The 118,898-nt window shown below is 32.6% G+C and overlaps 11 protein-coding genes, 1 long non-coding RNA gene and 1 pseudogene across 23 annotated transcripts; 8 read left to right on the top strand and 5 right to left on the bottom strand.

The window, feature by feature from the left end:
- Window positions 1–3,260: 3,260 nt before the first annotated feature.
- ISA3 (isoamylase 3) lies at window positions 3,261–14,703 on the bottom strand. 8 transcript variants are annotated; one of them, XR_016345107.1, is made up of 25 exons: window positions 14,363–14,703; window positions 13,909–13,966; window positions 13,727–13,795; window positions 13,270–13,427; window positions 13,011–13,104; window positions 12,608–12,844; window positions 12,215–12,319; window positions 11,480–11,584; window positions 10,705–10,839; window positions 10,492–10,578; window positions 10,314–10,371; window positions 9,320–9,383; window positions 8,612–8,711; window positions 7,997–8,097; window positions 7,411–7,462; window positions 6,373–6,435; window positions 5,746–5,835; window positions 5,589–5,661; window positions 4,915–4,994; window positions 4,462–4,566; window positions 4,281–4,379; window positions 4,136–4,197; window positions 3,858–3,966; window positions 3,635–3,747; window positions 3,261–3,552 (listed from the first exon to the last, which is right to left on the bottom strand). XR_016345107.1 is itself a non-coding variant. In XM_089765709.1 (24 exons), exons 1-24 carry the CDS (start codon window positions 14,464–14,466, stop codon window positions 3,727–3,729), a joined length of 2,229 nt encoding a protein of 742 aa, XP_089621835.1. In that variant the 5' UTR covers window positions 14,467–14,703; the 3' UTR covers window positions 3,261–3,726. The 8 variants fall into 8 exon arrangements, 6 of the variants coding, with proteins under 6 accessions (XP_089621835.1, XP_022768375.1, XP_089621844.1 ...); XR_016345114.1 differs by lacking the exon at window positions 3,635–3,747 and having other exon boundaries at window positions 4,281–4,339; XM_089765709.1 differs by having other exon boundaries at window positions 3,261–3,747.
- A 1,281-nt stretch (window positions 14,704–15,984) lies between these two features.
- LOC111312423 (uncharacterized) lies at window positions 15,985–41,248 on the bottom strand (annotated as a pseudogene). Its single transcript, XR_016345102.1, has 10 exons — window positions 40,664–41,248; window positions 25,563–25,680; window positions 25,031–25,148; window positions 23,640–23,739; window positions 22,831–22,960; window positions 22,540–22,693; window positions 20,492–20,545; window positions 20,012–20,401; window positions 17,238–18,852; window positions 15,985–17,132 (listed from the first exon to the last, which is right to left on the bottom strand). The product of XR_016345102.1 is annotated as an uncharacterized LOC111312423 (transcript).
- Window positions 41,249–43,822: 2,574 nt separating this feature from the next.
- LOC111312422 (uncharacterized) lies at window positions 43,823–50,652 on the top strand. Of its 3 annotated transcripts, none has more exons than XM_022912635.2 (16): window positions 43,823–43,978; window positions 44,157–44,218; window positions 44,693–44,786; window positions 45,426–45,604; window positions 45,962–46,012; window positions 46,200–46,256; window positions 46,818–46,938; window positions 47,395–47,461; window positions 47,581–47,622; window positions 48,199–48,304; window positions 48,417–48,527; window positions 48,925–48,996; window positions 49,090–49,191; window positions 49,281–49,327; window positions 49,428–49,455; window positions 50,259–50,652. In XM_022912635.2, the coding sequence occupies exons 2-16, from the start codon at window positions 44,201–44,203 to the stop codon at window positions 50,358–50,360; spliced, it is 1,197 nt and encodes a 398-aa protein (XP_022768370.2). In that variant the 5' UTR covers window positions 43,823–43,978; window positions 44,157–44,200; the 3' UTR covers window positions 50,361–50,652. The 3 variants fall into 3 exon arrangements, with proteins under 3 accessions (XP_022768370.2, XP_089621822.1, XP_022768371.2); XM_022912636.2 differs by having other exon boundaries at window positions 43,832–43,978; window positions 44,151–44,218; XM_089765696.1 differs by lacking the exon at window positions 47,395–47,461 and having other exon boundaries at window positions 48,222–48,304.
- A 103-nt stretch (window positions 50,653–50,755) lies between these two features.
- On the top strand, window positions 50,756–53,701 carry LOC149520556 (uncharacterized). Its single transcript, XR_016345100.1, has 3 exons — window positions 50,756–51,217; window positions 51,314–53,268; window positions 53,375–53,701. It is a non-coding gene; the product is annotated as an uncharacterized LOC149520556 (long non-coding RNA).
- Window positions 53,702–54,968: 1,267 nt separating this feature from the next.
- On the top strand, window positions 54,969–56,610 carry LOC111311291 (uncharacterized). Its single transcript, XM_022910666.2, has 3 exons — window positions 54,969–55,303; window positions 55,527–55,900; window positions 55,985–56,610. The coding sequence occupies exons 1-3, from the start codon at window positions 55,243–55,245 to the stop codon at window positions 56,384–56,386; spliced, it is 837 nt and encodes a 278-aa protein (XP_022766401.2). The 5' UTR covers window positions 54,969–55,242; the 3' UTR covers window positions 56,387–56,610.
- A 3,565-nt stretch (window positions 56,611–60,175) lies between these two features.
- Window positions 60,176–62,702, top strand: LOC111311290 (uncharacterized). The gene is made up of 4 exons (XM_022910665.2): window positions 60,176–60,304; window positions 60,391–60,566; window positions 61,429–61,493; window positions 62,325–62,702. Exons 2-4 carry the CDS (start codon window positions 60,422–60,424, stop codon window positions 62,391–62,393), a joined length of 279 nt encoding a protein of 92 aa, XP_022766400.1. The 5' UTR covers window positions 60,176–60,304; window positions 60,391–60,421; the 3' UTR covers window positions 62,394–62,702.
- An 8,771-nt stretch (window positions 62,703–71,473) lies between these two features.
- Window positions 71,474–72,553, top strand: LOC111311287 (uncharacterized). Its single transcript, XM_022910663.2, has one exon. The coding sequence runs from the start codon at window positions 71,595–71,597 to the stop codon at window positions 72,123–72,125; it is 531 nt and encodes a 176-aa protein (XP_022766398.1). The 5' UTR covers window positions 71,474–71,594; the 3' UTR covers window positions 72,126–72,553.
- Window positions 72,554–84,968: 12,415 nt separating this feature from the next.
- On the top strand, window positions 84,969–90,075 carry LOC111312417 (O-fucosyltransferase 7-like). The gene is made up of 12 exons (XM_022912628.2): window positions 84,969–85,454; window positions 85,727–85,852; window positions 86,213–86,312; window positions 86,402–86,469; window positions 87,052–87,140; window positions 87,246–87,426; window positions 87,531–87,659; window positions 87,741–87,874; window positions 88,083–88,296; window positions 88,953–89,137; window positions 89,237–89,332; window positions 89,496–90,075. The coding sequence occupies exons 1-12, from the start codon at window positions 85,290–85,292 to the stop codon at window positions 89,647–89,649; spliced, it is 1,641 nt and encodes a 546-aa protein (XP_022768363.1). The 5' UTR covers window positions 84,969–85,289; the 3' UTR covers window positions 89,650–90,075.
- Window positions 90,076–90,470: 395 nt separating this feature from the next.
- On the top strand, window positions 90,471–94,554 carry LOC111312419 (thylakoid lumenal 29 kDa protein, chloroplastic-like). The gene is made up of 11 exons (XM_089765672.1): window positions 90,471–90,695; window positions 90,832–90,933; window positions 91,550–91,634; window positions 91,718–91,752; window positions 91,937–92,002; window positions 92,134–92,174; window positions 92,671–92,801; window positions 92,937–93,043; window positions 93,274–93,411; window positions 93,933–94,067; window positions 94,262–94,554. Exons 1-11 carry the CDS (start codon window positions 90,591–90,593, stop codon window positions 94,370–94,372), a joined length of 1,056 nt encoding a protein of 351 aa, XP_089621798.1. The 5' UTR covers window positions 90,471–90,590; the 3' UTR covers window positions 94,373–94,554.
- A 185-nt stretch (window positions 94,555–94,739) lies between these two features.
- SRS (Seryl-tRNA synthetase) lies at window positions 94,740–98,339 on the bottom strand. Its single transcript, XM_022912629.2, has 10 exons — window positions 98,093–98,339; window positions 97,873–98,021; window positions 97,659–97,752; window positions 97,410–97,558; window positions 97,209–97,301; window positions 96,587–96,766; window positions 96,059–96,225; window positions 95,600–95,734; window positions 95,430–95,523; window positions 94,740–95,207 (listed from the first exon to the last, which is right to left on the bottom strand). The coding sequence occupies exons 1-10, from the start codon at window positions 98,325–98,327 to the stop codon at window positions 94,932–94,934; spliced, it is 1,572 nt and encodes a 523-aa protein (XP_022768364.1). The 5' UTR covers window positions 98,328–98,339; the 3' UTR covers window positions 94,740–94,931.
- A 460-nt stretch (window positions 98,340–98,799) lies between these two features.
- Window positions 98,800–100,016, top strand: LOC111312421 (histone H3.3). 2 transcript variants are annotated; one of them, XM_022912634.2, is made up of 5 exons: window positions 98,800–98,943; window positions 99,096–99,167; window positions 99,269–99,345; window positions 99,436–99,526; window positions 99,629–100,016. In XM_022912634.2, exons 2-5 carry the CDS (start codon window positions 99,096–99,098, stop codon window positions 99,797–99,799), a joined length of 411 nt encoding a protein of 136 aa, XP_022768369.1. In that variant the 5' UTR covers window positions 98,800–98,943; the 3' UTR covers window positions 99,800–100,016. The 2 variants fall into 2 exon arrangements, with proteins under 2 accessions (XP_022768369.1, XP_089621809.1); XM_089765683.1 differs by lacking the exon at window positions 98,800–98,943 and having other exon boundaries at window positions 98,982–99,167.
- Window positions 100,017–100,482: 466 nt separating this feature from the next.
- LOC111312420 (uncharacterized) lies at window positions 100,483–103,938 on the bottom strand. Its single transcript, XM_022912631.2, has 5 exons — window positions 103,673–103,938; window positions 102,341–102,622; window positions 102,130–102,212; window positions 101,961–102,042; window positions 100,483–100,754 (listed from the first exon to the last, which is right to left on the bottom strand). The coding sequence occupies exons 1-5, from the start codon at window positions 103,712–103,714 to the stop codon at window positions 100,701–100,703; spliced, it is 543 nt and encodes a 180-aa protein (XP_022768366.1). The 5' UTR covers window positions 103,715–103,938; the 3' UTR covers window positions 100,483–100,700.
- A 4,698-nt stretch (window positions 103,939–108,636) lies between these two features.
- Window positions 108,637–111,139, bottom strand: LOC111311286 (VQ motif-containing protein 9-like). The gene is made up of 2 exons (XM_022910662.2): window positions 109,643–111,139; window positions 108,637–109,014 (listed from the first exon to the last, which is right to left on the bottom strand). Exon 1 carries the CDS (start codon window positions 110,679–110,681, stop codon window positions 109,659–109,661), a length of 1,023 nt encoding a protein of 340 aa, XP_022766397.1. The 5' UTR covers window positions 110,682–111,139; the 3' UTR covers window positions 108,637–109,014; window positions 109,643–109,658.
- Between the last annotated feature and the right edge of the window lie 7,759 nt (window positions 111,140–118,898).

Raw genomic sequence — 118,898 nt, 5'->3', positions numbered from 1 at the left:
AAAATTCTGCTTACCGTTATGATTGGCACGTTGTTGGTGCAATTTTTTATTCACGGGGACTAAGACAATCATTTTCAAATGTGGAAAAAAACAAATCATAGCTTAAAAAAAATGATTTCTTGCTAAATTATTATTTTATTAATGCTGTCTCTTCCTAAGTTTGTAAATTGAAATGCGCCAATTCTTAAAAAAAAAAAAAACTTTGGATTCTTCTTTTGTTCTAATAAAATAAAAATTTTATTCTTTATTTTTCTAACTCGGAGATCACAAAACTCAAATACGATTGGACCAATTATAGAAGAAAGCCCAAATTGATTAAAAAACCACATAGGATTAAATTTCATTAAGGAAATGGGTTGGTGAAGTTTGAGGGTTAGTTTGAACCATAATTTTGGGGTTGATATCAAAGTAATATGTACCATATAGGTGGACGTATTATTTTTTATTTTCGTATTTGTATGTGTATTTTGGTGTATTGTTTTGGGTTTATTGATTCTATTTAATATTTTGTATATAAAATATATACACATACAAATAGATATCAATTACACGTGTCTATATGTTTATATGTAAATATAAAATTTAAAATTTATAAAAATTTAATATCCAAAATTTTTAAATCTCAAAAAAATAATATAAATATAAAATATTTAAAAAAAATAGCAAGTTGCTATTTAGTAACCTAATTTAATGAACATATATTATTTTTGAATGAAATTATGAAAAATATAAAAACGATCATAAAAATATATATATTAGAAATTAATTAAAAAATAAATAAGTGAAAGAATTAAAGAAAAATATAAAAAAATTATTAGTGCGAATAAAAATTGATCAATATGAATCTATACAAATCAATACAAGTTAAAAAAAAATGAAAATGGCACATATACTTATACGTACGATACTAATAACATTGGTTTATATAAAAATGAAACTATATTTATTTTTTCATTTATTTTTATGCATAAAATATAACAAAATTTAACTTGACAATTACTCTTTTAATAATTTATTTAAAATATATGAATTCGAAATCTAAGAAATCATTGAAATGCTAAATCATTTGTAAATGAATTTTATATGATTATAAATATTACATAAGATGTGATTTAGTCATCGTTAAGGGTTAAATATTTGAAACCTATTGACTGATTAAGTCAATGCAAACGTAATAAAGAGGACAAAGAAAAACATAAAGAACGTTTAGAAATTAAAAACATTGAGCTTGCTTTTTGAAGACAACTCACCCAGTGGTCGACCCAATGTACACTTTGTCGTGCCGGGCATTAAGCAATTATAATTATATATATCTCTTTTTTTATATATTAATTATTATTACATCCAACTAGATACTTTTTACTTCAGTAATTTTTAAATAATTTGAAATTTAAAAATAAATACTCACATAGATTAATTTAATTGATAAAGTGAGTAATTTTTTTCCCCATAAAAAGTGTGAAATTAGTCAAAAAAAAAAAAAACTAATGGTGAAAATGCGTTGTTAGCAACACCGATAACTCGAATATTAAGAGCAAAGTTGCAGACAGAAAATGAAGATAAAATGTAGTTAAGAAGGTTACACCAACATTAATTCTTCTTTTATTTGGTTTCATTTGCTCACTTTGTTATATTTCAATCCTAACTTAAATTAATGCCATTTCCGTTTGGGTCTAAATTAAATTGCCAAATCTTTCTTCCTAATTAAACTAATGAAATGGGACAAAGTAAGAGCAAGTAAATGTAAAGTTCAATTGATAAATTCATTGGTTTCAATATTGAATTATCCTCAATTTAAAATTATTTTATAAAATTATAAATCATTAAATTAAACAAATAAATCAACTTATAACTAAACAAATTCAACATAAATTTAAATTAAACTCATATATAATTAAAATAAAATTTAATTGATTTAATTGGTATAATTTTATCAAAGATTTTAATTTTAATATAGTACGTTTTATATTGATTGAATTATTTATTTATTCAAAAATTTTAAATTTCAACATGTATAATTTTTTTTTATTTTTAAATTTTTATAAAAAAGCTGATAATTGATAAAAATTTAATTCGGGGGGTGAGATGATAATCGATACGATACGATCAACATAAATGTACGTGAAATAAGTCCAAAAGGGTGAAATCGGTGAGAAGGAGGCATAATCATAATCAGCAACTGAATAGTGGTTTCAGACAAACGTGGGTCTCCATCTATCTGTCATTGCTCAAAAGATCCCCGCCAACACATGACAGACAATCACTCTGGAACCTCTCCTTCCTTAACCCCACCACCAGCCCATTTTTGGTCTCTTCTACACGTTTTAATTAAAATCCCAGCTCTTTATAATTTGAAATGTTGGTTTTTATATATTATCAATAAATTTTTTAATTTCACAAATAAATTAAAATATTATCATGTATTTTATTTTTAATTATTTTTAATACTCCTTAAATGATATATATATTATCTTATTGACTTTATTTTTTAATCAAACTTTATTACATTTTGCTGTCAAGAAATTCAAATACAAATATTTTTTTTATTCAATCAAGCAATACTTTGCAATTGATTATGGTACTTTAAACTACAACAACAACAACAACAACATTCTTAAAGATGGAGATTTATAGCTTTATTACTTTAGCACATGACGAGGATTCTTTCCAATAATTGAGTTCTATTAATGGGATGCTAAAAAATGTTGGTATTTTTGGGTAAATCAATGATAGTTTGTCAATTTAAAAGCAAAGAAAAAAACGCACTTCTGTTGTTAGTTGCCGAAGAGAGGGAGTTTGGCTTTGGCAGCGGTCCAGCCAAGTGAAGATTAACTGATAAATAAGACTAGTAATTAGCATCAATCATGGCGATGCAGAATCCGCAGATTTCTCAGCCACTTCTTCGAGTTCAAATCTTTAAAAGGTAATAAAGATTAAGACGAGAAAATTTCATCCATAATTTCAAGGTTCTACGTTGTGTTTCCATGAAATCCTATACCTTCAACTTTCCACAGCTTTTGGTTTGCCTTTAGTCATAAAACCACTATGAGTATTTTTCTGTTTACTTCAAACATATTGCATGTCGCTGAAAATAATTACTTGATCCAACTGAATTAAATTTTAAATTTAAAAAAAAAATTACGAATGCTAAAATTTGAACTCTAAGACCATCTTCAACTTAAAGATGGGGACATAACCAATTGACCCTTTGCACTTTGAGTATTTAGCTCACATCACATGCTACGTGCGTGTATTCCATGTTTAGGTAATTATAAAGTTAAGTTTATTTCTTTAGCATTGCTTAATTATTTTTTTTTAAAGTTGTTTCACATTTCCTGAAAACTGTAAGAAGATAAACAAACTTTGGATACAACAAATCTGATCGTCCTTTTTCTTGGCATCATGCTCTGATTCAACTAAGATCCATCTGGGTTCAGCTTATTGTTTAGCGTCAAGAAGAATGGAAGAGTATGGAGCCACATTGTAGGTCCTCCCAATTCCAGGGACTCCTTCACAGACAAAATCATCAGGAGATGGAAGATTGGTGTCCACCTGCAATCTCAGATTCAGATTTAAGTTATCGACTATGAATAACAAAAGACAGATGTAAAATCAACAATTACGACAATCAAACCGTCAATCCAAGCAGCTCTGTAGCTTTATAGTATAAAATTGCAGTTAATCCTCATCAACCCACTGCTGGGATGATAAATTCTAATAGAATCTTTATTTCCAATGAAAGTGAATCTGTGAATCCATAGATATATCTAAAGAGTGCCGAGGTGAATAGAAAAAGCAGAAACATCAGCAGTTGTACGGCAAACAGGGGTCGAAAAAACACTAAACATAAAACTGACCACACGGAACCAACGCCTCTTCGGAGGTGGTGGAGGTACAGAAACTTTAACAAAGAAGTCATGAGCGTTGAATGCCAGATAGATATCTCCACCACTATTATCATGAAGCCTGCAAAACAAACTAATTTAGAACTACCGCATGGGAAATGCAATGCTATGATGTTTAAAAGCTAAAATGAATGAATCATGCACACACACATAAAAACAAAACAGGCACAATGGAGCAAGCAAAATGCAAGGAATACCAACAACCTATGAAGAGGCATGTAGTTTCTTACGTAAATGCAAGGAATTTGCTGTCAGGATTTTCCCAGTTATCCTCATGCCATGTCACATCACCCTGCACAGATAAACCACCTATTGAGCTCCAGACAATGTGAAAGGACAATGTAGTTTCACCAGGACAGGTGTAAAGACATGTACTTTGCTGAGAAAATTTTCATGACGAAATACTTGATGCATTCGCCGATAGTTTATCACCTCTGAAAAAAACCTAAAGTGATCACTCTTCCTTGCATCCAACTGTTTTAACATAAAGAATATCATCCAGCAAGTAATATATTGACTAAAGTTGTCAGAAAAAAGAAAACTGATATAATATTACCTGTTGCCACTGGAAATTATTAATAGCAGTATCATGTCCATAACTATTGTTATTCCCATATCGTGTGTGCCCGTATTCATCTCCCATTAGCATCATTGGAGTTCCCTAATTATGATGCACTCAAACATTATAACACTTTTCAAAAGTTCAATGGCAGTATAAAGCAAATGATTGAAATCTAACAGCAAAAACCAACAGAGCCTATAGCCCTAAATAAAATAGAAAGTGACTACACGGAGAGTCGGGGAGTTGAAGGGGACAGGTCAGGGACCCCTCCAGGCCTCTTATTGACTGTCAGCCTTATGGAAATCTGTAATACGAGTAGTTTAGAAGAGTTTAACCCTCCTCCACAGAAAACTGAAAAAATGTGAAGCTCATTGGGCTCTTAACAAGTCTTCAAAAAGGGATTCTATCAGGCATATAATGCATAAAATGGCTTTTTAATGTCTTTACCTGTGATATCATCAATGCCAAATGAAAGTTTTTCATTTGCTGGAAGCGCAAGGCTTTAATATCTGCATCGTCAGTTTCACCTGTCCAATAGATACAGAAAAAGAGGAGTTTAGAAATGGAACAAATTTTAATAAAATGATACATCATTGAACATATTTGCTTAACTGGAGACTCAAGCAACAAGAAAATTGAAAATGAAGGAAGATGAAGAAAATCTTGTTCACACAGATTGTTAACAAATTAAGACATTCTCCAGGGAAATAATGGGATCAGATGATTACATATCTAATTTGTCTAAATCTTAAAAGTTCATAAAACCAGGCTGTTACTTCTAGGAATTAATTCCATGAATGATGAAAAATTAAAAATGAAACCAAAGATGAGGACACAATTTAATATTAATAAAATCATGAAGACATCTAAGAAGAAGATGTTCAAATCTCATAAAGCAGTGGATAGATGAATTAAATACTAAAACCATATGACAAGAAGCAAACTCTTAAAAGTACTTTAGTCCAAAAATATCAATAAAGATGAGAACGAGCAAGGCGCTCACAATTAAGGGCATAACACTAGTGACACTCAAGATAAGCTTGACGCCTCTAAGATAATCCATAGCTATCATTTATGCATGCATAAACGAAAAAAAAAAAAAAAAGGCTTTTTCTACATACCTTCAAACCCACAATTCCAGCTAAAATTGTCATTGCTTCCATCATTTCCACCTTCTCCATTGGCTTCATTGTGCTGTCAAAACAAACAATAACTGGAAATACTGCATGCCCCTTGGAGCCACTTAAACTTAAAATGGATACTCGAAGATTGACATACCTTAAAATTGTAAGAAACAAGATCATGGAGAGCGAAGCCATCATGTGCAATGACAAAATTAACACTATGGTATGGCTTACGTTTGTTTATCTATAGAATAAGCCAAAAGTTCGATTTACAACCATGAAAAGTGGAAAAAAGTGAAAGTAAACTGATGAAGTTAAATGAGTCTATCAAGTAACATTTACATCTAGAGTACCAAAAAATACAACATCTTAAAAATCAATGTAAATACAACATACCAAATATGACTATAAAATCCCTAATAATAGTATCAAGTACGATAGAGCTCATAAATTATAACAAAAAGGAATTTTAATAACATCTTGAATAATTAAATTCTTTAAGCAACTTCTGTTTGTCCCACATTAATTCATTGTAAAGATACTGGCCAAGGCCAAAGTGTACAACATCAGCTTCAATCAACAACTGAAAATTTAGGCTGAAAAAAATTGTGGCTATGGTTACTGCTTAGCATTTCTAAAGTTTCATCTATTGATCCAGCTTTGTAATTATTAATTTCTACACAAGAATCAGAGAATCAAAAACACATGTTAGACAATCGGATATTTAACACTTATCCTGCTAATTTTCAATCATCAATTTCATCACACAATTGACACTTACTTTGTAGAGGTCAGCAGATCCAGCAATGCGAGTTGCAAATGCTCCTTTCATACCAGGATCTCCCTATATTAAGGAAAGTTCATAATTAGATTCCAAATTGAGATCATGATATTCAAAATAGAAAAGGATAATTCAGATCCAACAAGGTGATGTTGAGAAGATAATTCAAGCACCATGCAAGAGGGGATTAAAGAACATGGTGGTGTAAACTACAAAAAATTTGAATTTAACACACATCCTACCATAGCTTAATAAAGTATTAAGCTTAAAAACTGCATACAAACTCAAGCAGTTGATAAATTTGATATTAAATAAAACTACATAGAAGCATCAAGCAATATCTCGTTCAGTGTAGTCAAGGAGCAAGCCTAAGTGGTAAGCTGCAAGACAATCTAGCAAGTGCTTCACACCTCTCCAGGTGAGATACACATGTTCATGTACACTTTAAAGGCAAATGAAGCAAAAAGGCATAACTCAAGTTCTGGTTTATATTTTTACATTTAACTGACAAAAAAGGAGAAAACAAGTCTTCCTTTCAAGGAAAAAAAAAGGTTAAAAATGGTCTATATAGCTTCTTGTTGGAGATGGAAGGAATAGAAATGAACCTACAGCTAGAGTTATAACAACATTTAGTGATGTTTTATATTTACTGCAAACTAGGCAATGAAACAGAGTTAATGTTTTAGAGTTTATTAGAATGATATGTATTTTTATTAGTTAGTGCGTTGTTTCACAGTTCACACATTCAAGGAATTGATTTGCACCTTGCATCTCAAGATTAGGCTCATCCTATTTAGTGTGCCTTGGATCACATGGTCTTGCCATATCATCAAATACACTTAATATGTCTAAAATACTTTTATGCAAAGCCAACCAGTCAAATTTTAGGTGACAGTGGAAGAGACCTTTCAATCGCAATCTATGAGTCTATATTCTCTTAGTTTTCATTGATTCCATGTTCAACCTGAAGCTACCTCTAAAGCAATGTGAACTACTTGTAGATTCATGTGATTAAATATTTGTTCCATATGGTGTTACCTTTATAAATCTTCTCAGATCATCGCGGTACTTTCCATTCCACTCAGCCCACCTGCACAATGGAAATTTTGAAAGTGATAGAGGAAAGCTGCCCTGGGTTCTTAGAAGGGAAAGTTTCCAGAAAGAATTTGTTTGAAGTAGAAAGCCAAAGGTAAAGACATCTGATTAATCGCGCAACCATCCACCTAGGAGATATTTAGTGTTGTTCCAGACATGTAAAACCAAGAACTGTAGGCCAATCACATTAATCTTTTGACAATATAGGTAATCAAGAAAATTTTGTAAATTAGAAAAGATAACAAGTGGGGAAAATGCCACAAAGCAAATTGCATTTATCTTTCTTAAGGTTCCAAAACTAAAAGAAACGTCACTTGAGGTTTCCATAACTAGATTTACTGCTCAGTAGGGATGTAAGTGTCACATGTTTTTTAGGTAACAGTGACAGCAAGAACAGCAAGGTAAATGTATAATTTGGAAATGAAATTGTGAAGAAGTGTTCTCAACTAACGGTTGGCCTTTAAATGCTCTAATATTCCAGTTCTTTACATAAGCAGATTTAAATACAAATATATTGTAAAAAAATTACCTGTCCCAATTAGGAAAACTACCAACAATATAAAGTCCTCCACAATCCCAAGGTTCAGCAATAATTTTGCACCTTGATAAGATAGCATCTTTGGCAATAGCCTGGTTTAATGAAAGAATGAGGCAATAAGTCACAACAACAAAGTGCAACTTCGGAGTTTTCAATGTACTCCCCACAAAAAAGGTTGATGTCAAAATTCTTAAGAACCAAACAAATTGAGAGCTAAAGTGAAGCAACATTGCTTTTGAACATATGCCAACCATACAACCAACGAAACATTTATTTTTGAGTCTCAGTTTACAAAATAATTCAAATTAACATCTCAAAAGAAATGAAGCCAAGCATTGCACTTCACAAAAATTTGAATGCTTTTTCCTCTCTTTTGGAAGAAACTTCAGCACATTAGCACCAGTAATGCTTTCGTTATAATCATTAAGAATTGGAGAATATACCTAATGAACCCTCAGTAGTTCTGGCTGTTAAACTGTAATGGTATGTATTGTCAATTTATTCTAACATGTTATGTCAAAAGGGACATTAAATCTCCGTACTTAAAACAAGGAGGATATGCTACATTTAGACAAGCTGTAGTCCAAAAACATTCAAATCACATACCCTAATAAGTGGAGGAGCATTAAGTGGAGAACCATCTGTGCCTCGACAAAGTACACCAGCAAGGTCAAATCGAAATCCATCTATGTGATATTCAACAACCCTATATTTGGTAACAGCAAAGAATAAGAAACATGTCAATCAATAAAAAATTAATGGTTTCACCAAAAATTTCCAATATTTGGAAAATAGCCATTTTCAGTAAGGATTAAGGGACTCATTGAAAATAGCATATCAGTAAGAAGAATATCAACTTCAACTTTATTGTTATAAGATAATAAACACACATAAAGTAACATAAATGATATGTGGAACATTATTCTCCATGTGTAATTAAGAATGTTGGCTGACTTAAATCCAGATTATCCAAGTAATCAACAATGTTTCATAATTCAACTGAGTTTATTATGTTTTGCCTTCTTGAGTTGAACTTTATCCAACTGGGGAAGACATTTCAGTAACAAAGTTTGTATGTGAAGCCTGTTTAAACTTTCTTGAGCTACTAACCCCATTAAAAGCAAAAACAGAGCAGCACTACATCTCAAATTATTTGTGCATTGAACAATCACAAAACAGGATTTACAATTTACCAAACAATTACAGAAAAGGATATTAAAACAAAATTTGTTTCAAATTCCTATCAGAGATAAAAGAAAAATCCATACTGTTAGCAGCAAAAGCCATGAGTTTCTATGGGATTTATATCCATACCAGTGTCTTAAGCTGTCAAGTATGAGCTCCATGACAACAGGATGGTTGCAGTTCAATGTATTCCCTGAAGAACAACAAATATTGCATATGAAAGAACTTTATGTATGACAGTTGAAATTATGAATATTTGTCACAGATAAGATAGATTCAAAACCCAACCTGTTTCACACTCTCAAAAATACTTATATTAGACGAATTTATAAACTTCACACCTTGACTCAAGAATTTAAAAAACCAGAAAAAGAAGATAGATTCATAACTCAAGCCTAAGTCAAACCCCGATACTTACGCAATATGAATGTCTTAACCGGAAAGAGAATATGAATGTCTTTTGAGTTCACAGGTATGAACTCAAGTGTTTAGAAACAATAGATGCTGAAAAACTTTAATTCAAAAGACATACCCTCAGTCACATTCAGCACAATATTTATGCAAGAAACAAGATCTTGACTTCAACAGCATCAAGACAATAGATCAGAAACAGAAACATATGATGTTGAAAGTTGAAAAAACTGATGCTATATTCTTAACCAGACCAAATTATAATAGTAACTCAATCTCTATATCAGAAGTAAGGGCTCGTATTGCCAAACCACTGTCTTAACTCTGCTACTTCCCACTCAGTAACCTCCCAGCTGTTTCACATATCTATAAAGATTCAATTTTTAGTTTCTCTCTTAATTCCAGTGATGAAAGAAGGGATGATATCTTTATAATCATCAAGACAGGTGGAAATCACGTGAGTAGATACGTAAGACCTTAAAGGAGATGATATAAGGTTCTGGGAAGCAAGATATCAAACAAAATAATCACAAAAGCAGTCCTAATATGGCTAACAAGAGACTAGCAATGAATTATTTTTACACATCTGCAAGGGAATAGATTTGTTAGGGAAGAAATTTGGGAGAGTTAACTGCTGTACATCTAGCAAGGAATAATTGAATAAATCCTCAGAAAGATGGAAAAAAAAAGCCAAGTAGAGAACTTGAATTACCACAGCCAGTGAAGTTTAGCAGCTGGCCTTCGTTGTTTAAGTCCACCATGTAATAAACCTGCAAATGAATTAGTAGAATACAACAAGAACATCTATGAGGAAAATAAATCGCATCAATGAGGAACATCATTTCTAAACCCAAAACAACTATTATCATCATTGGGGAAAAAAATTTCACCTTGTTATCTATGCCACGAAATGAAGTGGTATAAGGATGCTTATCATCAGCTTCATTGGTGTGATTATAGACAACATCCAAAATCACCTGTACAAAAATAAAAGCTTACCAAACACTACAATATGCATATTTCATACTTCCAATGAAGCAACAAGAAGAAATTACAACTATAAATTATGTATTCTACCAACCATTCGTACAAGAGACACTTACCTCAATTCCAGAGCCATGCAAGGCTTTAACCATTTCTTTGAACTCCCATGAAGCACTAACAGCTCCTCCACCACCACTAGCATAACGACTCATTGGAGCAAAGAAATTTATCGTTGAGTAACCCCATGTATTGATCTCAGAAAAATAACAAACAGGTGTTTTAATATTCTTAAATTTTTCACTACAAATTAAAGCACAAAGCACTATAGCCGAACAGCAGAATCACCCACTGCTCAACTAACATATTATATGTATAACTAAAACTTTTAAGTTATTTCTTAATAGGGCTATTGTAACAGAATAGATGTGATACAAGAGCACTCTAAGAGAAATTGGTCCAAGAAAATTAATCTAGATATTTGGTTTAGTCACAAACCAAGTACTTCCCAATAACATCATTTCTGCGATATCCAAGTCGTATCATTATTCTGGAAGTTCTATGAACAAACTGTTATAATATGTTAGTAAAGGGCAAGGCATTTCATTGAGCAGTTGGGATCCTATGAACACAATCTACTAAGCGGTTTCAACCACTTCAAACTATGAATAGTACTTAAATTTTCCATGTTCAGTGCAAAATATATACTGATTTATAAATGACTAACCAAAATGAGCAACGGTAAAAAGAGCAGTGAAGATAGTAACATTCATATGTTCCGAGACAAACAAAAAAATGTCAATATTATTCCTTTAAAAGAAAAAAATAACTGTGTTTGTTTATGTGATACATTAAACATTTAAACGATAAAGCAGATAGGGTGAAGATTCTAGTTACCATGTGATCTCTGGGATTAGGGCGCCTTTGAAATTCAAACTCATCAAACTCAAAGACAGGAAGCAACTCCACTGCATTGATTCCAAGTTCTTGAAGGTGTGGGATCTTAAAAAAAAAATTGTTTTAACAAAGAGATGGTCAGACAAATGTAATACGTGAAAAGAGTCCAATAGTCACTTTCTCTACAGACCCAAATACATTATTAATGCTTCCAATAGACACTGGACTAAGTCTTCTACAAAGAACAAAAGAAGTGACTTAACAAAATTTCTTTAGTATATTGATGGTCATGTGGACGAATGTATAGCATATGCCAGTTCTAAAAAGATAACAACATAATACCATGCTTCATTCTCATCAACTATTCCCATGCCTCTTTATGCATAGTTATCTTTGCTAAGATGGCTGGGAAAACTCAATTTCTTTGCATGAAAAAACTGCACTTTTGAGGAAAAGCATCAGATGTCACAGGCATTGAAAATTCATCCTTTCAGGATGCACTAACCCTATTGTTCATGTCTTATACCAAAACCTATGATTGTGTTAATGTTAAGTATCTATGTCAATAGTACTCAAATGTTGGTTATAACTCACAATAGGTTAAGATCAAGTTGCATTCATATACATGCCCTAGATATGACAAAATTCAAACTAAAAGCACTCTTAAGTGTAGTAAATACATTATTCAAGAGGCAATTTCTTAGAGTGATTGAGTATAATGCAACATATCATTACCTTCTCAATCAGACCAGCATAGCTGCCACGAAGATTTGAATCCAAGCAACTAGATTCATCAGCTGTAAATGCACGAACATTCATTTCATATATAACAAGATCTCTCTGCAAACACAATGGCAAGTGTCAAAGACGTTGAGCTGCAGAAATTTTCACTGAAGAGATGAAACACAAACTCAATGACTTAGATTGTAAACAAAGCCGTAGGATTTGAGGATTACTTGATCTCCACAAATGCATGGGGATGCATGTATCCAAATAAAGAGATAAATTTAATTCAGATATGCAGCAAACAAAAGTTGCAAAATGTTAGAAAGAAAGAATAAAGGAGTGATTGATCAACCCAATAGGGCAATTGGCATTTGGCATAAAACCAAACTATTTTGCCCATACCTCAGGTAGGTTTGGGAGAGTGTAGTTGTCTCCCCAGTCAAAAGGCAAGCTATCAAAATCATAAGTTCCAAGAAATTTTGATAATTTATGATTTGAATCTCCAAAATTTCTGCGACCTTCTACTAGCTTTGCATAAGGATCTATAAGCACATTGTTGCTGTCAAATCGATGACCTTTATCCCAATCTTTAGGACCATCCATGCGATAACCATAGAGGACATTGCTCCGGGGAAAATCCTACATTTACAGAGTCATTTTAATCGTGCAAACAGAAAACCATACTACAAAATGGCAAGAAAAATATAGCAGTTGCTTCCGCTGCTGGGTGTACAATATAGAAGACAATGAAATAAGAGAACTTGACACTATTTCAGGAACCAAGAAATTGTTTCAAGCATCCTACCTCAATGCATATGTGCCAAATGTCTCCCGTTTTGTTGACATGAGGGTCCAAGGAAAATTCAATCATTTCACCAGCCAGCTGGTCAAGCTCTCCCCTAATATATATTATGCCAAAAATGAATTACTCCTCACCAACAATATTAACAATAATCTAAAACTTTCTGTCTCTAGTTTGACAAATGCTACAAATATAAAGGAACACAGAATTAAGTACACAAAGAATATGTGAAAAATTATGTACACAAAGAATGCATTGTCACCTTTGGGGAAGTGATAAGCAAAGCGTAACTGCAGTTGCATGCTGTGAAAAAATAGCAAAATTTATACCATTATCAACTTCCGATACACCTAATGGAAACGCCTGACCCGGGAAAATTTTAAATGAAGGGGTGGTTTCTTCCATTTCAGGGGCTTCTTCCTGAAATTACAAAGAATGAACATAATAGTGTGCATCAATCAAATATTATTAGGACATACATACAACATCTTAGTCATAACTAGTATCATATGTGCAAAAGAAGTGAGCATAACAAAAGATAGATTATTAAGAAAGACAGTTGCATAGAGCAAGAAAAGATTTTGCAATTTAATATCAAGATGAAATTTGGACACAGACCGTGCACCATGCATAAAAGTTTACTTCTTATTCATGATCAGGAGATACAAAATGAGTAAGGAAAAGTCATGCACACAAACAACTTTAGGTGATTAAAATACCTCAAGTAAACGTTCTCGTGCCTGACGCCCGTAGACATTAGCTATCCTATGCTTGACACGGCTCCTTGCCTTGCAATATGCCCAAAAAGTCAGTCATATCTTTTGTCTTTTTAAATCAAAAGTGACTGGAAAGTCGATAATTAAATAAATCATCACATCGTTATAAGCATCTATAGACATGCCTTACTTGAAAGTCGTTGCCCGCAGCTAATACTCGATGCTTTTCCACTCCACTTCAATCTGAAGTGTAACTATCGGAGGTCAATAAATTTCCAAAACTCAAAGCTACAAAAGGCATGAATAAGACTACCTATTTCAACAACACCATTTTTACCGGGTAGTACCCTTACTCAATAATTACCACAACATAATATGAATTTCCCCCGATTGAGACCTGACCGATCAACGCTTTTCATCTATGATCTTACAAGAATTTAACTGTCTACAAAACTCAATCCATCTTTTCAAAAAAGGCGGATTTTCCGTTTGGCTCCATATTTTGAGAAATAATAACCATGCATACTAATTAAGATATATATATATATATGTATACATATATATATATATATATATATATATATATCAGAAGACACCAACGCATATATTAAAAAAAAAGATAAAAAAAAAAGGGCATACCCAATTTGAAGAAGAGAAGAAATGGAAGAAGGGTTTGCATTTGCGGAAGCGAACAAAGGAAACTTGGTACAAATTGATTTGGATAAAACTGATGAGTGTAGCATCTTTACCTATATTCTATTCTTTTGTTTTCCTTTTGGTAACAAAAAGATCAAGCATCGAATAAAATAAAGGAGAAAGTTCACCCAAAAGGAAGAAAAGAAAATCGAACACCCACAAATCAAAAACAGAGAAAGAGCAGAGCAAAGCAAAGCAAAACCAATAGAAAGAAAAAGGAAAGAAAAGGAAATAGTTTGTACTTTGAAGAGAGTGAGTGAGACTTTCTTTATTTCTCTGTTAGCAAAAATAATATCTTTGCGAGAGATTAGTAATTAGTGATTTTAGCGGCATGGAAGCGGGAATGCCACCCTTCTTGTTTGCCACGTGAACGATCTCGTTTGCCACGTGAACGAAGCGCCAGGCTTTGGAGAGAACTTTAATGTGACCGTTAACACGTATTTTCATTTTCTTTTTTTGCAAGCTTTCTTAAAATATCGTTCATTGAATGTATCGATTGGATCTATCTTTGATTTAAAAAAAGAGAAAAAATCTGTTTAATCATTGTCGGCTACGGCATCAGTATGGGATGGGCCTATGGATTGGGATACCCAAGGCCGATGGGCCCACCTTTTAGTTTTATTTCCCGATATCTAATAAGAAAGAAAAACAGATTTAGATAGTAGTTTCGTTGATGGTTGTGAAGGAAATGAAGCGCAATAAAATAAATTTAAATTTGTTCCTTTATTAGATTGAAAGCTTCATATTTATCATTTGATTCATTTATAGAATTTATTATTTATTATATTTTTATGTAATTTGTTAATTGAAATAAAATATTTCATCTAAATTAAAGAATATTTTATAAAAGTTTTAAATATTTTTTAATTTTTATTATATATGAAAAATAAAATATTTTATTTCCATTTTAAGTAAGAAAAATAAAAATAAAAATAATTATTTTTTTCTAAAAATATCTGCAATTCCATTTATTTTTATTTAAAAATAATCTTATTTCCGTCAATTTTTTAGTAAAAAATATTTTCACAAATAAAAAAAAATAAAATTGTCACTAATTTAATAATAAATAAAGATAATAAGAATAATTAAATAAAAATAAAATAATTCAATTTTTTTTTTTAAATATCAACAATGTCAATTGTTATATAAATGGCATTTTTAAGTAATTCTTTATTAAAATTTTTGGGGGGCAAATAAGATTATTTTTTAAATGAAAAAATAAATGGCAGCACTGGTATTTTTAGAAAAAAATTAAATATTTTTATTTTTATTATCTTTATTTGGAATTTGAAATAAAATATTTTTTCATATAACAAAAATTAAAAATATAATTAAAATTCTTGATGAAATATTCTTTAGTTTAAATGAAATATTTTATTTTCATAATAGGTGATTAAAATTGCATAAAAATTGTAGGACAGTAAAATTGTCTAAAAAAATAAAATGATAAATATGAAGCCGCTAATGAAGTAACATGATAGAAATGTTCATAATTTCATATCAATGACATAACCAAAGAGAGAGAGAGAGCAATTAGGATAAAAAAGCATATCCATTTTCTCCAAATACATTGGATGAAATTTATCCCTTCATACGTTGCAGCAGGGTTTCTCTTCTACATACAAGAATTAGAATAAGATTTTCCAATAACAATTCTATGCAATTTATGCAGAAAGCTATAACTGTTTACATTTTGCCAAATCAAAAATGTCTCCTTTTCCTACATATGTATCATGTGCAAAATTGACTTCCAACCTTTTTCTTGCAACCAATAATCAACATTTCTACTAATCCCAAACAAGTATTCCCCTTTTCTTTCCCAAGACATACTAACCATCTGCATTATGCCAGTAATGATAATCAGCACTATATCTCACTTATTGATGTAGGTCAGCAAAAGGCTAGGATTTATACATGTCTTATAATCTTAAATCCTTAGGGGAAAACAAGAAAATTTTTACCAATAAAAGATCCCTAAGCTTCACACATAGGGTTCCTTTACCCTAGGATTGCATCATACAGTTCACAATAGCAACAGTGCTAAAATATCTCTCATAATATTCTCTATCTCAATAGAAAGAGTACATTGATGCTTATAGACTCCAAGTAACCCTCATCGTAAAAGAATTCAACTCAAAATAACTTAAATTATACATGTAAGATCTTAAACCGTCGATTCGCTTCTGTGCATTTTGCACCAATACTGGTCCTAAGGCAGCTAAGTGGTTACGGTAACTGATGATGCAAAAAGATACCTTGATTTATGAAACCAATGAAACAAATAAGAATCATATTGTCAGAAAAATTCTTGATATTTACCTTTGATGTAACTGCTACTAGCTCACATCCATAGAATGACTTCAAAGATGAAGCAGATGAACCAGATAACCAATTGAAGGCACAACAACTTCCATTTTTCAGCATCCGGACAAATATTCTATCCACACTTCTCATATTCTATACGACCTATTTAATTGCAAATGATGTAAAGGCTAATGCTGCCTCTGCAATGAAAGAAATTGGCTGGCGAGCCTGCAGGCAAGCAGCTATATCAAACGCATGCAACTCAGCACCATCAAAAAGAAGGTTAACACCAGGAAGGATTATTTATTTGCTGTCAGTTTCATCAGGATCAACTTTTGTAGTTGTTGCTGGGGCAGAATCTTCAACAGGTCTCGTGGCAGCTTCATATACAGGAGTTAGGGCATATGATCTGCAAATAACTATCAACACTATAAATAAATAACACACAACGAACACTGTAATGAGAAGAAAACCATAAGTGAAAGAAAAAAGTGAATAAAATGATTTGACAGACCTAAGAATGCTACCATCGAAGCTCAAAACTTCAGTCCGACAACACTGTCGACTGGCAAGTTTTAATCTTTCATGCTCACTAGATGCTCCAGAAATGGGAGAAGAAGGGTCTAGCAGTGGATTCCACTTTCCACTAGCACAGTTTATTAGTTGTTTTGATTGCTTTGACTCCTTTGAATGCTCCTTTTGGTAAAGAAGTTTTGCTGCAGGACCTGTTGCTTGATACTCTGCACAAACATCACACAATCTTTTACGCATGCTTTGCATTGAATCATGATGCTCAGTAAGTGAATCTGCTTGAAGTAACTGTAATGTAACAACCCTTTCACATATCTTATTGCATAATTTGGGTCTGAAAAGTGGCATCCCAAATTCAACACTCAGTGGAACCCATTCATACTTCTCATCGGGGACAAAATAATCTGATTCTCTTTCTTTAAAAAGTTTTAATAAGTGAATGTAACCAACCATCCATAGGTCAATCTTGTGAGACAAATCAGTTAATAGATCATTCAATTTCGATCATTCCTCTGCACATAGTCCTAGCTCTTCCCCTACATGAGCAACTGAGCCATCAGAGTTCTTAAGGGGCAAGGGTATGTCCAGTGTAACAACTTTTCCAGAACCATCAATATCATATCTGCTTAAGGGCTGCGCTATAACAGCAGAGTATATGAGAAGCCAATTTAAACAGTGTAAAAGTACACTTCCCTTGACTAAATTTCCTTCAAACTTTCCACCTATGCCTCTAACTGTTAAACCATCCCAAGACCATATAAGGGCTTTCTCACAACCAGCTAGTGGTGCAGGCAACATGCAAAGACACTGTCCTTTCATCAGAACAACAGATAAAGGCCCACTAGCCACTGTTGAATATAGTACCAATTTCATCCATGGTGTCACTGATGAGTGAGAGGGAGGACCAAAATGAACAGGACCCGTTGGTCCAGGAAGAACAGATGACTGTGGAAGAGGAACCATAGACACAATAATATCATAGTCACAAAGAAATAACTGGTCTAAGGTTGCCTTTGGCAGAGCAGCCAAGCTTTCAAACCGGAGGATATCCACTCGATATTTCTTTTTCCTCCTTGAAGTTTCTTTACCTGCATCAGGCCCTTTCATCTGTATCAGTTTCTTGTCATTCTCGACATTCAGATCTGACTTGGAAACCTCACTCAAGAGCTTAACATCTTTTGATAAGGTAGTAGATCTATCATCACTAGCGGTTAAGGGTACAGAGTCATCCACACCAGAATCTTCCTGTGACGTTTCTAAATTATTGGTATCGTTAATGTTTTCTTCAGTTCCATTAGTAACAGATTGTTCTGATACATCAGTCAGTGAGGTGTCAGCTATCCGAGTAGACTCATCATAGCCTGAAGCTGATACTCCCATTCTATCAGCAATTTCCACAGCTCTAGTATCAGTGGCAACTCCACCTGATAGTAGACATTCCAAAACACAGTGGAGACTAAATGCATGATTAGCAAATTCCTGCAACTCTCCCTCAAATTTTGTTCCCTCCAATGTGCTCAAGTCTTTGCAAAGATCTGCAATGCTAGCATGGCCTAATTTCCCTGCTTCATATAATGTCACAGCATGAGATTTCAATCCTGCAAAAACCCAGCAACAGGACATACAAATTATGTTAGAGAAAAGGAAACGGTAAGTACATGTGCCACGAACCTAAGAAGGAGTCTTGAATCCCACATCGGATATAAAAAAGAGAGTCACTGGGGTATATAAGGGTTCACACCGTCTTCCCTTGTGAGACGCTTTTATAGGAAAAAATCGTGAAACTAAGAGAGCCAAAGCGGACAATACTTCACAAGAGTGTGAACCGTAATAGTTAAGCTAATCTAGGATACCGGATGAGTGGATGCCCGGACCTGAAACCTCGCAGGTTGAAGCTTAAGTCTCGGTCCGTGACAAGTGGTATCAGAACCAATCTTAAACCGTTTGATCTGTGCCAAGCACCTAGAGGTAGGTAGGCATTTGTTGAAAGAATTTCTTTTGTAATTCCTTATACAAGGATTCAGAAAATACCGGATCCCTACCTACACAAAAAAATTGTTGAAAAAACTCCAAAATGGCATTTTCTTTTGACCCAATTTTTTTTTTCCTTACCGGTCAGGAAAGACAAGAAAATTTCAGGGTAGCAAACATTCTCTAGAATTTCTCTCAGATTCGAACCCATAGCTGATGATAGAACTAGAATAGATATTTTCTGTTTCCTACTTACACGAGCCCATATCCTTGCTTTTCTATCAATCTCTAATTTGAACCTCCCCCAATCTGATATTATGGTACTAGCATAGACCGAAATTCCGTTAGGATCCAATTCTGATTGATAATAGATACCGGGGCTTTGCAATATTTGATTGATCACAATTCTGTATATCCCGCGTCACGTATATCCCGCGTCACGAGATTGGGTAGAGAAAAATGTCATGGACTTAAGAAGTAGTCTTGAATCCTACATCGAACATAAAAAGAAGGTCACTGAAATATATAAAAGTTCACACCGCTCAGATAATATCTCACAAAAATGTAAACTGTAATGATTATACTGATTTGAAACGTAGAATGAGTAAATGCCCCTCTGCCATAATACCATAACCATGGAATAACAAGTTAGTTCCTTTTGGCCTAGCTTGGAGCAACTTGTCTACTTTAGAAAACTGAAGTTGGGCCGTTATGATGTCCAACAGTAAAACAATCTGGAACATATGAGATAGACATTCAAAAGGATAAAGAGCAAAGGTAACTAACCCGGCGAAACAGAGCCCATCATGAGATAAGATGTTATATTAGCATCAACAACAAAAGCAACCCGAGCATCACTAGAACAAGGCCCATAGTTTTCTGTTCCCCAAAAATCTCCTTGTTGAGCAGCCTCACCATCAGTGGAAATATTTGCTGAGGTTGAACTAGGGTGAGAGGCATCTTCTTCATCTGTAAGGCTGACACCATGAGGAGGTACGCTTGTGTTTTCTAGAAGCACAGATGCCAGGTCAATTACTTTTACTGCCCATCCCAAGCGACAAGCAAAAGATGCAGCAGCCTGCAGTTGACCAAAATCCGCTTGTAAGGTTGATGCCACCTCAGCAACAGTTGCTTTCTCACTTGAAACAACAAAAACTGCATACAGCAACCTGCATAGTGATGTTACTTGCATTAAAAATCCAAATTACACTGCTACCGAATGACATTGAAATGACCAAAAGATCAACGAATAACATACTCCTCAATAGGGATCTTCATAAGACTAATCCTTGTTTGAAACGAACCCTTCAAGCCTAGAAACTGAAAATAGTATTAATAACTTGATTCAGAAACCCAAAAAGGACTCAAGCAGAGCTGCTCAGGTACCTCGCCATTCCATCACCAAATTCAAAACAAATTTAAGCAGCAGAAAGCAGAATTAAAATGCCAATATAATTCACTCAAGAAATCCATAAAATTAAACACTAGAGAATTTGCAATCAAGTAAACATTTATATAGAAAGTATCCTAAAGAAAAAGGAGATTTAAAAACATCATGGGTAATTAGTATTTTTCAACGTTGTATTTTTGAGGGAAAATACACAGAACCTCCTAAGAAAAATGCTTGGTTGATAAATAGTTCACTTTTAGGTCTTTAAACCTTTCAGTCACTAAAAACACCCCTGGTCAATGCAATGGGATGTATTTATTTTATCTATCTCTTGACTCGAAATGGGAGCATATTTGGAAAAGGATTTTCAAGTGTTTAGGGTTGACCAAGGTCTCTTAACATCATGTTCTTTCTTCTTTTTATTCCAATAGGAGTTATCTCTTATCTCACAAATACTTGCCATGGTAAGGATTAAGGAAATGGGGGAACAAGCACACTTGGAGTGCTCAGTCCAACGAAGAGTTATATGCTGCTTTCAGGAGAGATTAATCACTCCCGGATAGGAATCTGTTGATTCTCTATTTCTCCCCCAATTGGTTGGCCTGTTGGTGTAATTATTTAATTCACGGGCAAGGGCTCTGGTCAAAAAATAAACAGAAAGAAGGACAAACTGCAGAATTTCTTAATATGAAGGTTACAAGGAATTTACTTTTCCATAAGGTTAATCAATCCAAAAAGTCAGAGCACTGAGTATATATATATATACACACACACATACACACACACACTTCAGTTTTCAAATTACCACCAGCTAACACTCACAAGGATACCACTACGAAAACCAAGCATGATGGATTTCAATGTCAAAGACTCAAAGGTAAATTTGTGGAACAAAATTGGAAAATGGAGTAGTCAAAGCATTAATCTTAAACTATAAAGACACGAAGTAGCAGCATTAAGTCCATCATCCTAAACCAAGTGCAGCTTCAAATAAGAGAAGATGTTTTTTTTGGGACAGATCAGTGTTGTCAAGGGCACAAAGTTCACTTGAAGCACAAGGCAAATAATAAAAAAAAAAAAAAGCGCTCACCTGAGTGAAGTAAGGCGCATTATGCATGTGTGTGTGTGTGTGTCGTGCATGTAATAATCTTAAGATATAATATTCTGTTAATAATCTCTAAGAAGTGGTCCACTTTTATCCTACAAAACAAGCAAAATTTCCTTTTTATTATTATTTTTTTTTGGCCAATATGCAACATTTCCTTATGGTCCCAAGTTTGACGTTGAATGCTCAAACGTGGAGAAGTAGAGATTTGATATTGTCCCTTCTTTTACCATTAAAGGTAAAGTTAATGAAAAAAAACAAAAATAAAAGAAATGCAAGAAAGCTTCAATCAGGAGAGCTTTTTTCACACCTACCACCTTACAGAAAAATGCACCTGATCAAATACGCCTTGTCTGATAGGCTTTGAGGTGCTTTTGTTGTCCAGTGCTTAGGTGCACCCATTGATAACACTGGGACAGAGGAAGAAAATCCTCCGAATTGCAAAAATAAGTGTTGAGGGATGTCAATCCTTTTCATATAACTTGTTTGTGACTGTAATACAACAATCTACTTTAATGTGTAAGTCAACAAACCTGCACTCTCATTCAGTTCCAAGCAGTCAAGGAAGGTCATCTTTTAGCAAAACCAAAAGATCCAAGCACTCCACGCTTCAGAGTATATTAATTCACAAAAAAATACTCATATATATACCTAATGCACATGAATAAAAGATAAAATTTGAGTAACTAGCAAAAGAGTAAGTCTATTTTTATCCCTTGGGACCTAAAGCACTATAATATTAACTATTTCAATGAAGAGGTAAAGATGGATATATATAGAGATCCTATTTGGCGGAAATTCTGAAAGCAAACAGCTAACCTTTAAACCAGTCATCTGGATAGACAGGGACATCAAAATAGACCAATCCCTGTTGATAAAGACCTTTTATAACTTCAGGATCAAACAAGATAAATGCATTAGCTTCTTCCTCGCAGATTTTAGCTATTGTTGCCATTTCTTCTTCTGAAAGTTTCTACAAAAGAAACAAAGAAATGTGAAGATGCAGATTAGGCCAACAAAGATAAGTACATGTACCTGAACAGGGCATAATATCAAGCTAATCTGATGACAGTCGTTAGATAATAAGACAATGGACCATCAGAAACTCACCTTAAACTCTTCTAGGGTAAAATTAACTAGACAAACTCCCCACCAAGGTTCAATTGGAAAGTCCACTGGCTGGCTGGGTAACAACTCTTTTGCAATCGACTTGTTCAGCTTCCACATAATTTCTGGTTAGCTCCAGATAAGTACGTAATAGGTAAGATGATAATAAAGGTACTATATTGGATTTATACATATAATCTAGTTTGCATAGTGCAGGACTAATGATGCCATCAAAAGTTTACAGGGTAAACACAAGCAACTTAATTTATTGTTTATTAGAATGGTTTCCCAGGACATGACCAAAATAATGAAAAGTTCAATAAACATATCTACACCTAATGATTCTAGGGGCAACTATTAAAGCGTAGCCAATTTGTAAAACAACTTAATCTTTACTACATCAGGCAGAACGTCAATGCCTAAAATAATAGTAATATATTATTGCCTCTGTGGTTCTCAAGTAAAGCGCAATGAATATAATTGTCAAAGAAAGAAGTTCAAATTCTGTCCTCCAGTCTAGTATGGCTTTAACCATAAAGGTAACAAGACAATGCAGCCCAAAAAAAATTGATTTTGCAAATCTCCCTATTAGGCAACAAACAGAAGAATAAAAGAATGATTCATGTTACAACTGCCACATTACCAAGCACAATGATGAGCGTTAATCAGTGTACGAGTGCATGCATTTGACTTGGATCACTTGTGCAGGCATATGATAAAGGAGCAAGGACAAGCAGAAGCAACCACCATGGTGCTCACCAGCACACAGGTACATCAATTTGTAAACAAAAATCTGATCCAATACCTTGGACCTGCACTTATTCATGATATCAATAAATTCATTTCTCCCAATTCCCATAGGTCTCAAGGCATCAGCGGCACTGAAATTTGGGATGCTGTCATAAGGTTGCTCTGTCAAGAACAAGAAATGCCTGGGAATGGTCAGTTCCTATCTACATATGAAGCCAACACTGATTCATAAGCAGTAAACCATTGTTGTAGGGTCAATGTTGCATCAAAACTGCACAAGTGCACAAAAATTTGTGTACAAAACAAAATGTAAATATTGAATACTATAGGATTGATCAATGAATCCAAAAAAACCTCGATAAGAAATCAATTTTGAGATGTTATAGATGAATTTTATAATGTCTAACATGATTTAAAAAAAAAAAAAACAAAAACCATAGAAAGATTGCGTAAATCTTTTTTAAAATGTCATATATTAAGATGTTGACAAGGCAACGAGCGTGTAGTACTAGAAGCACCAGAAGAAACATCTTAAGTCAGAGAGGGTTACAGGTTGAAGAAGGCATATAAGAATCAGGAGGTATGTTTACTGAATCTGTAAAATTCTTGGTCCAACCAAACAACAATGTTGAAGATGCCTTCTCTAAGATTAACCTGAATCTTTCAAGAACCCTGAAAACCATGCTCTCAAATGTATAGCCACCATTCTTAATTTATGCTACTTTCTACAAGGACAAGAATTGGAGGCAAAAAGGGCAGGAAAGAGAATATCACATTTGTAAGACAACCTGATCATCTCTAGCGGCCCAATTCTTCAAGCAATCATTTCATCATATGTCCAGTTCTAACAATGGACTCATTCCTTGATTTCAGTCACTACTCTTTCTATCAGCATACAGGTTTAAGTTTCAACCACCCCAAATCTGTACCAGACAGTTCATGCAATCTATTAATTTAATTTACTTAGTAAATAATGGTCAATCACACCACCATATGGAATAGTTTTACTGTTGCATCTTCTTGTGTCTTACCTTCTTAGACCCTGGTGATCAGTCTTTGTGCACATAATTCACACTTCTATGCTGATAAAATTTGATGCATTCAAGCCCTTTTATTCACCTAGAAACACTTAATTACATACCAACCCCTGCCAATCAATAGTAATTATTAAATTACTTTTTGGATAAGTAGAAATTTATTCAACTTTAAACTAGAAGAATCTAGAGTAATTTAAGAATTAGCAATTACATAACAGGATTCAATAATTCAACAATATACTTAAGATGAATACAAATTCTTTGAAATACATAAGGATAAAAAAATCACAGCTCTAACAAGATGCAATATATGAGATTTCTCAGCAGATCAATCAGCTAGATTTATTGAAATAGCCAAAACTTTTTCCCAGTCATCAGTCATATCAATACATAAAAAGGAAGTTGAAGGGTAAAACTAAATAGGAGCGAGCAATTATCATTTTTCATAACCTCGAATACGATATCACAGTAATATCGGAAAGAAGACACCCTCATCATACGGCAAACATACTCTGCAAGGTGGTAAAGGAATAACTGCAATTATGAAAGTCAAAATATGAACTGCAAAGAACCCCTAGAAATGTATTGGGGGGAAAGAGGAAGGGAGAGTCATTCAACATCTTGTACAAACTGCAACTGATGGGAATAGTTTTATAATGATTCAAGCAGTCAAGCTGTGAAAGCCATTCTAAATGACCAGAAATGTAGCTAATATTGCACTAATGCATTAAATGCAGTTTCTTACTATGATAGTTCTGCTTCTACTTCAAAAGGAAGAAAACAACATATTTTATTCAAGTTCTAACTAGGAGTCGAAAAAATATTCCTTTATCATTGTGAAACAAGAACATTGATCATATGAGAACAAAAGTTTTTCTAAAAACATATAGAACAAATCATAGTAAGGGGAATAAAAAGGAAATTCCAAAAACTTTCTTTAACACGCACCGCTAGACTCTTTCGCAAATAATGCATCATGTCTTCATAATATTCACTTTCTTTGCATACTTTGTGAGCGAAACAAGCATTCCATTGGAGCCTTTTCTTGATACAATGGTCAATAATCCTAAATGGAGTTATCAAAAGAAAAAGGAAAAAAAAAGAAAGGGGTAAGATCAATCAACAGAAAACTAATCCCAAAAGCACACAGAGATAAGCATTCAATTCTAAGAACTAATCAGGATAAATAAGAATGCACTTCAGTTTCAACCCGGGACCAAAACTAAGAATGATTTTAGAAACAATCTAAAGCCATTATATGCAAGCTTAACAGAGAAAATGAAATGCAATTTGCAATAGCCAGTGAAAACTGAAAACAACATTGTATTCAATAGTCTGTAAACCTACCATCATGAAATAGCTTTCAAAGATGTCAATATCACAAACCAATTTACTTTTATTCTACAAAATGTTAGTGGTTTAGAATGTGGTGCATCTCACATTGGATAGAAAGATTTAATTATTGATGAATAAAATTAATTTTTGTATTAATTTTATTCATATTTTAAATAACTATGTTTAAATAAAAATAATTATCATATAACAAATGATCATAACTATTTAAATATAAATTAATTATTATTCATAAAGGTCATGATTATACAGAAGGTCATAATCATTTGAATAGAAGTTTATCTCTGTTCATTCCTTATAAATAAATCTTTCAATATAATTATTTTCATTACTTCTGATTGGAGAGTTTGGGGTTTTGTTATATTCTAAAGGTATAATTGACTTTAAAAAGTGTTCTTCATACATCAAAGCCAAAATTCTTTTTTATTATTTCTCTGCTCTTATTTATTTTTTCTAACAATTTAAAAGCAATTATAATAATTTTATATTTTGCACGAGGAAGATACAAAGAAAAGAAATTGGCATGATTTGGAGAACAATATTAGAGGAGGCTCAAGGTGTCAAAGGATTAATATTTTCATGGACCAAAATATTAATTTTCATAAAGATCTTTATTAGAGGTATGTATTTTATTTTTTGCATAATTGTTGTTAAGAAGATTGATTGAATGAGATAAATACGTTAATAATTAATTTTATTAGTGTGTAAAGTCAAAATACAATATGCAAAATATTGATTACATTACATAAGTTTATGCATATACTGAAATTGGCTCCATAATTGGGTTTAATGAATTGTATTATATCTATGTAAAAATTTGATGCTTATAAAGACTAAGATGGGAAATAGCCTAAAAACATAAAAGAAAAAGACATGAATTGACCTACAACCATAAGAATTATCACTTGTTATCAAGTAAGGAATTAAATTAGGTTATAATAGAATGGCCAATTGTTTAATTGTTATGTCTTGGTTATATATAGAACAGGCAAATTGTCCCATGGTTTCTATGAAAAATAATTGGAAAGGAGTAAAGGGATTTACCATGAAAAATTAGATGTAAGTGGAGAATATATACAGAAAATAAGATTTGGCTACAAGATTAGTTTTATTTTTAAATTATGGCACCAAAATTGAGAATAAGGGGGCGATCTTGTAGTTCTTGGTCTGTAAAGATACGTTGTTCGGTGCTCCATTTTATTTTCCCATTGAGGCCGAAACTAAACTTGTGCTCGAGAGATAGCTGTCCATACACTAATAAGGGATGTATGAATTATCGATAAGAGAGGAGCCGTGGTGGTCCCCCTTGACCACCCAGATCCCACGAGTGAATAAAAAGTTGGATCTACATTGGATCTCACTTGAATCGCCCCATCTATCCTCTTGAGGAGAAGTTTGGTTTCAAACCTCGGTTTGAACAGGAGAAGTACGCCATGCTAATGTGCCTTGGATGATCCACATCTCAGGGTTAGGCACTGATGAGCACATTGAACTATCCATGTGGCTTAGAGCCCTCACAACCTGGTGCGCTCTACCACTAAGCTAATAGCCTGTTGTGTGGGCTTTCTGCTGAGGGCCCGCTATGCCAAAAGCGAGAGAAACCCCATCCTTCTCTTTCCCTTTTATGTCCCTATGTCGCCACATGGGAATGACCTAGGGGCATAAAAAGGGATCCTATCAACTTGTTCCAACCTAGGATAATAAGCTCATGGGCTTGGTCTTACTTCATCGTCGAGAAACGAAAGAAAGCTTCCATCTCCAAGTTTAATTTAGACATAGCTTAGTGTGAAGCAGTGTCAAACCAAAATACCCAACAAGCATTAGCTCTCTCTAAAAAGGAGGTGATCCAGCCACACCTTCCAGTACGGCTACCTCGTTACGACTTCACTCTAGTCATTAGACCTGTCTTCAGCATCCCCCTCCTTGCGGTTAAGGTAAGGACTTGGGGCATGGCCAACTCCCATAGTGTGACAAGCGGTGTGTACAAGGCCCGAGAACGAATTCACCCCCGTATGGCTGACCAACGATTACTAGCGATTTTGGCTTCATGCTTAAGTCAAGCTATTTGTATAGTTCTATCTTTACTAGTCGTTTATAAATCAAAGGTTGATATATATATTTTTAAATTTATTATTGGTTCAAATTTTGGCTAGTTTTCAATTTTCATCAATTAAAATTAAATTGATGTATATGAATAATTATTATTAAGATATGGAGTTCCATGGATTTATTGGTGGATAATAAACCAAATAATTGTTATTATCAAAAGCATTGGCAATGTAGCATGTAATTTGCCTGCTGAGTGTATTACACTAGAAGTAATTTTACAAAATAATATTTTATTATGAACAATCACAAAGAAAAAGTTTAACGTATAATTCAATTTGTGTTTGATGGCCAAAACAAGTAAGACAAATAAACTCAAGAATTTGGAATATAAATGTTCCTATTTGTGAAAAAACTAAGAAATAAAATTATGTGAAAAACTAAGAGTAAAATTGAATGTATATTAAAAAACTGCTCATTAAGAATTATACAAACACCTTAGGTTTATAAACAACTAATTAGTAGGTAAACTAGGAAACTAAATCTTCCTAAAAACTGATCTTATAATTGAGGGATTGTCTATCCTAATCTTTTGTCATTAATTCTAGGGATACAAATATAAATATATAGATTACAATATTACAATCAGCTATAAATAAATGTTTTCCCACACTCCCCCTCAAGCTAGTGAATATGTGTTTTTCAATGCTAGCTTGGAAATAATTTCTTGAAATGTTGCACTACTGAGACCTTTAGTCAATACATCTGCAAGTTGACCTTTGGTTGACACATACGGTGCACAAATCAACCCACTATCTAGTCTCTCCTTTATGAAATGCCAATCTACTTCAATGTGTTTTGTTCTATCATGTTGCATAGGATTGTGTGCAATGCTTATTGTAGACTAGCTATCACAATAGAGTCTCATTGGTCCATCCCACTTGATCTTCAACTCTTCTAAGATAATCTTTAACGATAGTAGTTCACAAATTTCTTGAGCCATTACTCTAAACTTTACTTCAGCACTTGATCTTGCCATCACATTCTGTTTTTTACTTCTCCAAGTCATAAGATTACCACCTAGAAAAGTGTAGTAGCCTGAGGTGGATCTTCTATTAGTTACTGAACCTGCATAATCAGCATCTGTATATATCTCTAAAACCAACCTTGAATTTCTTTTGAATAAGATATATCTCCCAGGATTGGCCTTCAAATAGTGTAATACACGGTAAATAACCTGTAGGTGTACTTTTTTAAGACTATGCATAAATTGACTTATCATACTCATAACATATGTTATATCAGGCTTAGTATGTGAGAAATAAATGAGTCTTCCAATTAATCTTTGGTACATCTCTCTATCTACAGTAGTATCTTCATTAGCTTTTCCAATTTTATGATTAAGATCTATAGGGGTATTTGTATGTTTACATACGAGCTTCCCAATTTTCTTCAGAAGATCCATCACATATTTTTGTTGTGAGATGAAAATACCATGCCATGAGTGAGCTACTTCAATTCCTAGAAAACACTTCAATCTCCCTAGCTCTTTTATCGTAAATTCTCTAGCCAAACATATTTTAGAGATACTTTCTCTTTTCCATCATCTTCAGTTATAATTATATCATCAACATACACTAATAGAACTGTGACTCTCCCTGAATTAGAGTGCTTGATAAACAATGTGTGATCTCTTTGACTCTGCTTATATCCTATTGCTAGCATCATTTTGGCAAATCTCTCGAACCAAGCCCTAAGAAACTGTTTAAGGCCATATAAAGCCTTTTTCAGCTTGCATACTTTGTTTGCTTCTAGGTGACCTCCAAATCCCCGTGGAACCTTAATATATATTTCTTCTTCGAAATCACCATGTAGAAAAGCATTCTTTACATCAAATTGTTGAAGCTGCCAATTGCAATATGCAGCCAATGATAACAAAATCCTAACTGTATTCATCTTGGCAACTGGAGCAAAAGTTTTCTGATAATCCACTCCATAAGTTTGAGTGTAGCCCTTAGCCACTTACCTAGCTTTGTACCTTTCAACAATACCATCCGTCTTGTATTTTACAGTAAAAACCCATTTACAACCAACTTAATTTATTCCTTTAGGCAACTCTACTAGTTCTCATGTCTTATTTTTCTCTAAAACCTCCATTTTTATTGTCATGGCTTGCCTCCATTTCTCACTACATAATGCCTTGGATAATGTAGTTGAAACATAAATAGTGTTTAGGCTCACAAGAAAATTTTTGTGGGATGGTGGGAATTTTTTAAATGACACAAAATTAGAGAGTGGGTATAGTGGATGCTTAGTACATTCTCTTGTTCCTTTCATAATGACAATAGACGGATCATAATCACTAGTTATAGTTTTAGGAGGTCTATGCTTATTTTGAGAAACAGAGTCAAAAATTGAAGTTATCTCATTTCCAAAGTTAGGATCAGGTTCTTAGACTGGCATTGGTTTAGGATTTAGAACTTTTCTTCTTGAGTACACCTATAGTTTCTTCATAGAATCAAGAACAATATTATCTTTTGTCACATCTTCTATGTTTGGAATGGGTTCAAACTCAAATTCAGCGTTTGACTTATACTCAAAAGAAACAGGTTTCAACCTAAAAAAAATTAATGGGTAAAAATGTTGAAGAAGATGACAAATTAAGCAAAAAGAAGTCTGTATCCTTATCTTTCATGAATGAAGTCTCCCTCTGAAGATAAGGTTAAGTAAAAAATAGTTTACTCTCTTCAAAAGTAACATCTGTAAACACATAGAATTTTGTGATAAGAGGATGATAACACTTATACTCTTTCTGGGTTGATGAATATCCCACAGAAATGCACTTGATTGCTCTAAGATCCAACTTTCCCCTATTGTGATTGTGAACATAAACAAATGATATACAATCAAATATCCTAGGTATGAGGTTGTTTGTAGTATTAAAGTTGGGATAAAATTGTGAGAATAATTCTATAAGAGTTTTAAATCCCAAAACTCTTAAAGGTAACCTATTTATAAAATGTATGGCAGTGAGAACAGTTCCCTCCTAGTAGAATTTGGGTACATTTGCTTAAAAAAGTAAAGCTCAAGTTGTGGCTAGTAAATGACTGTTTTTCCTCTCAGTCACTCCATTCTGCTATGGACTATTAACACAAGATGACTCATGAATAATCCTCTCATTCTGAAAATAGGTAGATAAATTCTGGTTGAAATAGTCTCTTGCATTATCAGACCTAATTCTCTTGATTTTCACTCTAAATTGATTCTAGATCATGTTTTGGAAGCTTAAAAACATACTATTCACATCTGATTTGGATTTAAGTAAAAATATCTAAGAGACCCTAGGACAATCATTTATGAAAGAAAAGAAACAAACCACTTTGCACCCAAAATATTAAGAATTGTAGAGGAACCCATATGTCATTATTAATCAAGTAAAAAGGAAAAGAACTTCTTTTATTGCTAATTGGAAAAAACACACGTCTATGCTTTGCAAGTTCACAAACATCATAATGAAAATTTTTAGCATTTAATCCTTTGAACAAAGAAGGAAACACGTTTTTTAAAGTTTCAAAAAAAGGATGTCCAAGATGAAAATGATAAAGCCAGATTTTGACTTTATTAGGAGATTTTTCAGAAAGAAATAACAAAGGTAAACTATTATTGATATTACTTGTGTTGTTTGATGTCTTAAAATAGTATAGTCCATCATTCTCCTTAGCAAGTCCAATCCTCTTCTTCGAACTCTGATATTGAAATTCATAATAAGAGGGATAAAAAGTTACTTTGTAGCTCATATCTCTGGTAAGTGTTTGTATAGATATTAGATTAGTAGACAATCCAGGAACATGAAAAATATTTTTAAGAACAAACGAGTGATTAATTTGAACATCTTTTAAACCTATCACTGTAGTAAGTGAATCATCTATAACAACAATTCTTTTATTACTATGACACAAGGTATATATACTAAATTTCTGTAAGGAATATGTCATATGATTTGTGACTTTTGAGTTAATGACCAAAGAACTCGTAATAAACTTAACCGAGACATTTAATCTATGAGAACTAGAAGCTTTACTTGAACTAGAGACTTTACCCAAAAAACATACCCCAGTAGGCTTTTCAAGGGTTTTCAATAGGCTTCTCAGCTTCTCAATCTCTTCTCTGTTCAACTCTCCTTGTTTTTGAGACATTTGTAGTACACCGGTAATTTTTCCAGTTGACACTTCCTCAAATTGGATGGTAGTGATATCTTTTTTTGAACTGAAACAAATCTTAAGATATAACCAGAAATGACTCTTAGCAATGAAGGCTAAAGAAGAGAAAAATAAAATGGCTATGAAGGTCTTAACAAGGTTCGACAATGAAAGCCTAAAATAGTAGTTAGCAATAATGGCTAAAAATTTTGCTTTCCAAGAAGAGCCTAAAGCTCTAATACCATGTAGAAAAACTAAGAAATAAACTATGTGAAAAACTAAGAGTAAAACTGAATGTATATTGAAAAACTATTTATTAAGAATTATACAGGCACTTTAGGTTTATAAACAACTAACTTGTAGGTAAACTAGGAAACTAAATCTTCCTAAAAACTAATCATATAATTGAGAGATTGTCTATCCTAATTTTTTATCCTTAATTCTAAGGATACAAATACTTAATTCTAAGGATATAACTATAAATATATAGATTACAAAATTACAATCAGCTGTAAATAAGTGTTTTCCCACACTATTGTATAACTATGATTGATGAAACTGGCTTACAAAAGGTAGGAGATTAAAGAGATGCTTGTTTAAAAAAAAAATATAAAACTATTATAACTACGAAGTTTATAAAGGTCTGGTTTTGAAATATTATTCCCATTAATGATAGCATTAATAAATTGTTTGAATTTATAATATAATAAGTTAATGCAAGTTTATAATGAATATATAATTTCATGAAAAATTGGGGCTGGTGGTAATGTAAAATATATTACGTATGTATATCTATGCCATCCCTATATTTTGTAAATTTTATATTGGTATCACTAACTAAAATTTGGCCAACAATTTGGGCTAATTAGATGATTGATTAAAAGAAAAGTTATGTCATTAAAAATATTGAATCATTTGTCGGTTACCAGCATTTTGAAGGATGCTCATCAATGTCTAAATTAGTCATGTTTATAAATTAGAAAAGAACATGCAAATTCAATGCTCCAAAGGCACCGATACATGCATGTGTTCAATTCCATTTTGTGATAGTATGAAGAACATTGGTACAATTTGCCATATATTATAAAAATGAAATGAATAGGATAGAATTTTCTTCCTTATATATTAAGAAAAATATGGACTATAGAGATAGAATGTCATCATCAAATTAATATATTATTGGTTAAAGACAATAAAGACATTTTTGCTTCTTGTACCCGAAAAAATGACTTTTTGCAGGTTGTTAAAATGAAAAGTGAACAAGTTTCCAACGTTTTCAATAGTTTCATAACAATGGCAAGGATGTGGCTAGTTATACACCAAATTAACATAAGGGCTTAAATAATAATAGTGGATTGTGAAAGCCGTAAGCCTTAAAGTTAGCTAATCAATAATTTATCAATGCAAATTCATCATGAGTTTTTGCATGAAATATAAGTAGAACTCATATTATATTTATTGTTTATACTATTTTATGAAAATGATTCTTTGGATTCATGTTCATGACTTGCGTTGATATGGAGATCTAGATATAAACATATTGATTACAAAATGATTGTGAAACTATTTGAAATTAAAGTTAAATATACAATGGACTATCATTGTACATAGGCATATTGGTCCTATGAGTAAAGTTTGAATTTATTATATCTCCAAAAATGTTATGATCAATTAAAAATGGTAAATAACAGAGATATATCGGCTGCACAATAGTGGAGAAATAAAGTTTTCATAAAAATTTGAAATCAAGTTTAGAGATTTCAATAGTCATGAACTTGGAATTGGGCATTGGGCAATTAATATATGCATTGAAAACTCATGATAACTGTTATAACAGTTTTATGTCTACTTGACGAGTTTGGAAATGAAAAGAAAAAAACAAAAAACAGAGTCATCACCAATCGTTTTTGACTAGGTGCGATTGATCATCTATTAAAACATATCTTTTTAATAAAATATTAAAAATTAATTAAATTTATTTAAAAGATAATTTTAGGGCCTGTGAAACAATCTGGGTCCAGGAATCAGTTACGCATGAGGAAGAATTAATAACCTAAAGCACTCATTTAAAATGGTACCAATTAATTACGTGTTATCCATTGATTTTGATAAAAACAATCTTATTTTTGACGTTTGAAAAATAATTTCCTTAATTTTTTTATTGAAATTTTGGTTTTTTTTTTTAAATATCTTTTATTATTTCTTGTTCCATTTTTATTCAAAAAAAATAAATTACAACATTTTTATTGAAATAATTCTTAAAATATTTCAGTACATTGTTAACATTAAAAAAACTCTTTCTCACATAGAGATTTCTCAGGCATCACTTATCAAAATACCTTCGAATCTAATCTTCGGAGGCTTAGATTTATTTTTCTTAAGAAAAAACTATGTTAAGCATGTAATGCAAAATGCTAATATGCTGATGCACATATATTATTTTCTTCTTTAGAAAATTTATTGACTTTATTTATTGAATTATTATTTTTATTGTTTTATCGAAGAAAAGAAAAATTTTATCATATTAAATATTTTTATAAATATTCGAATACACTGATAATATTTAAAAAAACTCCTTACTTAGGGATTTCATAAAACATCGTTACTCGAAATACTTTTAGAATCTTATTTTCGAATAATAATTTTTCCCCATTCTTTATTATTTTATTTTTAACAAATTAATTAATTTGTATTTACTACTTTAGCAAAAAAATTTTTATTATATTGAAAACTCTTTATAAATAATCCAATAAGTTGGTAGTATTTAAAAAAAATATTATCACCTAGAGATTTCGTAGGTATCACTACTTGGAGTACCTTTGAATCTTATCGTCGGATAAAAATTTTCTTTTCTTACGTTTTTTATTATTTTTATTATTATTTTATAAGGTTTATTTTAAAATTAATAAAATTATCAAAAATTTTAACTATATATTTTATCATTTATTTTTATTTATTGATTAATTATTTATTACTACAAAAATTTATTCTAACAAATTTAAATATTTTAACATGCATAAATATTGATAATAATATTTAAAATAATAAAAATAATATTATTAAAAAAATTTAAAAAATTGAAAATTTTTTTTTTACCTAAACCGTACCAGATCAATGTGGGTTCGATCGGTTCAACGGTTTAGTCCGATCAAAAGCTAAGGGATGCTGGGTTGGATGCACAGACCCCAAGTCGGGTCTCGGGTTGATGCACGGATCCTCCGGATCCTAAACAACGTCGTTTCGATCTTGACAGCAACTATAAAAGCCTAAAGTTTTTTTATTCATTTTCTCCCTTCCCTCTCTTTACCCTTCTCTCTCTTCTAGACTTTCTTTTTCTAACTCTAGCCAACAGCTGCTGCTCTCAGAATCAGGCTCTGGTGCGTCGTGTCGTTTCTCAATCACCGTCGCCATCCGTCGGTTACTGAAAAACTTATAAACTTAAAAAAAAACTTCCTTTCAACCCTAAACACAGATCCGAGTCTAATTTTACGAGAAATGACCTCAAATTGTGTAGATCGGACCAAAAGTTATGGCTAAAAATATTTTTTTTCTGTTTTTCATTTCTTGGCACTGTTAGTCCATGTTACTAGGGGTTGTGATTTCTTTTGATTTGTGTTTGTTTGGCTCGTTTTGTGTTTTGATTTTTTTGACAGAGATTTTTTCTTTTGGGATCTACTAGAATTTTTTCTGGTATTTTTATTTTTTACGGGGTTTCTCTTTCGATAGCCTCTTCTTCTCTTGTGGATTTTTTATGGCTTTATTTATAGAGCTAGATCGGAATCAAAATCCTAGATTTTTTGAGATTTTGCTAAACTTTGGCTGCTTAGGGTTAGAGTGGCTACCAGTAGCTGTCAAGGTGGCGACTAGCAACTATCAGAGCTACTGGTAGTACGGCTGCCAGTGACTGATAGAAAGGTGCCAAAAAAATAATAATAATAAATAAAATGATGTTTACAGCTACCCCTCTTATCGGCTTATAACCTAAGCCAAATTTATCTTTCTTTTCATATATTGTCGGTGACTTTGTGATTCCTTGTAAATTCTTTGTAAGTCTTGCTTCAAGTTGACATCCCATCCCAGTAAATTGCTTGACAACCATTTTAGTAGTCTTAGATGAGTGTGGTGAATATAATTTAGATCATTCAGTCATATATGTTGCGTTGACAATATCAAAAGATCTATAAGAGCATTCTAGTGTTTCATCTACTGATTCCACATAAGGAGTATTTATTGATTGGGTTGCCAATAAATTTTTTTCTTCTGCCACGCATGTCAGCTTTCCATCAATAATGAATTTGACTTTCTATTGCAATGAAGATGAAACGGCATCTGCCATATGAATCTACGGCCTACCTAACAAGCAACTATATGTGGGAGAGATATCCATAACTTGGAATTTCACATTGAAAATGCAAGAACCAATCTGTAATGGCATTTTTATATCTCCTAGCACCTCTCGTCAGGTCCCATCGAAGGCTTGAACTACCATATGACTAGGCTTTATGTAAGATTCATCAAAAGGTAGTTTCACCAAAACAGTCATAAGCATAACATTGATAGATGAGCCATTATCGATCAAAACCTTACCCATTATATGACTTTTGCATTTTACAATAATGTGGAGACCCTTAATACTTTCTCGACCTTTAAAAGGAATTTCTTCATCACTAAAAGAGATGTAGTTTGAGATTATTAGATTGCCAACAAGCTATTTCACGTATTCAGCAGAGACATCGTGCGACACATAAACTTGATTAAGCACCTTTAGTAAAGCATTACAATACTACTTTAAGCTAAGCAATAATGATAATAGCGAAATTCTAGCTAGCATCTTGTTCAACTATTCTACCACGCTATACTCACTGTGTTTTATTAGCTTTAAAAATTCATAAGCTTCACTCTCAGAGATCGATTTCTGACATTCTTTATCTAGGACTACAACAGGATTACTCTGACTTCCCTCTTCTTCTCCCACCTTTGCTTTCTTTTTTCTAGCTTTCGCTAATGTTTTCAGAGTATAAAATCTCTCACTTCGAGTTATACCTCCTACACCTGTTATGTTTGTAGTATCTAAATTAACTACAACATCACAATCGTACTTCCATGATACTTGCTCATAATGATCCTTGGCTTCATCTAGAAAGTTTACTAGGTACTGCTTTATCATTCTGGTATTGGGAAGCAGTACCATAGAAGTACGATTGTGATATTATAATTAATTCAGATACTACAAACATAACAGACGTAAGAGGTATAACTCGAAGTGGGAGATGTTATACTCTGAAAACTTTAGAGAAAGCTAGAAAAGATAAAGCAAAGATGAAAGAAGAAGAGAAAAGTCAAAGTAATCCTATTGCAGTCCCAAACAAAGAATGTCAGAGCCAATATCTGAGAGTGAAGCTTGTGAATTTTTAAAGCTAATAAAAATAGCGAATATAGCATGGTAGAACAGTTAAACAAGATGCCAGCTATAACTTCACTCTTATAATTATTGCTTAGCTCAGAGTCACGCCATAATACTTTATTGTGCTTAATCAAGCATATATGTCCCACAATGTCTCTGTTGAATACGTGGAATAGCTGGTTGGCAATCTGATAATCTCAAACTACATCTCTTTCAATGGTGAAGAAATTTCCCTTGAAGATCGAGGAAGTACTAAGGCTCTTCACAGTAAAATGCAAAAGTCATATAATGGCTAAGGGTTTTATCGATAATGGCTTTTCCATCAATGTTATGCCTATGACTACTTTGATGAAACTACCTGTTGATGGATCTTACATGAAACCTAGTCATATGGTAGTTCGAGCCTTAGATGAGACCCGACGAGACGTGCTATGAGATATAGAAATGCCATTACAGATTGGTTCTTGCATTTTTAATGTGAAATTTCAAGTTATGGATATCTTTCCCTCATATAGTTACTTATTGGGTAGCCGTAGATTTATATTGCAGGTCTCATTCCATCCTCATTGCATTAGAAAGTCAAATTCATTATTGATGAAAAGCTAACCTGTGTGGTAGAAGAAGAAGTTTTACTGATAACCTAACCGATAAATACTCTTTATATGGAATCGACAGATGAAGCACTAGAGTGCTCTTATAGATCTTTTGAGATTGCCAACACAACGTATGTGGCTGAAGGATCTAAATTATATTCACCGCGTCTATCTACGACTACTAAAATGATCGTCAAGCAGCTTACTGGGATAGGATGGTAACCTGAAGCCAGACTTGGAAAGAATCTATAAAGAATCACAAAGCCACCGGCAATATATGAAAAGAAAGATAGATTCAGTTGAGTTGTAAACCGACAAAAGGGACAGTTGTAAACACCATTTTATTTATTTTTTATTATTTTTCTTATTTTCTTATTTTTTCTTTTTCTATTACCTTTTTTGCTAGCCGTCAGCAGCCGCACTGCCAGCAACTCTGACAGTCGTTGGTCACCACCCTAACAGCCACTGGCAGCCACTCTAACCATAGGCAACCAAAGTTCAGCAAAATCTCAAAAAATCTAAGATTTTGATTTTGATTTTGATTTGGCTTTATAAATAGAGCCACAAAGGATCCATAGGAGAAGAAGAGACCATCGAAAGAGAAACCTTGTAAAAAATGAAAATACCAGAAAAAACTTTATGCCAGATCCTAAAAAAAAAGAATCTCTGTTAAAAAAAATTAAAACACAAAGCGAAACACAAATCAAAAGAAATCACAACCCTGGTAACAGGGACCAACAGTGTTAAAAAACGAAAAACGCAAAAAAAAAACATTTTTGGCCGTAACTTTAGGCCTCAGTCTATATAGTTTAAGGTCGTTTCTCGTAAAACTAAGCTCGGATATGTATTTAGAAGGTTAAGGCGAAGGTCTTTTTGAAGTTTTTGGGTTTTCTAGCAACCGACGATCGGCGGATGGCTACGACAATCAACGAATGGCATGGTGCACTAACACCGAAGTCTGGGAGCAGTGGCAGCCAATTGAAGTTAGACAAAGAGAATCTAAAAGATAAAAGGGTAGAGAGAGAAAAGAAAGAGAGAAAATGAATAAAAAAATTTTAGGCTTTTATAGTTGCTACCAAAACCAAAATAACATCGTTTAGGACCCCAAAAGATTTGCGCGTCGACTTTAGCCTGACCAAGGGTCCGTGCACCCGACCCAACAACCCAGCATCCTTCAACTTCTGACTGATCCAGTTGAATCAGATTGAACCGTCAAACCAACCAAACTCGCATTGATCGAATCGTTTTTTTATTATTTTTATTAAACTTTTTTTATTATTTTAATTATTACTATTTTTTAAGGTTTATTTTAAAATTAACAAATTATCAAAAAATTTAATTAAATATTTTATCATTTATTTTTATTTATTGATTAATTATTTATTATTACAAAAATTTATTCTAACAAATTTAAACATTTTAACACGCATAAATATTAATTGTAAGATATATATGCTAATTGAAGGTTTAAATCGAGAGATACCTTATTGTATTTATAATATTTATTTGCATGAAAGGTTAAAAATTAAGCACCAACATTCCAAAGTGAAGGATTATTGGTAGTTTAGAATGTGGTGCATCTCACATTAATAGAAAGATTTAATTATTGATGAATAAAATTATTTTTTGTATTAATTTTATTAATATTTTAAATAATTATGGTTAAACAGAAACAATTATCATATGACAAATGATCATAACTATTTAAATATAAATAGATTATTATCCATAAAGGTTATGATTATACAAAAGGTCATAACCATCTTAATAGAAATTTATGTCTGTGCATTCATTATACATAAATTTTTCAGTATAACCATTCTCACTATTTCTGATTGGAGAGTTTAAGGTTTTGTTACATCCTAAAGGTATAATTGCCTTTAAGAAAGTGTTCTTCATACCTCAAACCCAAAATTCTTTTTTATTATTTCTCTTCTCTTATTTATTTTTTCTAACATGAAATACCAAAAAAAGCTACATTTTCCAAACCTAAGAAGCATATATTGCTTCAAGATAGAGGGCTAAACAACAGAATGCTGGATGATCCATCAAATCATTTAACCAAATCATCTATGCACAAATTCTTATTTGGGGAAGACAAACCTCGACACACAGAAGAAACATGGTCCAATCTGCCTAAGTCCCAAAGATCTTTCTTGCAATGGCTATAAAAGAGCAATGCCAGTTCAAATTTCCAATTAATTTCATTGACTATTTCACAGAACTCCCTTGCCATAACATAACTAATCCATCAATCATATATTAAGCATGAAGTAAGTACTTCCTCTTAGAAGAAGAAAACTAACAATTATAATCTGCTCTGTTTGGCAAATTGATCCTAAATTTACTCTCTAAAACAAAATATTCAGTTTTTTCAAAGCTACAAACTAAATGATCCTTATAGCTGCCGTTAAAAAAAGTAAAAGAAAAGAAAGCAGCAGAATTCAAACTAACCTTCTGTGCCATTCTTCTTTGGAATTAAGAGTGGCTTGAAGCCGTTTAGGCAAATTCTCCCACGGGCATTCTTCCCTCATCGCTTTCAAAAATAACTGTTCCTCGATCGTCGCCGGAATGTGCGGCATTTTTATAGATCATTCAATCTCCTCCCCCTCTATACACAAGTCAATCAATCAGTTAGCGAAGCAAATCATTAGCAAAAAGAAATTTCGAGCATTTAGTGGATCGAACGAGAGAGAGAGAATAAGAGGAAGCTTTGATCGCAGTGGCAATGGGATCGAGTTAGGGTTTAGTAAATCGAGGGAAACGGAGATCTAATCTAAAGAAAGGAAAGTTCAATGAGAAATGTTGGAAATTGTTACAAGTACATGCATGCCCGTAAGTGTCCAGATTGCGTGAGTTCAAATAGAAATAGTATCAGGATAAAGAAAATGTAGTAAGAAGAGACTGCTCAAATTTGGGAGTAGATCAATCTTCTTTCCATGTGTTTGTGTTTGGTGGAATAAATAAGCGGAAACAAGCATGTTGTTGGAACAAATTAGACATGTTTACAAGAAATTTAGCTCCCATTGGAGTCATATTGTAAAAATAGATATTTAAGCTCATTCTATTTTGAGTGAATTTAATTATTTGTTAATAACTTAGACATCTAAAAGTGGTTTGTCAAGTTTAATCGTGTCCTTCATGTTTAACTACTTGCTTATTGACTTTCCTCAATAAAATAAAATAAAAATTTAGAAATAATATGAATATTAATGTACATTTTCATCAGTTTAAAATTTTTTTTATTTGTTCTTCCCGAATTATTGGAATATTATTGATTTTCATGAAATTTAAAAAATATTTTGACTTTAATGTGTTTAGTATTAAATTTTAAAATTTTTTATCAAATTAAAGTTTTTTATTTTTAATATTAAAAAAATATTTTAAAATATAAAAAATAAAAGTTTTATATATTTAAAAAATATGACATAATTTTTTACATTAAAAAAAAAGAGACAAAAAAGTATATATTAATATATGATGACGTACAATGTATATTACTAATATATTCTTATATAGTACACATAAATTAAAACATGTTAATGAAAAATACTAAATCTGTACGTGAATTATATTTTTAGTATATTCTTATTATAATAATGTACTAAAAGAAGTTCATCGTCTTTAAAAATAAAATAAAAGTTTAAACATTCTTTGAGTAATTTCATTACCTTTATTATTTAAGTTGTTAAAAAATACGTTGATTTAATATTCACATATTATAAATAAAAAAATAAAATTGAACTAGTTATTCTTTGTAACAACTTGATTTTTATTTTCTAATTTAGAAGAAGATGATATAGAGTGAGACCAAAAAGTGCAATTGAAATTGACTATAAAAATCAACATAAAAAATAATTATATTTAAATTGTATAATTGTAACAGGATTACAACTTTATTGAAAAAATCGATTTGTATAATAATGAAAGAATTGAATTAAAACTAGATTACTTAAAATCAATAAACTAACTAATAAAAAATAATTTTCAAAAAATGACATTTATTTTTTTCAATTCAAAAAATTATCATTCGACACTTGTATAATATATATAGATTATAGACTGATTATTATATTCTATACAGATTACTGGTAAGTTGTAGATAAATCCAATCTCCATTTCCAAGCTACCAACCAAGTCCGCAACATCGTGCTTTGACTGGCCCGTTTTCAACTATAGGCCTCTGGGCAGTGTAAGGGCTGTCATAATAAATATTGGGCTCAGTTGACTTCATGACCGACCTGACCTGCCACGTATTCAGTACAAAAAAACCGTTGGAACTTGGACAGCTGTTCTGCACCCTTATCAAATACATCCATCAAGGCGTGCCGGGAAACCGAAATCCAAGAAAACAACAAAGAAACGAAAAAAACAAAGCAAAAAAGAAAGAAAAAAACCTGCGCCCGGCACTCACAATCAAGGGCGGATCCAGAGTGGGGTACCCCATTGAGATGCTAATGCCCTTATAAATTATTATAAAAGTTTTTAAAAATTTTAATTTTTTTATAATTTACCTCTACTAAAAATAAAAAAATAAAATATATATGATATTTTTATAAATATAGTTTAAAAAATAGAATTATAATTGTAATATAAATTATTTATTTTACAAAAATAATAAGATCACATGCATAAATATGAGTAAAATAAACTTTTATAAATAATTTTTATTTAAGAATTAACATTTCATTTAAAAAACAATTAAAGTAAAATAAAAAGTGATTTTTTTATTCTACTTATAATTTTTCCCTTGGTTCAAACCCATAAAAATTGCAATAGATAAAGAATAGAAGTTAAAAAATAACAAAAGAACAAAAAAAAAAAGCCAATAAACTAAAGAAATAAATTAAGGAGTGAACATTTTTCCTTCCATCAATATATTTAAGTAAGTAATTTTTTTTTATTTTTTTATATTTATTATCGTTTGTTTTTGTGATAAAATATTTGTTTATTATATAATTTTTTTTATAGTGATAAAATAATTTGATTTGGTACTTAATTTATAATTTATTTATATTTATATTATAAGTGGATTAAGATAAAAAAAATATTCTCTTAAGTTGATCAATAAAATAATTTAATTTTTATGAAATTATTTTTATATATAAAAGTATATTATTTAATTAAATTCAAAATACATAATAAAATATACATGTTGATTTTATTTGAATAATTATATTTCAATATCTAATGTAAACGGTAACATTATCTTCTTATTTATTAGAAATTATATAAATTAAATTCTCTAATTTATTTAGATTTGAAGAAATATTTTATTAAAAAAAATCAATTTTAAAGTAATCATTCGAAATTAATAATAGTGATATACAACATTTTATAAAATAAATTCATATTTAATTATATCTAAATGATTTTCATTTAATTTAAAGTTATAAAAAAAGATTTTAAACTATTCCCAATGAAAAAGATAATGTTTAAAAAAATTATTTTCTCAATAAGAAATTTATAAAAAATAATTATAATATGTTATCTAAAAAATAATTATAATATATTATCTTTGTGTATAAACAAAATAATATTTTATATATTTGAGTTAATTTATATTTATATATTTAATATTATTTATATTAGTTGAACATAAATTTTGAATCCGTCTATGCTCACAGTTAAAAACAAAGCCGCTGCGGGGAGATAGCAGATAGGACATCTCTTTCTCTTCCGCATAGAAGTGCATTTTATCCGCCGCCAATATCCTTTTTCTCGCCTTCTTTGACGGAATATCCTCCTCCTCCTCCTCCATCTCTTTGCGTAAGTTTCCATCCTCTACTCCTCGCTTTGTTTCTTCCTGGTTTGTTTTTAGCGTTCTTATGCGGGATAGCATGGTAAACTTAACTGCTAACAGCTGCGGTGCTTTTGTTGTCTTTTCTTTTATATTTGGAACTAACTTTGTTAATGTTTTTTTTTTCTCCTAATATGCAAGTTACAGCCTTATCCATATACAGCTAAAGGAACGGGAGAGAAAATTGTTTGATGGCGCTTCGTTTCGAGGTCGGACTTTAAGTTTTGAATGCTGCACTTTTTATATTTAATTTTTTAGCCAAAATCATCTTAAATTAACAAATAGAGTATACGCTGCCTCCTCTTAGTGTTAGATTTTTATATTATTATTATTTTGTCTTCCGTCTGTGAAATAATGGAAAAAAATTAAAGGAAAATAGCAGCGGTTGAAAATGATGATTTGTAGCAACTGTTTTAACTTTTTAATGGAAGGATCTCTCTTAATGGAAGTTGCTTTCCCTTTATTTTTTTAAACATTTTCTGTTTCTTTTGGGTAATGGTTTCTTCATACTAGTTATTACTTGTGTTCCTGGATTATGGGGATATTTTAAATTTTAATTAATGGACGTGATAATGTTTTATTCTGCTCAGTCTTGATGGTTCTAATTTTAATCATGTTTTCTGATTTCGCCCAGGGAGCTTTGGTTGTTAGCTAATATAGAAATTTGTTTCTGGTTTTGATAGGTTCTAGGGAGGTTTAATCGTGCTCGGGCGGCTCAACTAACGCTCCCCCACTTTGTATGCCAGACACCTCTGTTTATGCCTGTGGGAACTCAAGGTTGGAGTGTTTAATATCATACGCATTCTTAGCATATTTAGGATATTCAGAACAATTTATCGGGATCTTAAATCTTTTAGGGTTGCAAATATATTAAATTTTAGATGGTTTTTTAAAAGTCTTTTCAGATGTTTCACGTCAATGTCCTTATTAATTCTTTGTTGTTGTTCTCAGCTTGTATATTCTCATAATCTTTTAAAACCAAGAAGACTCGTATGTCTTCCTCTTCAACAAGAAAAAGGCGATGAATATGTTAATATTTGATTATACTGATGACTAGTTGTGAATATAAGTATCCAGTATTGCTTTCCGTAGAAAGGACATTGAGCATGGATTGTTCAAGATGGATCTAACATACAAGGCAGTGAGTTTTGACTTCTTAGCATACGAGAGAAAAGAATTCCTTGAATACACATGCCCTGCACTCTATACTTTACCTCTCTATCTATTTACTGCTTTCTTAAGAGTCTAAAACAACTTTGACTTGCATTCACGTGTTTGCTACAAATAATTTGGCATTAAATGCTTGCAAGTGTCAGTATGTTCAAACACTTTAGCTTGCATCAACTCACTGCATTGTGTGCCTTTGATGTCTTAGATTGTTTGACTAAAAGACATGGTTGGTCCTCCTCTTTGTAGGTACAATAAAAGGTTTAACAACTAACCAGCTTGAGGAGATTGGTTGTCAAATAATTCTTGGGAATACATATCACCTGGCACTTCGTCCTACGTCTGAGCTTATTGATGAATTGGGTGGTCTTCACAAATTTATGAACTGGCCTAGAGCACTGCTGACTGATTCAGGAGGCTTTCAGATGGTTGTCTTATGATTTGACACAGCGCTGTATTTCTCTAATTTTTTTGGTTCACTATATTGTTTATCCTTTTCTTAAAATTTTTCGCTTGTCATTATGTGCATGCCTATGTACAGTTTCTGTGGCTTCTGCGCATGAGCATCTTAAGATAAAAAAGAATAAGAATTTAGAAACTATGATGTTTGCTCATTTTCCTTTCTCTAAATTTTGATAACATTGTTACTGCACTCCTTAAGTCATATCTCAAGTGTGTGTAATTTTGGATGATCACATTCATTGAAGATCTTCATCCACAATGGTCTTCAGTTTTAGTGATATATGTGTTAAAGTGTACAATCTCTTTTGCTGATTACTTTATAGGTATCACTGCTGCATTTAGCTGACATCACTGAAAAGGGTGTAACATTTCAGGTAATTGTTTTCTTTATTCTTATTTTTCGTTGGTATTCATGAAATTTTGGAATTCTATGTAATGAAAATGAGTTGTAGCATAATAATCTGCTTAAGTATTAGCTGCAAGTGTACTTCTTCCTTGTTAATCCTTTCTTTCTTTTGTGTTGTTTTACTTGTAACCAAGTCTTCATGTTCCTTAACTCAGTCCCCAGTAGATGGAAAGCAAATGCTTCTAACACCAGAGGAATCTATTCAAATCCAAGTAGGTGCTTTTCGTTAGCTTACTTTTGTTATTCTTGTTAGGTTATATATTGTGATAAAAACTTAGTTCGCTCTTCCCCCTAAATTTTGTAACACTGGTTCATATTAATGGGATGAGAGGAGGCTTTTTTGTTATTCTCGATTGTCGTTCAACAAAGTAATTGGTCTGTTTTAAGCAATGAATTGAAATTTTGTTGACTTAAAAGGTTGATTCTTTATAAACAAGGGGTGCTTGTTTTCAAATGCTTGATAGTGTAATTTACACAGATTTTTTACTGTCAGTACATGATGTTGGTGGTAGTTTTACTTAGGTGTTTATTAGTTTGTGACGGTCAGCAGTTTAAAGATCTACCAAAAACCAAGGACCAGTTGCTATCAAAACCTTATGCTTTTGTCTATTTATTAACAGAACTTATTTTATGTGCCTTAACCTTTTTATCCCTGATCCTTTACTCTTTTAGCCCTTAACAGTAAATTCCTAAAACTTTCTCGGGCTTATTGTCTTTGTATGTTTTAAATATTCATTCCATTTTAACTTTGTCATCTCCCAATAATTATACAGAATAGAATTGGAGCAGATATCATAATGGCTCTTGATGATGTGGTGAAAACTACTATTACTGGTCCACGAATTGAAGAGGCCATGTATCGTACCCTCCGTTGGATGGACAGATGTATAGCTGGTAATAACGCTTAAGACTGAACGTCACTCATGATTCTTGCATTGATGGATTAACCATTTGGCTGAAAAACATATAATTTACCAATGGTTTAACTTTTAAATAAACATTTTGCCTTCTGTACCTGTCCTTGAGCTTGTTAGGGTGAATTATCTTCTATCAGGCTTGGGTACTTGGACTTTAAAGCTTTTTTAAAGGTGCTTAGCCAGTGTGTTATAATTATACAATATCAACACAGTGTTATTGTTTAATGTCATTTATTTCATTAAATATCAGCCTTTACCTTTTGCACTTGGATCCCTCAATTTTCCATCACTCATGTAACCTTAGCTCTTTCTGGTGTCCCTTTTTTTAATTAGGTACTGGTCTTTAGTAGTGGTTATTTAATATTGTCATTCTCGTAATGGTGGCATTTCTGATTGAGTTAGGTCTTTTTTTGCTGCCTTGATCTTCTGGCAGCTCATAAAAGACCACATGAGCAGAACTTGTTTGGTATTGTACAAGGTGGTTTAGATCCAGTACTAAGGTGAATCTCTGATCTTCCTCTTGCAACCTTGCTATTTGATGTGTGTTTTACCCCCCCTTTCAATTGCTAACGGTACTTCTAGTAATTTTTTACCCTTTTCTGATACCTGTTTTTATCAGGGATATATGTGCTAGAGGGTTGGTGGATCGAAATTTACCAGGGTATGTGCATTCTATATCAAGGAATACTGTCCTACTGATGCTATGTTTCCTATGAAGATCTTTTTATAGCAGATGATAAGATCTTGATGTTTCATACTTTAGCAAGTTGCCATAGAATATTCCACATTGCATTTCAATATCTAAGTCAGTTTTCCAGGACTAGAAAATAAAAGGTTGATTTTACTATTTGATTATTTAAGAAAATATAACTCAATATCTAAATCTCTCTGATTCCTAGCATTATTATTATTCTTGAGAGATGTTAAGGCTAGGATAACCTAGATGCCTGGTATTGTTATAGCCCGTGTGGTAAATTTGCAAAGCAAGTAATGAAAGGATGTTGTTAGCTATTTTGATTGCCTTTCTTTATTGTTTGTTGTATGATCTACTTTTGCTAATTACTTGCTTTTATTCACCTATAATTACTCAACTTACCCAGCAGTTTCTGTTTCAGCTCTCTTTCTGTTGTTGTTAACATTCATAAATATTAGATTCTCTTTACTACTAGCTTTTTGCTAACAGCATAAAGATTCAGTAAACAACAAGCTGAATTAACTAAGTTCACTTGTGTGACAGCTATGCTATTGGTGGTCTTGCAGGCGGTGAAGATAAAGATTCATTTTGGCGTGTTGTTGCTCAGTGTACTGCAGCACTGCCTGAAGATAAACCGCGATATGTCATGGTACAAATGAGTTTTATCATTGTAATCTATATCTTTAGATTCTGAAGAACTACCTTTTTTTCCTCCATTTAGATTTCTCTGTATCATTATATTTGTGCTTTCTACATTGCAGGGTGTTGGGTATCCTCTGGATATTGTAGTTTGTAGTGCATTAGGTGCTGACATGTATGACTGTGTTTATCCTACTCGAACTGCTCGTTTTGGCACTGCCCTTGTTCCTGAGGTGATATGTTTACAAAGTTTTTGGGAGTTAATGTTTTGAATCTTGTTCACCAAGTGCTATCATATACTTTGGTTTACATATGAATGGAGTTTATTGCTCTAAGCTACAGCTTGCCATCCTTTCTGTTTGCCTTCTAGTATGACTAGTCTGTTCTCATTGAATGTGTTACTATGACTTGTGCCTAGTGTGTTTTGTTAACCCTTGTATCTATAGTTATGCTAAAAGTTTGGTCTCATAAGTTTACCTGCCTAGGAATTGATATTTCTATTATGAATTTTAGTAAGTTACTGGCACATGCTCTATAGGGATGTGATGCTAAAGGGTATTAAATACACCCCATTTTTTTCATTTAAAATGTAATTTTAGTATTCTGATGTTATTCAATTACTTATTGCAGGGAGTGCTTAAACTCAAGCAGAGGGCAATGGCTGAGGATACTCGCCCTATTGATCCTACATGTGCTTGTATGGTATGCATTTCATGACATAGTTGCTTAAAATTGTTGGTATATGAATTTATTTTTTTGGTATATCATGGCATTACTCTATTTACGCAAATATAGGTATGCAAGAATTACACGAGGGCCTACATCCATTCTCTTGTTGCAAAGGAGGCCATGGGATCTCAGCTTCTTTCATATCATAATTTATATTATATGATGCAGGTACAACCTTAAAGTTTCTATGTTTTAAGCTTTGCTGCTTTCATGTTTACTTTTTTTAATGACTGTGAGTAAATCTTTGACAATTGCAGCTTAGCAGAAATCTACACTCATCCATGGTCCAGGGGAGGTTTCCTGAGTATGTTTGCCTCTTGCTTTTGTCCAGCTTTCATTTATTTTTATTTCTCATTTTGCTTCATGCGGTAAAAGCTAATTTACTTTCTAAATCATTTTTGCAGGTTTGTATGCAGTTTTTTGCAGAAAATGGTATTTCTTTCTCTCTCTTTCCTCCTGCCATTGATTTTTTCTAAAATGTTAATGGCTTTCCAGTTGTGCTTCACATCCTTCATCTTTTAATTTTGTCTAGTTGTGTAATCTACTTAAGTCTTTGATAATGGTTGGGTCAAATTTAAAATTATTTTGAGGTTTTTGTTCCTCCTAAGTTTTAAGTGATAAAATATCATCGGTTTTCGGTGCTGATCTGAGTATATGATGGCATCTATAAGACTATAACCCAGTTTAAAATACTTACATTGCCATGCCACCAACTGCTTTTAACCTGACATTATTTACCATCTTACTAGCCCGCTAAACTCCTACTTATTACCTAGCAGCAGGGAAAAAAGAATTTGTTTATTATTAATCTTTTTAGAGCAGTATAATATTCAAATGTCAAATGATTAGTATCATATTTAGAAACCTTTTCCCCTTTAACATGGTATGCTTGCTAGTTTAGAAATTGTAGTTTCAAGCATTAGGACTTCAGTTTCCAAGGCAAATAGCTGGTATCTAGGCATTTCCTTGTTTTCATGTTTTGACACTTAATGTTGATTGTGCAATTTTTATCATTCATTTGTTGTTCCAATTTCGCCCTCCATCATGAACTGCTACCACCCTAGCTGCACGAACTTTACAACATAAATTTGCAGACAAAAGTAGGAAGACTAGATTAATTTGATATTCCATTAATTGGTCATTTATTAGATTAATTTGATCAACTGGTCATTTATACAAATATTTACGAATTTCTATTTGGCTCTTGGACCTTATGATGCTTTGTCGTCTTGTAGTTTCCTAAAGGAGATGTCCCTGAATGGGTCTGCAATGCCATGGAGGTTGCTGGTATTGATATCTCTTTGTGTTGTGCTCCTTTTCCTTCAACGCAAGATTAGAGTTACAATTAAATATACAAGATTGAATTTTAGTGAGGTGACCTTTTTTTTGCTTCGGCTTCTTAGATTGAGATTAAAGAAATCTGATTTACAGGCAACCAAATAGAGCAGCATAAATTTTGTAGCTGATATGCTGCTTCACTCCACCGAGGAGATTTTCCTTTTTGTTTTTTTTATGGACCTTTTTTTTTTTTTTTGCCTTTTTTTTGGTCAAAATTAACAAGTAAATTTTGTTAACTGGCTGCTGAATATAATCTATACAATTTATTAAAGAAAATATTCTATTGCTTTATGTAATAAGGGCCCTTTGGATGCACGTGTGAGAGATTTTCATCGCATTCCAAATAAAGCATAAAACAGCAGAACTACAGCTATGTGAATTTTTTTTTCACTTTTTGTTTCATGCATCCTTTTTAATTTTGCGTCAAAGTTAATTCACGTGGGCGGTGGCACGTCGTTTACCATCCCAATTTGAAGTTAAAAAACGAAAGAGTGGTGGAAACTGGAAACCAAGTGATTTTTTGTTTTGTTTGATTGGATTGAAAAGGAGAGAAGAGGGAGGAAATTGAGGTAATATGCTCCCTAGATATGTTTCCAAGTGAATTGTCAAGCATGACATGAATTGATGTGCAGCGCAGGCTTATTGGAGGATAAACAAAGGCGGTGAAAAAGTTGATTGGTGGTTGTAGCTTTTACTCTCATCTTTCCTTTTTCTGGGACCAAAACTACTGCTTCTTTTCAGGGTTCATTACTCCCTATGGTTGCTTGCTTCGTTGCCTTCTACTTTAGCCATACGTACTCTACGAGGCAGTGGAGTGAGTGAGTGGAGTTTCTCAACCAGCATTCCTTCAATAGCGGTACTAATTAGTGTTGAAAATTGTGTATTTTTTTGGCTAATTATCTTGTTTGGCATTTGAAGTTGATGTTTAACTATTAATAACCCAATAATGCAGCTCGGTTTTCTTGATGTGGAAGGCAATCATAATCAATAGGTTTATCTGAAGCTAGATGAGCTTACCATGACGTCTCAATTAAACCCGTGAAATGATGATCTCAATATACTTTTTACACTTTTCTCACCCTCACTTGTCCAATGGATGGTTTGCTTGCCAAAATATAGCAGTTGTTTCCACCAAGAAAAGGGTGTAGGAATTCTGTAACTCCATATTGTTTTGTTTTGGTTATATATACGCTGAAAATGTAGGATTGTCAAATGCTTGATAGGGAAAAATATTACAAAAGACGGTAACCCCACCGGGATAGATTGAGCAAAATCTGCTGGGTGGGCTGAGCTGAATTATCCGTTTATCCTTTCTTGAAATGCACATCGCTGATAAGCCGACAGGGTGAAAAAAGAATCTGGGGAATGTGGCATTTTTCAGACCAAAAAAAAAAAAAAAACCATGAGGAAACTTTTCCAGTTGTAAAGCAGAGTCATTGAGAAAAATGTTCATTTTTGTTTTTCATTCAGACCTTTGAAAACTATGCATTTGAAAAAAAAAGTGTGAACTCTGCCATATTCACAATACTTTTCCTCACAATTGCGCACATCCTTCTGACATATACTTGAGTAAATTTTTGTCTCAGTTCTCAAAAACACCTTCCTATAATATGTCATATGATTAGATTGGAGAGCACTAAGTCAATCAAGATTCTTTTTCACTTCCTTCCCCACCCTATCCTTTTGGATATCTCGAAGAAATAAGAAATAAAGCATAAAGTAAAAGCAGCTCTCCCTCTCCCTATAGGATTCTGAAGTCGTCGTCCTAGACCTCTCTCTCTTTTTCCTTACTTGCCTATGTAAAATGGCACTACCCAAGTAAGGCAGTAACCCTACCTACCAGAAACCCTTTTTTTTCAACCCCTTATCCTTATTTACCCTTTTAATTACCACTTAAATCTTATGTTTATCCTTTTTTGCCCATTTTTATCTGCATTAAACTCAAAAATGCCTCTTTCTGTAGGGTTTTGTGATCTACACGAAACTAAAGCATGCATCATTTTCCTTCTAGAATTAGAAATCATAGATGTTACATGATAAGGATGTTTGTTAGCCATCACTTTTGAGACATCCAACCATAGCTCAACAAGCTCCTTTCAAAACATACTGATAAACAAGTTCCTAGAAATGCCATGTGAACATACTTCTTAAATTTGTGTGGAGTGATCTTCAATTGAGATTTAGACTCCAATTGCTAAGAACTTGGCATTGCCATGATCCCCCTGAAGCTAAAATAAAGTGATATGTACCCACAAAAAGTTCTTTATCGGGTGTTTCTTTTTGGCTTATAATTGGATACCCCAGAATCAATCAGATGCTGAGAAATTATCTCCTCCACTTCCTGTCTTGTTCAGTTTTAAGCTTTATAGACTGATTAGAACAGTGGTGGTGACTGGTGAGAGGTATTGTGGGCTCGATTACCAACCCTGTTTAAGAGTTGACAGATGTCAAATTTTCACTTAGCTGTTATTTACTACAACAGAGAGGTCGGTGGCTAAAAGTGCAATGCATCGCCATTACCGTTTTCTTTTGTTCATCTTTGAATAGTTTCAACGGCAGCTTATTAGCATATTATCTTCTTTTGTTATCTTCTTTCCCCAACCTAAGTGCTTTATGCTTTTTTGAACTGAAATTGATCAAGTCACGTCAACCGATAAAGTGATCATCGCATATTTTTCCTTTTTACAGAGCTGGGCTAGGTGCTGTTGGATAAAATCAGTGTCGCAGAGATAAAGACTAAAAGAGCCTGCATTGGTGCTATGGGATTGTTCTGCTTTATGAAACCATAGATTGAATGACACAAATTGTTACGAATGAGGAGTTGTGGTAGAACACGCCTGTTCCCCAATGGAAAGTTCTTACTTACAAGTTAATGAAAAAAGAAAAAATCAGGGTCTCCCATTTGAAGTAAGTCTCTTTTAAATGAAGAATATTTTCTCCTCAAATCAAGAAAGACAACAATCGTGGAATGATATAGCCAAGGCATCCTGAAATCTTATTAAAAACATGACAGTGTAGGAAGTTGCAGCTATGCATATCAAGCAAAAGCAATGGTAATCGATGCTGCACTGTTGAAAGAGCCACCAATGACTCAGAAATCCTTTTCAAGGAAAAGAAGAGAAAGAAAACCATGCAACTTAATGCAGCATTTCTTACAAAAGAACAGTGGAAACTCCAGAAAATACATCCAATGGGACATTAACACACCTTTGAGTGGGAACTCCAATTGCTTTAGAAGCTAATTTATTACTTCTTTCATGGCTCTGTAAGGAAACTCGGATTAAAAAGTCATCAGCCAAATTATTAGTAATGAATAAAGTATGTTTTTCTTTGTCTCTTCTTTCTTCTTTAATTAGATGTGTTTCTGTTGATCCTATCACCGTTGCTCCATCCCTTCTAGTTTGATGTTTGATTGTTTATAAAATTATATTACATGCCTTGAAAAAAATTATGCAAAATCCTTGGGATGGACCAACTTTCATAGCAGAATGTTTATGATAAAAATCTGAATCTTTGATTTAACAACTTGAATTAAACCTTCCACCATTTCTCTTAAACTTGGCTAACTTGAGCTGAAGAATTCCCATATCCTTTTATTATTTTTAATTTTTGGTACATCATCTAAGAAATATTAAAGGGTTAGGCCAATAATTGTGGTTTGTTAGTAAAATACTGAATCCTTAATTTTAGTAACCAAAATTCAAATCCTAACTGCTCCAAGTATAAAAAAAATAACAGGCTAGGCCAAATTTTGGTTGCTAAAATGTCCTCAATGCTAATGCCTGACCATGAATCATGAGACAAAGTGCATATCTTGCAAGCAATATTGAGATTATAATCCAAAATAGAAATGATAGAAGAAGCTGTTGCCTTCAAATTTGGGGCATTGGCAGTTTTATACCAAACTATTTTGTTCCAACCAAATTGCCACAAATTAATTCAGTGCATTTTACAGCCAATTTTTCTGGTCTAGTTTTATTTACTTAATTTTTTTCCCCTAGAAAGATCATAAAATAACCAACCACCATTTGATTTAATTCATTTTCTATGTTGGATGTGACAAAATGACAACATTATATATATATATGTATATATTATACACACACACATATATCTCAAGGTTTTTTGTTTGATTGGCTGATATTCATTCCCTGAGACACCATTTTGGTTCAAAATTCAATTGGATGAATTTGTATTATAATGATTCGGCTTGGGTTTCAAAACAAAACTCTCTTTTTTTTTTTTAATTTAAAGCAAATAAATCAGACCAAATTACTGAATTTAGATTTTTCTTTTGTTGAGATCAAATATTAAACACCCCTATTAAGACCACAAGTTTAATCTAATTTGTGTGCTTCAGTTTATTTTTGCCAAGAAAGAGTTGAAAAAAAAATGCAACTAGGTGTCAAATTTCAAATCACTTCATCAGTTTACTACAGTTAAAGGCTTAAAGCCTTTCATATAACTGCTCCCAGTGAAGCAGGTTCCTTTCAAAGGTCTCTCTCTGTCTCTCAATACTGTATTAACTTTGATTAAGAAAGAGTCTTTTTTTTCTTTTTATTTTGCAACTTGTTTCTCATAATTCTCTAAATTCTTGGCAGACCAATGATTTTGCTTCATTTTGTTCTTCCAAGAACTTGAAGCTGGGGACTGAGGGGCATTAAAAGAAAAGAAACCTTTCTCACTCTCTCTCTTTTGTACTAACATTTTTTGCCATTCTTGTCAGCTTTCAGTGGCACAATATAAACTACTAGTAGTATTCATTGTAATCATGGCTTCTCCAAACTAAGAGAGAAAACCTACTTGAAAGTTTGAACCTCCTTCAGCAACAGAAAGCAGTACCTTAAAAAATCAGCTTAGGTTCTTGCTTTTGGTTAAATCATGAAGCGGCCCAGTTCCTCGGGTTCCCTGGATGCTTTGATTTCCATCTGTCCACCTAAAGGTACAGGACATTTAACTATTACTCTACACCATAATTCAGAATCAGAAACATCTGTCTTCTTTTACTTTAGACCTCATTTTTGTTGGGTTAGGCTTTAAAAATTCTATATTTTATTTCCCATGTTTAGCAGCCAAATAGTTTTTTTTTGTTTTAAGAAAATTCTGCAATACATTTTTATGTTTCTGTAGCCCATGATAATGAATTAAATTTGTTAAATGTGTAGAGGAGAAGAATTCAAAAAACAAGCAAGTTTACAGCAGGGAATTCCAGGCAATGTTAGATGGTTTGGAGGAGGAAGACAGCTTAGGAGAAGCAGGTCAAGCTACTGAGAAGAAAAGGCGATTGTCTATCGATCAAGTTAAGGCATTGGAGAAAAATTTCGAGGTGGAAAACAAGCTAGAGCCAGAGAGAAAGGTGAAATTAGCAGAAGAATTAGGCCTGCAGCCAAGGCAAGTAGCTATTTGGTTCCAAAATCGCCGTGCTCGTTGGAAGACTAAGCAGTTGGAGAAAGACTATACTATCCTTAAAGCCAATTATGATGCTCTTAAGCTTGACTATAACAATCTTGAACAAGAAAAAGAAGCTTTAACTGCAAAGGTATAGTAAAATCCCATTTTGATTGCAGTTATTAGAAGTTAAAATTCTTGGAAGTTTAACATGATTTTGGATGCTGAATTGCAGTTGAGAGAGCTGAAAGCAAAGCTCAAAGAAGAGAATTCAGAAAGCAGTCAGTCTGTTAAAGAAGATTCTCCAAAATTTTCACAGCAGACCAAGGACCACGATTTTTGTGACAATGATGATGATTCCATTGGAATTGTTAAAGAAGACTGCAATGTCAATGCTCAGTTATTGATATCGCCAGCTTCTTCTTCTCCTTTTCGGTTTAAGGGATCTTCTTCATGTTCAGATTCATCAAATCATCAATGGTTTCAATCATTTGACTCCAGAATGATTCTGGGTAATATGTATCACCCCCAGTTAGTGAAAGTGGAAGAGCAATGTACGTTTACTGCAGAGGAATCTTGCAATTTCTTCTCAGTTGATCAAGCTCCAACTCTTCAATGGTACTTCACGGGGCAGTAAAAAGAATGAAGTCCCTATAACCGTCAACACCATAAAGCTTTTATAATTCTTGCATAAGGAATAAAATAGCCTTGAAAGTTTTGTCATTTAGGAGCTAAGTTCTGTTCTTCTATTGATTTCAAAAAAAAAAATGTTTAGTATGTGCTTCAACAACGGACGAGCAAAATATCTGCTGTAAAATTAATGTAATATAAACAAAAGGAAATAGGTAAATGATCTCAAAATGTGGTGTTTATATTTAGAATAAGCTGCTAATTTCTTGTCATATAGAAGAAATTATTGTTCGAACTTCCAAGTAGACAATTGACTAGAGTGTAAGTGGAGTTCACATCAAGGAGATGTCATTTCTCAATAGCATGTGCTTTTTGCGTTGCCAGTTTAATCCAGGGAATTGGCTGAGGAGTGAGGATCCTGTTTGAAAATTCAAATAGCAGCAGCAGCACGATGCTGGCTGTCCAATGGCCATATTGGATACTTGATGCAACCATTCTAGCCCTACCACAGAGTTCCTTTCTTTTTCTTTTTGGGACACCCACCACTGGTTTGACTGCAAAACTGGAAGCGCTAGCCTGAATTAATGTAAAAACAAAAGATTAAGATTGATATCTCTGCTTCAACTTGAAAGTTGTGAATTTTAACAGGTTTTAAGCTGAAATTGCTGAAATGCAAAATATGACTGGCCAAAGCTGTTTTCCATTTAAGAAAGCCAACCAAAATCCCCCCATAGGTATAGACAAAGGAGAACCTCTTTGGTCCAATCTTTTTCCTGTTTCCTTTCACTTTCCCTGTTCTCGTTTCTGATGGGCGCCCATCAGCCCATGTGGTTGGTAAAAAGTAGATCCTGACCAATAGCTAACAAAATTAAATAGCAAGAGAATAACAAGAGAGCTCTTTTTCTCTTCTTTGGGTACCACTCCTTAAAACAAAAGGGACTTGTCTATGGTTTAAACCAGACACACTCACCACCCAATTTCTCTTCAATGAAGGGAGGAAATTCTCTCAAGTTTCAACCATAAAATACCAAAATATGAAAGCCCCATCTCATCCCTGATCGCCTAAAAATCACAAATGCACTCCTTAGTCTGGTCTAAATGTTTGATTGCATTGCAATTGATGATTATTACTAAATTATTATTAAAATGCCTAAAACAGTTTCCCGAGCTTCACTTCAATGCACATCTCGAGCTGTGATTGTTACAACGTGTGGAGGAGGAGATAACGCTGGTCCCTTTCCACTTTTCTAGTTTGGGTGGGAAAGGGACAGACCACAAAGCTGCTGCGACTCTTGGCTCCTACAAGTCTCTCTCACGTCAGAAATGGGTCCCATATGTCATCTATGTTTCACTGTTGATGCCCCTAAAGCATCTAGCTATAGCTTTTCCTTGTTTGTGGCAATCCCTAGTACCAACCAAATCTTTCACCCCACAAATTTTCTTTGCATCATCAACCAATGTTACTAAGTTAGGATTGGCACTCAATTCCTGAGAAGCCTATGTATGGGTCGTGTATAGTTTAATTGTTACTCCATTTTCGACATTTATGTTTGTTCAATGGCATGAAATCAACAACTTTACAAACTATAACATACAGTACATACATTTTTTCTCTCCTTTTCTGATTATTTCAAGCACGTGTAGACATTTACACAAGGATTGAATTTGATGTCACTAAATTGACCATTAGTCATCGACATTATCTTTGTTAAATTGAAACAATGAAGCAAAAAGTATAGGAAGTTAAACAATTGGAAAGCGACTAAACGACTATTTGTCTATTTGCAAGAGAATCGTAGAAGAAGATATTGGCAAACAAATGCTTGTAAATCGCAAAGGAGGATCCATATATCCGTATGCAATGCCATCCCCCACCACTGAAAATATTCTGCCTATTGAGATATTTATACCTTTTTTTTTTTTTTTTTCTCTCTATCGGTGGAAAATGATAATGAAAAGTTCCAAAAGAACTTTGTTTTCTGTTCTTTGATTTTTAATCTGAACAACTGCCATTACTACATGGTTGATAAGATTGTCTTTTGTTGTCCTGTTGCTGCTTGCTAAAGGGATCGGACATTAGAAGAACACAAAGATTGGTACAGAGTAAAAATACAAACTTTACATTGTTAAAATTGAAACTCGAAATTTAAGATGACAAGAATGAATTTTTAAATAAGAAAAAAAATTTTATAGTTCTTAATTTTTTTTATTCGAACATTAAATACACAAATAAAAATACGTTATATAATTGGTCCATCCTTTTGCTGCGAAATGTATGATTTTGCTTTTAAAATTAATCAATGTTCAATGATTGACGACAAGTGTGTCCCAGCACTTTTAAATTTGTAATAGTAAGATTTCATATACCTCTGTTTTGTACGTCTAACCTTGCGAATTATTAATAACATGATTCTGTTTATTAACAATTAAAATGATGTGACTTTTAGCTTCTTGATTGCCAAATCATTTTATTAAAAGGATATTTTATTAAAGCCTTCATAGACTAGGCTCTAGCATAGTTGACAATATCTACCTAAGCCTGCCGCTACTATTTTCTTATTTCATAAATGTTTTTTATATAAAAAAGTGAAATTTAAAAATATAAAAAAATTATAAGTATTAAATTTTAAATTTTAAAATGTTATTAAAGATTGTTAATCTTTGACACGGGTGAAATAGTATATAATTTTATTTTTTTGAATAAATTAAATTATTAAATATTTAAAAATAACTGATTTATAATTTTAAAACAGAAAAAAAAGGCACATGTGTGAAATTAAAAATAATTCATTTTCATTTATATTTTTAACAAAAAAAATTAGCATACCCTTTTTCTTTTTTTTTTGTTAATTCACCAATTGATAAGTTGGTATCACTTAACTTGTGCGCCAAATTCTGTTAAAGGTTTTAATATTAGTATAAATAATAATATCTAGACTTGTTAAAAATTAGACTATCACCAAAAACTTGAAAATCAGTTCAAAATTTTAAAATATTTGGATATAAATTTTAGATCTATTAAAAAACTTTAGATTTAAATTTTAGGTCTGTTTAAAAAATGGTCAAGCCTTGAATATAAAATTTAAAGTTTGGTGTGAATAATTATTATATATTTATATTTATATTTATATTACATAAAAATAAATAAATAAATAATATATGTATTCATTAATATCTTTTGCTTATATATACTAATCACATTCAAACTCTTAATTAAAATAATAAAGCTTTTTTTATATTTTATTTCGTTGATTTTTATTTTATCATAATTAACATTTATTATAAAAATTATTTTGATTTTATTATCTGAAAATTTTTAAAATATGGATGGGTTTGTAGGATAATCTTTTAAAGATGGAGAGTTGAACAACAAAATAATACCTATATTTGTGGTCAGATCATATTAGGTTTAAATTAATTTGAAATTTATTTATACATTATCTAAACCTAACTTGAATCTGGTCCGACTCAATCCATAAACAAGTCTAATGATACATGTTTGTATTATATTTTTAGTTCATATTTGCGTTGAAAAAAAAATGAAAATTTTATTAATATATTAAATTTTTAATTTTTTCCATTTAAATTCTTAACATTAAAAAATTAAATACAAATTACAATATAATGAATAAAATAAATGTTCAAAATGTAAAGAATTAGTTTTGGGACGTAAAAAATGGAACAAGAAAATAGGATGAAAATAGAATCCTACTTTTTTTTTTTTTTTTTAGTTTTAAAAGTTAACCAATTATTAATGAATCAAGAGAAGTTGGGCTTTTTAGGTTGAAAGCCTAAACTTTTTTTTAGCCCAAAATTTCCTGGGCAGACTGGATCATCGTCGAAAAAAAGATTAAAAATTCAAGAAAACCCCTGAACCCTCCCACTGCTTATTTCTGCTTCTTTGATCTGCTGAACCCTCAAACCAGTAAGCTTCCTTCTACTTGTGCCAATAATAGTTGATGAATTATTAATCTAGTTATCTGATAATTATGGCTTAATTCTGGTTTTCAGGGTTTAATAATTCGGTTAAAACGAGGAAAAAATGCCGTTGGGACTGATATTAGGGATAGGAAGGGCGTTTCGAAGGAAGCGTACCTCATCGCTCCACATTCTCTCGTCGAAACGAGCCCCACGAGATTACTACAAGGGAAAGAATTGCAAGTCTACTGGTTTCCACACTCGCAAAGGTTCCATTCACTTCTATATAGACATATATATTGCTTCTTATAATTATTCTTGTGGGTTTTGAAGGATTTAGTGATTATTTTTAGGTTTGAGAAGCATAAGAAATTTTTTTTGGTGTGTGGAAATGATTTAATCGAAAATATTTTATGGATTTTTTATTATTATTATTATTATTATTATTATTTTATCTCTGGTTGATTTAATTTAGGGTTGGTTGATTAGGGAATGATTAGTTAATCTATTCATCAGTTCGGGGTTTAGTATGTTAAAAGTAAGATTAGTAGATTTTGAAAATTCTTCATTTTTATTTCTTGATCATTTGGATTCAGTCGTGGTGGTTAGCTATGCTTTTGGTGAATCAACCGGTAGAATCTTCCTTGTAAACTAACGAATTGTTTCGAACAGAATGCTGCGTATTATTTTCCAATATCTTGACGACTCCGCTTGTAATTTTGAGTTCTTAAGCTATTATTCATAGTCTTATGGGCATGAGTATAACCATGTTACGTTAAAAGAGAAGAAACATAATCTGAGGTGTGGCTTGTGTGAATGTGGCCTAAAATCCTCCCAATACTCAAATGAGGAAGCTATTGCTAATTTTATTATGTGAAGCAGCTTGAGTTATTAGGTTTAAAGATTATGATTGCAAGCTTAAAAAATCTGGTAGCCTGTATGCCTGCGAGGTATTCTTAATATTAGCGCCATCTGATGAAAAATTACAGATACAAGTTCCATATTATGTTCCCAGAGTTTGAATTATAACCCAATGATTTAGACTGTTGCATGAAACTTTGTAATTTTAATTGCTTGAATGGTGTATTTATCTGCTTTCTGTTTGGAGTATAACTGAAAAATATGCTGCAGGTGGGTATGTTCTGATGCAGGAAAAGTTGCCAAACTATGTGGTTCCTGATTTGACTGACTTCAAGGTAATTTCATTCCTTGCTTGTATTTTTTAATTTCCATTATCCATTTGTGTACAAAGCATTCTATATGAAATACAAGTCACAACTTGTCCAAGAAACTTATTAGTCTCCCATTTCCAAACTTAACAAGGATATGTTTTCTGATGCTTTAGTAAATACTATGGTGAAGTCATAACCCTAGAAGTTTGATTTTTTTAAGGCTTGGGCTTTTGTATGTAGGGAGGCTCGTAGGTACCATAGAAGCATTGTGGTTGACTGTATTAGACCTGGGTTTGTTGTCTGTGTGGAACTGAAATTAGGGCATTCTGCATGACCATGTTAAATGAACCTTAATGCTCTTTGCCCCAGCCCAGTGCCATTTCTCTTTTTCGTTTCTACTAGAATTGTTTTAAACTGTTGATTCTTGAATTGTTAGTTAAGATTCACTTTTAAAAAATATAAATATAGTTCTGTATTGCCAAACCAAACCCTACATATATTAAAGAATTGCACTCTTGGGGGTTGTTGGCGTGATTATTTCAGGTTTCTGATCTTGGAAATATTGAAGCCTGTTTCTCACATTAATTGTGCCTGAAAGAGGGATGTATTTTGTCCAATACTGTGGCCTTATTTTGAGTAATCATGTTTGTGGTATCAAATGACCATTATTTTTATTTTAGCTGAGAGTTGGCATTTTTGTGATCTCTATACTTAAGTCATTCACTGTAAGGAGAGTTGGTTTGATATGTATTTTGTTTCCCAAACAGTTTGAGCTCTCTACTTTGTGATTTACAGCTTCACCAATAAAGTGTCTGCATCTATTGCTGATCTTGGTTGTCTTTGTTGTTCTTGCAGCTCAAACCTTATGTATCCCAATGCCCAAGAGATATCAAAACCACAGAGGCTGCTGGATTAAGTAAATAATCAGATGGAGTGAGAAGAGTTGCTTGATCTTGTGTCTCATCATCTTACTGCAGTCATGTTAAACAATTTACAACACGTAGTGTCCGATGATGAGCTCGGGGTCTTGGCAGTTCTCTATTTTTGTGCTAGTTTCTAAACCATTTAACCATTGGGTGTAGTAGTGAGATATGGTTGATTAAGATTAATATACGACATTTCAACATAATCTATTGGACAGCATTTCTATGATTATATAACATGCTATTGCTGACACCCAATAGGGAAATCTGGACACATAAGCAATAAGATGATGCTGTCTTGAACATTTAATGTTAATTCTCAAAAATGTCTAAAATTTTCAATTTTCTTTTTCGAGATGGCAGGTTGTAAATTTGAAATTCTTTTCCAGGACCTTCAACTATGTTTCTTCTAAATTTGTTTCACAATATTCTTGCATCAAATTCTCAAGTTTACGGTGGCTATCCAGTGGTTTTGTGGTTTAGCAATCAGCATGCACCGTCAAGCTTAAAAAAGTAACCATAATCGGAGTTCATATTTCGTTCTTTGTTCAGCTTTTATACATTTGGTTTTAAGTATGTTCTTCCTGAATGTACACATTGCCGACATACGAATTCTTTAGTACACAGGTTCGACAACTCGACATGCATAGAGTTTTCTAGTTCTAGAGTCCAATAATAATGTCATTAAAATCAAACACAACGGGCCAGGGAAATGGGAGAGCATGTCCTTCGGCCCCAACTGCAGGAAACTTTGGAAGAGAGGGAAATTTAAGCAAAGTCACAATATTACAGGTGTAGTGTCACGGGCTAAGCTTTTCTTAAGGAAGCAATAGATCGTGCAGCATTTGGATAGATGTTTCCACACAAGTCAGCCAAGGATAGCTCAATATCTGAATAACTAACAATAAACCCCAAGTTAAGCTCAAGCATACACAATTATAGACATTCACATTGAGGCACTAAGAAAGCACATTGAGGCAACACTTGAGATTTTTGAATAAAAAAAATATTTTATTAATATCGTGAATAGAACTTTCCCACCATCGTCGAGGCCAAAGGGGCAACCTTAGACGGGTGGCTTAGCACATACCTTAACCAATTAGGCAACCCAACAATACGCCGACTGCTCAACCCCTCTAAAGAGCAAATGAGATTTTATAGCTATGATACCACTAACCGTTACAATGTTTGAAATGGGGACATTTTTTACTAGCACAAGAGATCTACCCTTCTCCCTGGCACCTCTACTCGGTCATGGCCCTATACAAAGGTTGGCTCATGACATCTTCCCCCACCTATTCTATTGACGTCCTTATTGATTTCTTAGCTTGAAATTCTTCAATCTTTCGCTGGAATGCTCGAAAGTCATGGTCTTTTTTTCAACCAGTTTCTTCTGGTCCTAAACCCTCTCATTTCACTAAGTATTCACGAACTATTCTCTTAGATACCTTGGATACCCTGTCCGCTAGAATCTCTTCAATGTGGCGTTATGATGATGGCCCTGGTTGACTTTCTGTGACTTGCATCTGCAGTATCTGCATGGAAGGGTTTTAGGTTGCTCACATGGAACACTGGATGCACTTTCATCCATTTTGGTGGATCAATTTTATAAGAGGCATTCCTCACTCTGGAAAGGATCTTCACTGGACCTTCATATTTTTGCACCAATCTACGATCTTTCTTTTTCAGGAACCTGGTTTGTTTGGGCACTAATATGACAAGAACAAGATCTCCGACCTTGAATTGTTGTTTTCTACAACCCTTATCGACCCACTTCTTCATGTGCTTAGATGCTTCTTCTAGGTATGCTCGTGCAATCTCTGTATTTTATCTCCATTCTTTATTGAAGTTAAAGGCTCATGGATTCTTCTCATCATATTGCTTAATGAAAGTATGGGGTAGTCTAGGTAGTTGTCCAGTGACCACCTCAAACGGATTCTTGGTTGTTGAAAAACTCTTATTGGAGTTAAAACAAAGTTGAGCGACGTCCAATAATGAAGGTCAATTTTTCTGATTAGCTTGTACAAAATGCCTTAAGTACTCATCGAGCAACCCATTGAATCATTCCATTTGACCATCAATTTAGAGGTGGTAGCTTGAAAAAATGTTGAGTTGAGACCCCAGTATCTTGAAAAGCTCTCTCCAAAATGATCCCGTGAATCTTGGATCCCTGTCACCGACAATGTTTTGAGGGAGGTCTTAGTATTTGATTACATGTTTAAACATTAGTCGTGCTGTATCTTCTACAGTATAATACTATTGGGCAGGAATGAATGTAGCATACTTCGAAAAATGATCAATCACTACCAAAATAGATCTAAGATCGTCAACTTTGGGAAGGCTTGATATGAAGTCAAAAGAGATACTTTCTCAAGGTCTAGTAGGTACCGATAGTGGTTCAAGCATGCCTGCTAGTTTTTTCTTTTCAACTTTATCCTGTTGGCAAATGAAGCAAGTTTTGGTGTAATCCATCACATCCTGTCGCATGTGAAGCCAATAATAGCTTTGTTTTAATAGAGCTAAAGTACGTTGCCATCCGAGGTGACTCATCTATGGTGTGTCTGGTATTTCCTCATCAGCATCTGTTTTAGACCTCCTATCTTCGGCACAAACAATCGATGGCCCTTTATTAATAAGACTCCATTTTCTTGCCAAAAGTACTTAGACTCTTTTTTTTTACTAACTTCAAGATGGCTTCGACCTGGAAGTCTTTTTTAAAATTATCTTCAATTAGCTTATGAATGTCTGTTATGACTTTACTAGCTGTCATTGGGGCAATTCTCCTAAGGGCTGCCAGTTCAGCTCGTTTACTCGATGCATTGACCACTTGATTACTTTTTTCAGCTGTATGCTCAAAATAAAAATCAAATTCAGCTAAAAATTCATAGCATCTGGCTTGCTTCGTTGTGAGCCTCGGTTGGGTGAGAAAATGACTAACTGCTCTGTTGTCCGTCTTCACAACAAAGTGTGAACCCAATAAATAATGTTGCCAAGTCCTCAGATAGTGAATCACTGTCAAAAGTTTTTTCTCTTGAGCTATATATCTCCTCTCGACTTTACTTAGCTTCCTACTTTTAAATGCTATTGGGTGCCATTCTTGTAATAGCACTCCCCCAATAGCAAAGTCAGATGCATCTGTTTGAACTTCGAAAGGCTTCTCAACATCAGAAAGAGCCAAGATAGGATCATTTATGATAGCTTCCTTCAATCCCTCAAAACCTTCTTGACATTTACTTGTCCAACACCATTTATGCTCTTTTTTCAATAGTTCTGTGAGGGCAGTAGTTATATGAGAGTACCCTTCCACAAATCTCTTGTAATAGTTGACCAATCCCAAAAATGAGCGAAGTTCATTGACAATCTTTGGTGTTGTCCACTCCTTGACGGCCCTAACTTTTCCCATATCCATTTGGATGTGGCCCTATTAGACAATGTGGCCTAAGAAATGAATCTATGTTTGAGCAAATGCATATTTCTCCATTTTTACAAATAATTGATGGTCTTGTAATCTTTGAAACACCAGGTGTAGGTGTTCTTGGCGCTCTTTCAAAGTGAAGGTATATACCACTATGTCATCTAAAAAATAACCATGAACTTGTCAAGATAATCATGGAACACTTGATTCATCAAGGTACAAAATGTGACAGGAGCATTGGTTAGTCCAAAAGGCATAACAAGAAATTCAAATGCCCCATACCATGTTACACAGATAGTTTTTAGCTCATCTCCCTTCGTAATCTTGACTTGATGATAGTCGGACCTTAAGTCCAATTTGGAAAAATATTTGGCCCGACTCAATTGATCAAACAAATTAATAATAAGAGGAATTGGATATTTGTTTCTCATGATAACCTTGTTCAGGGCCTTATAGTCTACATATAATTGTAGGCTTCCATCATGCTTCCTCTGAAATAGCATAGGCGCTCCAAATGATGCTTTTAACGGCCTAATGAACCTAGCCTATAAAAGTTCATCCAATTGTTTCCTTAGTTTAGCCAATTCTGGTAGAGCCATGCGGTATGAGGCCCTAACATGGGGTTTGACTCCTGGAAGAAGTTCAATTTCATGGTCAACCAATATTCAAAGAGGTAAGATCTTAAGTAATTGCTCTAGCATCACATTCTCAAATTCTCTCAACACCTTTTTCACCCTATCGGGTATCGATTCCAATTCCATCCCATCCTTGTAAATCGATATAGCCACATAAAAAGACTCCTCTCTCTTTACCCCTTTCTTGAATTGTAATGCTGAAATCATTTTCTTTCCACTCTTCGATAAGATTGTGATCGGCACCACACATGGGTGCTCCTCTAAGAATAATAAACAACTAGCGATGGGGATTGGTATCACCTGAGCCAACATCATGAAGTTCAGTCTGGGGACAACATCAAAGTCATTCATAAGGGAAACTGTGAAGTCTATCTTTCCTTTCTATGGCCCCAACTTGGTCATCACATTCTTGAAACTTCCACTAATCTCAAAGGCTAGTGAGTTAATCGCTTTCATTTGCCCATAGTCCTTGCTCACCTTGAGACCACACGTTTTTACTTTTTCTGGTGTGATGAAGGTATCAGTTGCACCTGTATCTACCATGACCCTCGTGATCTTCTCATTGAATACCAGGTCCACATATATCAAACCTCTACTCGATTTTTTTTATCATGTTTAGCTGGGTATTGAGGGCATTAAGGAATCGCATGGAGCCTATCTTAGTCGGCTTTTTTTACATTTTTTCGACTGTCTCGGGCACTTTCATAGACTCTTGAGACAAGGCTCTCAAAGCATTAAGAGCCCCTCTATGTAGGCATTCGATCACTCGATGCAGCCCCTTATATAAGAAACAAGCTAATGGTTGCCTGGGCTTAAAATTTACTGCGTTGTTTGCCTTGGGTTGGGTATTGTCTTGACTAAAGGGCCTTCTATTTGATCTCCCACTAAAGGGTCAGTCCACTCTGATCATCTTTCTCCCATTCTCAAAGTTGAAGTTACTGCCACATGATATAAGATTTTTCTGTTTTGAGGAGCCATCATTGTAATCATGAAGACATTCAGCTGTAGCCATGGCTGTGGCCACATCTTGCACCTTTTGTCTTTGTAATTTCGTCTTGGCCCAAGGTTTGAGGCCCTCAAGGAAGTAGAACATCTTATCCTTTTTGGACATGTCTATAATATCCAACATCAAAGTAAAAAAGCTCCTTACAAACTTTCATATTGTTGCTATTTGCACCAATTCTCAAAGCTTCTTTCGGGCCATATAAAGAATTGATTTTTCAATTCATGTTTCAAATCCACCTAAGTTTTGATAAGGCATTCATCATTTATAAATTTTGAATGCCACCATAGCTTGGCATCCCCTACTAGGTACATTGACGCCATTGCAACCTTATCTTCCTCTGATTTAGTATGCATAGCTTGAAAGTATTACTCCATGTCAAACAAAAAGCTCTCAAACTCTTTGGTATCTCTTGCCCCCTCATAGCATCAGGCTTTGGCACCTTGGCCCTTTTTTCTCTTTTCGTCGAGCTAAAACTCGATCTGGCCACAACCAGCTGTAGAACACTCACTTGGGCTCTAAACTCCTCAAATTCTTTTTGAAGAACATTCAAGGCATCTCTAGCCTCTTCACTCAAGCTATGTAGAGTATTGGACAACTCTCGTCGGGTTGTCTCGATCTCTCTTAACCGATCATTTATCACCATATGAGCTTTTAAAGCGACCACCGCGACCTCCAGCTCTTCAATTTTTTGTTGATAATTGAATCCACCACTCGTGACCATTTTTTCAATTCTCTAACACTTTTTAATCGTATTCTGATACCACATGTCACAGGTTAAACTTTTTTCAAGGAAGTAATAGACAGTGTGACACTTGGATGGACGCTTCGACACAAGTCAGCCAAAAATAGCCCGATATCTGAACAGTTAACAATAAGTCACAAGTTAATCTCAAGCATACACAATTATAGACATTCACATCGAGACGCTAAGAAAGCACATCATAACAACATTTGGGGTTTTCGAATAAAAAAATATTTTATTAATATTGTGAATAGTATATCAGAAACTTCCCTACCATCGTCGAGGCCAGAATGGTAGTTATAGACAGGTGACCTAGCACATACCTTAACTAGTGAGACAGTTCAACAATACATCGACTGCTCACACTTTCTAAAAAAATATATATATTATAATTATGTTACCACTAACCGTTACAATATTTAAAATGAAGATATTTTTTCTTAGCACAAAATATCTACCTTTCCCTTGACACCTCTACTACATCATAACCTTATTCAAAAGTTGACTCTTGACAATCTAAACCTGATCATGACCCTATACAAAGGTTGGATCATGATATGTAGCATGGGCTTTTAATTGCTGCTGAAAACAATCCCACTCCCCCTATGAAGTACCATTTCCGCGTCCTAACAAAATCCATGTCCCAGATCACTAGACCACCAATGCTTGTTTCCTCCCAACTTCGAGGATTCAGCTGTTGACATCTCATTACTGTCCTTATTAGTTCTCTATATATTAATTTCAACCTACTCTTTTTACCCTATTGGTTAATTTGTTTTCATTACACTGAGGAAAGCTGTTAATAAATTTTTTTATCAACAATATGTAAATTTAATATAATTTTTTATAAAATTTGTGGCATATCTTAATTGGAAATAGAATAATCTGCCCTCACTTAATTTTTTTTAATAAAAAAAAACGTATAAAGCTAGGGGGAAAAAAACTCAATTCTCTTAAACCAATTATGAACTTGTTCCGAATCTGCAAGAAAAAAGGTAGAAAGGATAATGTCATTCAATCAGGGTAAAGACTGTTGCAAACTTTAACACTATGTTCATATACATATTAATAAAAGAAAGGAAATAAAATAAAATGAAAGGAAATGAAAATTTTTTAAAGGAAATGAAAATGTAAATATATCTTTTGTTTAGATAGTTAAAATTAATAAAGGAAAGGAAAAAAATTCTAATAACCATTAATTAGATAAATAGTAAAAAAAAAAGAAATAATTCATTATAATATTTTTTATAAAGTAACATATAATATATAAATATATCTTTATACTATTTAACTTGTATAAATAAATCTTTTTGAACAAAATTAAACATGTTTAATACGATAAAATATATTAATTAATTATTAATTTACTCTTAATTTTATGTTTAATTCAATTTTTTAATTTATTTTAATAATAATTTATCTTGTTTTGTTGTTATAATTTAAAAAATCATAAAATATTTATAAACCGTGATGTTATATAAAATATTCATAAAAAAAATTATCTTTGTAGAATGTATCAATTTTATAATTAAATTTAATATTATAATAAAAATATAAATATAATAGTATTTTAACAAAAATAAAAAAATTTTAAATTTTATTTCTTTAGCTTTTCCTCTAAATTGAAGTATTAAAAAGGTGAAGATTACAAAAAAAAAAACCAAAAATTATTAATTTTCATCCCTCTCCTTTCCTTTAAATTAAAAATTTATCCAAATAATTTTTTTTATTTTCATTATTTTTTTTATTTTCCTTCCATTCCCTTTACTTCCCTCAATCCAAACACAGTATAAGTTAAATGTGAAATTGATGAAGGGAACTGAAAAGACCTGATGGAAAATGGGGTGTGGATTCCAAGTCCAACTCTTTAACTGTTACCAACCAATTAAGCATTAGTCACAACATGTGCTGAGACCATTGTCGTCAATTTATTTCTAACCTACTTACTACTAAGCATGCTTATAATATGTCATTAGACCATGATAATATACTTGGGACTAGTTTAGTATTGTGGCTAAAAATAGTGTTTATGTTCAAAAACCGTTTTTACTCAATCTTAATATTAAATAATAAAAATTATAATTTTTTAATTTAAAGTTTTAATTTTACAATTCAAACCAAAAAACTATTCAATAGCTTCTTTTGCAATGAAAATGATTTAGGAATAAAAAAATACTATATTATCTTATAGTTTATTATTTTATACTAAACTAATCCCTAATATTATGTAAGGACCCTCCGTGGAGCAAGTTACCTGATGGACCTCCTTCTCAAAAATTCAGTCAACCCATGTTTTTTAGAATAAAGAGACTTAAATTTTCATTTGTTGTGTTCACTAGTTGACTTTGATTCTTCTTTCTCGGGACTAAACAAGTTTCCACAAAATATATGGAAATTATACTACATCGAAGATAGTACTAAAAAATAGTTATTATTTTTTTAAGTAATTTTAATAATTAATTATTAATAAGTGATTGTTTCAATAAGTTAAAGTCATTTTTTTCGATGAAAAAATTTTAAATTCGAGTTTTGTCGATGATCATTTGTTAAGATCATTTTAAATATACGATCTACAGTCACATATCTTAAGTTATTAAATATGATATATTTACTTTGATCTAAGAGATTGAATAATTTATCTATTTTTAAAATTTTTTCTTTATCAAAAAAAATTTTAATAACTAATTCGTCATAAATTGTTAAATTCTTTTTATACTTCATTAATTAAATGATTGATAAAAAAATTATCACCTAATCACATCATTTTGCGATTTGACTTTCTGTCATCCAAAAATAATAATTCATCCAATTAAAAATAAATGGCTAATAGCATTTTTTTTATAAAAATAAGTACTAAATAGATGGATAAATTAATGCGGTGGGATGTTGGGGAGTGGCTAGGTGCCTAAATGGCCTAGTTAACTAAATCTTTTTCCAATGCCTCATATTTGAAATGGTAATAAAAATATTTCTTTGGGGACACAAAGGCAGGCATGCACTCAAAATATGTATATATATTTTTTCTTGCTTAGGTAAATGAAATTGCAGCAAAATAATATAGAGAGACAAAAAGACCGCCCAATAATTCACTGTCTCTTTTAGCAAAATCATTAAAAGTATTACCCAGTAATGTTAACGTGGACAAACTTTATTGGACTACTTTGCTTAGTATTAATTTTACAATTTTTAACATTCTCTAACCTAAGTACGGCGCAGATATCCCACTGTTTTGATCACGTCCACTTTATCCGATGGCCAACGTTAGTCAAAAGCGAAATTTGAACGGAAACATCCTAGAAACTCTCTTGGAAACGCATCCCCCCACCCCTCCACTTTGCTTTTATACATAGTGCTTTTGCCTTTTAGAGCCCAAAGGCGCAGCCAAGACCAAGACTCTTCCAGAGATGAGAAGCAAAAATCTAATGTTAAACTTGAGAAGATCATCAAAGGATGGTGGAGGTGGGCGATCCAAGCCAAATGAAGGATGTAAAAGACACCCAAAGCACAGGCAATCACCCGGGGTTTGTTCACTTTGTTTAAGAGAGAAACTTTCTCAGTTATCAGCTCATTCTAGATCACGACGTCGTACTACTACTACTATTGTTGCCTCTTCTTGTTATTCTTCTTCTTCTTTGTCATCTTATCATTCTTCATCGTCAGTTTCTTCTTCTTCCTCTCCCATGCATCGTTATCGTTATACTAAAGACGGAAAGGGTACTTCTTTTTCTTTGTTATTGTTTAGTGGCAAGAATATACTCTCCAAGAGCAGATCAGTTGCTTTTGCTTCGAGAATGAGAAGCAAAGAAGGTGATGATCATCATAAAAAGGAGAAGAAGAAAGGTGGGTTCTTGTCAAAGTTGCTCCACCCAAGAAATACTAAGAGAAAAGAGGAACATACTGGTTTAGGGCGTTCTAGGCTAAGAGAGAGATTTTGACCAGCAAGGTTCATTTATGGCATGGTGTTTGTTGGATTTTTACTTGTTTCATTCTCTTTCATGCATAAGTTTCCTTGATAGATTAGAGTCCAACAAACTTTTTAATTAATCTAAGCAAATCTAGTCCGAGGAGCCTATCATTGTTGATCCAAGCATGAGCACTTCTAAATTTATACAAAAACAGAAGAAGAAAAAAAGAACATTAAGCAGAATTACATGTTAAATGTATTGTTTATATACATCTTTGTATGTTGATTGATGTAAGCAGATCGGCTCTTTGTTTCTGTCTCTACCTGCTAAGTGCTGATAAAAATAAGGTATTGTAGTTTCAGAAACTTTTATGGTACGAAATTGTTTAATTCTTTTGTTGTTCCTTCTTAGTGGAATGGCAAGGAAAAAGATTAGAGAATCAATTGGTTTTGTTTTCATTTGCTTGCCGTTTGTGAAGGAAACGTTGTTCCACATATTACAGCAAAAACATTCTGGCAAAACCCTAGTCTGATTAATCAGCGGCACAAGCTGTGGGCTGACCATATATATAAATGGCCCTGTCGTACATGCATGATCCCTCCATCCAAGAAATTTCTTGGCCTTGCCAAAAAATTCAAAGATTCAAGCTTCTTCAACTATACATAACTATACTTTTGATTTGTATTTTAGGACCTACTACTTATCAACTCAAAAGTAGAAAAGCCTTTGTTGACAGCTAGTAGAAAACAATATGTCTTAAGTTCTTAGCAACTTCGTATATGTGGTACAAGAAATTAGTAATATATATATATATATATATATATATGGACATGTCTGGCACAAAAAAAAAAAAAAAGAAGAGATCAAATTCTTGGCAATTTCCGGAAGTTCAAAGTCAAAATCTTTTATGATGAGATTTAAGTCAACAAATTTGATCAGGGAACCTGTTAAGTTTAAACACTTTGAATCAGTCTTCTTCAGCAGCAAGAATTAAGGATATACTTTGCTTCCTCATTTTTAGGCCAACACAGACGCTATTTACTAGTATATCTTTACCTTTTTTATCAAGAGAGAGAAGGGTGGGTCTACATTTCAATGAAGCTTGAAATTTCCATTTTAAAGATCAAAGAAGATTACAGAAGTCAATGTTTCCTTATACTGATTAATCAATTTTTTTTTGTATTAGTAGGTTTTTTTTTTATTTCACGATAATAATTCTTTTAGAAATAAACTCTAATTCAACCATCTTACAAAAATATGAACATTACTTGCATTCAAACTCCTTGAATAAAATTTTAAATGATTAAATAGTTTGTTATTGGTAAATTGCCTTTAAATAAGAGGAAGGATAGTGATCATTGGTGAACCCAATTAATCCCAAAACAGAATTATATTTTCTTACATTTTTTATAGCAAATATCACATTAAATTAGTTGAATATCGAATATTTGATTCAATAATTAATATATATGTGATGTTTCTTGCTCTTTTGAGGATTTTTTATTTTCTTTTTTTGTCAAATAATTTTTTTATGCTTAAAGCTATGAAGGATTGAACCATAACCATTAGAACTAAAAGTCCAACATATAATATCTTGTATATATTAGTAACATTAGTATATATTATCTTGTATCATGTGCTGAAATTAGTTTCTAACATACATACATACCAAGAAGATGTCAAGATTTCAATATTCTAAATTGCCAAAGTTAAGCAAGTTCTAATAGATTTAAAGCTATTACCGTCATAACTAACCAATAAATTTGAAGCTAATAGGTTTGGAATCAAATTTATATCCTATCAACCTACCACATTGGGAATATCACGTAAGATGAAGTTAAGCTATTATTCATAATCGTCTGTGACAGATTCATTTCACGTGATCATCAGAGGTGACACCGCATCAGATTTGGCTCAATAGTTTGATCCATTGCAATCACTGTCTTCCTTGGTTCTGTCTGGTTTTTTTGTTTAGTTGTTTTTCTGTTTGTTTCTGCCTGAAAGTCTTTTAACTACTATAATATTATACTCCGTACCAGACATGGATTTGGTGGGAATGAAAATGAATTTCATATAGGAAGAAAATGGTTTAGTTTTGATTCTAGTTGATGACGAATTAAGCTTTTCAGAACCCCATTTTTTAAGCACGAATTAAGATCTTTCAGTAAAGTCGTTGGAGGAAGAATTGTATGCCTGCCGGGCACTAATTCAAGTCCTGACGTTTAGAATAGGCCGCCTAAACCAAGAAGTCAAAATAAATATGGGTTGAAAATTGTGAGCCTGCTAGCCCCTGGACCTCTAGCCTGGCAAAGTCGGAATCCATGTTGGGCAGCATCTCAGCTAAGTGGACCGTCACTACCGAACTCTGCTGTCCTAGCTGATGACTCGGTAAGGAGGCAAATCGATTCACACAACCCTTCGTTACTAAGTAGCTACAGAATTATCTCAAGCCCAACAAAACAGGCTCGAAAAACCACATTCTATTGTCAAAGAAAGCATTATGTCAAAGTCATACAGTGAAATGGTCCCAACTCCCAACCCAAAAAAACAAGCTGATTGCTTACAATTGGCTGTTAAACGGGCAATGCAACACTCATAAAAGTTGACGTTGAAGTTTCACCGAAAATGATATTAACTCACACCCTTCCTTGCCACTTTCAGTTTCCACTTGCCTGAAATTAAAAGGCCCACAAAAAAAAAAAAAAAAGTTCCATCCCCTTTCGTTTCCTTTGCTTTCCTTTCTCAATTACTTTTCCTTCAATGTAAATGCGTTTTCTTTTATTGTTTTGTTTATTGTGTAATCAAGGTTGGTTGAGCTAGGGAAGTGAAACAGTTTGCTACCCTCTAAGCATCCAACCAATGATTCAAATACGCGAAACAAAATGGGGTACGAAACCTTTGTGCTTTCCAATCATTTAGGTGTTTAATGGGTCAATTTAATTCCCACTAAAAATGCAAAACGTTCCAATACTTCCAAGTTCCAACTACCCCCTAACTTGCGTGCACAGTAGTTGACTACTAGTCATTTTTTGTTTTTTGTCTCATCGTACGAGGAAAGTGTTTCTTCATTTTGCTGAAATCTATGTTCCAATTGTTATTTTCTCTCATTTAAAATTCTATCACCAATGGATGATGAATATACATTTCAAAACAGGAGGTAAGCGTAGGCTAGACTTAACATGTGCATTACGGGTGTCATGATATGGACTTAGATTTCCAATAGTCATGGTGCTGAAATGTTGATGATATTAATGGAGTTGATGTTCAACTAATCAACTCTCGGCATTATTCACACATCTCAACATCGATCACGCTCAATCACGATGAATTCCCATTATGTACGTATATTTCAGAAAGCTAGACATTTTGGTGTCAAACTAGGTGATCATGACTAAACTATCCAATAGCACTATATGATCCATAGTCATCTCTTTGGACACATTTTGAAAAGTACATTAGTGAATATGTAATGCTTGAAGCATGTCTTGTCTTGGATATTAATGTAATAATGCTTTTTTAAGTTTTAAATTAGTTCAACTAGCCAAAAGGAACTCCGTACAGTTTTGGGTTTGAGGTCTTTTTGCATGTGCTTCTGCCTCCCGTTCTTTTTTGACTAAGAGTGTAGCGAGATTAATTTGAATAAAATTAAAAATAGTAATAAAAATTAATGTAATTGTGATTAAAAAAATTTTAAGTAAAAATTTTATTAAAATTGATATTTAAATTTAATTGATGACAATTAAAGTTTAATTACATCTCATTAGAGGTGCAATTGAAAAATATTTAATGTTGTAGTCACCTCATTTCCTTTGGGGCATGTGAATCTTCAATTCTGATTTTATCAAAATTATTGGGCTTTGGGAGGTCTCGTTGGTTCTCATATTGGATTTGAATAATCGGGTATTGAATTGATTTTAGGCTTTAAGTCTAAACATAGGTTTATTTGGTGTTTTATTTTTGGTTTATTGTCTTAATAAAAAATAATAATTAATAAAAAATAAAAAAAAAAGATATTAACAAATGAATTAAAAAAAAATCAAGTATTTGATATTCGGGATTCAATCCCAAAAATTTAGCCTAAATAAAATCAAAATCAAATCACAAAACATGATAATCTCAATAAAACAAATGAATCAAATAATAAATGAGTCAAATCTGTTTGAGATGGGTTTAATTTTTGTCATTGAATGAAATCTCTAAAATTTTTTATAAATTGTGCCCAAAAATCACGCAAAGATACACTGAGAGATTGGAGAACACTAATAAAAGGATATTGCATTTTTGTGGCGTAAAAAGGCTTATTTTTTTTTGGGATTGCTCTAGGATTTTTATTTTTATTTTTTGGATCTTGAAATTTTGGTATAGTTTCTAGGTTGATCTTTAAGGTGGGGTTGAATTTTCGGAGTGGAGTGTTTTTTTTAAATTTTTTTTTAGTTTTAGATTACTGTGTTTTTTCTGAAAAACCACTTGAATCATCTGATAAAATTGATATTTTTGGTGGTCGGAATCTAGGATTCCCATTGTTTTTTGGTTTTTTCTTTATCGTTTTCAGCGTTCCTTTGAATTTCTCGGTGAGCTTTAAAGAGGGGTACGAGATAATCTGTTCAAAAAGAGAGAGAGTTAGGTTGGTTTGAGAAAAATAGAAAATTTTTATTTTTATACAATGTTGGAACGATGCCGTTTTAGGATTCCTTAACTTGTCTAGGATACACAGGAATCCGCACGTCGCTTGCGTACAGCACCCGATTTATTTTTAGATTTTTTTTTATTTATTCTTAATTTTATCTATAATTATTATTTTACTCATTACTTTAAATTAAAAATTTTATTATTTATTTTAAAATGTCTTTATGAATTTAATTAATTTATTTATTTATTAAAAAATAATAACCAAAAAAATATTTCTAAAATAAATTTATGAATACTATCAAACTATTTGAAAATTTTTTATGAATTTAAATTTTTATAAATTTTACTAAATTATTAAAAAATTTTATAAATCAATTTTTATAAAAAATTATTATTAATAAAATATTTTGTTTTGATCTTACAAAATAATTGGAGAATTTACATATTAAATTAAATCTTACTAAATTATTTGAAGATTTTACTAATTATTTTTTTGAATAAAATATATTAATAAATTTGATAACAGAACCTCTTCAGAGTGAGACATTAATCTTTATAAATACTCATGAAGTAAAGAAGTTATCTTAAATTACTATCAATCTATTTGAGTAAATTTATAATTAATTTTTAATAATTAAATGATTTAATAAAATTATAAGAATATTTTAAGGTTTAGATAATTTGAAATCAAACTGATACTATCCATTGGATGGGTGCTGTGAATGTGCTATAACTTTTTTCACACATAATTACATTTTTAAACTTAAAATATAATTTCTTAGATCATAATCTATTATTAAAAATACTTAAATTAATTTTAAAATTTTTTTTAAATGAGACAGATTCGGTAAAGTGAGCAATAGCATTTAAACAAAAAAAATTGATAATAACTCTTAAAATTATATCTAACGGTAGGTTTACGAATTTGTACATTATAGCAAATATAATATTTAAATGTTAAAAATAATTAATTTAGTATTTGAATTATTAATATGTAAATTAATGTTATATTTATTTTTAATATGATTAATTTTTTAAATATTATATTAATTAATATATTTATAATTTAAATGTCATATAAAAAAATTTAAAAATTTAAAAATTATTAAAATATTTAATTTAATTTAATTAATGACATTATCTATTATTAAAACTTGCAACAATCAGCTGCCACATTTATATCTGAAAATACAACTGCATATTTGACAGTTGGCATGAATAGATCGTTGTAATTGGATTCCCTTCAGCTGTCGACACAATTGCTTGCCACGTAGCTTTCTTGAGGTGCGACTCCTTACCTATTTCTCACGCCACAACTGTCAATTCGAAATTTATTCTTGGCCAAATATAAAACTACAAATTAATTAGTAAAGAGTAAGCGCAACACATCATCAGTAGCCATAATTACGTGCAATGGTTAACAAGTTTCGACCACGATGAAACTTGTCAAGTCTTAATATTCACATATTATCACTATAAGATTTCTTCCGGTTAATTTTCAAATTAATATTGTTGAAAAAAATAATTTTGTTAAAAAATGCCGGCTATAAAATTTAAGAAACAAAGAAAATAACAAATTTAAAGAAGATTTTGACTTCAAAATTAATGAGAAAATTCTCATTTAAATGTCAATTTTTTAGGTCACAAAATGTATTTATTTCATTCTTCATCATCAGTTGAGAAGTCTTTCAAATTTATTTTAAAATTAAAATATTTATAATAAAACGAAGAAAAGAAGATAATCCTTAGTCAATAATTGCATGATCTGATAATAAATTATTATAATTTTATTTTTAATAATTAAAATTTAAATATTAATAATTTTAAATATAATTATTCACAAAATAAATAAAATGAATAATATAACTTTAAATTTCTCTTTTGAAATATAAAGAAAGTAGCAAATCCGCATTATCTCATTTCATGCTTTAAAATTCCTCTTTACAATGAGCTTTTAATACATATTTAACAATGTTAAATTCATAATTAGATTTATCAACAGGTTGAGTTATGTTTTGAAACGAATCAAGTCAAGCTTTGGACAATAATTTGTAAGTTAAAGCGAGACTAAATCTATTTAAGGGTTGCTACTCGATCAATTAAGCTCCATTCAACTCAACTTAAATCTTAAATAAGATTTTTGAGTCCAAACTCAAATCAAAATATTATTTAATTAATAAATTTTAAAATTTAAATTAATTATAAAATATATTAAAATAATTTAAAATAATAATATTTTAATATATATATATATATATATATAATTGTCTACAAATTGAATCTAATGGACCGTTCCTTGAGTAAATTTGTAAAAACCAATTGTATTAAGTCTAATCCAACCCATAAACAAGTGTATATTAGTCGTTGACACCCATAAACAAGGATGCAGTTTTGATCACTGGGAATACAATTGTTAAAAGCTTTTTATTTTGTGCTTTCATAGTCTATTTAGATGGATGATAAGATTGATTTCGATGCAATCAAAAATAATAATAAGAATTATTATAGTTGCATTTGAAAAAAATTATTATGACTATGATTGAAAAAAAATTCATAAAAAAATATATGTTGAATGGACCTCACGAAATTAGTATTTGAGTTCAATTGATAGTGCGATGAGCTCAACTGCATCACATTGAAAGTGTAGTGAAATCCAAACCCCACTTAATTTTATCTATTATTGACAACTTATGTATAGCTTCTACGTCATGGAATCAGCTAGTATTTTGTATTAACAAGTAATTCTACTGTAATCCTATATGCCTTTAATGAACTTATCATTCATTTTCTTTTTTGAAATTTTTTGCATCAAGCAATGTTCGGAAAGAAAATCTAAAATATGTTTATGAATTATATGTAATATTTTTATTTAATATACATATACTTTGTTTTTTATTATTTATTTTTATGACATATTGACATTGTTAGCTTTTTAGATGAGATGATAATCTAAGAGGAGATGAATTGAATCTCTCTAAATTCTTTCTCAAAACTAGATTTTAATAGAATTGAATAGAAATAAAAACCAATATCAAAATATAATACAAATAACAATAAATTGATAATCTTAAACCAAATCCAAAGTAAAAAGATAGGGATAGAAAAATCAAACACAATGATTTATAGAGGTTCGATCATTCTTTACAAGGCACATACGTCCTCTCTTCTTAGTTGTCCACACTAAGACTTTAATTCACTATTCTTGAATTGAAATTACAATTCTATCTTTTTCTTAAGACTTAGATAGCAACCTAACACTCTTTACTTTCTAAGCTAAGTAGCAACCTTTTAATCTCACAAATTCAAGATAATACTTCACCTCTTAATTACAAAACAACTTAATAAAAATGTAAATTTAAAACATCACTCAAAGGCTAAGTGTTTGCCTAATGAAGTACAAAGAAATTTGATGAATTAAACAACACAATATAGCTTAGATACAACAAATACAAAAGATATAGATTTTAAGTTCTACCAACTTTTGATTCTTTGAGAGAACAAAATATAGTTTGTTGGTTTTTACTTTATTGATTTATTAACCTTTTTGGTATGTTGGAATGCCCAATTTATAGAGGAATGAGAAACTAGCCATTTAGGGATGGTTTAGAGTTGAAAATACCCATTGAAGCTTGAAAAACTAGCTATTGGAGCATTCTTGGCATAAAAGATCAATCCTTTTTTGGTACCAATTGATCCTTTTTTCAGGTGATCGATCTCTTAATCTGGATGATCAATCATTTTTCAAATCCCAGAGTAAAATTTTTATTATGGATAAAAAAACCAATCGATCCCTTTTTAAAGGGATCGATCTTGTCCAGTAGGTTGGTTGTCTCCTATTTTGCACTATACTTATTAATTTGATTATATCTTGAGTTATACAAATCCAAATTAAAAAACCGTTTAAAGATTTAGAAACTAAACTTAAAGAGCTTTCTATCCATATAAATTTTATTACCTAATTCATTGTATACGAATTATAGTAAATTTTTAAATCTACCTTTAATGCAATTTTTAGACAACTTCAAAATGTCTAGTAAAAATTTTAAATATTTTCTTAAAAAATTTAAATTTTGATTTTGTTTAATCCATTAAAAAGTAGATTCAATGAACTTTTTCACCTTATAAAATTCAAATATTAAAGCTTTGTTAATTAATACAGAAAAATAAAACAAATTCAATGTTGAAATTTTTGTTCTTATAAAATAACTTTCTTAAGTTAATATATTTCTCAAAACAAATATTATCAAAATTATATCGAATTCAAAATGAATAAGTTCGCTTTAAAATCAACAATTGAACTTCCATTTAAACTCAAATAAATAATGTTTAAAGATACATTTGATTTGAAAAATAAGATCACATAAAAAAATTTTATTTAAACTCTGAAAATCATATTATTTATTTAGTATTAAAATAATAAAACTTAATCATGTATGAATTTATGTCTAGGGGAGAGCAATAATCGGCACAAACTGACCCTAAACTGATCATTGAATTAAAGTTATTCGGTTTTTTTGGTTTAAGAAATTAAATCGATTTTGTAATCGGTTTAAACAGTTTATTCGGTCAATTTACAGTTTTGAATACTACGAATCAAACAGACCGAAATGAAAAAATCAAATTTTAATGATTTAATAATTAATAAAATATTATTTAAATTTAAATTATTTTGATTTTTTTCAATTAAACAGATACCCGTTTACCCTTTCCTAATACCCTATTTACAAAACCTTAAAATCTAAATTCTGCATTTTCCTTTCTTTCTCCCTCACACTTTCTTGTTGACACATCTCATATCTCTTCCCACCTTTCACATTCATGCCAGACTTTTAGATGCCACCAGTGATGACTGAAAAGCCCAAAGCCACCCTCTCAACCTTTGTGCCCCTCTTCGGTTGTTGCTCAACCTCCTTTGTGAAACACCATTAGGAACCAGTCAGCAAGCTCTTAGCTTTAAAGGATGATTTTTCACCTTGCAACTTCAACACGTAGCGCACACTCTCTCACCTTGCAACATCTACTTTCTCTTGATTTATTGGTATTGTGGCAAAAACAGTAATAAGATTCTCTTCTTTGTGGTTGTCGGTGCACATGATTAAGACCTTAGATTTTGTTAAAAAGAGGTTTTAATCTTTTGTTTTTTGCTCTATACTGTTAAAAAAACTATGCATGTAAAAAAGTTATAAATGCATAGCAATTAGCAAATTATGGTTCAAGCTAAATTTTGAAAGGCATTTTGTCGCTTATTGGAAGGAATATTTGAGTAGATTTTAATTTTGTAACATATCTCTAAGTAAAACCGATGAAATCGACCAACTTAAGTCAGTTTAATTTTAATATTTATCTTATTAATTCATTGATTCGAATTTTTTATAAGATTAAATCAGTTTAGTCAGTTTTTATATTTTTTTTATTGAATTAATCGAATCAATCATTTGCTCTGTTGATAATAACGAATTCAATTAATTGCAAATAAATGTATTTAGTGTTTAATATGATTTAACTTTAACATATTTATTAGATAATATAAATACGCATGAATCAAATCAAGCTTATAATAACTTACTCGGCTCAATAATACAAGTTACATTGCCTTCGTACCTATTCTCTTAAGAGTCTCCAACCAAAAAATAAAAAATAAGATAAATTATAAGTTAATAATATACCAAAATTTTTTTATTATAATACTTATTTAAACATAAATTTTTATGTTATTAATTAAAAAATTATGATTTATTATTGTACTCTAATCTATTTTTTTACATTTCAATGTTAAAATAATTCAAAAAAAAAAAAAAAACCCCGATTACACACGGAATGTGATTTTGTATGTAACTATTTTTAGCAATCTATCATAAAACTTTTCAAAGGCTACTCTATTAATAGTCGTGCTAATGAGGGGGGAATCTCTGCATTCAAGAAATACAGAATTGGGAACATTTGCAATCACCAATAGCCTAGAGCAACATTACTAATTGATCAAGCAAGCTGTTTTGGTTCATTTTTGGCCAATTTCTAACATAAGTGGTCAGTTCCATGGTGATTTTATGAGGAACATAGCAGCATTGCCATATCCCACACCGAGTAGAATAAAAGGCAAGGAGGGGGAATGAAGTGAATCCCCATGATTCCATGTTTCTGAGCGAGACAAATAGTGAAAGTAAACATGACAAGAAAGCTACTAACCTTTGTGATCTAACGATAAAATATAAAAGTTTTAATTTTAATTTTAATGATTAAAATTTAAATTTTGATATCTCAAATTAAAAAATGTGATAAGGACGGCATTCTTGATTGGTTCACGGATTAGAAATTTCAGATAAAAGCTGATGGTCAGCTGGGGAGGCGCTGCCACAACCATGAGATGATGGTTCCTCGATGTCTCAACGGTGCTAAAACGGGCAAGTCGCGTTGAACAAAAGTGAACCAAAAGTCGGAGGAAGTGTCACGGGAATTTGAAAGCAACTTGTTCGAAGCAAAAAAAACGACCTAATAGGCTAAAGGCCTGAAACCCCATGAGTCTACAAATTATCGTCGTCTTCAATAAATTTTTTTGTATCCCTCCGTCCAGAAACTCTTTGGACCTCCCCCCTTAACGGCAACGTCCTTTAACATTCATTTTGTTTTTGTATTTATTTATAAATTCAGGTATCAGATTAAAACACCTGATACTCCATAACCCTTTTCACGTGAGTCCATCTCTCTCTCCTCTCTGATTTCCTTTGACCCTTCTACCAATTGGAGTGAACTTAGCAAATTAAATAAATTCTTAATTAATGAAAATATTTAAATAAAAATTTTTAGATAAAGTTTGTGCAGTTTTTAATTAAAAATAATTAAATTAAAATTAAAAATTAAAATTAAAATTTATAGATTAAAAAAATCTTATTATATATATTTAAGTGTATGTAATATTTTAAAATTTTTTAATAAATTTGATATATATATTTTAAATAATTAATTTAAATAAAAAATTTGACAACACTTTTATTGTTTAATAAATACTAATCAAATTTATGTTATAAATAATATTTTTAATAATATTTTTATTAAATTTTATCAATTTATTAATATAAATTTTTTATTTACATTTTAATTAAATCATTTATACTAAAAAAAATCACAAAATTCAATTAAAAAATTTCTATCTAAAATTTTCTTCCTAACTCGTTCAAATCCTTAATTTTGGGGCACATGGTTCTCTTCTTGAGATCCACACCGTCCATTCCCCGTCCTCTGCTTCTGCAGCCTTCGTTACTTTGGCTTTAGAATTTAGAATTTATGAACGAGGCTAACTAATTAATGCAAGGAGCAAAGTCAAAACCTCAGCACTCTCTTCCATATTTTTTGTTTGCGTCATCATAAATTTTATTGCATAATAAACATTTATCTTAAACAAGCCTGAAAGCTAATTGGAACATAGAGAATTGTAGTACCATTTCCAAATTAATTTTTGAATAACATAAAATAGCATTAATTATTCATATTATCCATTATTTAATATTTACTACTTCTATTTTGATTTGTTTAATTCAGACATAGTAAAAGAATTTTGACTACATCGAACTCTTAACCCAATATCAGTAAATTCCACCCGCAAATTTTTCCGCATGTATTGGATGGCCCATTAACCACCAAAATGGGTAAGTGAGTAAAAAGTTTAATTTTACTGACGTTATAACTTATCCAAAATTCACAAATATTAAAAATTACTGTCTGTGCCTATATTTTTTTAATAAGGGGATATACTTTTCTTTTTTTTTTTAAGTTTTGGATTTTGGATAGGAGGTAAAATTAAAATTTTTAATGATAAAATTAAAATTAAAAATGTAAATATGTGTTTCAATATAAATATAATAATAAATTATTACATAAATTTTTTTTTATTTTTTAATTTTATACTACTCACCTATGGAGTGCTATTGAAATACAACTCATGATGCAATTGGAGGCCAAAATCCTCCCCAATCTTCAAACATGAGTAGAAAAACAATTTCCTATCCCAACTGTTACATTCTTTTAATGAGATTCAGGTAGTTTTATAATTTGTACGAATACATTTAAACGTATTTTGACTATTGGGCCCCACCAAGCGAATCCCGGTTAGAGACTAATCTTATAACTTTTTAAAAGCGTTATATTAACTTGAAATCTCAAGTTTACCCTCGTATTTTCTCTTTCAATTATTAAACGAATTTATTTAATTATTTTATTTATTCCTCATATCTACAAACCAAAAATTCTATTTATTTATAAGCCAACCACAAGCTCTAGAGCGACAGAGAGGCACCAACAAAGAACAAAGGCAAGAACTAAAACCCAAATATAGTAATAATAATAGGAGAAAAAAAAAAAAGAAAACAGAGCCGATGGCTTTTGCTTTCTCTCGCCAACGCAGAGGCAAAGAGAAACCGAAAAAAGCGTGAGTTGGGGTTTTGATTCTCTGCTATTCGCTTCCTTATAATGGCGGTGCGTCGACATTGTTTCTCGGCTGTTCCTTTCTAGCAAAAAGAAGAAGAAACGGTGCTCTTGTTTTCTTTGTTCTTTTAGGAGGAAGAAGAAAAGATGCAGAGGCGGAGGCGGAGAGTGGTGGTGCTGCTGAGGAAGGTCCTAATGTGCGCCACATGCACAATAGCGTTGGTAGGACTGCTCTCCGGCCACGTGCACGTGTTCCCTTCTTCTAGAGTCTCCGACTTCTCTGATCTTTACAAGCTCCCTACCTTCACTCAAGTATCTCTCTCTATCTTTGATTTAGGGTTTTCTCTTTTTCCTTCATTGCCCTCTCGAAGCTTCCGTGTTCTCCCATTGCCTTATATGTTTTACTTCCCAGAAAATAAAATTTATTCATGATTTGTTTCCATAATTTTTTTAAATTTTTGTAAATTTGATCTTATTCTTTTGGTAGGTATACTACTAATGTGGATTTTTCTTTCTTTTTTTAAATATTTATTTTTCTGCTATGATTTGCGTATTGATTTCATTAAAATTTTCCATTTTTGTAGCAACGTGAATTTAATTACCAAAAGTTAAGTAGAGAGAAAAAGTGGACGCACGAGCTGGCTCCGCCCCATTTATCGAAAGAGCAGGCCCCGCCGCATCTTTCCAAAGCTCCTCCTTCATCTCACAAGGTTTTTGCGTTTTCTCTTCATTTAGTGTATAACCTGTTTGGTTTCTCAGAAAATGTAACTATAAGAAAACCAAAAAAAAAAAAAGGTAAAAAAAATAGTGGCTATTCTTGGATTATATTCCTTTACATTGTGTCCTTCTTGTTTTCTTTAATCCATTTCAGTATAGAGTTGACTGGTTGTTTAAAAATTCTTCTTAATCCCTTTTGGGAGAGTTGATTTATTTACCGTCTATTTAGCTTGCTAGCTTCTTCTTGTTGTTGTGATGAGGATTGTGGATTTGTGGTTCAAGTCAAGTAGGTACATATATTGATGCAAAGTAGTCATGCATCTTTCATGTTTTCACTCCTTTAGATTTGACAGTTGAATGGTGCCAGTGGAAATCTGGATTTTGAAAAGTTGTGGAAGCCGCCTGCAAATCGTGATTTTGTGCCCTGCGTACAGCCTAGTTCTAATTATACAGGTAAGGAAGTTGTTAATTTTTAGTTTCCTTTTCAAGGTATCTATTAAATACTTGTAGACTGATTTTTCAACTTATCATTGTTTCTTTAGCCCCTGATGAGTCAAGAGGTTACCTTCTGGTTCATACAAATGGTGGGCTCAACCAAATGCGAGCTGGGGTCTGTATCTTCTTTCCTCTTCATGGTTGAATTCTAGTTTCATAATATTCATGCTGGCCATATCTGTTATATTTTGGTGCCCATGCTTGGGTAATGTGAAACTTGTTAGTATTAATTGATTGGAAGAAACATAGTCTTCTACCAAACTTTGGGACTATATTACTTGCACGCTTGTTTGCTACTTCTTTCTATAAGCTTGATCTTACTTGGTTTCTTCCTCTTATGATGGGATTTTGAATTTGGCTTACTTCTTTTGTATGTTGAAATATGTCGAATACTCCTACAACTTCGCACTGGTTCCAATTACCTTCAAGTGTGATGTATTCTGTCACCAGCCACAGTCCCTGACGGAAATAAAGACATTGAGATATCTGATCTCCAACAGATACATGCATGATTGTCCATGATAATATTAATTACATTTCCTGTAGTTACGGGATGATACTGAAAGATTAAAAGGCTACATGTGTTCAAGTTCACTGATTAAAATTTTGGCAATATAGCCATTGTAATATGTACTCCAATAGAATATCAGTTTTTCTTGATTATTTAGCTGACTACAGTCTCATTCTTGGATTGCAGATATGCGACATGGTAGCTGTAGCCCGCATAATAAATGCCACTCTTGTAGTTCCTGAACTCGATAAACGATCATTTTGGCAGGATACTAGGTAGCCTTTCTCCTTCAAGTAATATCCTTTGCAAAAGTAGTACTACTTTCTATCTCTGGCTGAGTTTCTTTCTGACTGATATCATGCTTCTTTGTTAACTTGCAGCAATTTCTCTGATGTTTTTGATGAGGACCATTTTATTAATTCTCTGGCTAATGATGTTAAAGTCATAAAAAAGCTTCCCAAGGAATTGTCTTCAGCTGCCAAAGTAGTTAAGCATTTTAGAAGCTGGTCTGGTTTGGAGTACTACCAGGATGAGATAGCTACCCTGTGGGAAGAATATCAGGTTTGTTTGCTGTCGACTTTATTGTGATTATTTTGCCAACTGGTTTTTTTCATTTTCCTGATGAAAGTACTCTATCAAATGCTCATTTTCTCCTTTTTTACCAGATTATTCGAGCTGCTAAATCTGATTCTCGTCTAGCAAATAACAATCTCCCTCCAGATATACAGAAGCTTCGTTGTCGTGCTTGCTATGAAGCACTTCGTTTTGCACCCCAAATTGAAGCAATGGGGAAAGTAATTAGTTTGACCTGAATATCAATTCAGTCTTTGGTATGTTTTTCTATATTCATCATACTTATTAAGTTGATATTGCAGTTGTTGGTGGAACGAATGAGGTCTTATGGTCCTTTTATTGCATTGCATTTACGGTATGAGAAAGACATGCTTGCCTTTAGTGGATGCACACATGGTTTATCTAATGTTGAAGCTGAAGAGCTAAAGACAATCAGGTATAACAGTTAGCAAGCTTTCTATATATATATATATATATATATATATATATATATCCAGTGGAAGTTGAAAGAGAGTGGAAAGATAGAGTAGTATAACAATATAACATTGTTTTCTAATGTATGTGATATGATATAGAGAACAATATGAGAAGTGTAAATTGGATAAGTGATCAACTCTTTGTTATACCACTTTCTGAATGTGTAGAGAAAACACTGTCTATTGGAAAATCAAGGACATTGATGCCAGGGAGCAGAGATCCAAAGGATATTGCCCCTTAACCCCAAAAGAGGTCGGAATTTTTCTCACTGCTCTTGGATACCCGTCAAACACCCCTATATACATTGCTGCTGGAGAGATATATGGGGGTGATACTCATATGGCTGATCTACAGTCTCGCTATCCCATTTTAATGAGTAAGGTAGGGAGTGGTGCCATTCTTTGCTTGGTGCTCCTTTATACAACTGATTATGCTGCTATGGTTTATTTAGGGAACTTTTTCACAGGGCCAGTAGTGAAGAAACAAAATTTTAAACATTTGAAACTTACCATTCATGGAAATTCAGTTATAGTCAACCTTGCTTTATTGAGATTATTATGCACAGTGATTTATCCAATATTATTGTGAGACTAACTGTTTGTGATCTTTAATACTGGTTTATTCATCCAGTTAGTCCATATGTTCTTAAATTAGTTATCATTCAAAATTTCCAATGCAAGTATGTCATGTGTATTTCTCACTTGTGATTGGTTGTGCCTTTTTATTCTCTAAATTTTGTAATGGACTTATGAAGAAAGCAGTTAACACTGACTGAGATCTTTGACCATTGGATACTATTTTTGTTGCTATTTGGATAATCGTTGCGATGTTTTGTACAGTCTCCTCTCTCTCTCTCTCTATGGTTTTCTCGTGTGTGAATGCAAATAAAAATGTATGTAGATACAGATAACTGGACACACCATCTCTATAGGTCCTGGTGAAAGTGTGATGATAATTTTGTTTGATATTTTCAATATAAAGGAATAAGGATGAACATGGGGTTAGAATGTAGTCTTATATCTTGTGAAATTTTGAAGGAAAAATTGGCGTCTGTTGAGGAGCTTGAACCATTCACCAATCATGCATCTCAAATGGCGGCACTTGATTACATTGTATCTGTTGAAAGTGATGTCTTCATTCCATCGTACTCTGGAAACATGGCGAGAGCAGTTGAAGGGCATCGTCGTTTTCTGGGACATAGGAAAACTATTTCTCCTGACAGGTGAGTCAATTTATTTTCTAAAACTCAACTCATTTTTAGTTACTTAACTACGATTCATATTCTAATCGTTTGTGGTGTACTTTCTGTACTCTCCTTTAGGAAAGGACTCATCCGTCTGTTTGACAAAATTGAGAAGGGGTTATTGAAGGAAGGCAGAAAGGTTTCCAATCGGATTATTGAAATCCACAAAAAACTGTATGTGGTTCTTGTCGTTAATTGCTTAGATGCTGCAGATTCTAGCTTGTGGAAGGAGGGGACTCCATTTTCCTCGTTCTGCTGCACTTAAAATAGCAAGAGTATAGATTTATATAATATTCGGTTTCCCCTTAACTTATGATTTCTTTTGTGGATTGTATAGGCAAGGGTCTCCAAGGAGGAGAAGAGGTCCTGTCTCAGGAACAAAGGGCATGGATAGGTTTCGTTCAGAAGAAGCCTTTTATGTAAATCCGCTGCCAGATTGTTTGTGCAGGAGGGTATCACAGAATGTGAATGCATCTATCAGTGTCAGATAGATGAGATTCTGTAGAGCGATTGCTTTGATTGAAGATCCCCTACGTTGTTGTTTAGTAGCTCCTTATTGAATGTTATCCATCAATTGGAGATCTTCAAGCTAGCGGTGCTACTAAAAGAAGGGGACGCGGACTGTGTATATCTTTAGTTTTAGGAAATTGGTTCCAATTCAATACATAGACGGGGGAGGACAATGGGTTAGGGGCTGCATTTTGATACATGTATAGGATGAAACCCAAGCCAGGAAATTCACTTGCTCTTGAGAAGTCTGCTAGGTTTCTACAATGCTATAGGCGATTCATTGGGCTCGTTATAATTGTACGCCACTGCATCTTCAAGAAATAATTGCTCTCTTCCATCTATTGATATTTCATTTGGCAATTGATTAAAATAATAGTGAAACCATATTAAAGTTGCTCTTTTTAACCCTTTCATTTTGCAACCCCTGCATTCTGCAAGTGAGTTCTGATGATTTACATTTAATTTTAAAGTGCTGAACGCTTTAGACATGATGAGCTCGCCGTGGGGACTGGGGTTAAACACCGATTGTAATTGGTCAGTTGTTTAACCCGAAGAGTATGTAGGATCCAGATCTGGGCCAAGGGTAGCCCAAGGCAGATGCAGACTCGTTTCTAATTTCTGTGGCTTTGGAATAGCAATCGGGGCCGTGAGTGGTCGGATGCTATAATTCTAACGAAGTCGGCCCACGCACACAATAAGAATCAACCATCAGGAATTGAAGATAGAGAGGAACAAGGATAACACAAAATCATCGACTCTCATGCATGCTCCACACGTACCCTCCTCTCGGGGCCCCTTACTCACGGTCACATATCCTCTTCTTATTTTCCCTGTTTCAAACTCAGTTGCAAAGAAGAAACGGAAAAAAAAAAAAAAAAAAAAAAACATCTTTCACTGGTTGAAATTTGGGAACATAGAGGCAATGGGGGTCTCTTTCCTTTCAAACACACCTTCTTTGGTTGCTCTCGTCCCTGTCCCATCTCTCAACTCTAACTCTGTTGCTGCTAATAGGCACCTCACTCGGGCGGTAAGTATTTTTAACATTTTCTTTGGGAAATGCTAACTCATGGACTACGTTGTTCGAACTTGATTGTCTGAGCCAATGGCTACTGCAACTCATTGTCTAATTTTTTATTCTTGTTTTCATGTGTTTGAATTATCAGGGTGCTATTCCTTGTCGTAAAATTGAAACTGGTCATGTTTCCGGCCAATATGTTTTCCATCGTAGAGATGTCCTCAAATGCATTGGGGCAACAGTTGGCATGGTAAGAGCAAATTCTTTCTATATATGTAATCCTACCATCATCAATTTTTCTTTAGTTATTATTCACGAAGATGCTGGAAGAAATTGATATTTAGACCCTGAATTTTTCAAAGAACATAATAGACTGTCAATTCATTGTAGTTTGCAATTTATAGTGGTTTTTTAAAAAAAATTTAACGGCCTTTTTATGGCCTTAAGACTTTTGTTACTGTTCTTCATCCAATTAATTACGAGAATTACCATTTTTCTATTTGGAAACTCTATGTTGTTCTGGCTTTTCATTTTCATTGAAATACAGTGTCCAGCAAATATCCGACAGATATGGTGTGTAGGTCAGACACTCAAATATATGCGAAAATGTAGAAAAAATTGAATGTATCCATGTCAAACACATCCCCGTATCCCACACTCACCAGTCACCCCCGATTCTGAGATTGGTAATGGAAGCCAATGACTACTAGTTCGTACTGTAAATTCTTTGCCTTTAAACCGTTAAAGCCATGTAAGTAGATATATAACAATAAATTCTCCATCAACCGTGCCATACGATGAATGTGTGCTTCCGTGAATTAGAACGATGTGGCGATAAGTTTCTGCCAGTTTTGTTCTGTCTTTAGGAATTACTAGCAAGCTCAGGATCATGGGTTGAAATGGCAAGTGCCGCTGATTTAATACAACGACGACAGCGCTCTGAGTTTCTCTGTGAGTTCTCTTGTTTCTAGTACAGTTTCAACTTTAAACTGGCTACAGTACTCTAAATTGTATTTCAAAATTTTATTGTGCAGCAAGTATTAAGGAAACCCTGTCTAAAGCTATAAAGGTATATTTCTCTATCCTGCTCCTGGTCCACATTTCTGGAAAATGTAAAGAAGTCATGGTTTCAAGAGCCTGAAAAGTAAAGTCTGGCATTTGTGTTTGTGGACTTAAAGTTATGGATTAGCATTGAGTTCATCATGCGTGCAATGTTCATTATCTTAATGTTATCTTTCAAATATGAATTTCAGGGAAATCCAGATCTTATTCCCTCTATATTAACTTTGGCACTGAATGATGCTATGACGTATGACAAGGTCAGATAAACAAGACATGTTTTTAGAGGTTTTGTGGATGTTATGATTTATCTTCACTTTTTTCTATGAGATGGAAAAAAAAAAAAAAAGAGGAAATGAAAATAGTAACTTTCTGCTGCTTAAGTTTGTAGGCTACAAAATCTGGTGGCCCAAATGGATCCATACGCTTCAGGTATGTCATGTTTTCTAGTTTTTACAAGCTGCATTATCCCAAATATGAGTTTGTGCTGAGGAACTATGCAAGATATGTCATTATTTATGCTTTACAAATATATAAAGTGAAATCAGAGAGGTTAATTGTGCAAACAATTTGCAGATGAGGGTTGTAGAATATTCCACTGGAGGGCAAGTGATGAGTGCTCTTTTCAAGGCAGCCTCTTAGTGTATTGACACTATGGTTTATAATATTTACTCTTGACCCATTTCTTGCTTTGAGCATGATGAATAGATAACATAAGGATTCCTTTACTTTAAGGTGTAAAATTTCGACGCAAAAAAAATTGGAGATTATGGTTGCCGATTTAATCTAATTTACTACTAATGAACAGGTTTTCTTCTCAGTTACTAACAGTTAAACCTTCCCTTTAGTGTGACTCAACTGAATTATTGGTTTAGCTTTTTATTCAAGTATTAACTTGATTTTTTATTCTCTTTTTTCTTGCCTAAAGCTCAGAGTTAAGCAGGCCTGAAAATAAGGGACTTTCTGCTGCTGTGAGTTTATTAGATGAAGCCAAGAAAGAAATTGATTCATATTCCAAGGGTGGACCAATTTCATATGCAGATCTCATCCAATATGCAGGTGATATGTCATAAACGCTTGATATTTCAAGTTAAACTTATGCCTTTTTTCATGGCCATCTAGCATGAGCGTTCCATTATGTGAGAAACAGGTAATGCTAATTCACCTGATAAAGCATTTGTTTATTCTGTATAGCTCAAGGTGCCGTCAAGTCTACTTTTCTAGCAGCGGCTATTCGAAAATGTGGTGGGAATGAAGAGAAAGGAAGTATATTATACGCAGCATACGGTTCAAATGGGCAGGTCTTTTTCTTATTATGTTGTACAGTTATTGTTTTTGTTTAAGCCAAAATTATATCATCTGTTGAAGACCCCTAAATGCACAAAAAGCATGCCATCTCAAGCAGTCCCATGGTCTTTAGCATCTGTTCCCTTACTGGTGTTTCCTGCCTCATGTTTGTGGTTTTAAGGACTAAATGTGATTCAAGTTGGCAAATCACTATGATTCTGATTCTGTTATATTGTGCCAACAGTGGGGCTTGTTCGATAGGCAGTTTGGACGAAGTGATACTGAAGAGCCAGATCCAGAGGGAAGAGTGCCCCTGTGGGAGAAAGCAAGCGTGCAGGAAATGAAAGATAAGTTCAAAGCAATTGGCTTTGGCCCCCGTCAGGTAGTGCCTCAATTACGTTTTCATCAGTCACTTTAGTTTTTAAAAACCCTATGTGATGCACCCAAGTTATAGCTTATAAATTGAACAAAGCACCCCGAAAGACATGCTTCTAGTCATACGAGTAAACCATAAGTGAATGTGAAAGAGTAATGGTGATTGTGACATGTTCAACGTTTTCATAAATTTGATCTCCTGCCTGAACTCTGCTTCACTTCAGAGTGCAACAGCCTTTATCTCTTTTAAGTCATTGCTTTTTTTTTTGCTGCTTTGTTACACATTTCATCTACCACTAGACTTAATATTCTACATTACCCATGTGGCTATGTCCATGCTAGACGTGTCATTCTAGGGTGCTTTAATCTTTCCTAATGTGCATGTGATTGCATGCATTTCAAGCCTTTTCAGATAAGAATGAGAACAAAGAAGGCAATAAATAATTGAATTGCGGGTAGACTTTTTTTGGTCACAATAATGAATGCACCCTAATCTAAGTCATTTATTTTCTCCTCATGGTTGATCAGCTAGCCGTGATGTCTGCATTCCTGGGTCCTGATCAGAATGCAACAGAGGCCCTACTGATCAGTGATCCCGATGTTTCTCCATGGGTTCAGAAATACCAACGTAGCCGAGAAACAGTGTCTCAGACAGATTATGAGGTTAGTTGATTATTTCTCCTTTTCCATTTCAAAGTTGTAATAGCTTCATCCTTGTACCTGGAAAATTGGAATTACTACCTGCTAATATTTAAGCAGAGGGCTGCGGTTAAGAAATTACAATAATATATTTTATATTTCCTTGTTACAATTTTCCTTTCATATATTAATTCCGGTTAAAATTGATTCTATTCCAGGTTGATCTGATAACTACGCTCACAAAGTTAAGCTGCCTTGGCCAGCAAATCAATTATGAGGCATACACGTATCCAGTCAAAAAGATTGAATTGAGCAAGCTCAAATTATAGGCAGAAGCAAATCACTGTTATCTAGAGAAGTACACGAACCTGCCTGGTTATCACTCCGGCAACAAATTTTCTAAGTTGAAAATATTCTTATCAGCCTTTGGGTTATAAATTTATTTGTTCATCCATCAGGTAGATGTTAGAAGGTAAAGAATGACACTTAAATTTGAGTATTTTTAACTCCACATCATACGATAACCTGATTGCAAACATGTTTGTTGTAACTTGTCAGCCACGATTGTCAAGGCAGCTTGTTTAAGTCCGCAACCTGACAAGCTGTTTCACCAATTCGATCATAACAACTTATGGTGCTAACGTTCAAACCTGAACCATCAATCATTAACATGCATGCATCAAAGGCTTAATCAAATTCAACAAAACCTCAGAAATATTAATCACTCTCCAATTCTTGGAAAAAATGTACTTTCAGTTTTTTCTTTGTTTTTCCTCCAACATAAACTTTCTATGTCTTTTCCCATTTTCTCTTTTTTCAGAGACTACAACATGCCTAAACTTATGGAAAATACCCCCATGAGAGGATTATTGTTACCACGAATCCGTTTCATCTAGATTTAGGAGATATAAGTTCAGTCCCACCCATGAATGGTCTTAATCGATGTGGAATAATAACCGAGCCATCTTCTTGCTGAAAATTCTCCAGCAAACAAACGAGGATCCTAGGAACTGCACATGCTGTTGCATTTAATGTATGAACAAATCTGGCTGCAGCAAGGTTGGTTTTACCCTTCTTGGAAGTTGTTGAGGGTGATTCTGATGGACGATACCGAATGCCCAGTCGGCGGCTTTGATAGTCAGTACAATTTGATGCACTTGATATCTGTTTACAGATAAGAGTTACACCAAAGGTTCAAAGGTATTTCCTATCCTAAGAGAAAAAGATTCGAAGATATTTCAAAATGTTCAACTGTTTTCCTCAACAAACAGAATTATTTCATACTTCAAGGCTATTTCAATTGACAAAAAAAAAAAAAATCACAGCTGGTAGAATTGACAAAAATAATTGAACTTGTAATAGGTAGGCAAAAGGTTATTTCAATACCTCACCGTAGCGTTCTAAACCTGGCATCCATGCCTCCACATCAAATTTACGATATGCAGGTGCACCCAGGTCCCCGGTAGCCATATCTAAAGATCTGCCAAGAAAGTAAAGATTGTCACAAATAACATAACAAAACAATAGAGTTAGTTAAGGTTAATGGGAGTCCATACACGAAATGCAATCCTAGAGACGAAAAGAGGTCTTCTTCAATTTTAATAAGCTCCTCATGATACATATCACTTTCCTCTGGTCTGCATAAAATAAACATTTCCACCTTGCTGAATTGGTGTACTCTATAAAGACCCCTGGTAAAAAAAGGCACCAGTTAGTTGATTCAGAACTTTGGATTTTTCAGTGATTTAAGAACATTCTTCACACCAACGACCAATTGGGTCAGCAGCATGAGGTGTTCAGCATTTGGAGGGTTACCCAAGTTCGAGGTGTATTCCCCTCCGCAGCCAAGGTAAGTCCTGTAGCTAGTGGGGTTGGGGGGGGGGGGGGGGGGAAGGGGTCAAGGGTAGGGTAGAGTAGAATAGGGACTTCGATAAAAGAACATATTTCACCATTACCAAAGGAATTATAGTTGATACATGGGTAAAATAAAAATGAAACATAAGGTAGCTAATCACCTTGTTGCTGTGCCAGCAGCGCCAGCCTCAGTACGAAAACAATGGGAAAATGCCACATATTTTAGGGGTAATGAGGACTCAGCAACAATAGAATTCATGTGAATTCCCCCTACAGGAATCTCTGCGGTGCCAATGAGGCACTGGTCAGTATCCTCAATGGAATAAACCTGTTTAGCATTTGAAATAAGTATCAAGAAATCATCATGAAATACTAATTAAATTAACATGAACTTCCCAACTTTGCAAGAGTCTCTTTGAAGAAATTAAGTATTCTGATATCAGAATATTAAGAATGTGAAGATTCAAAAAGTTGAATAAAAAGTTAGTAGCCCCCAATTCAAGCTGAATCCAAGCTATTGATCCATTTCATGATCAAAGTGGTTCATTGAGTTTGATATCAGCTTTGACTGGTGATTTGTCCCAAAATGATACCCTTCTTATCTGAAACTGTTAGAGGCACTTGATATTTAATACAGCAACTACCACTTATTTTCTGGAAAAGGAACTACAACCAAAATATATGCAAACCTGCGTATTTTCTCCACGAGGCTGGAAGCCACATTTTTCAACAACAGATGACCTGACAATTTCCGGTGTTGTCAGTGGTGTAAAGCCCCTTTTCATGACTTCTGTCAGTGTCCAGTTCACGAGGGCCATTTCCAGCATCACTGCTTCATTCTTCAGGTAGTAAAATTTTGAACCACTTACCTAGACAACAACCAGTATAAGTAAACCTTAGCACCCTTGTCATTTGGAAGGCAAAGATTTTTAAAGCATGAAATGTGGTATATCATCCAATTTGATAAGTAAAGAATTTTTTTGTTATATAACAAGGTTTCATAAGAGTTGCAGAGTTTAGAAACTCCAGTGCCACATTATACACCCATAAATTTTCAGATTGCAACGTTGGAAACAAATTGCAAGAGGCAACTCAGTTCAGTATCTTCATTATCTAATTGAAAATAGTGCAGTCATAACCTACAGAAGGTCAAGCTTCCCAAATTGGTCATAGGTAATGAAAGCAACTAATCAACTAAAATTCACAGTTAAACAACAACCGAATTTAATTTAATTTACCAATAAAAACCCTTAATACAACACGTCAACAAATTAGAGATGCTTTAATTCCCAGTCCAAACAGAAGAAATACCTCTGCAGCAGCATCAAAATCAAATAGATCTAGCTCCTTCCCAATTTGAAGATGATCCTTGACAGGGAAGTCAAATGTACGGGGGCTACCAACCTACAATAATACAAATTGAACATAAAAGCGCTATGAAAACACCAGAAAGATGACATATAATGACTTAAATGCGAGAAATTAATCAAAGCAATATCGGTACAAAGATACCATATTCCTCAAGTTTGAATTATATTCCCCTCCAATTGGAACAGCCGGGTGAGTCATATTTGGTATACATTGCGCTTCAAGCTGAAGCTCATCACTTAATTTGATAAGGTCTTCTTCCAAAGTCACAAGTCCTTCCTTCAAATTCTTTCCTGAATCACAGAACCGTGAAAAACAAGTTGCATTTTCAAAACCAAAACAATTAAACCACAAAAATGAAACCAAGAAACAGTAATACATTTTGAGCAATACCTTCTTCTATGAGCTTTTGACGCTCAGAAGGTTCCAATTTGCCTTTCACCTTGTTTGCAACATTATTCCTTTCCCTTCGAAGCCGCTCAACTTCCTGCAATCTGTCAGCAAAATTAGCTAAGTAATATGAAATTTTTAAAAAAAAAAATTCTTTTTCACATTATTACAGTCATTTTGAAGATTAATAAAGCAGAAAACGAAAATAAAATTTAACCTTTTGAAGATTCAACATTTTATCATAAAGTTCAAGGACAAGCTCCAAATTTGCATTGGAATTCCTATTCTTAATATTAACAGCAACGGCTTCTTTATTATCCCTTATCCACTTGAAATCTATAGCAGCCTTCCATTGCGGCTTTACAACTACAAAAAAAATTTAAAATATCAGCAATAGAAAAAAAGTTAAGAAAAGATTAGTAATTTAATGTAATTACCTTTATCATCGGAAATTTCGGCGGCGGGTGAGGTAGCCACAGCCGGGGCTGAAAGGGCTCTAATGAGAAGAGTAAAAAGCGGTGTTTTCGGTGGACTGTGGCGGGAAAATAAAGTGAGGTTTAGGGTTTTGGGAAGTGAACGGAAAATGAACCGTGGCGAGGAAGATGAGATTGGAATCGTAGCCACTTTTAGGGATTGGATTGTCGTCCCGCTTAAATGACAGTGTAACGCCATAGCTTTCGCCTCAGCTTGAATGATATGAGACTCTGTCTATTAAAGTTATCTTCTTTCGTAGAAATTAAAAAACTGCAAAAAAAAAAAAAAAAAGCAATTTTAGGTTAACTTGACCAATCATGTCTAAACACGTGTTCTTCTGTCTCGCAGGAATAGATTCTATAGGACAGTGACAAACGCCGCCGTTTCCATTGCCACTTTTTATTCCAGTTTGAGATAAACGACGACGTAGTTGGATGTCGGCGCGGTGAGCCGAAGTTTTGAGAAAAAACCGCCTAGTTCAAGTTTGTGGACCAATAGGAAGCTAGTATGTCTCCACGTTGATCCAGGAGACATCCTTAAAATGGGCATCTAGGCCGTTCATCGAGGTTCCAAGAGACACAGCAGGCAGAACATTTAACCGTCCGATTACTAACAATTTGACCAACACCAAATGTGAATCAGTCACGTTTTCTTTGTCCACGCTTCATATAAATAAGCGTAAGACTTCACGTTCTTCCCTATATAAGATTCTTGCCTCCCAAGTTTCCGCGTCGTGCCCTAGACTTTTCTCTCCTCTCCAAATCTATCTCGTTATCGTCCTTAGCTTTCGTTTTACACAGAAAAAAAATTTAAGGTGAGCGTCTTAACTTCCCGGTTTTATGAGTTTTTCTTGTTTTTCTCTGTTGATTGATTATTTTAAGCTTTATGAAGAAATTTCGTAGAAATTTAGAGAATTTCTATTTTTTTTGTTGGGGAATTTAACTATATTTGATATGGTCAATTTAGATGGCCCGTACGAAGCAAACTGCTCGTAAGTCTACCGGCGGCAAGGCTCCAAGGAAGCAGCTTGCTACTAAGGTTTTCTTTGTACTTCAATTATTCGATTTTATCAAATTTTTCGTCGGTTTGTTTTATTTGTTCGTTTGGTGTAAAGAAAACCCTTTCTTTTGTCTTCTCAGGCTGCTCGCAAGTCGGCTCCGACAACCGGGGGCGTGAAGAAGCCTCACAGATATCGCCCTGGAACCGTTGCTCTTCGGTTAGTCATCGAATCAGTTCTGGTTGTTTTCCCCTAAAAATTCACTCTTTTCTTACGTGAGTTTGATTTGGGATTTTCTATTGGATGCAGTGAAATCCGTAAGTACCAGAAAAGTACCGAGCTTCTCATCAGGAAACTGCCCTTCCAAAGGCTTGTGCGTGAAATTGCCCAGGACTTTAAGGTAATACTAGTAAATTTGAATCAAACTTTGAAAATTGAGTTTATAATATGTATAGTTTTGTTCATTAAGGGGTGATTTTATATTGGCCTTTGTGGTTTGCAGACTGATCTGCGTTTCCAGAGCCATGCCGTGTTGGCGTTGCAAGAGGCAGCGGAGGCATACCTGGTTGGATTGTTCGAAGATACCAACCTCTGCGCTATCCACGCTAAGCGTGTTACAATCATGCCCAAAGACATTCAACTTGCCAGGAGGATTCGTGGTGAAAGGGCTTAATTCACTCTCTACAAAGCCTGATTGTTGCTCTAGAATGTGGTAATAGGCTGATTTGTACTTGTGATATTTGCTCAAGTATTCACAATTTAGGGTGGATTTCATCGAATTCGGATGCTGTAAAACCCTTAATTAGACTTTGATTCATATTCATTTAGGTGGCTTTAGTCGTATTTTGATGCCATAAAAAGTTAAAGCTAATTATAGATTTGGTTTGATCCGTTGTGTCTTCTCATGATCATGGAAATTAGAAAATAAAAAACTTTGACGGTCAAAAATCCTTGCGAGCCGCATGGTTTGATCGACGGTTTCTATTACAAATGACGTAGAGACCTCATCCAAGAACTAAACGTATTTCCGATGACAATGATGAGGTGTGGTGATTGTTATTTTTATGGATTCAGAAAGTAACCTGCATATCGTATGAAGCAAAAGAATATGATGAACACAAGAAAAGAAGAAAGGGTTTCATCGTGGTAACAGTTAGCAATGGCTTAATTAGTGTAAGATTTAATTCATTTTAGTTGTAACGTTTCTCTAATCTCCGCTTTAGATTGGTTTTTTACTATCTATATACGCGCAACTTTTTTTATTAGAGCTGAAAAAAAAGCAACCAAACACTGTTGTTCCAACGTCATTAGAGGAAACTTTTCTTGTGAGATTGGATTGGTTTTAAGATAAAAATCACACCAAATCAAAATATTTTAGTTTTTAAATTTTTGAATTCAAATCAATAACTTTCTTTTATGAGCACCGCATTGTATCATCCTTGATCTAGTCTTAAATAAATGCCAAATTTTCTTATTATTTCCCGAAAATTCTCCTTTCATTCATGAAATTCATCTGTGGTTAACTGGTGATAGAACAGAAGAAAACCACAACATGGTTTTCTGATAGGTACCATCTACAGAGGACCTGGAAAAGTACCATTCTCCCTTTGCTCATTCCATCGGTCTATCTGAAAAAACAAGAGTAATTGTCAGCCTAAAAAGCAAATGGTAAATAAACAAATTAAGGATGAAATTCTACAAACATGTGAAGATAGACAGAATATTAGTACATGCAGCCAACTACAGAGCAGGCATCTCTTTATAATTTCAGCCGCAGAATCCAGAACATATTATACTCATTCAAATAGTGTAAACTGGGGTTGGAAGAATGGATTGATGAAAGCACAACATTTTCCCACACCTCGAAAAAATGAGAATCAAACTACCAATTATCTCTAGTAAATACCTTTTAAAAGATATTGAATCAAGCAAGCAAAACAAAACATTCTCATTACTGCCTCTTTGTTTTCAGCTGCCTTGTATTTTGATTCTTCTTCATGTTAGGTTTTAACAAAAATCTCCAGATCAATTGACAACGCACCATCCGAGGACCTCCAGTACTGGACCAATTTGACACAAGGAAGCATGGAACCAGATTTAATCTTCCCTAGTTCGGTAATTTTAGTTCAACCAAAGAATCAATTATAAGATTTAGATCAAAAACCAGTTCAAAAATGGACTATATCATATTTTTAGACTAGTTGGAGCCATCCGAGAACAGACTTCTCTTTTCCTGTATCACCTAAAATTTGAACTTTAGGTCTGTCTTTTGGGAATTTTAGTTAAGCTCAGGGTTTGTGGTAGCTTTTAAAAGTCATATGTTTCCTCCCAATTTAAGTCTATTTTTACGTATTTATTAGTTAGCTTCCTGTGTAATCTCCGCATCTTAGTAGGACTTGAGTAACACTGAAGGCTGATTAGGTTCCTATAGGACTTGAGTAACACTGAAGACTGATTGGGTTCCTAAGGCATGGATGCAATCGAAAACCCAAATCTAATTCCCTTCATCATATCCTCTCAACCCAATTCTGTCACAAATTTCAAACCAAAATTTTACCAATTAAGTCCCTTATTTTGCCAATTAAACCCTAAACTTCTTGACAAAAGAATGTCCTTCAACATGTTCATTGCTGCAGGCAACCCAAATAGGTCATCACATTTAGAGTTAACTTAGAAATCCCTTTCTCAAAAAGATGAGGGGTCATAAGGTATTCCCTGATTTACAAACATAATAAAAAGCAACAAACAACAGCCATCCAACAAAAGTTAAAACCATTATGCAACTAATTATGATGAAGAGGAGTGTAATGTGATTCATAGGAGAAAATACACACCCATTCTCCAGGACATAGGGCGCGATAATACTTGGCAAACTTATCACACTCTGGAGCACCTTCTCCTTTTGCAGCTACACAACTGCACAAGACAAAAGGATAAAGATATATCAAGGAGCATTGAAAGACCTTTATACGTTTATAAGATACAAAAAAATTCATAACTCACCGATGGTACTCAATATATCGTGTGAAGCAATGCCTTGTTTGGTTTGTAGTTGGGAAGCGAAAATCAGCTGGGGCAGTTTCAAGCTGAATATCAAACATGCACCTCATATGTTAGTGAAGCAATCTAACATGTAAAGATGAGTTTCATATACACAAAAGAATCTGGAGGCAGCAAAGATGAAGTTCTTAATAAAAATGTTCAGCAGGGCAACCTTTATCTCTGGTGTTTCATCAGCATCATCTGAGTTCTCCTCTGCAGCAGCGAGAGCATCTTCACCACTGTTCTCAGCATCAGAATTATCTTCAGTGCTTTCTTCAGTAGCAGCAGCAGGAGGGGCCTCGCTGCTTTCCTCAACTGGAGAAGCAGAAGTCTCCTTCACTTTCTCAGTGACAACTTCCCCAGAAGCAGCATTCACTGGATTTTCAAGCTCTTTTGCTTCTGCTGGTTTTGTAGCCACATCTGATTTCTCCTCCTTCTCCTTCAGCGCATATTGCTAAATGTCCAAACATTCAAGAAAATAATAAATAGGCTTCCAGCATAATCAGGTCAAATAAATACCCTCACCATACACACACACACACACACACAGAGTATCAGAGAACTTAGTACCAGCTCAGCTATACAAAAGGCTTTACAAGCATGATATATAGGAAGTTCATTGAAGTTATCAATACCAAAACTTTGCAATCAAGGTTGTATCTTAGCTAAATTTAAGCATGAATGGAATGTTCAAGAAGGAACAACAAGCTTGAAAGAAGAAGATAGAAAGCCCAGTTCATCATTCTAAAACATTGATGAACATTATTGTTCACACAAAATACTCATAAATGAATTTGCTTTTAGTTCCTAAACAGCAATTTTCACACAGCGCTACTATATGAATTGACATGGCCGCAAGACCAGTGAAAACTATAACCTGCTCTTAGTCAAAAGCTTGAATTCTTAAGCCACTGGAAATTTTGAGCATAAATTTTATTTGATCCATATTTTAGTATTAGTTGTTTGATTAAGCACCACAGCTACTGAAAAAACCCAATCAACTTTTGCTCCAAATGTTACGTTTCATTGACCGTCATTAATGAAGCCTCTTGGGAAGCCGACATTTGTGAACAGCAAACTCAGATAGCTAGAATCATAAGGCAAATCATAGAGTAACTTCATTGAGTTAATTTAGAAAACAAAAGTTGCAATAAATTATGTTAATCACATGTTCATGATGATTCTCAAGAAAATTGGATGTTATTTATATTTAATAACGAGCATAAACAATCAAAATTTAATCAAAAGCACCATCTCAAAACTTAAAAAAGCTGATATGCTCTACTCACCAAATTATTCTAATTTCATTAATAATATCCAGAACTACTCGGTCAGATCTGCTCATTTCAATCCAATTAAACTACATTCCATAAAAAAATCAAAATTGAAGATCTAAAACAGTTCAACAATTGCAATAAACAAAATCGGAAAGAATAAACTACTACGATTATTGCTTTCAAAGAAATGAAACTTAATTATAAAACAGAATGAGTAAAAAACGTACCTCAAATAGGGAAGGGGGTTTTTCGGTTTGAGCTTCCGCCATTGTCGGAAGAGGAGGCGATCGGCTTTTTCTTTAAATTATTTTTTATCAGCTGCTAGCGACAGGCGAGTTCTTTGGAGAGGCGGCCAAAGCAGGACACTGTGGCGTGACAGAGCGATTTTAATTAGGTTGGATTTCAGTGGTTTAACAGTTTTGCTGCGCCGCTAAAAATAGAGCAAAGAGATTGAGTTCACGCAGCCTGAGCCACGTATCACATCATTCACTTTACTATTTTGCGGAGATGTCGGAATAGATTTTTAGAAGCTTCTGGACTTATGGGCTGCTGGCTGGCTCTTAATAATGGGCCTGAATATTGGGCCAATTATTATAGGCCGAAAGTACAGCTATTTGCTTTTGAACTAAAATATTAAAAAATCCATCTACTTTCTTAAACTTTTCAACTAAACTCTTCTCTTTTTATTGAGTTCTTAATTTATTGTTTTACATAAAATTTACTAAAAATTTACTATTTTTGCCAAATTAATGTTCATATAAAAAATAATTTAATTAAACAAAAATAATATTTTAAGAATCTAATTAGATGCAATAGTAAGATAAATACTTATATAAAATATTTAAAAAAGTATGAATAGTTTATTGCTTTAAGAAAAAAATTGGTTAATTCTTCATCATTTGATGTAGTGGTTAAAAATATTTTATAAAATATAAAAATTCTGATTTTGAGTCGAAATTTTTTTTTTTTATCTTGTAAAGGCTATATCTTCTCTTAAAAGAAAAAAAAAAATGATTGAGTTTTTGAAGAGAAACCAAAGCTGCTCAATTTTGCTCTTTTTTTTATCTAATTTTAAATTTTATCTAAATAAAAAAAGAATTTTATTTTTCTCTTGCTTTCATTTCCTTTCTCCTACTCACAGTCCAAATATAATGTAAACATTAATTAGCCGGAATTCATAGTGGTTAATAATTTGATGTATTAAAATTATTTTGAAGGTTTATACAATTTTTTCTTTTTTCCTTTTATGACTAAACTTTGAATATCTCTATCGATCTATATAGAATACAAAGATAGTCCGTACCCATATGGCAAGTTTTTTTTTTTTTTAAGTGAAAATGGAATATATATTCTTTTATTTTGGCAACAAAAAATTCCTGTAATTTCCAGTACTTTTACTAAATGCTATGATATCATTGCCCTTTCATGAATCCAGGGTGACCAACTTCCTCCAAACATAGCTCGAAAATTCTTTACATCCACAAAGAGATCTGCAGCTTTAGCCATCCCAAGTGAAACTCCACGACCGACTGTTTTTCATTTCTTTAATAAGTGCAAATGGAAAATCATAAATTTTTTTACCCTCCAAAATCTATCTAGCATGAACTTCCGTTTACCCTTTGAAACCATTATTGTTAATGTTGTACAGTATTTCATATGTATAGTACGACATGCTAAAGAACAATCTAAATAACAAATAAAAGTGTGTTTGGTTGGAGAAAATAAAAATATAATTTTTTTAAATTTTGAAAATTTTAAAATTTAAAATTTTTATGATATTTTAGGATTTTTGAAAAAAATTTACTTTATTTTTAAATTTAATTTGAATAAAAAATTTATCACATCTATGTTACTTTTTTTAAAATTAAATTTGAAATTAATTTTTAATTTTTTAATTCAATTACAATATTATTTTTAAATAAAATATCGTAATTGATGCAAATTTAAAAGTTTCTTATATATCCTATTAAATTTTTTATTATGTTATTTTTGTGATACATATACCTTAATTGACACAATTAACATTTATTATGTGAATGACTATTATGACGTTTTGTTTAAGAAACAACTTCATTGAGTCATGAGCCATGGTGATTAATCACCGAAATCGTGAGGCATTGGCAATTGCAATAAAATCATGAGTCATGATGACTAATCACATCAGAGACGAATGGAGCCTGGAAAAGATACTGTGAACTACTGGACTTAAACAGGCTTTTTGGCTTAACGAATAAGCAAAATGTTACCTTTTGAAATGCCATAACCTCTGGGCTTTGGCTACAACTTACCTTCTCTTAATTATGAACTTAATTTCAAATTAGAGATCTCTTCCAAGCATGCAGCAAATTTATCGAAAGCCTGTTGCTCATTTGCAATATTCGAATACATATACTCCCAACCTAATCACCCGTGTAATTAAGACCTGATCAAACCATCAAAACACAGTTGAATTAATTTTTAATTGAAGCACCATCAGTATTGATTTAAACGGTATCATTGAAACTAATCAAAGAAAAAAAATGAAGACTAAAAAAATCTAATGTGTTGGCCATAAAAAATAAATATGATGGCAGAAAAAGGTAGACCCATTTTTTTATGAATGGGGTTGGTCTATTATAAGTAAACCAATCTAATTGAAAAAAATAAATATTTTATTTTTATTATTTTTAGAAACATTTTGAATTTATTAGAAATATTTTTTTAACATTTTAATTTACATATATTTATGTTATATGTTATTTTAAATAGTAACAAAGATAGAACCAATATTATCAATATCTTTATATTAAAGTTATCCATGTTGAATCTAAAGCTTTCATTTAGATTTTTGAGTTTCAATTTTTAAACAATTAACACTTGTTATAAATAATGGTTTGAGGTTTGAGGGTTAATTAAGGTATAAAATTATATGAGTATAGTTAAATTTGACTTTGTTATTATTTTTATGTTTTTTTCTTATATTAGAAATTTAAAAGGGAAAGAGTTTTATGAAAAAATAATTCTTATGCGATTATATTTATTATGTAATTTATAATAAGTAATATTAATAAATATTAAAACATATGAAAAATAAATATTATTTAAATAAAAAATTAACATTTAATTTAATTTAATTTATTTTTTAATATTAATAAATAATTAAATATTAAAAAAATCTCGACTATTTAAGTCATAAAGTAATATTTGCCGACACATCTAGGTTGAAACATCAGCCTAGAGTTCATAAATCCATTTCCTAAACTAACGTTAGGAATTAAAAAAAAAAAATCCTCAACAAATGTTTGTTGAAATATGAAAAATATCATAAGGATTTGAAAATGTTTGATGTTTTCGACATGCAATTCATACTACTCCAGAGAGTATGAAGAGAAAAGATGAGAGAGTGAATAATAATTTTCAAAATAAATGATAATTATTTAAATTATGAAAATTTTAAAAATTATAAGTAGATGATTTTTTTTAGAAAAAATTTCTATGTGAAAATCTTTTTTAAATTTTAACTCAAATGATAAAAAAGTTTAAACAAAATTTAATTAATAATAATAATAATTTATATTTATTTTCAAACCAATGCATTTGTATTGTATAATTTATAAATAATTATTTTTTATATATTTAATTTTTTAATTAATAAAATATGATTATATTAATATCAATACAAATAAAATTCCTCGGCGGAATGAGAGACATCAACTAGTTATTCAAAAAGGAAGCTCAAAGAGACGGAAAACTACTTGTATCAAAGCTAACAGAAGATTGAGAGGCAATGCTTTCATAGTTCCCAGATATCAACCTTCTTCGTTCACTGGTTTCAAGAGATTTAGATTCATCCGGTAAGACTTCATCCCCAAGCTCTTATCTCAACAACAACCAAGAACCCAAAAAAAAATAAGAACATAAAACAGATGGATTTCGGTTGAGCGCTCGCAGGTTGAAAAAAGCTTTTGAGACAAAACTAGAAGGTAAAGAGTTGCATTAATGGGTGGTTGACACTTTCTCTTAAGCCAAACAATTTATGCTTCCATTGCCTGGTACTGATTATGGAAGATGGGAAAAATAAAAAATAAAAAACAACTTGAGAAATAGAAACTGGCTATTAGAAGTTTCCAGTTTGGCGTTTAAAATGTTAGATGACTTGGCTATTTTAACGGTACGAGTGTTTAAACGCAACGGTTAATGTTACAGCCTGTAGCACTCCACCGTGAAGTAAAGCAGTAAACGAATTCGCTGTTCGTAAGCTAATTAAAGAACCAGTAAGCTTGACAAGAAATGAATGCAAGCAAGAAGCTTGCGATAATTCAAACCACTTGCAAAAGAAAATACGACTAGAAAGGTAAATTAATATTCTAAACACTTTCCATCAACTGACAGGTATGGACTAAGAGGAAATGATACGAAGTGCCTTGCTCGCCTCAGAATTCACCAATCAAGAGGCTAAAAGAGAAATGTAAAAAACCATATCCAACACCAAAACCACTTTTTGAAAGGTCAGCAATACAACCCACAGTAGACAAGGCTTTTAGCCTTAGTTAGAGCAGCCTCAACTCCAAGAAAAGTCTTCAGACTAACAGGAAGAATCAATTGGTCCAAAATCCACTTTCATTCATAAACAAAGTCAACTATTTTAGTGACTACAGCTTTCTTCCCTCTCCAAATCATATATATGTATATATATAAATACACAGTCAAAGTTCAGCAGGTTCTTTCTCCTTCAATTTTGATAAATGAAATGCTATTATTTCAAAGATTCCAAATTAAATGCGTGATGCAGAAGGTGGGGTAGAAAACATGCAATCACTAACCTGTAAGCATTTTATATGTACACACATGCATAATCCAAGAAAGCAAATTATTTTAGTCAAAGTTCAGGCCAGAGAAAACTACAAAAGTACAACCATCGATAATTGCTTCCTAGGTACTATTCATATTCAAGCTAAAGTCACTTGCAACTTTGAATAAGGAAAAATCCCAAACATCTGTTGAAAATTCTTGTGACTTATAGTAGGCAAGATTAAACCACAAAAGTAGTATTAATTCTTCTCCTAGGAGTTCCTAAAGAAGTGTATTCATTTCTTAAAAACCTAGCTTTAATGGAGGCATTAATGAAGTTTTGAATTTTTTTGACGCCATTAGTATTTTTTATACAAAAGAAGCCGCAATTTAAGAATTGAAAGGGGTTGCAGACAATAAATAAACTTTAAACTCCAAACACAAGTTGGATACCGTACTTAACCTGTTGAACCCAATACAAGTTGGATACCGTTAGTATTTACTATTCCTATTACTGCTAATACCATACAATTTTTTCCCCTATCTATTTGTAGAAGAGGTCAATTCAATGTCCTCCACTACTCCAAGAGCAGTTAAACAATCTAGTAAAAAGAAAAGAAACAAGAGAATAGCTTTAAATTTAAAGATAGCTTCTACACAATATAAGCTCATTAGCTAGAAGACATCTCTTCAGCTATATTCTAAGGAAGCTGGTAGATATTGCAAACTTTGGTTACAATATCAAACACCTGCTACAGATCTTATTACTGAGGAACATGTTTCTAATTTCAATTTCTTCCTGCAAAAAGAGATTGGGTAGATGTCATAAATCCTAGTAGTGATCAAATAAACCACTTAACAAACCATTCAGAATTTGATATGCTGGGATCATGGATGGCCAAGTTTTAATCCTTACAATTCATTAAAAAAAAAGAAAACTGATCCAACCTATTTGATAATCTATGATAAATTCATGTCTGACAATCAATAACAGACACAACAGCTTATCCTATTATTGCCCAAAAATATGAATGTTTTATACCCATAAATGGCTAAACTAAGATTAGCAGATAAAAAAAGAAATTTCTAAACAGCACAGATATAGCAAGAACATATCATACAAATAAATATACTTCATCTATGATACTAATAATACTACTAATGTCTAATAAATAACTTTTTTTCTCAACCCAATTTTCAACAAAAACAAAAGAACATGATTTTGAGTTTCTGGTTTTACATGACAAAGAAAAATGAACTAATAAGCAAAAAGCTTCTAAATACTAACTGACCAGGGCGAAACAGTTTTTTTTTTTTTTTTTTTTTTTGCTTTATCCATCCTCTGGTAATTGAATAAGATTTCCCCACCAACCCTAACCATTTACAAAAACCCTAATATCAGAAAATTTCCCCTTTTGAAGACTTACCCGAAATTAAAATTTATCAAAGACCTCGCCATTTTGGGCTCGGCACGGGCAACGTTGGCGAAAGCGGGAATCCTAACTGACCCGAATTTGGAGAAAATAGCAAGCTTGGGGAAAGCAAAGCATACGGTGACCGTGGAGAATTCAGACAACCGAATGGTAGTGGTGATGATGGAAACTGTGACTGGATCATCCCCGTAGATGATACCTGTGGTGGTTGTTGTTGTTGTTGCTGCTGTGATTGTTGCGGCGGCGGCAGCGGTGGTGGTTGCTGTTGCGGTGGGGCGGTTAAGTTGTTCCAACGGGGTGAAACGAGTGGGGCCAATGGTGGGAATCCCGAGAATTGCTTTGGGTTGGAATCAACAGTGGCCGACATGGAGCTTTGGAAGCATCGCATATAGGCGGAGACCGGCGATTCGGCCGCCGCGTGTACAGCTGGAAATGGAGGAAGTGGCGAAAGAGGCGCCACAGCAGGTGGCCTTTGAATGAAGCTATTATCAGTGGGGCCACTGATAGGATGGTTAGGTTGAGAGAAGCCGGGGGGATTCATGTTGGGGACAGCGCAATTAATCATGGGAGGACGGTTGCTAACGTGCGCCAATGGAGGAGGTCGGATCCTCTGGAGTCGTGAGCTTTGTGGTTTGGGTTGGTGGATTGGTGGCGGAGCAGAGAACCGCTCGTGAGCCGGTGAACCGGTTAGCTTCTGTACGACATCCCTGAAGTCGTTTTTGTTGATATTGTAAACAGGTGGCTGGTGCTGTTGAGCCTGGAGACTGCTTTGGTTAGGATTCTCAGGCTGAGGCTGGGAGGGTTGAGGTTGGGGAGGTGGCAGCGCCTGGGTGAGGTTCTGGGTCTGGTCAAAGGAAGGTTTTTTTATGAGAGGAGGGGTGTTGGTGGTGGAGGAGGGTTTGGAAATCTTATGAGAAAGCTTGTTGAGGTGTTTAAGGTAATGATCTCGATTGTTAATGTTGTTGGCGATGGAGCTACTGCTGCTACTGGAGTTTGTGGTAGAGTCGCCAGAAGAGTGACAGCTTTTATCCATTTTAACCAAAAAAAAACCCAGACCTTCCCCCACTGCTACTACTCACTCTCTATCTCTCAAGATCTATAATGATCTCTTAGTTTATGTAAGCTAAAAACTAAATATCTGTGATACAAGCAGCAGGTATTGCTTTGGGTTGTTTTTGTGGAGGGCAAATCTTCCTCTTTATGGCAGACTTAAGTGGGTCGGCAAGTAGGGACAAAGCCAGAGAAAGAGAAAGACATGGGGCGAGAGAGTGTTTTAAGGCCTAAGAGGTTTTCCTTCATGCGAGTAGAAAATTATTTTTCAGACCAAAGGATGATGGGTCTAAAAGACTTTTATTACTGAGCATTTTGCTTTGAAGAGAGAGAGAGAGACAGAGACAGAGAAAGGGGAAAAAAATAGTAGTAAAAGTTGCAAAGGACCGAATCTGCCTGTCTCCCTGCTCTTTGCCTTTGTGGCACTGTCTAATCTCTCTTGCTTTAAAATTTTTAGGTTTTTCGAGGCTTTTAAATTAAAAAAAAAACAGCAAAGATTAGATAAGATGGTAACGATTAGAGACAGGGTTTGCGTGGCTTCTTTTACGGGTCTTGTTTGAGTAGATTGTGATTGCGTGCGTGTTCTTTGTCGCGTTCCTGGGGTACGATTTTTAAACTCAGTAATCAGTCATGGGTCACCCACCATGCAGTCAAAATGGCATTATACATTATGCACCACTATCACAGTGTCATTACCTTGTAAATCTTTGTGTTTTCGACGACTTATTTACGACAGTAGGTTTCTGCCTTTCTGGTGACTGGTATCTTTTCTCTCTTATCTTTTTTTTTGTTGTTGGTTATAATGGATAGGAAAGAAGATGCTTACTTAATTTGGAGGCCAAAAAACAAACAGTAACTAAATTTTATTGGGTGTTTGAAAGCTCTTTAATTGTGAGGTTAATGTGTGTTGGGTTTTTCCAACCAAGAAAATAATTGCTCTTATCTTTTTGGCTCTTGGAACTTTGGAATCTGGTCAAAGTTCCGTTAAGAGAAAGAACGTGGAACGAACCGCAATTTTCAATCCAACTTGGCCCTTATTCCCTGTTGTACCTCTTCTTCTTTTGACGCAAAAACAAGGCTGCAAAAAGGGTTTGTTGTACGGCCTCTGCCTCACTTCTCAACCAGTCACCCTCCCATTCTCTCGTTCTTTTTCTCGGCCCGCCCACCCCAGATCAGCTCAATCTTGCTCATTTTTCTGTGTGAGATTTCTTTATCTCTTTTCTCTGATTCAGAGTAACCAGGCATCAGCCTTAGAATTTGTGTTCGAGAGGTCCCCTTCAAAGAGATGAGAAAATTTTTGAATGGTTTGCATTGCATTTCATTGACCACTAGCTTTGGAACAAATCAAGGAGATGATGACCAAACTTGCATGATATTGGGAAGTATTGAGTTTTGCAAGGAAGGAACTTGGAAGAATCCTATCAGGTCTGAGAGGGCAAGTAACTATTTCAGTTTTTTAAAAAAAACTACTGTAATTAAGAAAACAAAAGCTATTCAATCCTCAATCAGAAATTCCTTGCCCGTTAGGATCACTTATTTCATACAGAGCTAGCAACTTGCACGAAAAGGGAGACAAGAATCTGTGAAACAATTATCATGCGGGACACTTTAGAGAGGGAAGGCAGGCCATAAGCCCATACTCTCAGCCAACCTTTTCTCCGTTTTGTATAAATTTTGTTTTATTAAAGGATGCCGCCGCTTCAATTCCCGGGGTAGTAAGGAAGCACTATGCAGTCTTTCCGCCCAAAATTTCAAAAGCATTTTTCACTAGGTTTCCTTCGTTAGAGAAGCCAACTTATTTACTTACTTTTCAATCTCAATTGCAACTAAATTTTATGACACTCCGTCACATTTCGTCGAAACTACCTTCGACCACACCTAATTGACCGGTTGTACTAGTTTGGAATTTTAAACTAACAAAGTTTTCAAAGTGTAATCCTGATAATTTCCACCCTTTAAAAAGAGTCAACCGGTTTTTTGACTTGGAAAATGAAATTACCACGTCAGCCTAATTGGCCAATTACTTGTCAAGCCAGTCTCAATGCCACTTCATCTCAAATTTGCCACATGTTCACTGTTTTATTGGTGGGTACATTTTGGTATAAACACTGCCGTTTATTGATATAGTAAAAACTTTTTTCTTCATATTGAGAAAATAATGATTCAAATCTTGTTTTTTTAAATGAAAAATTACGTATTAATTATTAAATCAAGTAATAGAATAAATGTTGATAAACATATATTGTGAAATTCCTTGAATACTAGTAAAAACATATTTTAGTGACGAATTAATAAAAGTCTACTATAAAACTTTGATTCTTCTTCACCTTTAAACTATGAACAAAAAACCTGATAATAAAGCAACAATAGTATACAAATTTTCAAAATTATCTTACCACTGACGGAGGAAAATTCCTTCCAAGACTCTGTCAGTTTAAATAAAGAATGACTGATTTGAAAATTTTCCTATAGTTTCCGTGTACAAAAAAATAGGCAAACATGTACGATTTTGCTTCTTTTTTTTTTTTATATGTTTTGCTTTTGGAAAAAAAAGTCAAAAATATTAATAATAAAATGAATCTATGTTTTTTATTTATAAATTCTTTGCGTTTAAATGTTTAATACTATTAAAATAACAATATGTTTTATATTATCAACAGGAGTGGCTTCTCAAATCTCAACCAGATAGCAACATATAATTTTGTCTGTTTGTGAGAGGAGTTATGTGGACCTAATCACTATCAGGACAAAGAAGATTGAAACTTAGTTAAAATAAATAAATAAAAGTATACAAAAATTCACATGTCATGTTCTGTTTTCTTAGCTTTGAATCTTTGACCGGTTGTTTAACTTGTTCGCCCATTCCTGTTCCAAGTTGAACAGTCGTTTTCTGCTTTCGGTAGGTTCATATTTATTTTGATTACAATTATTTCCTATATAATTAATAGAGTGTTATTATAACGGATTTAAAAGAAAATCATGAATCTTACATTGAATATAATAAAAAAATTATTAAAATATATAAAGGTTTACATCATTTTCATCTTGTGAGACGCGTTTTAAAAAATAAAATTATGAGATAAAAAAAATCAAAACGAATAATATCTCATAAGGATGTGAATCGTGATGATCAAACTAATTTAAAACATCAAAAAAATGAATATTCGAATTTTAAAATCGCACGAATTTAAAATTTAAGTCTCGACCGTGACATTACACCTTTGGCTGTTATATCACCTTGTATCGTAGTTGCCACGTTATCAACATTCATCCTTTTATCTTAAAATGGCGCTATCACGTAAGGAAGTTTGTGTGTGTGATTTGTATGATATTTTACATTAATTTAAAGTAATTAATTTTGACTTAATAATATATTTTATCTTTAAATTAAAAATGTAAAAATGTTTTTTTTTTTTTTTTGCCTTATCGAATTATTAATAATGGATTCATTAAAATGGTATCTAAGCGCCTCAGGTAAATAAGACTCATGTCTCACATTAGACAAATTTTACACATAAAAAAATTTAGGTACGTGCATGTGATTTATGGGATTTCGTATTAACTTAGACCAATCAATTTTGAATTAAAAAAATGTTTTGTTTTTAATAAAAAATAATTTTAAAATAAATAATTATCTATATTTTCAATCACATCATTATTTATAAAATATAAAAAAATATGATCAAAATATGCAACACTCTCTTCATTCTCGATATTCTTTTGTTTTATTTTTTCATATACTTCTTCTTACTACACCAAACACTTCAATGATTTAAGCGTTGGAGTCTGACTAGAATACTAACTTTTGACTCCTCCATAACTCGACAAATCTGACGAGCTCTATCAACTCAAATTTCAAATAACTCCATTCCAATTGAAGTCAGAAAAAATGCATCCATATAGAGATCTAAAATTTTACAAATGGGTTAAAATTTTGTTACATGTTCCTTATTTTTATCACATATTTTTATTTTATAAATATTTTAAATATATTATGTTAGTTTAAAAAAAAAAAAAAACCTTCACTCACGATTATATGATGTAATTTTTTCAATTGTTGTATATAAGTAATCTCTTCATGGGTCGCTGTTGGGTCATATTGTCTCTTGCGCTGGGCCTCAATATAGCTGAACTTTGAAAGAAAAAAGACGTGAACCAAACCCACCCACGCTTTGAGTTGTCTTACAACTACCGGTGTTGTATATTGAGTGATGATTGATTTCAGATCTCAAAAAAGTACGCATGGTAATAATAATAATTCTATACAAAATCCCATGTTATTGAAATGTATATCATGTTTCAGAAAAAGTATAACGACAAACGGATGATGAACTATTCAAATGTTTGCATTTCATGGGATTATCCTTATTTAACAGCATATTTTCACATGTTTGTTTTTCTTTATATATATATATATATATATATTATACACGATTCTTGAATTTTCTCTATTTGGAAGCTGTTAAATGATTCCAAAATGGCAATGAGACACGATTATTTATTAAAATATTTAAGTTATGTTTTGTATATAAGATAATTGACAGAATAATATGATAATTATATTATATTATATTATATTATATTATATTATATTAAAAAATATTGAATTATAAGGATAATTATTATCTTTTGATATAAAATATTTAATCATTAAAAACTGAAAAATTATTAATTTTAATTTATAGGATTAAATTTACATATCCTATTATATTCTTAAAAATTATATCAATAATTTAAATTATGTTAACTATGAAGAAATATAATTTTGACTAATAAATAAATTATTTTATTTTAATTCTTATACATATAAAATATAAGATAATATAACATTATTTAATCTAATATTATTTATAATATCATCATATCCTATCATATTATCATTTTATGTATGACCTTCATATATATATATATATATTGTTTACAACAATTAATGCACTATATTAAGAAAAATGCCATTACTTTGCTGGAGACTTAAGATATCAGATATAATGTTAGATTTCATGTCTCGCCAATTATTATTGTCAGATAAGATGGTTGGAAAGAATTATTAGCGCAAAAGAATATCATTTTTATGATGGATTAATTGTAACTTCCAAATTATTTCACGTTTGTAGAAGAAATACATATTTATTTACTTATAAAAGAAGATGTATCGTTTTTTATATTTAAGATTATGATATAACAGGATAAAATAATATTACAAATAATATTAAAGTAAATAATATCATTTTATGTTTGATGTATGCAAAAATTATAATATGATAATTTATTTATTTAAATTATTTTTTTTCAAAATTTACACAATTTAAATTATTGATATAATTTTTAAAAGTATAATTAGACACGTAAATTTAATTTCAGATTAAAAATAATAATATCCACTTAGAGATGATTAAATAGGATTGACAGCCTAACCCGAGTCCAACGGATTTCAACTCCACTCGACTTCATAGGGTCAATTTTTTTTTTAATAAGGTTTCGGGTTGGGTCTGGTTCAAGTTTTAGACAAATCCGACCCGATCGTAAAACTCGAATCTGACCCAATACTATATTAAAATTTATTTTTTAATTATTTATTTATATATAATTATATAATATATATTTATATTTAAAAATAATATTTTATTAATTCAAGTCAGGTCAAGTATTGTTTATGCAAATATCGAGTTTCGAGTCAGGTTTGGAGTGAGTAAAAACCCTCTAACCCAACCTGATGCCAACCTTAAGATTGAATAATCTATACAAAAAGGATATTAATTCTCCTTACAATATGGAGGATTGAATAACTTATACCAAAAGGATATTAATTCTCTTTGCAATCTCTATTCTTCTCGTTAGATACAAATTAAAAATGATATAAAATAATTATTATCATATCTTATCAATAATCTTATGTATCAAACATGATTTTAAGGAATAAGAGAATATATTGTAAATATTAAAATTTAAACTATAAACTTATTAAATGTTGCATTTTAAAAATGATTATATAAATTAATTGAATTAAAAAATATATTTTTATTTAACACAATAAAAAAATTACAAACAAACAATTTCATGAAATTTACTAATTCATTATTTAAAAAAATACGAAAAAAATGATGTTTCTACGTATGGTCTCACTTGAGTAAATATGCATATGTATTCTTGCAAAACACATAATATTAGTAGTTATTGTGGATCGACTATGCAATACTAACAGCTGAATCAGTGTTACAAGTTATAAGATAGCATTGCAAACCGTAACAATAAGTAAAATCTAAATAAAGACAAGTATCTTATTTATCTTCTCTATAAATTAATAGATGATTTTACATTTATGATTTTACTTTTTTTTTTTAATTTTATTTTTACATATGAGATTGAAGTTTGAGGATAGAGAAAAAATTATAAGTGTTAGAATTCAAACACCAAATTTAGTGAATACTAATTTTTAAGAATGATTTCATAAATTGATTAAATTAAATTCTAAGTTCTATGATTTTACCTTTTAAATTATTAGTTTCATGTGTAATTAAAGAACTTTTCATTTTTTTTGTAAAAAATGAAAAAAAAATTCTCATGTACAAAGTTAAAAGATTAAATTCAAAATTTTCATTATGTTCAAAATTTATTTTGACTTAATAATAAATATGATTTTTCAATTTAAAAGTTTACATTTTGCAATCTAAACAAAAAACTATTCAAAAAATATTTTTGAGATAGAAAGTCATTGTATTACCTTATATTTTTAATATTTAATTATTTTATATATAAATTTTTAGATATTTCACTTACGACACTTTTTCATAGCAATACTAAAATTCAAATTTTAAATCACACTTTTTAAACATATTTATTCTAAGTGCAATAATAATGCTAAATTAGCTTAGGATAATCATTCCGATTTCCCAATAATATTAAAAATAATATACTTGAGTAGTTGATATAGGCCATGGGAAGCCCCATTTGATTAATAGCTGGTTCAATGATAGATGGATTGTTGTGGACGAAATAGCCAACCAAACATTGATATGGATTTTGATTGATGCAGAAAGCCTCAGGTCCCTCCCGGCCTTCCCTCCAGCAAACTGGGGCAAGACCAGACCTAAAACCAACATTCAACAAGAAGCATCGTGGCCCTAACATGACTTCCAAGGCCCAGAATCCCCAAGCCTGAAAATCTGAAATTGTTGTTAGCTGAGCTCAGGCTGACAATCATAGCCAGCATAATTTGTGTTGATTTCCTACGTTAATCAGTATTTTATTAGCATCCTTTAGTTTTTGAGAATGAAGTTTTTTTCTACTTCATTTTTGTGAGCAAGTTATTTGGTGTCCAAGAACAAGAAACAGTCTGATGAAATGAAGAGTCTGATTGAAAGAAGAGAGAAATAGCATACGAAGTTATGCAACATCTACTGTAATGATTCATGAAAACCAATAAAAATCGAGGAATTTGATCACAGCTTGATGGGGAAATTTTACAGATTCCGTTGAGAATAGAGCGCAAGTCAATTACTTTGGTAAAAACGTGAGAAAAAGAACTTCGAATTCCTCCAATTAATGGTTAAAAATATGTGGGTTTGTTCCTTGCAAATGCAGCAGAAGAAAAAATGGTGGTGCCTATGTTCTTCACACCATGAAAATGATAGACGACCTTCTCTTACTAACCAATGTGATGAAACTTGAAAGTGACTTTTATTTAAGAAATCGATGACATGATTAGACTGATTTGTATATTCTTAAGATTCTTATGATGATGATTAGTGTTGCTTTGCCTTTCCTAACCAAATTCATAAGAAAAACGACAATCTCCCCCCCCCCCCTTGAAATAGTCAGCCTCTAATTATTTTCTTTGGGACAGTTTACTTCTAATTCATGATTTATTTTTGATAAATTATTGGCACTTAAAGCTGATAATATGCTGAAAATGCAGAGCGTCAGCGCATTATCACCTACTCTTAAATGTCCTTGATAATAATATATATATATATATATATGTGTGTGTATATATATATATATATACACACACACACACATATATATATATATATATATATGAAGTTTCTATTAATTGAATCTGATTACTAAAGTTATTAATTTAGCACTAAACGGCTCCCATGTGAGCCATTTGATGCTCAACTACTAACAATTCACGGGCAACCAAATGCTGTAAAGTGATATAATATGGAGCTGATGAGAAGGCAAAGACATTTTCCAC

This window comes from Durio zibethinus, chromosome 1 (assembly GCF_047325235.1).
Source record: "Durio zibethinus cultivar Kanyao isolate XHJ-2024 chromosome 1, ASM4732523v1, whole genome shotgun sequence".
Taxonomy (NCBI): domain Eukaryota; kingdom Viridiplantae; phylum Streptophyta; class Magnoliopsida; order Malvales; family Malvaceae; genus Durio; species Durio zibethinus.
The sequence above is the reverse complement of the archived record's forward strand: the minus strand, read 5'-3'. Positions and strand labels throughout refer to the sequence as shown.

Excerpts from the sequence above, each read along its gene's own strand:
- LOC111312422 (XM_022912635.2), top strand. Across the intron at positions 47,623-48,198 it reads GTGGATCGAAATTTACCAGG|CTATGCTATTGGTGGTCTTG; the intron begins GTATGTGCATTC and ends CTTGTGTGACAG. Across the intron at positions 49,328-49,427 it reads GTCCAGGGGAGGTTTCCTGA|GTTTGTATGCAGTTTTTTGC; the intron begins GTATGTTTGCCT and ends TCATTTTTGCAG.
- LOC111312417 (XM_022912628.2), top strand. The coding sequence starts at position 85,290 with ATGCAGAGGCGGAGGCGGAGAGTGGTGGTGCTGCTGAGGAAGGTCCTA. Across the intron at positions 85,455-85,726 it reads AGCTCCCTACCTTCACTCAA|CAACGTGAATTTAATTACCA; the intron begins GTATCTCTCTCT and ends CCATTTTTGTAG. Across the intron at positions 89,333-89,495 it reads ATTGAAATCCACAAAAAACT|GCAAGGGTCTCCAAGGAGGA; the intron begins GTATGTGGTTCT and ends TGGATTGTATAG.
- LOC111311286 (XM_022910662.2), bottom strand. The coding sequence starts at position 110,681 with ATGGATAAAAGCTGTCACTCTTCTGGCGACTCTACCACAAACTCCAGT.
- LOC111311291 (XM_022910666.2), top strand. The coding sequence starts at position 55,243 with ATGAAGCGGCCCAGTTCCTCGGGTTCCCTGGATGCTTTGATTTCCATC. Across the intron at positions 55,304-55,526 it reads TTCCATCTGTCCACCTAAAG|AGGAGAAGAATTCAAAAAAC; the intron begins GTACAGGACATT and ends TTAAATGTGTAG. Across the intron at positions 55,901-55,984 it reads AAGAAGCTTTAACTGCAAAG|TTGAGAGAGCTGAAAGCAAA; the intron begins GTATAGTAAAAT and ends GCTGAATTGCAG.
- LOC111311290 (XM_022910665.2), top strand. The coding sequence starts at position 60,422 with ATGCCGTTGGGACTGATATTAGGGATAGGAAGGGCGTTTCGAAGGAAG. Across the intron at positions 60,567-61,428 it reads TGGTTTCCACACTCGCAAAG|GTGGGTATGTTCTGATGCAG; the intron begins GTTCCATTCACT and ends AATATGCTGCAG. Across the intron at positions 61,494-62,324 it reads CTGATTTGACTGACTTCAAG|CTCAAACCTTATGTATCCCA; the intron begins GTAATTTCATTC and ends TTGTTCTTGCAG.
- ISA3 (XM_022912640.2), bottom strand. The coding sequence starts at position 14,466 with ATGCTACACTCATCAGTTTTATCCAAATCAATTTGTACCAAGTTTCCT. Across the intron at positions 13,428-13,726 it reads CACGAGAACGTTTACTTGAG|GAAGAAGCCCCTGAAATGGA; the intron begins GTATTTTAATCA and ends TTGTAATTTCAG. Across the intron at positions 4,380-4,461 it reads ATAATTTCCAGTGGCAACAG|TTGGATGCAAGGAAGAGTGA; the intron begins GTAATATTATAT and ends ATGTTAAAACAG.
- SRS (XM_022912629.2), bottom strand. The coding sequence starts at position 98,327 with ATGGCGTTACACTGTCATTTAAGCGGGACGACAATCCAATCCCTAAAA. Across the intron at positions 97,559-97,658 it reads TCAAAAGCTCATAGAAGAAG|GAAAGAATTTGAAGGAAGGA; the intron begins GTATTGCTCAAA and ends TCTGTGATTCAG. Across the intron at positions 95,208-95,429 it reads GTTTAGAACGCTACGGTGAG|ATATCAAGTGCATCAAATTG; the intron begins GTATTGAAATAA and ends ATCTGTAAACAG.
- LOC111311287 (XM_022910663.2), top strand. The coding sequence starts at position 71,595 with ATGAGAAGCAAAAATCTAATGTTAAACTTGAGAAGATCATCAAAGGAT.
- LOC111312421 (XM_022912634.2), top strand. The coding sequence starts at position 99,096 with ATGGCCCGTACGAAGCAAACTGCTCGTAAGTCTACCGGCGGCAAGGCT. Across the intron at positions 99,168-99,268 it reads GGAAGCAGCTTGCTACTAAG|GCTGCTCGCAAGTCGGCTCC; the intron begins GTTTTCTTTGTA and ends TTGTCTTCTCAG. Across the intron at positions 99,346-99,435 it reads CCTGGAACCGTTGCTCTTCG|TGAAATCCGTAAGTACCAGA; the intron begins GTTAGTCATCGA and ends TATTGGATGCAG.
- LOC111312420 (XM_022912631.2), bottom strand. The coding sequence starts at position 103,714 with ATGGCGGAAGCTCAAACCGAAAAACCCCCTTCCCTATTTGAG. Across the intron at positions 102,043-102,129 it reads CGATATATTGAGTACCATCG|TTGTGTAGCTGCAAAAGGAG; the intron begins GTGAGTTATGAA and ends TGTCTTGTGCAG. Across the intron at positions 100,755-101,960 it reads CCCTATGTCCTGGAGAATGG|ATAGACCGATGGAATGAGCA; the intron begins GTGTGTATTTTC and ends TTGTTTTTTCAG.
- LOC111312419 (XM_089765672.1), top strand. The coding sequence starts at position 90,591 with ATGGGGGTCTCTTTCCTTTCAAACACACCTTCTTTGGTTGCTCTCGTC. Across the intron at positions 93,044-93,273 it reads CATACGGTTCAAATGGGCAG|TGGGGCTTGTTCGATAGGCA; the intron begins GTCTTTTTCTTA and ends TTGTGCCAACAG. Across the intron at positions 94,068-94,261 it reads TGTCTCAGACAGATTATGAG|GTTGATCTGATAACTACGCT; the intron begins GTTAGTTGATTA and ends ATTCTATTCCAG.